This window comes from Peromyscus eremicus, chromosome 1 (assembly GCF_949786415.1).
Source record: "Peromyscus eremicus chromosome 1, PerEre_H2_v1, whole genome shotgun sequence".
In the NCBI taxonomy this organism is placed as follows: Eukaryota; Metazoa; Chordata; class Mammalia; order Rodentia; family Cricetidae; genus Peromyscus; species Peromyscus eremicus.
In genome coordinates this window covers 23,112,148-23,256,326 of record NC_081416.1, presented here as the reverse complement: position 1 = coordinate 23,256,326, position 144,179 = coordinate 23,112,148, and the positions used below count along the sequence as shown (strand labels likewise).

At 39.0% G+C, this 144,179-nt stretch overlaps 2 protein-coding genes across 3 annotated transcripts; both read right to left on the bottom strand.

Annotated features, from left to right (window-relative positions):
- Positions 1 to 14,031: 14,031 nt before the first annotated feature.
- Positions 14,032 to 63,410, bottom strand: LOC131896334 (cytochrome P450 2C26-like). The gene is made up of 9 exons (XM_059246939.1): positions 63,216 to 63,410; positions 61,485 to 61,647; positions 61,160 to 61,309; positions 54,409 to 54,569; positions 51,473 to 51,649; positions 30,636 to 30,777; positions 28,458 to 28,645; positions 16,003 to 16,144; positions 14,032 to 14,521 (listed from the first exon to the last, which is right to left on the bottom strand). The coding sequence occupies exons 1-9, from the start codon at positions 63,381 to 63,383 to the stop codon at positions 14,340 to 14,342; spliced, it is 1,473 nt and encodes a 490-aa protein (XP_059102922.1). The 5' UTR covers positions 63,384 to 63,410; the 3' UTR covers positions 14,032 to 14,339.
- Positions 63,411 to 69,898: 6,488 nt separating this feature from the next.
- LOC131896325 (cytochrome P450 2C25-like) lies at positions 69,899 to 134,976 on the bottom strand. 2 transcript variants are annotated; one of them, XM_059246926.1, is made up of 9 exons: positions 134,917 to 134,976; positions 93,744 to 93,906; positions 93,433 to 93,582; positions 87,102 to 87,262; positions 85,060 to 85,236; positions 83,451 to 83,592; positions 78,377 to 78,564; positions 71,752 to 71,893; positions 69,899 to 70,218 (listed from the first exon to the last, which is right to left on the bottom strand). In XM_059246926.1, exons 1-9 carry the CDS (start codon positions 134,959 to 134,961, stop codon positions 70,037 to 70,039), a joined length of 1,350 nt encoding a protein of 449 aa, XP_059102909.1. In that variant the 5' UTR covers positions 134,962 to 134,976; the 3' UTR covers positions 69,899 to 70,036. The 2 variants fall into 2 exon arrangements, with proteins under 2 accessions (XP_059102909.1, XP_059102900.1); XM_059246917.1 differs by lacking the exon at positions 134,917 to 134,976 and adding an exon at positions 95,140 to 95,317.
- Between the last annotated feature and the right edge of the window lie 9,203 nt (positions 134,977 to 144,179).

The window sequence follows — 144,179 nt, the reverse complement described above, 5'->3', positions numbered from 1 at the left end:
AGCTGTTCTAGAATATAGCCAGAAGCTACAGTAGAAAAGCTGGTTGAGAGAAGAGGCAAAAAATTTAGAACAACAAGGTAAACTCAGAGGTTTTGTGATCTCCCAAGATCAAATACTTGGTGAGGGATGTTTCGCTGACAGGAATGTACAAGCCATTTATGATGAGCATACAATATCCCTATGCCATACAGCAGCTCTAAATGCTTGGGAAAAAATTCCAGAACCTGGAAAACCACCTGAGGTATACACAAAGATATTTCAGGGACTGCACGAACCCTTCACTGATTTTTTACAAAGACTGAACACAGCTATAACAAGAGCTGTGTGAGATAAAGAATTAAGAAAAATATTAACTGAGTCCTTGGCATTCGACAATGCTAATGCAGAATGCAGAAGAATACTTACACCATTAAAGATCAGATCAGCTCCTTTGGAAGAATGGATTCAGTATACTAATGGTGTTGAGTCTTGTAACTACAGTAATGAGGCTTGGATAGGAGAGACAAATCCCAGAGGTGAAAGAAGGTCCCATGTTACCGAATGTTTTAAATGTGGTACATCAGATTATATAAGTAAAAACTGTACGTGGGGTACTCCTAGAAGTAATACTCCTTTTAGGAGTAGCCTAAACAGGAGACCCGGACCACCTCCCAGATTATGTAGAAGGTGTGGCGAAGGCCGACATTGGACCAGTGAGTGCAGATCAAAAATAGATATACGAGGCAACCCTTTACTGGCGGGAAATGCCTCAGGGGGCCTCTTGCAGGCCCCCAAATCAAATGAAGTACAAACATTCCCAGCTACTGTGGAAGAAATTCCTCTCCAGGACAACTGAATAAACCAATGCTTAATGTAAAAACCGATACTGCAATGGATGATAAAACAGCTCTGATAGGTGGATCACAGTTTACAAAGAACACTATAAAACAAATATTTTGGCAGACTTCCATAAATGAACAAAGACCAAAGCTTAGAATTCGAATTAATGGCCTGGTTATGGAGGGCCTGGTAGACACAGGTGCAGATGTGACTATAATTACACCAAAATCATGGCATCCGAATTGGCCTCTTCAAGAGGTAGATGTCCAACTTTTAGGGATTTGCACCCTATCTCAGATAAAACAGAGTTCAAGATGGGTTGAATGCATAGGGCCAGAAGGACAGAGAGGAAGGCTGAAGCCATATGTAACAAATGTAGCAGTAAATCTTTGGGGCCGAGATCTGTTACAACAGTGGAATACCCAGATTAAAATTCCTACACTTCCAGAAAAGGAATACAGACCAATGCATGTTTCTAGGAATAATATCATGACATGCTACAAAAATCAGGCACCAACCATTCAGGCTGTCCACAAACAGAGCACGACTGCTGTTGAACTCTCAGAAGTACCAACTGCCTTACCTTTAAAATGGCTAACTAATAAACCTGTCTGTGTTGGACAATGGCCTTTGACAAAAGAGAAGCTACAAGCTTTAGAACAGCTGGTTCAAGAGCAGTTAAATGCTCAACACATTGAAGAATCTACCAGCCCTTGGAATTCTCCTGTATTTGTTATTAAAAAAAAAGTCTGGTAATTGGAGAATGCTGACAGATCTGAGAGCTATTAATAAACTAATTCAGCCAATGGGCTCCCTACAGACTGGGATGCCCTTGCCCTCTCTGCTACCTAAAGAATGGCCTATAATAGTTATTGACTTAAAAGACTGTTTCTTTACCATACCCTTACAAGAAAATGATAGAGAAAAATTTGCCTTCACAGTACCTAATTATAACAATTCTCAGCCAGTCAAGAGATATCAATGGAAGGTCCTCCCACAGGGAATGTTTAACAGCCCTACTTTGTGCCAATACTTTGTGCAGAAACCATTGGAGATAATTTGTGTAAAGTTTCCAAAATCCATAATTTATCACTATATGGATGATATCCTATTAGCTGATCCAAAGTTAGATACATTAGAAAGCATGTTTGAAGAAGTAAAAAAAGTTTTGCCTCGCTGGGGACTGCAAATTGCTCCTGAAAAAATACAAAGAGGAGATTCTATTAATTACTTAGGATATAAGATAGAGCTACAAAAAATTAGACCCCAAAAGGTACAACTAAGGAGAGATCGATTGAAGACTCTTAATGATTTTCAAAAGTTATTAGGAAGCATTTCCAACTTACTGGGTATCATGGGAATACCCAAAGATGGACTACAAAATTTGGCTAATACTCTAGAAGGGGACAAAGAATTAAATAGTCCAAGAGAATTATCAGCCGAAGCTGAGAAGGAATTGGCTCTAGTAGAAAAGACAATTCGAGAAGCACATGTGGATCGTGTGAATCTAGAACTTAAATGCATTCTTGTCATATTTCCCTCCAGACATTCCCCAACAGGTATTTTGATGCAGAGGGAAGATATTATATTGGAATGGATATTCCTACCACGTAAACCAAATAAGAAATTAAAGACTTATATAGAAAAGATCTCTGATTTGATTCAAAAAGGTAAACTAAGACTTCGCCAGTTGACAGGAATGGACCCAGCAGAAATTGTAGTACCTTTAACTAATGAGGAAATTTCATCACTATGGAAAGATAATGAATACTGGCAGAGAGCCTGCAGTAATTTTTTGGGAGAGATTAACAACCACTATCCCAAAAGCAAGAGAATAGAATTCATAAAGAAGACTGAATGGGTCCTTCCTCACATTGTACGACAAAAGCCAATTTCTGGAGTCCTCACATTCTATACTGATGCAAATAAATCAGGGAAAGCAGGATATAAATCAGGAGACTTAAGTAAAGTGGTACAAAGTCCATACAGCTCTGTACAAAAGGCAGAACTGTATGCCATTCTTATGGTACTGATAGACTTCACAGAACCCCTCAATATAGTCACTGACTCTCAATATGCAGAGAGAGTTGTTTTACATATTGAAACTGCTGAATTTATTCCTGATAATACAGAATTAACTTCATTATTCATACAATTGCAGGAAATCATCAGAAAAAGGGAACATCCTATATATATATATATATATATATATATATATATATATATATATATATATATATATATCACATATCAGATCCCATACAGGTCTGCCAGGACCTCTAGCACAAGGTAATGATGAGATTGATCAGTTCTAATAGGTAATGTGCTAGAAGCCTCAGAATTTCATAAGAAATACCATGTAAATAGCAAAGGTTTGAAGAAGGATTTCTCCATCACTTGACAACAGGCCAAGGATATTGTGAAAAAATGTCCTACTTGTTCCATCTATAACCAAATTCCATTACCTGCAGGGAGCAATCCAAAAGGTGTACAAAGAAACGAAATTTGGCAGATGGATGTGTTTCATTTTGCAGAATTTGGAACATTAAAGTATGTACATCATACCATTGACACCTATTCAGGATTTCAATGGGCAACTCCTATGAGTTCTGAAAAGGCTGATTCTGTGATTACACACCTATTAGAAGTTATGGCCATCATAGAAATACCTGTACAAATTAAGACAGACAATGGCCCAGCATATGTCTCCAATAAAATGAGACAATTCTTTGCTTATTACAATATAAAGCATGTTACAGGTATACCACACAATCCCACAGGCCAAGCAGTCATAGAAAGATCCAATCGAACTTTAAAGGATATGATAAATAAACAGCAACAGGTAAGAATGACTCCTAGAAATAGATTGCACAGTGCTTTATTAACCTTGAATTTTCTCAATGCTGATGAGAAAGGAACAACAGCTGCGGAGAGACATTGGAGACAGACAAAACTCCTGAGCTAAAACAACTGGTTTATTTCAAGGATGTGCTGACCTCAGAATGGAAACCTGGATATGTTCTACATTGGGAAAGGGGTTTTGCCTTTGTTTCTGCAGGAGAAGAAAAGCTATGGATACCAACAAAATTAATAAAAATTCGATTCGAACAGGAAAAACCCCTTGATGAGGAGAAGTAAAAGATCATCCACCAATGTGACATCTCTACAAGTTGTAAGAAAAATGTAACAATCAAAGGTTGGGGTAGGGTTCTGTTTTTGTCTTTCCAGGATAATGGAAATACCCATCTTCCAAAAATCATAAGGCCTTGGATATCCGGATGTTTACAGCAGAAAGAAAGGAACTATTGGTACCAATCTACACATGGTAAAATCTCACGGTCTAACATCTATCTCTCTATCAATCTAGAAAAGTTGTGGTTCCAATTCAATTATAAGCCAAGCTGGCTTTGGAGATGGAATTGGCTCACTCCTTCTCTAAACCCAAGCATATTGCTCAAAGAAAAGTTTGAGAGATTCTTCAGTCCCATATCAGAAGAGCCCTCTGGTGTGGGACAGAAGGAAACCAATAAAAAGGGACCATTGTCTTCTAGATTCTAATTCTCTCCATGCTTACTCTTGATTTCTCAGAATCCTTTCTTATATGCTATATCCTCTTTAAATCCAAACCTTCCATTTCAATAACAAATAAGTTTTTCCAATAGCAATCTCGGAAGTCTCCAGAAGGAAGATGGGGCCCCAACAACAGCAACTCTACCCAATCCAGTATGATGGTAATCATCATCATACTACACTTCTTGCCAGAATTTCAGACAATCTTACCCATTACTCTAAGACTTGCTGCAGAACCTACAGTTAGTCTAACTGAGATTTAACTATCTGAGCTTTCTCACAGTACCCAACAGAGATAACATCACCCCTTAAACAGCAGGAAGCAATTCTAAGAAAATGACGCCCCTTCTCCCTTAGGTTTCATAATTCTCAGGGTTATGGATGATGGTTATAGGGTTGGGGGTGGAAGAAAATATTAGACTCAGTATTCTAAAAAAAAAAGAGAGAGAGAAAAGGGAAAAGAAGAAATGGAATGGATAGATATAAGATATTATGGTAGATTATTGTATATACTAGTAAACAAATTTAGTAAAATAGCAGCCTTAGATAATTTGCACTGTAATTTGCACTGTTATGAATTCTTATATGTTGATACAAATGTAAACTATTTTTATATTCCTGTTTAAGATAATTTGTATATTGATGCAAATACAGAACTATATTTGTTAATAATGTACATATATTTCTACTCTTATTTGAAATATTTGTATATTGATACAAATGTAAATTTATATCTGTCATACTTTATGTACGTTCTACTTCTGTTTAGGATATTCGGTATATTGATATATATTTAAGATTATTGTCATATTGCATATCGCACTATATATTCCTACCGCTATTATAAATATCTTGTGTATTGTCACAATTTTGAAGTCATTGTTCTTTACCATACATTTGCTTATAGACTGTTTACCTTGTTTATGTGAAGCCTTAGTCCTTAGGTTATTTTGGTAGATAAGACTTATAGATTTATAGTCACCTATGCTTGTCATCTCTATAGTTACATTAGTTAGGTTATCCAGATTTACAGATACATAGGTCAGATGGACAGGTAATCTTAAAACACTTCATAGACCTAGAGAATATGGCATTTAAATAACTTAGAATTCTGTTGACATGAAACACAATTGCTCCTGGCTGCACCAATTTGATCCCAAGAGAATGTTTGGCTTCTAAGACGTTTGCATTGGTTGTAGTTCCATCTTATCTAAGTCATTATCCCTCATTATCCCTGGACAATATTTGATAACCATTCCTTTGTATATAGTCTGGTATTAGGTTAGAACGTTCTTATTTAGACAAAAAGGGCTAGATGTAGTGGGTAGCCATTCCACCTTTGATCTGGAAGTTCCAACCCCCATTGAGACTTCGGCAACTGTCACACCTACAAGGCGGGGCCAAGGGAGGCTCCTGGAGACCCAAGATCTGGATAGGCGAGGCTCTCTCTGTTCCAGGACGCTGGATGGTGGAGGTGGGCCAAGCAGAGCTCCAGAGAACACCGCTGGACTGCGATACACCTTCCCCAGACCCCATGACCTACCTATCCCTTAATTTGTAAGTTACGCCATTAAATAAATCTTCTTTTAACTACGTGGAGTGGCTTTAAAAATTTCACCAATACCTTGTCTCTTCCTAAATCAAAAATCATACCATATGTAGATGATCTTCTTCTTTGTAGTCCATCCCTGCAGATCAGTCAGGCAGACACTTCTACCTTATTAAACTTTTTGTCCAGTCGAGGATACAGGGTTTCGCCCTCTAAAGTTCAGCTGTCCACTCCTCAGGTTACATATCTAGGGTTAACCATTACTCCAACTCATAAGGCCATAACCCTAGATAGAAAGCACTTAATCCATTCACTCACAGTTCCTACAACAAAGGATGAAATTCTATCTTTTCTAGGAATGGCAGGCTTCTTATGCTCTTGGATTCCTTCCTTTTCTCTTCTTGCTCATCCCTTATACAAAGCAGCCCTTGACCACTCACATGAACCTCTTCTAGCCCCTGTTACCAAGCCATTTCTTAAGCTTCAATAAGCCCTTCTCCAGGCTCCAGCCCTTCACTTTCCAGACTTAACCAGCCCCTACTCCCTCTATGTTATGGAGAAGGAAGGATATGCCCTTGGGGTCCTGGGTCATCACCTGGGAACTTCCTTTGCACCTGCTGCATACCTGTCAAAAAAAAAACTTCTTATATGTGAGTCAAAGAGTTAACATTTGGGTCACCCATTACTGTCCTTTCTCCTCATCACCTGTCACACCTTTTATCATACAAGGGCCTTCAAACATTACCTCCCTTCCGAGTTCTTTCTCTTCAGGTAACATTGGTAGAGAACACAACACTGAGTTTTCAACCAATGTCCACCTCTTAACATTCCAAATCTTCTTCCCCAACCAGTCCTGGAATCCTCCCCATCACACTCATGCATTGAAACTCTAGAAGAGTTACTACCTTATCCAATACATATATAGGAAGGAGCGTTACCTCAAGACACCCATACATGTATACAGATGGCAGTTCCTTCCTATATGAAGGAGTACGTAAAGCAGGATATGCAATCGTTTCAGACACTATAGTTATTGAAGCACAGCCTCTTCCAGCTCACACCACAAATCAGCAGGCTGAATTAATAGCTGTAATGCAAGTTTGTCAATTAGCAAAGGGACAATCCCTAAATTTATATACAGATTCCAAATATGCTTTCCATATTCTCTTATCACATGCAGCTATTTGGAAAGATCAGGGGCTATTAATGACAAAAGGAGTATCCATAACCAATTCAGAACAAATCATGGCCATATTAGAGGCTTCTCATTTTCCCACAGTCATAGGAATTATCCACTGTCGATCACACCAAACAAACAATCCCATTACTTCCAAGGGAAATAACCAAGCTGATGAGGCAGCTAGAGCAGCAGCTCTTGGAAGCTTGGATTCCTCTCACCCACCATGATATACTCTCATCTTACAACACACCTCTTCATTAACATCCCCAGATACTCAACAAAATTTGTCCTATATCCACCAGATCTTTCACCCCAATACCCAGGCTCTGTCTTACTTTATTAAAACTTATCTATAGCCTACTTCTGAGGATCTATCCTTTCTAAAGAATATCACAGCTTCATGTAAAATTTTTCAAATTTCTAACCCTACCTCTGGGCATTCGATCCTACCATTTCCTCACTCACCAAGCCAGAGGATCCCTCCCTGGATCAGACTGGCAGCTCGATTTTACTCATATGCTCACAATTAGATGGTTCAGATACCTTTAAGTCCTAGTAGACATATTCTCAAGATGGATAGAAGCTTTTCCTACCACTAATAAAAGGTCGCAGACAGTTTCAGATCTCCCTTTCAAGGAAATTATTCCTCACTTTGGAGTTCCTACCTCCCTTCAATCAGATAATGGCTCTGAATTCACTTCTCAAGTCTCTCAAACTCTAGCTAAAGTCCTTAATATCCCATGGCATTTCCATATCCCTTACCATCCCCAGTCTTCAGGCAAAGTTGAATGAGCTAATTGTTCCCTCAAAAACATTTTTACCAAACTCTCCCAAGAGCTTCATACTGATTGGATAAAGCTCCTACCATTGGCTCTCTTGCTATTAAAGGTCCTTCCAAAAAAAAAAAAAACAACCCTCCTCATCTCCTCTTTTGAGCTAATGTATGGATGGCTATTTATGCCACCTGGTCTCATGTTTCAACCATCACATTTTCCTGTTCATTTCCTTACTCCTTTTTTTACTATCTCTGCACCTTTCTTTGGAATTTCACCCAGCATCATTTGCCTCAGCCTCTCCCTCTTCCTTCTCCAATTAACATTGGGGACCTAGTTCTCCTCTCTCCTCTGGGACACAATTCCCCTGCTCTTGCTCCAAAATGGACAGGCCCCTTCAGGGTAATCTTTACTACCCCAACTGCTGCTAAGATTAAAGGTATCCCTCATTGGATTCACCTTTCCAATCTCAAGCCATTTATACCACCAACTCAAGATGATCTTTTGATCCCAAGAGGATCTAGCCCTCTTAAGTTTCAGAGGAAACCAAATTCGAACAGCCTATCTCTGATCTTAGAAGAATGAAGCCACATTCATCTGTCAAGATTCAAGCCCAACTCTATCAGGTCATGCCCCACCTCTTCTTATTCTATTTCTTTCTACCCACCTCTATCACTAGTGAACTCTACATTTGGAGATTTGAGGCTCAGGAAACATATGCCCAGAAGTTTAATCAGATCACTCATGTGGTAGGGTTTGGGGACTGCTCACCTGCAGGTTGTCAAAAAGAGGTACTTGTCCCTATAACACCAAAATTGATTGCTAGAAGTCCTGTCCCTTGTGCTTATTTCCTCTATGATCAAACTAAAGAGTACTATAAACACTTGTCAGGAAACTATGGAAGTTGCCATTATTGGTCTTGTAAAAGACATTATGCACATTGAAGAAAACACTCCTCTTTTTATGAAGATTGGGGAATCTTTTACATCTGGATTAAGGACCCATGGCACCCCAGATGGGACATGGGAGTCTTAGGTAATTCTCTTTGGCAAATAGTTCTATAGAACTGGTGGATTTTTTAGAGGAAATACTGCCTTTATCTTTCATATTGTTTGTGTTTTTGCAGTATGATCTGAGCATGTTGACTTCTTTTGTTAGTTCTATGTCTGATATGGACAGAACAGGTTTGGATTGAATACAGGACATGTGGGGTAGGGTGGGCCTAAAGGTTGAAAATGACTTAGATGGAATAAAGTCAGATCGAAACATAAAGATCAGCTGATATAAGCCTGGCAATGTTGGCACTTGTCTTTGATCCCAGCATTTGGGAGGTAGAGCCAGGCAGATCTCTATGAGTTCGAGGTCAGCCTGGGCTAAAGAGTGAGTTCCAGGAAAGGCACTAAAGCTACACAGAGAAACCCTGTCTTAAAAAAAAAGAAAAAAAGCAAACAACCAAAAAACATCAGCTGATATGAAGAAAATGTGTCCTTGTCCAAATTTGGTGTTAAAGTGTAGATCTGAGGTTGTAGAGTGTATATGCAGAAGATGATCAGGCTGAATTAACCTGTTCAACACTGGAGCAAGATATACAGGATATGGTTGAACATGGAGGCTGGAAAGGCTCAAGGGGCCTGTAGGTTGAGGGCAGGTGAAGAGTGTGTTTTGGCCAGTCCTGAAAGTTTGGATTCACACATAAGGAGTGTCTATACTAAATCAGGATATGTAGTTTCAGAAGTGTGCAGACATGCCCAGCTTTCATGTAGATTCTGGGAATCTGAACTCAGGTATCGTTCTTGTGCCATAAGTGTTTTCAGCTGTTGAACTGTCTATATAGTTCAGTAATAAACATCAAAGAATTCATAAAATTAAGAATATAATGATATATGAAAATAGGTGAATTAACCAAAGACCCATTATAACTATGACAAAATTTATGATTTTTATATGCATATGTACATAAATGTACATGTGATTTAAAAGGAATAGAAAGGGTAAACAATGTGAAAGCCAGTCAAGAAGTACCACATATGCATAATAAAACACAGATATAAAGATCAGAGACAAAATGGGGAACAAGAGTTGAGGCCCACAAAATGTTCAGGCATGATTGTTTTATATTTTTATAATTTTTAAAATTTATTTTATAATTTAATTTTACATATCAGCCACGGATTCCCCTGTCCTCCCTCCTCCAGCTCCCCATCTAAGCTCCCCCCAGCCCAACCCCCCCATTCCCATCTCCTCCAGGGCAAGGACTCCCCTGGGGATTCAGCTCAGCCTGGTAGATTCAATCGAGGCAGGTCCAGTCCCCTCCACCCTTCAACCAGGCTGGGCAAAGTGTCCCTGCATAGACCCCAGGTCCAAACAGCCAACTCATGCACTGAGGACAAGTCCCAGTCCCATTGCCTGGGGGCCTCCCAAACTGTTCAAGTTAATCAACTGTCTCACTTATCCAGAGGACCTGATCCAGTTGGGGGCTCCTTAGCTATTGGTTCACAGTTCATGTGTTTCCACTAGTTTGGCTATTTGTCCCTGTGCTTTTTCCAATCTTGGTCTCAACAATTCTCGCTCATCCAATCCCTCTTCTTTCTCACCAATTGGACTCCCGGAGCTCCACCTGTGGCATGGCCATGGATCTCTGCATTCACTTCCATCAGTCATTGGATGAGAGTTCTAGCATGACAGGGTGTTTGGCCATCCAATCACCTGAATAGATCAGTTCGGGCTTTCTCTCGACCATTGCCAGTAGTCAATTGTGGAGGTATCTTTGTGAATTTCTGGGGACCTCTCTAGCACTTTGCTTCTTCCTATTCCCATGGGGTCTTCATTTATCATGGTCTCTTTTTCCTTGTTATCCCTCTCTGTTCTTGATCCAGCTGGGAACTCCCTCGCCAGGACCTCTTGAAACTGAGAAGCTTTTGTAGAGCAAAGGTCACAGTCAACAAGACAAAGCAACAGCCTAGAGAATGGGAAAAGATCTTCACTAACCCCACATCTGACAGAGGGCTGATATCCAGAATATATAAAGAACTCAAGAAATTAGACATCAAAATGCCCAACACTCCAATTAAGAAATGGGCTATAGAGCTAAACAGAGAATTCTCAACAGAGGAAGTTCAAATGGCTGAAAGACATTTAAGGAATTGCTCAACATTCCTTATTATCAGAGAAATGCAAATCAAAACGACTCTGAGATATTATCTTACACCTGTGAGAATGGCTAAGATCAAAAACACTGAAGACAGATTATGCTGCAGAGGATGTGGAGCAAGGGGAACTCTCTTCCACTGTTGGTGGGAATGTAAGCTTGTACAGCCACTTTGGAAATCAATATGGCACTTTCTTAGAAAATTGGGAATCAATCTCCCCCAAGACCCAGCTAAACCAATCTTGGGCATATACCCAAGGAATGCTCAATCATACCAAAAGGACACATGCTCAGCTATTTTCATAGCAGCATGATTTGTAATAGCCAGAACCTGGAAACAACCTAGATGCCCTTCAACTGAAGAATGGATAAAGAAAATGTGGTGTATATACACAATGGAGTACTACTTAGCACAGAAAAACAATGACATCAGGAGGTTTGCAGGCAAATGGATGGAACTAGAAAGTATCATCCTGGGTGAGGTAACCCAGACTTAGAAGGACAAACATGGTATGTATTCACTCATAAGTGGATACCAGATATAAAGCAAAGGATAATCAGACAACAACCTACAACTCCAGAGAAGCTAACTAACAAGGAAGACCCAAAGAAGGACACATGGATCACCCTGGAAAGGGGAAATAGATGATATCTCCATGAGTAAAATGGGGATGAGGGGTTGGCAATGGAGTATAGGGGATAGGGGATGAGAACATAAAAGAATGGGATGATTGAACTGGAACAGGGATGGAGGGGGAAAGCAATGAAAGAGATAACATGATAGAGGGAGATATCATGGGAATAGAGATAAGTCCAGGGCTAGGGGAATTGCCAGGTATCCCCAAGGATGATACTAGCTTGGGCTACTAGAAATAGTGGAGAGTTTGCCTAAACTGAACTGGTTTACCACAGTGATCAGACTAGTGAATACCCTAACTGTCATCACAGAGCTTTTCTCCAGTTACTGATGGAGGCAGATGCAGAGATCCACAGCCAAACACCAAGCAGAGCTCCAGGAGTCCAGTCAAAGAGAGAGAAGAGAGATTCTATGAGCAAGTGCATCAAGATCATGATGGGGAAACCTGCAGAGATGACCAAACCAAACTAGAGGGAACTCATGAAGTTGGATCAATGGCTGTGGAGCCTACATGGCACTGGACTAGGCTCTCTGCATAGTGGTTGTTTAGCTTGATCTGCTTGGGGGCCCCCTGGTGGTAGGATCAGAAACCATCCCTGGTGCATGAGGGGGCTTTTTGGAGTCCACTACCTATGATAGGAGACCTCATGCAGTCTTCAGGCAGGGGGAAGGCTTGGACTTGCCTCTACTAGATGTGCCTCCCCATGGGAGGTCTTGCCTTCTTGTGTGTGGAAGTGGAGGATAGTGTGGGAGGGGGAGGCAGAGGAGGTAGTAGGAGGAAAGAGGGGGATCTTTGATTGGTGTGTAAAATAAATGAAAAAAATTTTAATAAAAAAATTAAAAATACTTGAAGAATAGCAAAATAAATTATTTGCACTCTAGAAATATATGCTCAGCAAACATCAAGATAAATAATAAAAACAATGTCAAGAAAATCACTTCTTTAATTGCTAAATTTCTTAAGAGATAGAACTAATATAATAGATAGGTAGAAGCATAGGTTGATAGACATAGAAAAGAGACAAAATACATAGATATATGAGAGATAATAGATAGATATATAAATGAAAGATAGATGAGAGTTAATTTATCAAAGCAATTGTTTAACATGGTCTTGGAAATGAGAATTTCCTCTGTAATCTGATTGCAATAAGAATACTCAGGAAAACAGGTAGCAAGTTTGAATTCAAGTTTAGAGGCCTGAGAATAGTGGAGTAAAGTGTGTAGCATATCTTTACTAGAAAAATATATAACATTATAGAATATTAGTATTTTTGCTCATTTTTAAAGTGCCACATTTTGTATACCACACCAATCTGTATATAGATTGAATAGCATGTCTGAATGTGTTCTTATGCACTAATGTATGTGCAAACCTATCTCTGCAGTAGGCCCCAAGGTAAGAAGTTAGCAATGCCAGATAAAGTAGCTCCATTGAGACTAAGACAGGAAGAGATAATCAGTAATGTCACTTCTCAGTTGATTATTTGTAATGCAGTGGGAAGGGAATGTAGCATCTAGAAATTACAGAAATGTGACTCTTCCTGGGACAATTATTCTTTGGGAAGAGAAAAGACACATGTAGAGCATATGGTTAGCAATAGAAAATCAAAATGCATGCTTAGGTCTAACCTGGGAACATCAAGTCAAAAGCATGTTTAAAACTTTATCTTTTATTGAAAATAGCAGCAAAGCAGGGCACGACCTGACTTCATCCTTGTGACTTGTCTTCTACAGGGAGGAGCTATTCCTGAACACTGTTTATTTGTTTCAAATACAAATACTTCCAGTGACTTTAAGTGATGCTCAGGCAAAGAGCTTTGGTACCACCTTCCTCTTCACATTCTGTTTTACATGTATGTATGGGGGTGTGTGGATGTGTGTGAACAATCAGGTGCATATATGTGAGAGAATGTATGTACATACACATATACATATGTGGAAGTCAGAGGTGAACTTTGGGTATTGTTACTCAGAAGATGACAAGCTTGTTTTTTGAGATAGTATATTCCACCAGGACACAAGTCTCACTAATTAGACTGGGTTGGGTGTCCAGCAAGCTCCCAGGATCTCTTGTTCTGTCTTCCCAGTATTGGTATAACAAGTACACACTAAAATGCCTGGTCATTATGTATATGTCACAGACTGGATTTAGATCTTCAGGTTTGTGTGGCAAGTACATTATCAAATGAAGTATCTCTCTAGCACCCTAGTTTGAATTCTCTATGCTTCATGATATGTGGACCAGCGTGATATCGTGGGAACTCTGTTTTCTTTCATTTTTTTACCTGAATTGTAAGCAAGTCTGAAAACAGGTATGCAAATCAAATATATTTATTATTGAAAACATGCAGAAGAAAAATGACCATTAATTATCTTACTATATTAGTTATTTTACAGGGAAGTTCCTTTTTAACTCAAGACCAAATACACACTAGCACAAGGGATAATAACACTGTTGCAGAGAATAGAAAATAGCAATATATTTGTGCAGTGACTCCAGAAATTACAAAGTGATTGACAGGTGTTTCCTGTGTCTTGACAGAGTGGGAATACATGAGCAGGGAGGAAGGACACCTTGTCCCAGATCAGAAGGAGGTGGATGAAGGTCTAGAGGTGATTTCAGAAAACAGCACAGCCTGGACCAGAAATTCTGATCTTCTTTAGACAGGAATGAAGCAGATCTTGTAAGGGGGTGGCAGAGAGGCTAATCCATTGGCCATTGGGGTAATATTGATGTCCTTAGTGTGGAGCAGTGATTTCAGCTTAAAGTTCTGTAAAATGGTGGTCAGGAATAGAAACAGCTCCATGCGTGCCAGGCCTTCTCCTGCACAAATCCGTTTTCCTAGGGGGAAAAAGTCAAAGAAGATTACTATTCTCTTTTGTAAATGTGAGGATCACTGTACTTGTAACTGACACAGGAGACTATGAATGAAGGGTAAGTTATTGAGTTGGTGTGTGGATGGATGGCTGCATGAAAGACAACTAATTAGGCAAAAATTAGTTGTGGTTATTCACATCTGTAATCAGACTACCTAGGAGACTGAGGAAGAGGGTTTCTGTGTTCATTATCACAAATAACAAAGCCAAGGACAGAAACTGCATATCCAAAGGCAGCATACATACTGCAGGTGTGGACTCAATATCCATTGTTCTCATCATGAATGAGAAGGATCAGGGTTCCCAATAATCTTTGCAGAATATTCTGCCACATCTACAATGTCTCCATCATTTCATGATGATCTTGAAGTTCCTAGAATTCTGAACTGAGTAAAAATGCTCTGATCTAATGGTTCATGAACTTCTTTTTAGGATATGTGATTTCTTCTAATTCTCCATTACCAATGCCTTTTGAGGCAGCTAGGATCTCATTTATTAGAATGTTGCTCCATTTTTGCCTTAATATATAAGGTTTGAGAGATATATATGTCCTTATTTATCCCCAAAACCCAGAGATCTGGGGGTCTTTCTCATTGCCCTAGTTCAACTAAAATATGACAAGTATTGTTCATTCATGTGTTTACCAAATACACTTGAGGCTCTTTGGTAATTTTCTGTATTTTTTGGAGACTTTTAATTGCATACTTGAGCATGGAGGTGAGTGACACAGCAAAAAAAGACATGTTTTAAATTTAAAATGATATAAACTGTGATGTCTCCATTTTCATGGTGAGTGAAGTGTAAATGAATTTTTGTTTCTTTGGTATTTCTGTAATGTAGCTAAAGGAAGATTAAACACACTCTACTCTTCAGCTTTCTCAATTTTGAACAACGGATGAACAATCAAAGACTCAGTTTCATAGCCTGACAGGAAAGAAATCTCTTTATCATGACAGTGCATGGACACTGAGAGTCATACTCCTGATCATTATAAGTCTACTGGCCATTAGGGTGCCCCTTGTAGTTGGAAGGTTTCCTGTGTCCTTCCTAGTCCCAAAGCTGCTAAGACCCAAATAAACACACAGAGGCTTATATTATTTTTAAACTGTGGTCACAGCAGACTTCTTGCTAGCTAGCGCTTATATCAAAAATTAATCCATAATTCTTATCTGTTTAGCTATGTGACTTGGTACCTTTTCTCAGTTCTGCCTTGTCATCTTGCTTCCTCTGTGTATAGCTGGAGACTTTTGACTCAGCTTTCCTCTTCCCAGAATTCTCCTTGTCTGATTATACTTCCTGCCTGGCTACTGTCCAATCAGCGTTTTTATGTATCAACCAATCAGAGAAACACACAATCACAGCATACAGAAAGGCATTCCACAGAGCCACTGTGTAAGTCTCCACAGATTCTCATGTCACTGAGCCATGGAAATGAGTTTCTATTACCTGTTGAGAAAGGCATGAAGTAGTCACTTTTCTTAAAGTTTCCATTCTTATCTAGAAAGTGTCCAGGGTCAAATACCTCTGGGTTTGGGAATTCCTTGCTGTCATGCAGCACTGATGACAGTGATGTTATCACCGTTGTTCCCTATAACAGCACACAGAAAGAAATCAAGTTACAAAGAAATCATAGAGCTAAAACACATTAAAAAATAACCTAGTTCACACTCTGCTCCATAGTGAAGGTTAAGTTCAAAGATCAGCGGGGATATTTCAACACACAGAGCACGTAATCAGTAGGGAGGAGGTCGAGGCCAGGCACAGTGGTGTGGTTAAAGTGCCATCCAGTGAGATTTCACATGAGTACTTGGACTAAACCTTCCTAGTCTCTTTTTCCTTTCCTTCAGATTCGACTCATGCTTCTCTGTCCACTGACTGCTCTAGTTTATCACATCAATATACATACTCCTCATGTGAATCAGGTTCCAGATGGAACAACTCATTGAGTTTTTTATAGAATGGGAAATGGTTCATTGAGTACAGTATGGAACATTTGGAAAGACAAATGCCACTCCTTTTTTTATTTACAGAATCTATCTCTGTATTTATATAAGGAAGTAAATGAAGGGCTGTGTGCCAGAGTAGAGGTGTGAAGTCTTGTATGTAATCTATTTTTCTATACGAATGCACAGACACAAATATAGAAATACATATATGTATATGTATCAGAAAAGTAGGATGAGGACTCTTTGGGAGAAGGAAAGAAAGGAATGGAATCAGGAGGAGAGAGAAAAACATAAAATTAAACAAATTAAGATTAAAATAATATGATCTGTTGGCAGCTATATCAACAAATCTTCTGAAGATACACAGAAACTGGTGGGAGCTGGTACTGGCAAATTCTCTTTAACTAGTACACAAACTAACCTCATATCCTTTCAAAGTTTTTAGGAATGTGCTTTACAAAGCTCTTACAAGGATGACCACATATTATAATGTAGCTTAACTAAATATATTTAAAATTTTAAAGCTAAAAAGAATATTATTGACATATGTAAATTGTGTAAAAATTAAGTGTTAGTGCCATCAGGAATTGAAGGTATTATATTCATAACCAATTGTTAAATGTTGCCCATGATTGCTTCTCTGCTACAATGACATAGTTTCTGAAGGCACAACACAATTCCCTTGGCCTAGAAAGTCTTAAATCTACCAGAACAATAATGGCAAATATCATTGGTTCTTCCTTGTCCTATCAGTGGCTCTAGTCTGTTCAAAGAAATCACTTACCCTACTTGTCAGAAGGGAGAATCACCTGTAAAGTCATGCTTATTTCTCTACCAGGTTATTTCATAAAGGAAAAAAATGGAATATTCTACTTGACTAGATTCAAAAGGGACCAGTCATATCATGATCCAGCAGCAGAGGGATAAAGGGAAATAAATTTAGCTGATGTAACACTTGCCTCAAACTAGGCTCTAAACCCAAGGAAGCTAACAGAAGATATGTGCTGTGGGATGTCTTTCTGTATTCTGTGTGTATGTGTGGCTCTAAATAAAGCTGTTTTGGCCTATGGCAAGAAAGCTTACAGACAGCTGGGAAATCCAAGCAGAGATAATGAGAGAGGAAAGGCAGAGTTGAGGAGACACCAGCCACGGAAAAAGGAGCAACAAAATGCCAGCAGACTGGTAATACCATGGCCAAATGGCAACACATAAATTAATAGGAATGGATTAATTTAAGATGAGTTAGCTAGCCAGAAGCTAAAGCCATAGGCCATACAGTTTGTAATTAATATAAATCTCTGAGCAATTATTTTATAAGTGGCTACTGGACCACTGATGGGAGAGATTTGTCCAGACTGTGAGGCTGAGCAGGACCAGAGAAACTTCTAGCTACAGAAATGTCACTCTTTTCTTGTCCTTTGTTTTATTTACCATTTAGGTGGATCTAAGGACATGAACAAGTTATGTATATTAGCCATTGACCTCAACAATCTTACCTCAGGAGTGTCCTGCAGCCAGAGCAGACTGGCAACATAATCCATATACTAAGTCTGTTATCACACAGCAAAACCCACTGCCACTGGCAAAGTTAGTTCTATCATCTCCACATGATATTAGTAACAGGAACCTAACCAATAGCTTTTTGTCCCAACCCCACCCCCCAAAAATACAGGATTGCCCAGTAGAGAGCAACTTAATCCTTTCTGGATCAAGTTATCACTACAAAAATTCTTCATTTGTCATCTGTAATATCTGATAACCAATGAGCAATTTTTAATGTCTTTAAAGTAACTGGCAACTGAAATGAACTAAGTACATACAAATCCACATATGGGAACATTTTTAACTTAGTTTTATGCAAATATCTCTGCTTTAGTACAAAAAATTTAAAAATTTTAAGGAAGAAAACTTATGGGCTGAAATTTCTTTACATAGAATTATAACACAACTCTTAAAAGGTCTTATTAATAAAAAAAGAAAGAACTTCAGAGCCAGAGATTGGGGTAAAATCTGAAAGATCAGAGAAACAGAGCGAGCCACAGTCCTGTTTTCACAAATCCTCAGTCTAAAGCCTCTGGGTCATCACCCTGGAGTGTCTCAGTTGAACTGCTCTTAGTTCCTGTCTCCTCTCTCCTTATATACCCTTCTCCACCCAGCCATGTAGCTTCCTGAGATTAAAGGCATATGTGCTTTCCAAGCAAAGGCAGGAGATCTCAAATACTGGATTAAAGGAGTTTGCCACTGCTGCCTGACTCTTTTTCCAATGTGGCCTTGAACTCACAGAGATCCAGATGGATCTCTGCCTCCCAAGTGATTGGACTAAGGGTGTGTGCCACCACTGTCTGGCCTCTATATCTAATCTAGTGGCTGTCTCTGTCCTCTGATCCTCAGATAAGTTTATTAGGGTACACAATATATTGGGGTATACAATATATCACCACATTTCCCCTTTTCTGTCTAAAACAATAGAAGGTTATAACTAATATAAGAAAAACTATATACAATAAGTACAAGTATGGCTGAGGGGTCACCAACTGGATCAGGCCCTCTGAGTGGGTGAGACAGTTGATTGGCCTGATCTGTTTGGGAGGCATCCAGGCAGTGGCACCGGGTCCTGTGCTCATTGCATGAGTCGGCTGTTTGAAACCTGGGGCCTATGCAGGGTCCCTTGGCTCGGCCTGGGAGGAGGGGACTGGACCTGCCTGGACTGAGTCCACCAGGTTGATCTCAGTCTGTGGGGAAGGCTTTGTCCTGGAGCAGATTGGAATGGGGGGCGGGCTGGGGGGAAGGTGAGGGGGCCGGGAGGGGGGAGAACAAGGGAATCTGTGGCTGATATGTAGAACTTAATTGTATTGCAAAATAAAAATTAAAAAAAAGAATTATATTAACAATGTCCAGTCCATAAACATTTGACATTTTCAAACAAAAAATCCATTATTCATCCTACTTTGGTGAGTCCAAAATGTTGTACCTATTTCACTTTCTATCCTAATATGTATTACCAACACAAAACTGTCTTTTGATGTCTTTCAAGCTTATACACTTTACACTTCTTAGTGAGTTTCTTTTCTGAATTTGTTAACAAGGAAAACTATAACTATCTAATCTACAACTCCTTCAGAGACCCGAGAAGGCAATAATATTACCTAAGTAAACAGGAAGTGCAAACAAACAACTTCCAAAAAATTAGAGAAATGACAGAAACAGCTGGCTGTCTGGACAATCACCCAAGATTTCTCTGCAATGTTGGGGCATGCATCTTCAGCCTATAAGCCTAGCACATCTGACAGACTCATCTGTGAAGCAGGATTTTCTAAAGAGCCTTCCTACCTTGTCTTGGCAAGGATTGACAGTCCTTTCTTTTGTGTCCTGCTTGTCTATTTTGGATAGCATACTGTCAGCAGTTAAGGTAAGGGCACTTTCTTGCCCAGTAGCTAACTTTTGCCACAAATCAAATAAACTCCATGGGGAGTTTCTTCAGTTCCCATTATCTTCTCTGAAGTAGATTGGTGCTGCCTGTAGCAGACATTTCTCATTGTCATAAAAAAGAATCTGCAGTGGTTCACAGGTGTGGTACAGAAATGCACATGACAGACAGGCCCGGCAGAGGCAGGTACACCTTTAATCCCAACACCTGGAGAAGAAGCTATCTCTGTGGGATGGAACCAGAATGGATCTGAACACTCTGTCTGAGGCCAACCCAGGGCCCAGCTGCTGATCCTGAGAAACCCAACAACTTGGAGGTATTGGTGAGACTACCCTGCTCAGCTGAAATCCATCCAGGAGAGGATTCAGATTCCTACAGTTTGAAGTCTGAGGAAACAAGATCAGCTGAGGAGTTGACAAATGAGCAAAACGTGACCTGACAACACAGAAGAAGGTGCCGCCCAGCCACCAAACCAGATCACCAGAATCATAAGTATATACTTCACCGACTGAGATCAGCTGCTCCCAAAGAAACAGCCCAACAGCACCAATCTAACCAAAAACTCCTAGTAAAACAAGACTAAAAATTAGAACAAGAGAGGCACTTTCAGACAGACATGGCCTGCACAGAGCAGAGGAAGAGATGAGTAGACACCAGATCAGAAATACAGGCAACAACATAAAGACTTATATGGCAACATCAGAACCTAGTGATTCTACACCTGCAAGACCTGAACATACCAAGACAGAAGAAATAGAAGAAATCAATCCTAAAAGTGACTTAAGAAGATGGTAGAGGCCCTTAAAGAAGAAATAAAAAAATTCCCTTAAAGAGAAAATGAAAAACTCCATTAAAGAGGAAATAAAAAATTCCCTTAAAGAAATGGAAAAAACAAAACAAAACAAAAAATTGGAAGAAATCAAAGAAAGCCAAGAAAAAGCAATTAAACAGATGAAAGAAACATTCCAAGATCTGAAAAATGAATTTGAGACAATAAAGAAAACACATGCTGAGGGAATGCTGGAAATAGAAATCCTGACTAAATGAACAGGAACTACAGAAACAAGCATAACCAACCAAATGCAAAAGATGGAACAGAGAATCTCTGACACTGAAGATACAATAGAGAAAATAGTTGCGTCAGTCAAAGAAAACACTAAAGACAAAAACGTTGTAACACAAAACGTCCAAGAAATTTGGGACACCATGAAAAGACCAAACCTAAGAATAATAGGGATAGAAGAAGGAGAAGAATACCAACTCAAAGGCACAGAAAATATATTCAACAAAATCATAGAAGAAAACTTTCCTAACCCAAAGAAAGAAATACCTATGAAGATACAAGAAGCTTATAGAACACCAAATAGGCTGGATCCAAAAACAAAGTCCCCTCGCCACATAATAATCAAAACACCAAACACACAGAACAAAGAAAAAATATTAAGAGCCGCAAAGGAAACCGGCTAAATAACATATAAAGGCAAACCCATCAGAATAACACCAGACTTCTCAATAGAGACTATGAAAGTTGGAAAGTCCTGGACAAATCTTATGCAGACACTAAAAGACCATGGATGCCAACCCAGACTATTATACCCAGCAAAACTCTCAATCACCATAGGTGAAGTAAACAAAATATTCCATGATAAAACCAGATTTAATCAATACCTGTCCACAAACCCAGCCTGTACAGAAAGCATTAGAAGGGAAAATCCAACCCAAAGAGGCCAAACACATGCATGAAAACTCAGGCAATAGATAATCCCACACCAACATACACCAAACAAGGACAACACAACACAACCACAAAAAATAACAGGAATTAACAATCACTGGTCATTAAAATACATCAATATCAATGGTCTCAACTCACCTATAAAAAGACGGAGGCTAACAGAATGGATAAGAACATGGGACCCATCCATCTGCTGCATACAAGAAACACACCTTAACTTCAAAGACAGACACTACCTCAGAGTAAAGGGCTGGGAAAAGGCCTTCCAAGCAAATGGACCTAAGAAACAAGCTGGTGTAGCTATCTTAATATCTAATAAAATAGACTTCAAACTAAAATCAATCAAAAGAGACCAGGATGGACATTACATATTTATCACAGGAAAAATCAACCAAGATGAAGTCTCAATTTTAAACATTTATGCACCAAATACAAAAGCACCCACATTCATAAAAGAAACACTACTAGGGCTTAAAATGCACATCAAACCCCACATATTAGTAGTGGGAGATTTCAACACCCCACTCTCATTAAAAGACAGATCTACCAGACTGAAACTTAAAAAGAAATAAAGGACCTAACAGATGATATGACTCAAATGGACTTAATAGATATCTACAGAACATTCCATCCTAACACAAAAGAATATACCTTCTTCTCAGCACCCCACGTAACCTTCTCAAAAATTGACCACATGCTTGGCCACAAAACAAATCTCAACAGATACAAAAAAATTGGAATAACCTACCGTATCTTATCGGACCACCATGCCTTAAAGTTAGACTTCAACAACAACAAAAATTATAGAAAGCTTACAAACTCATGGAAACTGAATAATGCCAACCTGAAACATCAATGGGTCAAGGAAGAAATAAAGAAAGAAATTAAAGATTTCCTAGAATTCAATGAAAATGAAAGTACAACATACTCAAACTTATGGGATACTATGAAAGCAGTGCTAAGAGGAAAATTTATAGCTCTAAATGCACACATAAAGAAGATGGAGCAATCCCATACCAATGAATTAACAGCACAACTGAAAGCTCTAGAACAAAATGACACAAACTCACCCAGGAGAAACAGATGCCAGGAAATAATCAAATTGAGGGCTGAAATCAACGAAATAGAAAACAAGAGTACAGTATAAAAAAATCAATGAAACAAAGAGTTGGTTCTTTGTAAAAAAAATCAACAAGATAGACAAACCCTTAGCCAAATTAACCAAAAGGCAAAGAGAGAGCACCCAAATTAACAAAATCAGAAATGAAAAGGGAGATATAACAACAGACAAGGAGGAAATCCAGAGAATCATCAGATCATACTTCAAAAACCTGTACTCCACAAAAATGGAAAACCAGGAAGAAATGGACATTTTTGTGGACAAATACCACATACCAAAATTAAATCAAGACCAGATAAACCATCTAAATAGACCAATAACCCCTAAAGAAATAGAAACAGTCATAAAAAGTCTCCCAACCAAAAAAGCCCAGGACCAGATGGTTTCAGTGCAGAATTCTACCAGACTTTCAAAGAACTAATACCAATACTCTTCAAACTATTTCACACAATAGAAACAGAAAGAACATTACCAAACTCTTTTTATGAGGCTACAATTACCCTGATACCCAAACCACACAAGGATGCAACAAAGAAAGAGAACTACAGACCAATCTCCCTCATGAACATTGATGCAAAATACTCAACAAAAAACTGGCAAACCGAATCCAAGAATACATAAAAAAATTATCCATCACGACCAAGTAGGATTCATCCCAGGGATGCAAGGATGGTTCAACATACGAAAATCTGTCAATGTAATACACCATATAAACAAATTGAATAAAAAAACTACATGATCATCTTATTAGATGCTGAAAAAGCCTTTGACAAAATCCAACACTCCTTCATGATAAAGGTCTTAGAAAGATCAAGAATACAAGGAACATTCCTAAACATAATAAAGGTAATTTATAGCAAGCCAACAGCAAACATCAAATTAAACGAAGAGAAACTCAAAGTGATACCACTAAATTCAGGAACAAGACAAGGCTGCCCACTCTCCCCATATTTATTCAATATAGTACTAGAAGTTCTAGCTAGAGCAATAAGACAACAAAAGGAGATCAAAGGGATACAAATTGGAAAGGAAGAAGTCAAACTTTCACTATTTGCAGATGATATGATAGTATACATAAGTGACCCCAAAAACTCTACCAGGGAACTCCTACAGCTGATTAACTCCTTCAGTAAAGTGGTAGGATACAAGATCAATTCAAAAAAATCAGTAGCTCTCCTATACACAAATGATAAAAGGGCTGAGAAAGAAGTTAGAGAAACATCACCCTTTTCAACAGCCACAAATAATATAAAATACCTTGGTATACCACTAACTAAACAAGTGAAGGACCTTTTTGATAAGAACTTTATATCTCTAAAGAAAGAAATTGAAGGTATCAAAAAATGGAAGGATCTCCCATGCTCATGGATAGATAGGATTAACATAGTAAAAATGGCAATCTTACCAAAAGCAATCAACAGATTCAACGCAATCCCCATCAAAATCCCAACACAATTCTTCACAGACTTGGAAAGAAAAATACTCAACTTCATATGGAAAAACAAAAGACCCTGGATAGCTAAAAGACTCCTATATGATAAAGCAACCTTTGGAGGCATCACCATCCTTGACCTCAGACTCTACTAGAGAGCTATAGTAATAAAAACAGCTTGGTACTGGTATAAAAACCGATATACAGACCAATGGAATCGAATTGAAGACCCTGACATTAATCCATGCACATATGAACACCTGGTTTTTGACAAAGAATCCAAAAGTATAGAATGGAAAAAAGAAAGTATCTTCAACAAATGGTGCTGGCATAACTGGATGTCAATATGTAAAAGATTACAAATAGATCCATATCTGTCACCATGCACAAAACTCAAGTCCAAGTGGATCAAGGACTTCAACATAAATCCAGTTAAACTAAACTTAATAGAAAAGAAAGTAGGAAGTACTCTTGAACTCATTGGCACTGGAGACCATTTCCTAAATATAACACCAACAGCACAGACCCTGAGCACAACAATTAATAAATGGGACCTCTCAAAATTGAGAAGCTTTGCAGGGCGAAAGATATGGTCAATAAGACAAAAAGATAGCCAACAGAATGGGAAAAGATCTTCATCAACCCCACATCTGACAGAGGATTGATCTCCACAGTACATAAAGAACTCAAGAAACTAGACATCAAAATACTAAACAATCCAATTAAAAATGGGCTAAAGAGCTAAACAGAGAATTCACAAAAACAAGAATCACAAATGGCTGAAAGACATTTAAAGAAATGCTCATCATCCTTAATCATCAGAGAAATGTAAATGAAAACGACTCTGAGATACCACCTTACACCTGTCAGAATGTCTATGATCAAAAACACCAATGACAGACAATGTTGGAGAGGATGTGGAGCAATGGGAACACTCCTCCACTGTTGGTGGGAATGCAAGCTTGTACAACCACTGTGGAAATCAGTATGGCGGTTTCTCAGAAAATTAGGAATCGAACTACCTCAAGACCAAGCCATACCACTCTTGGGCATATACCCAAGGAATGCTGATTCATACCATAAAGATACATGCTCAACTATGTTCATAGCAGCACTATTTGTAATAGCCAGAACCTGGAAACAACCTAGATGCCTGTCAACTGAAGAATGGATGAAGAAAATGTGGTACATATACACAATGGAGTACTACTCAGCAGAGAAAAACAATGAAAGCATGAAATTTGCAGGCAAATGGATGGAACTAGAAAAAAATCATCCTGAGTGAGGTAACCCAAACCCAGAAAGACAAACATGGTATGTACTCACTCATAAGTGGATTCTAGATATAAAATAAAGAACAGTCAGACTACAACCCACAGGGAAAAAAAGAATTTATGTTATTAAAATATCTTAAATGCTATATTCTGTAGCTCTCTGTAGTGTTTGAAGATGACCTATCTATCTAAAACATATTGCTGTTTGACCTTGAAAAAATACCTAACATGACTACAAGGTTGATTGTAATGACTAACCACTAACTTTCATTTGTTTTTATCCTAATTAGTATGTGATAATAGCTTTCAAGGATTAGCAATTTGCATTACATTGTTAAGTAAACTGTATAGGTACAATACCTTGAACAAGATTAAAAATATATGTACACTATTTTCTAAAAAAATCCATCTCAAACTTGTATCAATATACATAATTTGCATACAATATACCAAAATCTAATTGAATGTAAAATATTTAAATGTAGCAGTTGATTTCTAAAAGTAGATTCAATAATCTAATTTTTTATCTTATTATATCCATATTCTCTCTTTTTTTGAAGTAGATTCAATAATCTACCCTTTATTCTATCATTTCTACATCTTTTTTTGAGAGTAGATTCAATAATCTACCTTTTATCTTATCATAATCTATATCCTCTTTTTTTTCTTCAGAGTACTAGATTCAATAATCTAATCTTTATTCTTCATTTCTATATCATTTATAGAGTAGACTGAATTATAAATATAATAATATCTTATTTATATTCTCTTTTTTTTCTTTTTTTTTTCTAACAAGAACCTTCAATCTAATCTCCTTTGTTTATCTTTTTTCCTGACCATTAACAATTAACAACTTTTAACTATGTTAACAATTAACATTAACAAATAATCAACCATCTTAAACAATGACAATTATCCATAACCCATTGAATGACCAAAAACTATCCGCCACACATCTTGGGAATGTGGGCGTCGTGTTCTTAAAATTACTTCCTGCTGTCTGAGGTGAAAGCATCTTTTAGCAATCCTGAAAAAATAATTTTTTGGGTTAGTTGCCAAGTCCTGGGAGAGTTAGCTGTATCATTTGTCCAGTCTCTACGTAATGGGAAAATGCAGGGCTTGTCTCAAGCTCTTGCTCATGTAGTCTGTGAGGCTGATTCATCTCATCTAGCCATCTCGAAATTGTCTTGAAGAGTTTGTAGTCCAAAGAAGATCTTTGAGTGGTGTTTGTCAGCCTAGTGGTATTATCATCATCCTGATGGAATCATCATTGCAGGGATCTTAGCTAGCCATCTTGAAATTGTCCTGAGCAGTTTGTAGTTCAAAGCTGATCTTCAGGTGGTGTTTATGCTGTGGTTTGGAGCAATACCAATTGTATCTGTGGCAAATTAATGGCTCACAGTCAGTGCTTAGATTGCAATACAACAGGTTCCATTCCTCTTCACCAAGATATTCTTTGATTTCCAATCTCTGTGAGCAATAGCTGGCTTTCCTTAAGTACTAATAATCTGCACGTGAAGATGGGCAAGGCTGCTTGCTGTCGACAGAGTGAGTTTGACCATCCCTTGCACTGTAACTGTGTATTTATTCAAGTAATCAAAAAAAGTCCATGCTCATGGTAATCAGACACCAGTCACAGCTGAGTCCATGTGGTATTGTCTTTGTTATCTGCTGCTATAAAGCCTAGGATGTTTTTGTGGTGTGACCTCACAGTCTGATAAATTTCTGCCTCTCAGAAACACAAATGCTCTTTCCTAGAAGAGAATATCTTCACAGCAACTTCTTCTTCCTGACACTTGCTTCACCAAACTTCTCCAAACCGACCTTTGCCAATGCTTTCTTACAATACAACGGTCCTGGCAATTGTTCTCTGAACAAGCAGAGGTAAACCATTCATCCCTGGTAGCAGCATTGCTGCCGCCACCAACACTATAAGAAGCAGCTGGCAATGAGGAGCAGCAGCTACAGCCTCCATGATCCTGCTGCCACCATTTGTGGCCCAGCGTAGTCCCGGTTGCAGTTTCTCCTCAGAAAGCTTCCCAGGCTGGCCTCGAACTTGGGATCCTCCTGCCTCCACCTCCTGCAGCAAATCCTGCCTGAGTGTACCACCACAACCAGCTGCGTGCAGCTTGGGCCTGAGCTAGAGACTACAAGGCCACAGGCAAGTAGCTTTTTTGTGAATTCGTGCCACAAAGCAATGTGAGATAGAGAAAATACAATGTACATATGTGTTTATAACATATACAGTCAGTGATCAAAGGACAAACAATACATAGAACCATTTAATGAGTGCAAAGAACAATCTTAAAATAATATACAGATTTTTGTGAATAAAAGTCACCTCAAAGTAAATTTCTGTGTTCCTGGGTCATGTTCACACATAAATGGCTCCACAATAAAGTATCTCTTACCCCATTAAAAGAATCAGGCCAAAAATTTTCATCTGATCTACACAACTATCAGTGTATTCCAAAAACATCAAACTTGATAGGGAGATAGTAAAGTTACAATCCTTCATCCTAATCAGAAATGAGATAAGTAATGCCCATTGCACCTGGGGCTGTTCATCATTATACTGCAATTTATCAAAATGAAGAGACACTATGACCACAGGAATATGAAAAGCATATAGAAAAGTATTAGACCACATAACAACTTCAAATTCCACATACATTTAAAGATACCTCATTAGAAATAATAAAATTCACATGTCTAGATAAAAATAAGACCAATTGAATGATTACATCAACTGTTTCCATTAAGCAGATTCAAAGAATAGCAGAGGCACTAGAGAAATAATAACAAAGATATTCACCCAGATATTTCTGTACCTGCAGAAGATTTGCCCTCCAGATCGTGAAGCAGTATAAGCCACCAGCAGCACCAGGTAACACAGAGGACTGGAACTACACTGTGATCTGGGGACATCAAGAGCACTGAAGTGCAGCAGAGAAGAAACAAGTTTACCTTGGGGATAATGTAGTTCCTGAACTTAGTGTCACAGGTCACCGCATGGGGCAGGTTGGTTGGGAGGAGGTCAATGAATCTCTGGACCTCATGAATCATGGCATCTGTGTAGGGCATGTGGCTCCTGTCCTGCATGCAGGGGCTGCGGTGTCTGCCAACCACACGATTAATCTCTTCCTGGACTTTAGCTGGTTGGTCACAGTGAGAAATATAGGAATAGGAGAAAAGTGATATGTTTGATTTAATGGTAAGTCATACACAGAATAACATAAGTGGTCCAAAAGAATTATAAATGAGCATTTTTTTCATTCAGGAATAAAAGTAATTTATACATATATTTATAAAGAAATGCTGTGTTGTGGATTCATACCATTATCTTATATTGATATTATAAATCAGCATAGACTTATTATTTAGTAGACATAACAGCATATAAGATATAAGTAATTAAAAGTATCAAATAAAACAGAATATAATTAGTCAACATACTTTAGTCTGTGGTAAAGAACATTAGAAGTCAGATGCTAAATGTGTATCCAAATATAATATTCTTTTACACTCACATTCTAATGTATGTGTATTTATGAATATGTTTGTTGTATGTGTACAATTTGAAAGATTCTTCTGTTTTTGTTCCTACACCCAGTAACAAACAAGTTCAACTTCTTAAGCTACTTCTGAAATATATTCATATTTTTAAAATGACAGTTTGTTGTAAGCCCCTACATGCACAACATTTATGACTTTCTAATGTAGGAGATGAAAATTTCAGGTACATCTACATCATCTACATCATCTACATAAACAAATACATACTAAGCACATACATGCACACTCCCTCTTCCCCCTCAATTTATTAACAGTAGCGTATTGGAACCTCATGGAACTGAAAAACTGCAAGGCAAAAGACACCATCATTAGGACAAAACAACAGGCTACAGAAAAAGACTTTTACCAACTGCACACCCAACAGAGGACTAAGATCCAAAATATATAAAGAATTCAAAATATGAGATATCATGAAAACCAATAAACTAATTAATAAATGGGGTACAGATCTAAACAGAGAATTCTCAAAAGATTAAACTCAAATTGGTGAGAAAAATTTAAAGAAACTTAGAAAAATGTTCAAAAACCTTAGTCATTAGGGAAATGCAAATCGAAACTACTTTGAGATTTCAACTTACAACCCTCAGAATGGTAAAAATCAATTTAAAAAAAAAGTAAAAGTTCATGCTGGCAAAGAAGTAGTACAAGAAGACACTTATGCATTGTTAGTGGGAGTGCAAGCCTGTACAGCCACTATGGATATCAGTGTGACAGTGCATCAGGAAGAAGAGAATCTACCTCAAAATACAGCTGCACTACTCTTGGACTTACACCTGACAGTTGCTTCATCCTATCACAGAAACACTTGCTCAAACATGTTCATTGCTGCTTTATTCATAATAACCAGAAATTGGAAACAAAGTAGATGTCCCTAAACAGGAAAATAGACTTTTTAATATGTGGTACATTTATAGAATGGATTGTTACTCCGCCATTAACAGAAATCATGAAATTCTCAGGTAAATGGATGCGACTAGAAAAAAAAAATCACCCTGAATGATGTAATCCACACTCAGAAAGACAAATATGGTATGCATTCACTTATATGTGAATATTATCTGTTAAATCAATGGTAACCAAGCTACAATCTGTAGAACCATAGTGGTTAGATATAAAGTAAGGGACCATGGAGGACAGATAGATCTTGTTAGGAAAGAGAGATAGAATAGATAGCTATGGATACATTGGGGTGACACTTGAGTGGGAAGAGGAGAAAGGGACAAGGGAGGGATTCATCAGAATTTTGAAAGGAAACTGAAAGGTTTTAGCTGATGTGAAGATATGACTTTTATGAATAAAACAACATGTTTCCACAGGACACTATATCCTGGCCATGCATGTTGGAGTTTACCTTCCAGATCACTCACACACTGACCAGAATTTGATTGCTTTTCCTACAGTCAGAGTCTGTTTCTCTTAGTCATGCTGTTCTTGTGCTTAGTCATGATTTTCCAGTGAGTGGCACAGAAGGTGAAGAACTGAGACTTCTCTAAGAATAACACACAGGACACTAGCAGAGACTTTCCAGTATCTTATAGGAACTCTGTGGGTCACCACCTGTATCCTTACCTGTGACATGTGGATGCTTCAGCAGGAGAAGGAGAGCAAATCTCAGGGTTGTGCTTGTTGTTTCTGTCCCAGCAGCAAATAGATTACTTACAGTTGTTACCAGTTGTTCAAGTGTAAATTCTGATTGTTGATTGTGGTTTTCCTAAGAATAATTTGATGCAATATTCTGATAAATTCTTTATCAGTATATCTGATTGCAATGGCTCTACAATTTTACACAAGTTTATATATTTGTTACTGAGTGTAAAATTTAAAGTAAAACTCTATAGCTCCCATTCCTAATGGTTGTTATAACTCTAGAAATTCACTGAGCTGCATAGACTTGGGGTCTAGTTAACTTGATATGAACATTTATTTATTTGCAGTTATTTTTATTAAGACTTCTACAAAATGTTTGTTTTACATTGTGGCCAACAAAAATACTGGAATGTAGAGTAGAGGAGAAATTCACATACAATTTATGACTATGGCATAGATTTTTATAATTTTTGATTTCACCCTAATTCCTTATAAACCTAATTTTTGTATTGATGTGATTATCTGCCCATAAGTGTGTACAATATCTCTGGGAATTCTCTACTAAACTAAGATGGGTCTGTAATGAGATTCTTTGTCCTTAAGTTAAATAAGCCCATTCTTTTCAGCACTTAACAACTAGATTTCCTCTTACTTTTAAAAATTTACAATCTTTGCAGTGTAGCCTGCATTTCTTAATCCATCCATTGATGACATCTAGACTGATTTCCTCAGCGATTTGAGAAATACAGTAAGAAACAAACATGGAAGCACAGGTGCCTTTTCCATATGCTGATATTCTTTGGATGTAAGCTCAGAAGTAAAGTACTTGGGTCCCATTATAGACACACACACACACACACACACACACACACACACACACACACACAGAGAGAGAGAGAGAGAGAGAGAGAGAGAGAGAGAGAGAGAGAGAGAGAGAGAGTCTAGAAGACCCCTGACCACAATGGCTATAACAACTGACACTCTTATCAACATTATATTTAGTGTCCTTCTCATTCCATTATCACCAGCAGTTTTTTCTTTGAAAAAGTTCCGCAATTACTAATGTAGAATCAAATCTCATTGTGATATTATTTGCCTGTCCAGTTGGAAAATGGCATCCATAATTTTATTAGTCATTTGAATCTATTCTGTGAAGTATAATATCTAAAACTATGGGCGAACTTAAAATGAATAACAAAAGATATGAAAATGGCACAGTGTAAAATACTTTAACGATTACCAACTATGACCAAGTGGTAATTACCCCCAAATTCTATGGTTACTTAAAAAAAATCAGTAACCATACTATTACTCTGTGATGATATATTATGTACTCTAATATAGCTTGCCTGATGATCAGAGGACAGAGCCAGCCACTAGATTAGAAATAGAGCCAGGCAGAGGTGGCATACACCTTTGATATCATCACTTGAGATCTCATGCCTTTGCTTGGGAAGCACACACACCTTTAATCCCAGGAAGCGATATGGCAGGCCGGAGAAAGGTATAAAGAAGCAGGAACTCTTTCTCTTTAGACTGAGGATTTCGTAGAGGTAAGAACCAGTGACTGGCTGTTTAGCTTTTCTTTATTTCAGCTTACACCCTGATATCTGGCTTTGGGTTTTTCATTAAAAGACCATCTAAGTTTTGAACAATATCAGGCATCCAACTTTTAGAGCTTAAATTCACAAAAAAAAGCTGCTTGTCTGTGGCCTTGCAGGCCCTGTCTTGGGACAAAATTGAAGAAGTAGGAAAGAAAATTGCAGTCATTTCCCAAAGTTATACAGGACCCAGAAGAAACCTACACTGACTTCTTACAAAGACTGACTTCATAAGTGAATAGAATGATACCAAATTCAGAAGCTAGACAGAGAGTAATTGAATCTCTAACTTTTGAAAATGTTAAAACACAATAAAAAGATAATTAGGCCATTCAAGGCAAGATGAGCACCCTTGGAGGAATGGATCCAAGATCCAATTACTATTGAATCTCATGACCATGATGATACTTGGATAGGAGAGGTGATTTCCAGAGGTTTGAAGAAAACTAGTAATGTCAGATGTTTTAATTGCAGTAAACAAGATTACTTAAAAAGGAACTCTAAAGAGGCATTCCTAGAAATAATGTTTTCTCAAGGAATAATCCCAACAGTGCATCCCTCCCTTATGTGGCAAAGGCAGACACTGGACTAACAAATGTAGATCAACAAGGGACAAAGTAATCATTGCCTTTGTCATTGGGAAATTCCCTGAGGGGCCACTCTCTTGCCCCACATCAAATTCCACTCAGTCCTTTCCTGTAATTGTGGTGAAAACTCCTTCCCTGGGCAATTGACAAACCTAATGCCTATTGTAAAAAACCATATAATAGATGATAGAACAGCTATAGAAAAAATAACAAAAAATTCAGGAAAAACCATAAACCAAAATTGATACAGATTAGATTGGAAACTCTCCAAAGTTAGGGTTGGGGAAGGATAGATAAAGAGTATTTTATCTGAATTTGTTGCATGTTTATGGACTGAACATTGTTAATATATTTCTTGTGTGTATGTATTGCATGTACTTATTGTACTTATAGTATATAGTTTTTCTTATATTAGTTAAATCCTTCTTTATTATTTTAGACAAAAAAAGAGAAATGTGGTGATATATTGTGTATCCTAATAATACTTGCCTGAGGATCAGAGGAGAGAGCCAACCACAAAATTAGACATAGAGGTCAGGCAGTGGTGGCAAACACCTTTAATACCAGCACTTGAGATCTCATGCCTTTGCTTGTAAATCACACATGCTTTTAATCTCAGGAAGTAATATGGCAGCTTAGAGAAAGGTATATAAGGCATGTGGAAACTGGAACTCACTCTCTTTAGACTGAGGATTTCATAGAGGTAAGAAATAGTGACTGGCTGTTCTGCTTCTCTGATCTTTCAACTTTCACCCTGATATCTGGCTTTGAGTTTTTTATTAAAAGACCACCTAAGATTAGAAAAAACATAACTCATTATTAGAACAAAAGAAACAAGGGCACATGGTCATTGCAATTGACACAGAAAAGCAGTTAACAATTGTTGATGCAAACATTCATGGTATAAATACTTAGAAAGTATGGCTAGAAGACAAGGAATGTACCACAAAGAACATCTAGGAACATCAAAAATATAAGATACATTGTGTTACAAAAGTTCAAAAGTTTAGTCTAAATTTAGTATGGAAATAAAATCTAAGAGCATGTACTTTTGAACTATTTGATATAACACTAGAAATCTTCATGTTAAAAATTAAACAAATAAATGAAATAAGGAAACCCAAATTAGTAAGGATAAAATACAATGATATTTATGAAGGAATGTGATCAAATGTGTAGAAAATCACATGTAATTCAGAGTTGGATAAAATCAATTAAAACTAATAAATGATGGTAATACAATTTCAGGACAACAAATAATTAAGTCCAGTTATGACTCTATACAGCAGAAAGTAATAATGTGAAATGAAATCAGGACAATAATCACACATACAATAGCTGCAAAAGTGTGAAAGACCTAAGAATGCATTATCAAAGACATAAAGAAGCAAAGACTTAAACCGCTTCTAGTGACAAGAAATAAAAAGTATCCAAAGAGATGGAAAACCACCTCATGTCCAAGAATCAGAAGACATAATAGTGGTAAAATGGTAATAATATTCCTCAGAATAATCTAACGAGTCACTTTCATATGCACAGAAATTCTAATGGGAAAACAATCTTCAAATTCAAATGGCACTGTGAGGAATGTCTGAGTCCTCAAACTTCAAAAATGAAATTACTATAAATAGATGGGTAAGGACATTCTATATTCATTAAATAAATATTCATCAAGATAATAATCCTAAACATTTATGCACCAAGCACATGGGCATTCATAAGACAAACATTATTAGATATAAAATCACAGACTGACCAAAACTTAGTGACATCAGGTGACTTAAATACTCCGCTTCTGTCAACACATAAGCCATCCAGACAAAAACTAGAGAAAAATATGGAGCTAAATGACATCATCCATCAAACAGACCTAAAAGATATCACAGAACCTTCCAGCCAAGCACTAAATAATGTAATTTCTTCACAGAAGTCCATAGAACTTTCTCCACAATTTACCACATAATGGGACACAAAGCACATCTTGAATATAAGAAAATTGAAATTATATCTTGTATATTATCTGACTATAAAAAGGTAAAGATAGATATAAATAACAATCAAAATGACAGAAAGGACACAAACTCATGAAAGTTTAACAGCACATTAGTGAATGGAAATGGATTAATAGAGAAATAAAGAAGGAAAATGAAACTTGTTTAAACTTGAATAAAATAAAAATATAACATATGAAAATATATGGGAAAACAACGAAAAACCTCCTATGAAGATTATTTATAGCACTAAGATCTACATTAAAAATGTATACTTCACATAATAATAATTTAATAGTGCATGTAAAGGCCTAGGACAAAGAAGAACGAGCAACATCCAAAAATATTACACAGAAAGAGATAGCAGAAGTTAATGCTAAAAATAATGAAATAGAAACCAAAAAAAGGCAAACATTAAGAACTTTGTTAACAAGACTGGCAGACTTTTAGTCAAAATAACCAAAGAAAAGAGAAAAGAGCCAAATTAATAAAATCCCAGATGAAAAAGTTGAGCATGAGTTGGTAAGGTAAAAGAGGAAATATGAGGAGAGAGAGAAGTTACACTAAAGGAAGGCCCTTTGAAAAACTTATGGGAAACTGCTAATATAGTAACTTCAAAAATACCTATCCATATACATCATATACATGCCCTAGGACCAGATATCTTTTTGAGATGTTGGCCAATAGAGTCACATAGATACTTAAGTGTCACAGGTTATTGCCAATATTCTTGGTTACTCTCCAGAACTTGATGGTAAACTCCTATTTTGATGACACTATATGTTTGAGTCACAGAACATGAAGAAATCAAGCTGCTACTCATATAGAAGCCTCATCCCTATTGGCTAGTATTTGTGGTTCTGGAATGTGAAATGTGTGCTACTGGGAGAGAAAAATTACTCTCAACCTCACACAGATATGAAACCTGCAAGTTACCACAATGCCTGGCCTGGTAAGTCATGCCCCCTAGTGCAATAGTTACACCAATGTCATGAGAGCAAACAGCCATTTTCTGGTGGGATTTAAGGTTCACTTCATTAGATAGGACCTGTATCTGCCACTGTTAAAGGGGCTTAGAATTGGTGATCAAATCTATTAGTCTAATGGATTAATGGGCATAGTGTTAAAGTGATTCCTAATGATGTACTACTATATGCATAGATTAGAACTCTCTTACTTTTGTTCAGAGTAGTTTCTCCTTACAGGGGATGACAATTAACAGTTGAGACACCCAACTGTACAATGCACAGAAAATAAGGCATTGTGACAAGCTCACCCAGAAATCTTAACACGCTCCTCCCCAGAAAGTTTAAGTATCTTTGTGGAAGAGGAAGCAGAAATGTTGTAAGAGCCATCAGTGATCAATAACATCAAGGAAGCAATGTTTTCTGGACACAAAAGGACAGATGAACATAAGAACTCCCATCGACTGTGACAGCCTGCACAAAAATTGTGTGGGCTTCACCAGATAAAAACCTAGCACAAACTGTGGAAAGGAAATATGAAATCCCACCTCTAGCTGATTAGCTCCTGAAAATGGGAGAGTCAATTTCCTTCAATGATGTGACCCCTGGTAGGCTGATCACATGACAGGCCTGAGGCTAGGTGAGCAACAGTAAGTGGACTCAATGAGGATAAAAGGGAAATAAAGAAATCACAAAGTTTGGTAGAAAATATAAGAGGATGGAGAGGAGGATAATGAAAGTTGAGAGTTATGTTCAAATCACATCATAGGAAATTTTCAAAGAATTAGTAAAATATTGCAAAAATAAAATAAAACAAATGCATCAAACATAAAACAATTTTTTTAAAAAAAATCTTATTGTAGAGCTACAGTAATGAAAGTAGTGAAATATTGACACACAAATCAACATCACAACCAATAGAGCTTTGACACCAAGGGGTTAAGCTAAACAAGACTTTTACAACTGAGTTCCAAGACTGCTCCATCTAAAGGAAGAGTCTTCAGCATGATTATGGAACAGCAGGATAACTACATGAAAAGAAGGATTCTGGAAGAGTAAACTAGGGATAAGCCTCTTTCTTTATGATTTGGACTCATAGATTTCAGAACAAAGTACCAAAACCCCAGATAAACCAGACTTCATCCATTAAAAATGCTAATGTGTTTTGGACATAATTCAGAATGTGAGAGAACTGGACACAGCCAGTTCCCAGGAACCCCCACCCAACTCTGCCCCAGTTGCTGGCCAGCAAGGAAAACTCCCATGGCCAGGCTCCTCCACCAAAACCCCCCATTGGACCCTGCGATCTACAAGACCCACATCCTATCCCAATACCCATCTGCCTGTGACCCCAGTAACTTCCTGAGACAAGGAATTTGCCAGATTCCATTTTTAGGGAAACGGGGCTGGCTAAAGAAACCCACCCTGACCCTACAGCCCAGAATTAGGGAAGGATGGATCAGATAAGGCCAATGAGAAAAACACAGTTTAGCTCAGATCAGAGCCATCTCTGCCCCTGTCCAACTGACTTGTGAAACCAACCAATCACAGAGCAGGATAGTAGAACCCTGGGCCCAGGGTTGACTCTATTCCCTAGAGTTCCTGTGAAAACCGCCCTGCCTACTCAGTTCTCTCCACCCTCGTAGAGGCAGCTACTCTCTTGGAATCCTCCTTCCCAAATAAACCTCTTCCTCAAAAGTTTTTTGGGTGTGAATATCTTCATTCACTGGCATAGAGATCCTTGCTGAGACATCCCCCAGTGGAAAGAACAAGAGAAAGAGAGCTGAAATAGGAGGGCAAGGAGGAGCTGAATGGATGATCTTTGCTAAGATGTCCCTCAGTGGACAGAGAGAATTATAACTAACACTTTTCTCCGGAGCCGGAGGAGATTGCTACATTTCTGCATGGGTTTCCCCTTTTGCAGAGTGAAGCAAAAGAAGCAACATCTTAGGCTGGAGAAGCAGAGCTCTGCAAGGAAGTCCCTTCAAGTGGGGGCTGAGCAAAGCTCAGCTGTAGAGGCTCTCCAGGATAGGAGCAGGATTGCTATATCCTGTGGGTAGACCATCCCCCATCACACCAGGTATACCTTGACTTTCTGGAAGAGTCAGGATATCCTTCCCTGCTAAAGCAGTTTCAGGCTTGACTCTCCTGAGAAGTCAGAAAAATTGCCCTCCAGGGCTTACTGTCTCCTTGCGGTTTCAGCCTTCACAGCTCTGCTACACAGCTCCAGGTGTCTGGGACTCTTTCAGGGCAGAGCTCTTGTTCTTAGCAGCTTGAGGTGTTTGGGCTACCTTGCCCCCCAGGGTTGAACTGTCTCCAGTTCAGCCATCAGAGCTGTGCTACACAGCTCCAGGTGTCTGGGACACTTTCAGGGTAGAGCTATTGTTCTGAGCAGCTTGAGGTGTCCGGGATACCTTGCTCTCTAGAGCTGAACTGTCTCCTTGCAGTTTCAGCCATAGTTTACTAACATTTTGGTGCCTAAACCTGGACACCAAACCTGCAGAGTTGCAAAACATGCAATTTACTAACACCATTGGACTGAGAGTAAGTTCCTGAGATAAGGAATCCACCAGCTCTCATTGGACCATGAGTGGCTTCCTGAGACACAGAATCTGCCAGCTCTCAATGGACCAAGAGAGTCTTGCTGAGACACAGAATCCACCAGCTCTGGCTGGACCAAGAGTCCTGATAAGACCAAGAGTATCTCCCTGAGTCACAGAATCAGCTAGCATGGATCAGGCCCAGAGCAGCTCCCTGAGATACAGAATCTGTATCCTGTTAGACCAAGAGCTCAAATTGGACCCACAGGGGCCCCCTGAGATACAGACAACAAGCACAGAGTAGACCAATAGCAGCTCGTTCAGATACAGGCACCTCTTGCACCAATTAGAGGAAGAGAGGGGCAGACATCAGTGCAAAAATACATATAACAACATAAAGAGCAATATGGCATCACCAGATTCTAGCCCTCTTCCAACAGCAAGACCTGAACATCACAATGTAGAAGAAGCAGAAGAAAGTGATCTTAAAAATAGCTTCATGAGAATGCTAGAGGCCTTTAAAGAAAAAAATGAAAAATTCCCTTAAAGAAATTGAAAAACAGACAAACAAAAAATTGGAAGAAATCAGTAAACCCCTTAGAGAAAGCCAAGAAAACCTTGAAAAAGCAATTAAACATGTGAAGGAAACAGTTCAACATCTGAAAATTGAAATAGAAACAATGAAGAAGGCACAAACAGAGGAAATGTTGGAAATAGAACACCTGAGTAACTGAACAGGAAACACAGATGCAAGCATAACAAATAGAATGCAAGAGATGGAAGACAGAATCTGTAGTGTAGAGTATACAATAGAGCAAAAAGATTAATCAGTCAAAGAAAACGGCAAAGCCAAAATCATAACACAAAATGTTCAGGAAATCTGGGACACCATGAAAAGGCCAAAGCTAAGAATAATAGGAATAGAAGAAGGAGAAGAATACCAACTCAAAGGCACAGAAAATATATTCAACAAAATCATGGAAGAAAACTTTCCCAACTTAAAGAAGGAAATACCTATAAAGATACAAAAAGCTTATAGAACATCAAATAGACTAGACCCCCCCCAAAAAATCCCCTCAAACATAATAATCAAACTATTAAAGATACAAAATAAAGAAAGAATATTAAAAGCAGCAAAGGAAAAAGGCAAAGTGGTTTATAAAGGCAGACGCATTAGAATAGCAGCTGACTTCTCACTGGAGACTTTGAAAGCCAGAAGGTCCTGGACAGATGTAATAGTAAGAGAACATGGATGCCAGCCTAAACTAATATACCCAGCAAAACTTTCAATCACCGTAGATGGAGTAAACAAGACATTACAAACAAAACCAGATTTAAACGATACCTATCCACAAATCCAACCCTACAGAAAGCACTAGAAGGAAAATTCCAACCTAAGGAAGTCGGATACATCCATGAAAACATAGGCAATAGATAAACCCACAACAGTAAATCCCAAAGAAGAGAAATACACACAGTACCACCAAAGATAACAGGAACTAAGAATCACTGGTTATTAATATCCCTTAATATCAATGGACTTAATTCACCTATAATAAGACACAGGCTAACAGAATGGATACAAAAGCAGGAAAACCATCTTTCTGCTGCATACAAGAAACACACCTCAACTTCAAAGATAGACACTACCTTAGAGTAAAAGCCTGGGAAAAGTCTTTCCAATCAAATGGTCTTAAGAAACAAGCAAGTGTAGCCATCCTAATATCTAACAAAATAGACTTCAAACTAAAGTCAATCAAGAGAGCTTGAGAAGGACATTACATACTCATCACAGGAAATATCCACCAAGATGAATTTTCAATTCTGAACATTTTTACCTAATATAAGGGCACCCACATTGGTAAAAGAAACATTACTAAAGCTTATATCACACACCAAACCCCATACATTAATAGTGGGAGACTTCAACAACCCACTCTCACCACTGAACCGATCTGTGAGGTAGAAAGTTAGAAATAAGGGACCTAATTGATGTTATGACTCAAATGGAATTAATTGATATCTACAGAACATTCCACCATAACAAAAAAGAATATAGCTTCTTCTACACACCCCGTGGTACTTTCTCTAAAATCGTCCACATAATTGGCCACAAAGCAAATCTCAACAGATACAAAAAAAATGGAATAACCTCCTGTAGTCTATCAGAGTGCCATGGTTTAAAGTTAGATTTCAACAACAATAAAAATTACAGAAAGTCTACAATCTCATAGAAACTGAATAATGCTCAACTGAATCACCAATGAGTCAAGGAAGAAATAAAGAAATTAATACTTCCTATATTTCAATGAAAATGAATGTGCTACATACTCAAACTTATGGGACACTATGAAAGCAGTGCTTAGAAGAAAATTCATAGCACTAAACGCCCACATGAAAAAGTTGGAGAAATCTCACATTAGTGACTTAACACACCTGAAAACTGTAGAACAGGAAGAAACAGAGTCAGCCAGGTGGCATAGACACCAGGAAATAATCAAATTGAGAGCTGAAATCAATAAAACAGAAACAAAGAGAACAATATAAAGAATCTATGAAACAAGGAGTTGGTTCTTTGAGAAAATCAACAAGATAGACAAGTACTTATCCAGACTAACCAAAAGGCAGAGAGAGAGAGAGCATCCCAATTAATAAATCAGAAATGAAAAGGGAAAAATAACAACCGACAACGAGGAAATCCAGAGAATTATCAGGTCATACTTCAAACACCTGTACTCCACAAAATTGGAAAATCTAAAAGAAATGGACAATTTTCTAGATAGGTACCACATAGCAAAGTTAATCAAAACCAGATAAACTATTTAAATTGACCAATAACCCCTAAGGAAATAGAAACAGTCATTAAAAGTCTCCCAACCCCCCCCAAAAAAATAAAAAAAAATCCTGGGACCAGATGGTTTCAACATAGAATTCTACCAGATTTTCAAAGAAGAGTTAATATCAATACTCTTCAAATTGTTCCACTCAGTAGACACAGAAGGAATGTTGCCAAACTTTTTTTTATGAGGCTACAGTTACTCTGATTCCCAAGCCAAACAAAGATGCAACAAAAAAAAAAAACAGAATTACAGATCAATCTCCCTCATGAACATTGATGCAAAAATACTCAATAAAATATTAGCAAACTGACTCCAAGAACACATCAAACACATTATCCACCATGATCAAGTAGGCTTCATCCCAGGGATGCAAGAATGGTTCAACATATGAAAGTCTGTCAATGTAATATACCATATAAACAAACTGAAAGAAAAAAAAACTACATGATCATTTCATTAGATGCTGAAAAAGCCTTTGACAAAATGCAACACCCCTTCATGATAAAGGTCTTGGAGAGATCAGGAATACAGGGAACATACCTAAACATAATAAAGGCAATTTACAGCAAGCCAACAGCCAACATCAAAGTAAATGGAGAGAAACTCAAAGCGATTCCACTAAAATCAGCAACAAGACAAGTCTGTCTGCTCTCCCCATATTTATTCAATATAGTACTTGAAGTTCTAGCTAGAGCAATAAGACAAGAAAAGGAGACTAAGGGGATACAAATTGGAAAGGAAAGAGTCAAACTTTCACTGTTTCCAGATGATATGATAGTATACCTAAGTGACCCAAAAAATTCAACCAAGGAACTCCTAGAACTGATAAATTCATTCAGTTAAGTGGCAGGATACAAGATTAACTAAAAAAAATCAGTAGTCCTCCTATATACACATGATAAACAGGCTGAGAAAGAAATCAGAGAAACATTACCCTTTGCAACAACCACAAATAATATAAAATACCTTGGGGTAACTCTAACTAAGCAAGTGAAAGACCTTGACAAGAACTTTAAGTCTTTGAAGAAAGAAATTGATGAAGATATCAGAAAATGGAAAGATCTCCCATGCTCATGGATAGACAAGATTAACATAGTAAAAATGGCAATCTTACCAAAAGCAATCTACAGATTCAACGCAATCCCCATCAAAATCCCAACACAATTCTTCACAGACATTGAAAGAACAATACTCAACTTGATTTGGAAAAACAAAAACCCAGGATAGATAAAATAATCCTGTACAACAAAGCCACCTCCTAGGCATCACCATACCTGACATGAAGCTCTACTATAGAGGTATAGTGTAGCATGAATCTCAAAAGGTCTCATTAATAAAAAAAAACAACCTGGTGCCAGTTATTGGGGTGAATGCTGGAAGATCAGAGAAGCAGAACAAGCCACAGCTACCTCTCATCGCTAATTCCTCAGCTGATCCTGTTTCCTCAGACTGGAAGCCTCTGTGTCCTCATCTGAATGAATCTCATTTGAACTGCTGCTAAAAGCTTAACCAGGCTCTAGTTCCTGGTCCTCATGTTTTTAATACCTTCTGCTTCCTGCCATCACTTCCTGGGATTAAATGCATGTGTCACCATGGCTGGCTATTTCCAGTATGGCTTTGAACTCAGAGATCCAGACTGATCCCTGCCTTTGGAATGCTAGGATTAAAGGTTTGTGTCACAATTTTCTGGCCTCTATATCTAGTGGCTGTTCTGTTCTCTGACCCCATATAAGTTTATTAGGGTGCACAGTATTTTGGGGAACACAGTCAAGATAGATTATTGGATCTACTTTTAAAAGACAATTACTAGTTTTAAATACTTTACATTAGATTGGATTTTTGTATATTGTATACAAATTGTATATATTGAGATTGATATTTTTAGAAAATACTATACGTATATTTCTAATCTTGTTCAAGATGATGTACTTATACAGTTCATTTAACAATGTAATGCATTTTGCTAATCTGTGAATGTTATTACTACCAACTACTAGGATATAAAGAAATGAAAGTTAGTAGTTAGACATTACATTCAAACTTGTAGTCATATTAGTTATGTTTTCAAGGTCTAGCAGAGATGTATTAAAAAACAGGGCATCTTCAAACCTTTCAGAGGTCTACAGAATTTGACATTTAAAATGTTTTAATAACTTAGAAATTTTTTCTTTTCTTTTTTTTATGACTATGAGACATGTTGGCTCCTGGCAGCACCAATCTACTTCAGAGAAAATATGGGCATTGAAGAAACTGCATATTGAGTTAACTTTCATTGTGGCAAAAGTTAGCCACTGAACAACAAAGTGTCCTCGAATTGACTGCTGACAAACAGGACAAAATGGACAGACAGGACACGAAACAAAGGACTACATATCCTTGCTAAGACAAGTGTGGTTGTGGCTTTAGCAACAGGCATCCTGTGAGGCCAGGACAATATGGCACCATCGCTGAAGTGGGATTGCAATCCAGAGAAGGTACAGTGCCTCTTCCTTTGAAGGCAGCTGAACAGGCAGTGGACTGATGGCTTCTGAGGTGCAGTGGAACAGCAGCTGAAACAGTTATTTTTGAAAGAGTAACTAGGCTGAAAGAGTCTAACCCCTAATGGTAGACTGGCATTTAATAAAAGAGATGAAGCCACCCACAATCCAGGAAGAATGGACAGCTGAATTCCAAAAATGCCAACAATTTCCAGAATTTAAATCCTGAATCATGGAGAGGACACTGGTGGAATTCAGGTGTTTCTGGTACATGGACTACTCTCACTGAATGTGAGGTTGAACTGTAGGCCTTGTGTACATCCTACTTCACAAATGAATATGTCAGATATGTTAAGCCTATAGGCTGAAGATGATGCCCCAAAGTTGCAGAGAAATCTCAGGTGACTGTCCAGGCAGCTGGCTGTTTCTGTCAACTCACATTTTTTTTGGAAGCTGCTTGCATGCACTTTCTGTTTTACTAGGTAATATTATTTCCTTCTTGGGTCTCTGAGGGAGTTGAAGATTAGATAGTTATGGTTATAGTTAGTTGAAAATTAGAGAGTTATAGTTATAGTGAGTTGAAGATTAGATAGTTATATTTATAGTTAAAAATTAGGTAGTTATAGTTATAGTGTTCCTTGTTAAGAAATTAAAAAAAGAAACTTACTAAAGAGGTGTAAGTGTATAAATTTGAAAGACATTATAAGATAGTTCTCTGTTAGTAATATAAGTTAGGATAAAAAGTGAATCAGGTACATTTTAGACTTACCAAAATAGGATAGATAATGGAATATTTTCTCTGAGTTTGTGAATGCAAATGGACTAGACATTGTTGAGTTACTTATTGCTTGTATATAGTTATTGTACTTATTGTATATAGTTTTTCTTATATTAGTTATATCTTTTTTCTTTTTAATAGAATAAAAGGGAGAAATGTGGTGATATTTTAATTGTGCTGAAATGTGATTTTATTTGTATGTTAATAAAGTTTGCCTGGAGATCAGAGGTCGCATAGTGACGTCACAAAGCGAGCCATAAACAGAATCAGGTTGTGGTAGCATACACTCTTACTACAATCACATGGCAGGCAGAGTCTCTGTGTGGTCAAGGACATAGCCAAGTGTGGTGACACGAGCCTTTAATCTCAGTACCAACCATAGAGACCTGAAGGTTTGTATAGGCTGGCAGTGATGAGGAAGTCATGTGCCTGGGCTTAGAGCCAATGAGAAAGCAGAACAGAAAGGCAATAAAAACAGAAGTCAGACAGAAGAAGCTCTCTCTGGGGAAGCTACTGCTGATGGTAAGCTAAAGCTAGTCATGGCTATTGCTCTGATCTCTTTGGTTATTACCTCTATATTTGGCTCTGCATTTCTTATTTAATATGACTGTTTAGAAATTCATCTACAGTATAGGAATAAAAGCAGCTTTGTATTGGCATAAAAACCGACATATGGACCAATGGAATCAAATTGAAGACCCTGACATCAACCCATACATCTATGAACACTTGATTTTTGACATGAAGCCAAAACTGTACAATGGAAAAAAGAAATCATCTTCAACAAATGCTGCTGGCATAACTGGATGTTACATAACTGGATGTCAACATGTGGAACATTGCAAATAGATCCATATCTATCACCATGCTCAAAACTCAAGTCCAATTGGATCAATATAAATCCAGTTACACTGAACCTAATATAAAAGAAAGTAGGAAAGAAATAGTGTTGAACGCATTGGCACAGGAGACCACTTCCTAAATATAACACCAGTAGCACAGATACTGAGAATAGCAATTAATAAATGGGACCTCCTGAAACTTAGAAGCTTCTGTAAGGCAAAGGACATAGTAAATGTGACAAAACGACAGCCTACAGAATGGGAAAAGATTTTCACCAACCCCACACCTGACAGAGGGCTGATCTCCAAAATATATAAAGAATTCATAAAACTAGATATCAAAGTAACTAACAATCCAACTTAAAAAAAAGGACTATAGAGCTAAACAGAGAATTCTCAAAGAAAGAATTTCAAATGGTTGAAAGACATTTAAGGAAATGCTCAGCATCCTTATCAGGGAGATGCAAATCAGAACATCTCTGAGATACCATCTTATACCCGTCACAATGGCTAAGATCAAAAACACTGAAGACAACTTATGTTGCAGAGGGTGTGGAACAAGGGGAACACTCCTCCACTGTTGGTGGGAGTGCAAACTAGTATAGCCACTTTGGAAATCAGTATGGCTGTTTCTCAGAAAATTGGGAATCAATCTTCCTCAAGACCCAGCTATACCACTCTTGGGCATATACCCAAGAAGTTATCAATCATACCACAAGGACACATGCTCAACTATGTTCATAGCAGCATTATTTGTAATAGCCAGAACCTGGAAACAACCTAGATGCCCCTTTACTGAAGAATGGATTAAGAAAATGTGGCACATATACACAATGGAAAAACAATGACATTATGAAATTTGCAGGCAAATAGATAGAACTAGAAAATATCATCCTGAGTGAGGTAACTCAGACTCAAAAGGACAAACATGGTGTGTACTCACTCATAAGTGGATACTAGATATAAAGCAAAGGGTAATCGGGCAACAACCCGCAACCCCAGAGAAGCTAACTAACAGGGAAGAACCGAAGAGGGATGCATGGACTGCCCTAGGAAGGGGCAATAGATGAGATCTCCATGACTAAACTGGGGATAAGGGGTGGGCAATGGAGGGTAGAGGATCAGGGATGAGAACAGAAGGGAATGGGATGGTTGAGCCGGAACAGGGATGGAGGGGGAAAGCAATGAAAGATATACTATGACAGAGGGAGATATCATGGCGATGAAGAGAAACCCAGCACTAGGGAAGTTGCCAGGAATCCCAAAGGATGATCCCAGCTTGGACTACTAGCAATTTTGGAGAGGTTGCCTGAACTGAACTGGCTTGCCCCAGAGATCAGACTGGTGAATACCCTAACTGTCCTCACAGAGCTCTTCTCCAATGACTGATGATGGAAGCAGATGCAGAAATCCACAGCCAACCACTAGACAGAGCTCCAGGAATTCAATCAAAGAGAGAGAAGAGGGATTCTATGAGCAAGTACATCAGGATCATGATAGGGAAACATGCAGGAATGACCAAACCAAACAAGAGAGAACTCATGAAAGTTGGATCAGTGGCTGTGGAGCCTACATGGGACTGGACTAGGCCCTGTGCATGGCGAGACAGTTGTGTAGCTTGATCTGCTTGGGAGGGCTTCTGTCGGTAGTATCAGAATCCATCCCTGGTGCATTCATGAATGGGCTTTTTGGAGCCAACTACCTATGATAGGACACCTTGTGCAGTATTGAGGCAGAGGGAAGGGCTTGGACTTGACTACTGGATGTGCCTCCCCATGGGAGGCCTTGCCTTCTTGTGGGTGCAAGAGGGGGATGGTTTGGGAGGGAGATCCTGGGGGGAGGTGGTGTGGGCGGAGGGAATAGGGGGATCTGTGATTGGTGTGTAAAGTGAATGAAAAAATTTTCTTAATAAAAAAAAGGGGAAAAACAAACAGGTATCTTATGGGCATCTGTAGGAAGACCAGCTTTGACCTTCTCCCACCTTTTGAAGGGTTCTTAGGTGGAGGAGACAGGAATTAAGAAATGACAGATCAAAATAGAGACCTAGACAAAGAGAAGAAAGACAAAAACACAGGATAGCTTTGGGCGGGTCTGGGTCAATACCCAACAGCATTGTCCTTTATTCAAAAGGGCTTTTTATAATATACCAAGGGGAGAGGCAAAAGACCTTCCCCTTGCAAGATCAAAGAACACCATGCAGCCAAGTGTAGACTCTTCCAAACACCTGGTAAACACACCTGTGGCCAAGTCATCTTACACAGCCCTGCTGGGTAAAGCAAGCTCAGATTCTCTGACCCTGAGTAATTTGGGCTCCCACAGTATCTAAAAATCAATCAATCAATCAATCAATAAATGGGAAAAAAGCCAAAGAAAAAGCACAAGAAACATACAAGATGCTGAGACACACATATCTGCAAACATAGAACATAAGTAAAAACAAAATCAGGAACTGAATATATAAGCAAAATATCTGTAAAAACAAAACAAAACCAACTCAGACAAAGCATTATGAGACCAAAAAAAAAAGTCCAAAAATATTTGGAGTTTGTTTTGTACTGGCCATCTACTGCTGAGCTTGGGGCCTGCCTTTAAGTAAGTATGGTTTATATGCCCAGTGAGAGACTGTTGGAGGAAACTAATTATTCCTTTGCAAGTGGTTATTAATTGGCGATATCTTCTAAGTTAGGGATGGAGAATATGTCTATTTCCCTTCTCATCACTGGGTCCCCATCTGGCTTAGACCTGTGCAGGTGCTGTGCATGCTGCCCAAGTCTCTATGAGTTCTCTGTACATCGGTCCTGTTGCATCTAGAAGGACGTTTCCTTGGTGTCTTCCATCCTTACTTCTCTTACAATCTTTCTGCCTCCTCTAGCTAGCATAGACTTCTCTAGGCCCTGAAAAAGGATTGATGTTTCTGACCAGTTATCTGTTATAAGACACTGGTTTGTTTCCAGGTATGGGTTATTATGAATAAAGCTGGTATAAACCTATTTATTTTAGACACAGGGGCTTGCTAGGTAGTCCAGGATCACTCTGAACTCAACATCATTTTTTGTTAGCTGCCTCAAGTGCTGGGTTTACAAGTGTATTCCAAGAGGCCAGGTATGTGCATATATTTCTGTATTAATACGAATTTTCACTTTTCTGGGATATATAGGTTGTTTACATATTTCTCTTTCCTCCATCCCTTCATCCCTCTTTCCTTCCTTCCTTCCTTCCTTCCTTCCTTCCTTCCTTCCTTCCTTCCTTCCTTCCTTCCTTTCTTCCTGTCTGTCTTTCTTTTTGAGGTAGGTTTTCACTGTGTAGCAGAGACTGGCCTAGACCCCAATATGTAGGCCAAGCTGGCTTTGATCTCACAGACATCTCTTGCCTCTGCCTCTCAAGAGCTGAGATTTAAGGTGCGTACCTTTTTTTTTTTTTTTTTTTTTTTTTTTTTTTTTTTTTTTTTTTTTTGAGACAGGGTTTCTCTGTGTAGCTTTGCGCCTTTCCTGGAACTCACTCTGTAGCCCAGGCTGGCCTTGAACACACAGAGATCCTCCTGGCTCTGCCGCTTGAGTGCTGGGATTAAAGGTGTGCGCCATCACCGCCCGGTAACGGTGTGTACTTTCATGCCTAGTCATTCATATTATATTTTTAAAATTTAATTAATTAATTAATTAAATTTTTTGAGACAAGGTCTCACCATATAGCTCTGGTTGTCCTGGAACTCATTGTGTAGATCAAGCTGGCCTTGAACTCACAGAGATCCTCTTCTGCCTCTGCTGTGATTAAAGATGTACACCGACTGGCAGAAGCAACAAGACATGCCTGGTAGGGGGCGGCAGAACCAAGCATGTGCTGGAGAGATGGGCGAGAAAGAGAAGCTTAGTGGTTTGTGTGCTATGAAGAGAGGCAGAACTGGAGAAGCAATGACAGTGAGGAACAGCCTGAGGTGACTGCCCTGCCCAGCCAACTGAGTCTACCATCCAAGCCCAGCTTCAGGGCTTTGAGTTGGCCCACCCACTTCTTCCCTGGAACTGTGAAGGGGCCTGGCCAGAGGTCACATAGTTGCAGAATCTTCATGACTGAGGCAACAGCAGGATATCTGAGAGTCTCTATGAGGGTCCAGTATATTGATGTTGTAGCAGAAGTCAGAAATAATGACTCATCGCAATGACCATTCGTAAGTAATGTTGTTTGGGTAAAAGGGTATGCTGTGTGACACACCATAACTTCCAATGCCACTACGACAAACATGTGATGGAGATTTGGGAAAGACAGAGGCCCTGAATGGGACCTTTTCTTCCTTTCTTTTCTTTTCTAATTTTTATTTATTTTATTTTATTTACTTTTGTGGGGGAGGCTACAAGGGTGAAGGGTGGATATGGAGGGACTAGGAAATCAGTGGGATTGAATGCATGATGTGAAATACACAACGATCCAATAAAAAAATTATGTTGTTAGTTTAAATAAAGTACAACCTTATGCCTGGAAAAAAAAAAAGAATGTGAAAAGTACAACCTACAGGATGGAGATATGTTTTGATGCTATTTATATGAAGACGTATATACACAACTCCATAAATCCACAGCAAGCAAACCAATAGGCAAAATATTAGAATAAAAATTCTCTGAAGACACAGAAAGGCCAAAGAGCACCTAAAATGATGTCCACTTTCGATGCTTGTTAAGAAAATACCTATCAAATCTGCCACTTCACACTCACTGGGTTGCTGTGAATAATAAAGTTTCAAAATTACACTTTTTGGCAGCTATTTGGAAAATAAAAGATCACATAGATATGAAATAGTGGATTAATGTGAAATTTGTATAGCAGATGCTCAAAAAGAAAGAGAGAAAGGAAGATATTATCATTTGACTCAGAAACCCAAGTCCTGGGGATATAGACATAGGAAGTAAAAATAAGCTATGAACAAACATGTCCACATATGTTCATATGTATAGCTTAGAGGAGCCACAGGTAGGAATAACAAAATATATACCTACGAGTAATAAGTGCAGTGTTCTATCAATGCATGAAAATGAAGTTTGCTGCAAAGAAAGAAGACAGTACTGGAACAAAATGGACTTAGATCAATGTCCAAGATTTTATGCAAGTGCAAGGCAGAAATTGAAAGCTACACATACTGAGTCAGTTTAGATGATCCATTCATCATAGACAAATCTATACATGCAGAAATCACACTATTAACTACTACAGATGGTGTGGAAAGGTGGGTGTGTTTTTTTCTTCATTGTAATGGAATGCTTTCCAACTAGAAGGAGCTGGTAGTTGCAGGGTTTTGTAATCACATGAAGTACTACTATAATGTAAGTGAAACATGGTTACAGCCCTGAGATATCAATTTACATTCAGTGGTCTTTACAAACTGTATCTTACAAATTTAAAAGCACAAACTGAACAAAATAGTCTGTCAAAAGAAAGCAGCAACATCAGGGAACTCAGATGCCAGGATATTAAGTACTGTTACTCAGTTGCAGTAATGAAGAACTCAGGGTAGTGGACTACTAGCAAAGGACAAACTAAGATCAGTGGAGGAGAATCCATGCCCACAACCAAACCCAAACATCTACAGCAGCTGGTTTTTACTGAGTCCCAAGGAAATCCAATGGAAAAATGTCTTTCGAATAAACTAAATAATGCCAAGGCAGATCATGCTGACAGGATACCCAGTAGATACTAATCCTTAACCCCTTCTGGTGAAAATTAACTTGAACTTACACACAAAGCCTTACTCTTCCATACACATACTCCTTCCTACCACGTACCTCTCTATACAATTCAGTAATTCTGAAATTAACTCCTATATTTATCATTTTAAAATAAACACTATGGCCAGATCAACTTTAATCCACTAGATACACAGGAAATCTAGCCATACTATGTGCATTTATGGTGCCAGTTTTCACACTGCCATGATTGGTTATTTTCTACCTGATTAGAATTTTTTCCCTTCTTACCTGCCCTTTGTATTGTTTTTCTCCTCAGCTACACTTTTTAAAGAACAGAGGGAATGTGCTCCAGTTAGCAAATTCTCTTTATTTTTATCAGTATCCATGTGGTGCATCCCAATACATAATAAATACTAAAACTGTTTTTCAAATGTTACTGACTTTAAATCATCTCCAACAAACATTTCAGTGTTCAACAAACCACAAAATGCTGAAGCAATAAAATAAATTAATATTAATACCTTACCTGCTTCTGTTTAATCAGGTAATAATCAATAAAGTCCCGAGGGTTTGCAACATTCAATGATTCCTGATGATCTTTTATTTTCTCCAAAAGATAACTTCTGATATAATCAATATTTTTCAATACCGTGTGATGACTTCCTGGACAATAGTCCAACAGCCAAGGGAAATTATTGCAGACCTACAAAATCAGACCAAGAATTTTTTTGTTAAAATGAATTGTTTTACTTTTAATCATGTGTGTGGTGTGTGTATGCATGCATAACTGTGTGTGCCATCTACGTGTGGGTGCCTTGGAGGCCAAAGATATCAGATCCCTTGAAGCTAGTAGTTTTGAGACACCTAACATGGATGCTGAAAATTGGACTCAGGTTCTTTGGGAGATCAATGCACACTCTTATATTTTTGGTTGTGAGCCTACCCTTTAACGGCTGAGCTATCCTTCCAGCCCCAATGCACACTCTTAACCACTGATCTATCTCTCCAGCCCTTGCAAAAGAACTTTTTAAATGAAGAGATATGAAGAAATACACATGTCTATAATATGTATCAAGACCAATTTGGGTTTATAGATTCAGACATGAATGAAAAATGGTGTCTAGCATAAAGAAAAGGTGTTTTATTTCATGCATATACCAATTCTATGTGATAATAGAGAGATTTGGGGGAGAAATTCCTGCACAAATGATCAAGAATCATAATCAAGTTCCCACATTCATGAATCCTTTTTAGTATAAAGCATATTTGTGAAAATTCACTGATGGCTTATACCATTTATTCCCAACTATTCTGAAATATATGGTGCAAATTTTGGTCAGTTACATTTTTTTTTTTATACATTGGCACAAGTGAAGAGAGTTGGACGAATTATTTATAGTAGAAAAGTAGCACATGCATATTTAACTCCTGTAAACCAGCTTATGACATGAAATGAGTATTCAGAAGTGGGTGAGGCTCCAAGAGGCTTTGAAAGCAAAAGTGTACCAGAGCCCTTAGCGGTTACTCTATGATCACAGTCATTCTTTCTCTAACTTGCTTTTCTTTATTGTTCGTGTCCCTCACACCATGCCTCTCGATCCCTCCCACCTCCTCAACCCCTCTTGTCCACCCTCTGCTGTTACAACACCACCCAAATAAAATAAATAAAAATTTAAAGAACAAAAGAAAAATCACTCATCAAAGCTGTAGTGTGACACAGTGAGTTATGCAGTAATTCTATTATCCACACATCTTTACTTACAAGTGTTCACTGCAAACTGTCATTGATCTGGCTCAAGGCCTCTGCTTTCTGTTACACTATGAATACTGGGTGTTCAAAGGGAGTCTTCTTGGATATCCTGCCACTGTCCTGCACTGTGAAGATCTTCCAGCCCTACAGGACTAGCCCCTCCACATGCTCCAGCAGATCACAGATGGGGTGGATGTTGGGGTGGGCTAACTCATAACATTTGTCCTGAGCCTGGCAAGTTGCAGTATTGGCTAGCCCTCCAGCTCTCCCCCATCATCAGGCCTGAGGTGATCTCTCTTGCATTGCCCTGGCTAGTTCACACCTTATAGCAATGAGCTGCTTTCATGCCGTCAGAGTTGGTTCTCCCACACCTACACTATCAGGGCCAGCTCTACTGTGTTACATAGGGAAGGTGTAGGGGCCACTCTCCCGAGAGCTACAGCTGGTGAAGGGCAGGGACAGCTCTCCCACTATTATGACCACAAAGCCAGCCCTCCCATCTGCCACAGGCTGTGAGGGAAGGGAGGGAATATCTTCCCCACTCATACCACCATATGGCAGATGAGGGGAGGGGCCAGATCTCTGAATTTACATTCTCTGGGCTGGTTCACACTTAGCACCCCTGACCCTACATCAATAGGTTCATACAGGTCAGCTCTTCTGTGCTGCTCAGGCAAGGTGCACAGCCCACTTTTCCAGGTGCTGAAGCTGGTAAGGCAGTGGGTCAGCTCCCCCACCCACCACAGACAGCAGTGTGAAGTCATCTTTCCCTTTCCTTCACGACCACATGGCAGATGATGGAGGTGTGGTCAGCTATCCCATTCTCACCCACTCAGGGCCAGCTCACCCATGCCTCTGCCAACAAGGTCAACTCTACTGTGCTACCCAGGCTAGGAGTTCGGCCTTCTTAACTGAGTGCTGCACCTGGTAAGGGTGTGGGTCACCTCCCTATTCTGCCTCAGTCTGCAAGGAGTGACTAAAAGTGGCATCTCTATCTCAACCACACCACCACATGACAGATAATCAGTGGATACAGCTCTCCCACACTCACAACTTCTGGGCTGACACAACTACACCCCTGCCAACACTGTTGGCTGTCCTAGGCTGCCCAGGCAAAGTGCAGTCTGCACTCCTCAGTACTGCAGCTGGTAGGCAAGGGCAGCTCTCCCACCTGCAGTTGGAGGGGCATTTCTCCCCTGCCCACGCTACCATATGTCAGATGAGAGGCAGGGTCAGATTGTTCAAGCTCACATCCTTGGTGCTGGCTCACCCTACCCCTGTCAACAGGATCAACTCCACTGTGCTGCCCATAGGAGGTAGAGGCCCCGATCTCCCTAGTGATGCAGCGAATATGTGGGCAGGGCTAACTGTACAGACCTTTCCTCTTGGCCTTCAGTGATATCAAGAGCCACAGACATCAACAGAGACCATGGCTGCAATAGGGACATGAACCCAGACATGTGTCCTGGCAGCAGCAAAGGCCCAGATATCACCATGGCCCTGGGTAGCAATCAAGTCACCCACCTCATTGTCTTTCAGTTTTGCTATTTGTATAGCAAAGGGCTTAGACCTGACTTCCAGATATTCTTTCCATAATATATTATTCAGAACCATGTTATCTGGGCACCTCACTTCTTGGTCTATATTGAATTTGAACTATGAGAGTGAAAGATTATATGTATGTTCTAAAAAGGAAAAGATCTTGACTTCACCTGCAACCACGGGGAACTCAGAATCTTGAAATTCTCATCCAGTTTTTTCATCATGTTAAGAAAATCATGATCGTTGTAATCAAAACGATTCTGGAAAATAATGGAGCAGATGACATTGCATGGAGCACAGCTCAGGATGAATGTGGGATCACAGAGTGAGCCTGGATAATTAGAAACAATTAGAAAAATACCATTAAAATATACAAAGAAGACATTTCATTTTTGTTAACAGGTACAGACCTGTTAGAGAGTCTTTAGAAGTTTTAAACCATATCTTTTCTACAATTCTCCTAACAGCTAAGTATTCGTTATATATAAAATGCACATATCACTTTTACCTTAACCTTGAGGTGGCCTCAACATTACTCCTTAAATAAGAACAGATCGTATCTGTTACACCAATTTTTACACTTAACTATCTGGCACTTGAAAGAAAATAAAAGATTTTATAAATCTAAAATTTCTAGTATTCAGAACAGAATTGTTTCTCACTGGAATTCCTAATTGTCACTGGATTTAAATAGAGGAGTGTACACCTGGAAGATCTGCAGCCACAATGAGTAACCAAGGAAGCAAGTATTGACCCAAGGAAGGAGGAAATGACAACATTGCAGGTGAGTTCTGGTATGAGAAGAAAGAATGGGGAGAATTCCTCCTCCTCACATGATAATAATGTGTAATCTAAAGAGCAGCCACTCCCATGTGGATTCGTTTGCATTACTAAATAAAAGGAAAGATTTTATTGTTCAGTTAAATTCCAAGAGGGGGAAACAACATGAGTGTGGGAATAGAGATGTCCCTTTTCTCATTTCATCATTTAAAACAATGCATTTGCTCCATAGGAAGTAAATGCAGTATTTGAAAAGTAGACACAAAGTATAACAAGGTCAGTGCTAGACAGATAGCTCTGTGCTCAGAGTACTTGCTGCTGTTTTAGAGGAACAAAGTTCAGTTCTGAGCATCTTCCTGGTGGCTCATAACAGTCTGCAACCCCCAGTTCCAGGGGAGTCTGACACAATTTTCTGACTTCTGTGACACCTGGCACACAAGTGGTGCACACATGGATGTGCAGGCCAACATTTAAAAAAAAATATTTTTATTTAAATTTTTATTTTTACATACCAATCACAGTCCCCTTACCTTCCCCTGCCCCATCCCCCATCTCCTCCTCAACCCACCCCCCATTCACTCATCATAAAGGGTAAGGCCTCCCTTGGGGAGTCATCACAGGCTGGTATACCAAGTTGGGGCAGGAACAAGCCCCTCCCCTCTGCCTCAAGGTATCCTGAGCTGGTATCCCACCATAGGGAATGGGCTCCAAAAAGCCAGTTCAGGTATACAGAATAAGTCCTGATACAACTGCCAGAGGCCACAATTATACACATAAAACAAAAATAAATGATCTTTTTAAAGTATAACAAAGAAGGCTGGGGGGAGGATGCAATAGGAAAAATGGGAATGGGGTGGCCAGAAAGGTGATGGTAGGTGAGCATGTTCAAAGCACAAGGTACACTCCTATGAAATGCCCTTATGAAGCCCAGACTATATCCAGCAAAAATGTTTATTTTTTATTTTATTTATTTATTTATTTTTTTAGGATTCTTTTTTCTTTTTTAATTTTTTTATTTTATAATTTAATTTAATTTTACATATCAGCCACAGATTCAATTGTCCTCCCCCACCCCAGCCTTTCCCCCAACCCACCCCCCATTCTCATCTCCTCCAGGGCAAAGACTTCCCTGGGGATTGAGTCCAACCTGGTAGATTCAGTCCAGGCAGGTCCAGTCCCCTCCTCCCAGGCTGAGCAAAGTGTCCCTGCTTAAGCCCCAGGTTCCAAACAGCCAGCTCATGCACTAAGGACAGGTCCTGGTCCCACTGCCTAGGTGTCTCCCAAACAGATCAAGCTAATCAACTGTCTCACTTATCCAGAGGGCCTGATCCAGTTGGGGGCTCCTCAGCCATTGGTTCATAGTTCATGTGTTTCCATTTGTTTGGCTATTTGTCCCTGTGCTTTTTCAAATTTTGGTCTCAACAATTCTCATTCATACAGTCCCTCCTCTTTCTCGCCAATTGAACTCCCAGAGCTCCACCTGGTCTCTGGCCGTGGATCTTTGCATCTGCTTCCCTCACTCATTGAATGAGATTTCTAGCACAACAGTTAGGGTGTTTGGCCATCCTATCACCAGAGTAGGTCAGTTCGGGCTGTCTCTCGACCATTGCCAGCAGTCTATTGTGGGGGTATCTTTGTGGATTTCTGGGGACCTCTCTAGCACTTTGCTTCTTCCTATTCCCATGTGGTCTTCATTTATCATGGTCTCCTATTCCTTGTTCTCCCTCTCTGTTCTTGATCCAGCTGGGATCTCCTGCTCGCCTAAGCTCTCTTTCCCTCGAAACTTGCCCGTCATTACCCCCACTCATGTCCAGGTTGTTCATGTAGATCTCATCTATTTCTCTGTCATTGGGTGATCCTTGTGTCTTTCTTAGGGTCCTGTTTTCTAGGTAGCCTCCCTGGAGTTTGAGTAGCAGTCTAGTCATCTTTGTTTTACATCTAGTATCCTCCTATGAGTGAGTACATACCATGTTTGTCTTTCTGAGTCTGGGTTACCTCACTCAGGATGATTTTTTCTAGATCTATCCATTTGCCTGCAAACCTCATTATGTCACTGTTTTTCTCTGCTGAGTAGTACTCCATTAAGTATATGTACCACATTTTATTTATCTATTCTTCAGTTGAAGGATATCTAGGTTGTTTCAAGGTTCTGGCTATTACAAACAATGCTGATATGAACATAGCTGAGCAAGTGCCCTTGTGGTATGATTGAGCATTCCTTGGGTATATTCCCAAGAGTGGTATAGCTGGGTCTTGGGGGAGTAAATGATGATTATGTTCAATCAAACTCTACACAGCATATTAGTGCAAAAGTGTGGTTTGCAGTTTTGTAAACATTTTCCAATTACTATTATCAAATTGTTATGCTGATATAATGCTTAAAATTTGTGTATTACATATATGTATATTACAGATCAAAAACACGTAAGAAAATTTCTTTTTTCTAGATTTTATTATTTGTATGCATGTGTTCAAGTGAGTTTGAGTGTGTGTGTGTGTGTGTGTGTGTGTGTGTGTGTATGTGTGTGTGTGTGTGTTTTACATGAGGAGGCTAGGAGAGCATGTCAGATCTCATGGCACTGCCTGACATGGGAAGTGGTGGCACACATCTTTAATCCCAGCACTTGGGATGCAGAGACATATGGAACTCTGTATCTGAGGTCAGACAGGTCTATAGAGTGAGTTCCAGGACAGTTAGAACTACACAGAGAAACCATGTGTGTTGTAATGTCTCCCACTTTATCTGCAGTTTTAGTGATTTGGTCCATCTCTCTCTTTTGGTTAAATTTGAAATTTTTAAAAGTCTGGTTAATCTTTTCATAGAATCAACTCTTCATTGATTCTCTGTATTTTTGTTTGTTTGTTTTTACATCATTAATTTATTTCATCCTTGATTTTTATTATTTCCTCCTGTTACTTTTTCTTTATTGTTTTGATTTGAGAAAGCACAGCCCTGGTTTCTAGGAATTTATTATGTAGACCCTGCTGGCCTCAAACTCATAGATATCTACCTATCTCTAACTCCTGAGTGCTAGGATTAAAAACATGCACACTACTACACCTAGCCTTCTTCTTATCTAACTTCTTATGGTATTATTTGTTCATTTTTGTGAAGATTATTTTTTGGTGTGTCATTAAGTTATTAATTTTAGATTTCTAAATTTTTGATATAGTCTAGCTCTCATAGTGCTGGAAGGTGCTATGTAGGCTACTAGAAGAGAAAAGTCATGATCAATATCACTCAGCTATAAACTCTGCAAGTAACAAAAGCAACTTGCCTGGCAAGACATATCAGCTGGTACCACAGTGAGCGTGAACACTGTGGAAATTGCAAACAACATTCTTTTTTCATTTAAGTCTGTTCCATGAGATAAATCCCATATCAGGTCAAGGCTCTATGCCTAGATGTATCAACCACCTTGGGGGAGAATCTACTATCACTCTGTTGAATTGGCATAGTATTAATCAATTCCAAATAAATTACAGTGATAGCTATTGATTCATGCATCTCTCAACCCATATCAGTCAAACTCCTATTTGCAGTAGATGATGATTAACACATAGACCCACAGTCACTCAAGGCACAGAGCAAAACAAGACTGTGGTATGTATGCTCAGCCATAAGTGGGACATCTGTAACTCACTGCTTCTTTCTAAGGCTTAGGGATTATCATGAAAGAAGGGACAGAAAAAAGGCAGAGGTGTTGTGTGACATAAAGGAAAAAGTGTATCCTGAACACATCAAGGCAGCTGCACATGTAAATTTAAAACAATTGTGACAACATTCACAAGACCCATGCAAGTTTAAGAAAGAACAAATCACAGTATGGAGAGAAGTGGCAACAAAGTCCCACCAATAGTCAAGAAGCTAGTGGCAGTACTTAGCTCTTGAGAGAAGGTGAGTCAGTTTTCTTTAAGAGTGTAGCCCCTACTAAGTCAAACATAATCCAGAAGAAAACCACACATACAAGATATTTCTTAACCACCATCAGAGAAGCTTCTGTTTACAGTAGATTATGATGAACACAGAGGCTACAAAGGGTGAAGTTGCAAAAAAAAAAAAGAGATTGCAAGTGTTCATCCCCAAAAGTAAATTATGTATTGTATCCTTTCCTCAAAAGACTTAGACATCCTTGAAGAAGAGGGGGCAGAAAGAGCCTAAGAGCCAGAGGGGATGGATGACTTCAAGGAAATGATGTCTTCTGGGCACAGCATGGCAGATGCACATATGAACTCACAGAAAATGTGACAGTATGCATAATACCTGTGCAAGCCAAAGTCAGAAAAAATCCTAGCATGGAGATGGAAGTTGGGCTTGATGTAATACCCCTAATGGAGGTGTTATTGGCAATTATTAGCTTCTGGAAGAGGAAGGGTCAATTTTCTCTAAGAGTACAGACCCTGATAAATCCACCCTGATACTTTGGTAGAAAGTCACACATACGAGAATATTTGAACAGCACAAATTGACCTTTGTGGAAAAATTAGAAAAGAAATGGTCATGAACAAAAAGGTGAGTAGATGTAGTAAGAAATGGAGGAGGGAGGCTGAATATGATAAAAAATGAGACAACTTTGTGGGGCTAGTGAAGTGGTGGACCTTATAAAAGAACCCACTACTGGGTTTGCTTGACCAGCATAATTCTTTACTACATTCTAAGTCATATCCTTGTGTGCATAGGTAAGTGTAGCTACCACCCCTTACTAAAGAGATCTCTTTCTACAGCAAATGGAGTCCATCCCAGAAAGTCACAATTAATATAATGCAGACACCAACAGATTGTGGGGATCCCAGCCTCAACAGACACAAATACATCACAACTCCTACATCTATGACTCAGGAAACATCACAGAAGACGAGGCAGAAAGATTGTAAGAACAAGAGTATAAAGAAGTCTTCTATAAAACAGTTTGTTCTAGAAATGACTACAAAACAAGAATGGAAAAACAGCAAAAATCAATAGACATGCTAATAATGTGCAAAGGAAAAATTTTCACAGAGTCCTTCCCCTAGACAGGGAACTCCACATAACTAATGACTCCTGGGATAAGGATAATTGTCTTCTCCAAAGCTTAAGCTCTTTTGTTGGTGGTCCAAGTGAAGAATGGTCAGCCCTGAAATCATGTATTTGATATCCAACAACAAAGAGTACTCAAGAGACTTTCCATGTATGTGTGCATGTATATACATATATATGACAAGAAAGAAAAAGAGATGCCAGGCGGTGGTGGTTCAAACGTTTAATCCCAGCACTCGGGAGGCAGAGGCAGGCAGATCTTTGTGTATTTGAGGCCAGACTGGTCTACAGAGCGAGATACAGGAAAGGTGCAAAGCTACACAGAGAAACTCTGTCTCAAAAAAAAAAGAAAAAATGAAAAAGAAAAAGACTATCAATTTGAGAGTGTAAAAGCCATGGGAAGGGACAAGGGAGGGCATTTGGGAAGGGATAGAGGGAGAAAGAGGGAGGAATTATGTAATTCTATTTCAATTAAAATATATTTTTAAACAAGTACTAAAGTCTGAAAGTACTAACAAAAATTTTATTAATCATACATATCAAGCACAAAGGAGGTTTGGTGGATATTAAATAAAGAGACAACACAAAGTAGGGTAGATGAAAGTGGAAGTGTATCTCAGAGGAGTTGGTAGCTGATCACAATCAAAACACATTGTATAAGATTCACAATGTAATAAAAATTTAAACAATTAGCAATACAATTTTGATAACATACTATTGCAGACACAATAATTGATGCATATTTTATTAACTTGGCTAAGAAATGAAATCCATAAATTGCATCATTGTTACCCCAGACTGTAAAAATTAACCTAGAAGAATCCCTGTACTGCCCAGTTAATTTGCTCAAACCTCTGTAGTTCAAGAAAATGAAAACAAATATCCTCTGATTGGGCACTGTCACCGTTATCAATAGCACTTATTTGGTGGTGAAATCATACACAAAGAGAAATTACACTTGTGCTAATGGAAATCCATAGTTCTGCAGCTCAGCAGAAAATTAACATGAAACATATATTCATTGTTTCTGATGTAAAAACAAAGAAAAATTTACAATAGGATATTATCAACATGACCTACACACATACCTAGACTAAGATGTAAATGCATAAACCTACACTTACCATTGGTGTTTCTCAGTTCCTCCACAAGACATTGTGCTTCCTCTTGAACACGGTCCTCAATGGTCCTTTTCCCCATGCCCAAATTCCGCAGAGTCATGAGTGAGAAGCGCCTTAACTCTTTCCATGTGTTTCCATTGCTAAAAACAATGCCTAAAAAAAATGATACAACACTAGAGATAGATTCTGGTAACAGATGAGAGATCTGATGGGTGGAAACCACAGAGAGGTCCAAAGTGTACACAAGGAAGAAGTCCACTCCTCCTTTTATCTTCACTTCCACTGTAAACACTGTGCAGCACTCACATGAATGTGTACACTTACTTACCAAGGCCTTTAGTAATTCTTTCCGCCACTGGCAATCTTCCTCTTCCAGCAAACTCCTCCCCATGATCAATCAGAGCTTCCTTCACTGCTTCATACCCATGCAACACCACAGTGGGCTTCCTGCCCAAGTACAAGGTGAACACAGGGCCATAGACATTTGAAAGCTAGAAATTGGAAAGAAAAAATGTAAATATAATAAAAAAGTCACTTTATTCTCCATGAAGTCAACCTCACTCACACTGGCATTATCAGTGTTTTATCGGTATTTTAATTTTTTTTTATTCAGGCAAAACTCAGCTTCAAATGGTTCTGAAGCCCATTTTTATCACACTATGGTTATTATAGTTCTTGATCACCTACAGTGAACCTTGTAATGGCTTAGAGGTAAGGTAGTTATTATATAAGTATTACAACGAATTTTCACACCAAAACATTCAGCAGGACGCTGGCCACCAGAAATGCATGTAGGCCACCCACCTGCCTACTGACTGCCCCCACTCTCTCAGTGCTATTCACCCTACCACAATCACCCCTCCCATCCTACCTACCATGTGCCAGTCCCCCAACTCTGGCACAAATGCCCTGTTTGAACAGAGGCCACTCCACTCTGACCTACAGAAGTCCAGCCTACAGGTGTGGAGACCCTCTACTCAAATATAGGGTACTCCAGCCAGAAGACCAGAGAAGAAACAGAAACCAAGGAACAAAACACTCATACTAGGAAACACATACTTCTTTATTTACAGATTTAAAGCTATACATCAAACTTCTGATGCCATATTTACAGGTTTAGAAAAACAACAGAAGACTGCATATGGGACCACAAGGAACCAAGAATAGTCAAGGCACTCCTAAAGATTAAAAAAACTGTTGGAGGTGTATCAGTATCTGACCTCAAATTATATTATAGAGCTATAGTGATATACACAGTCTGATAATCACAAAAAATAGACTCACAAGTAGACCAATGGAATAGATGAAATGATGCAGAAATACAGCAACAAAGCTAGGCCCACTTAGTTTTGAAATGTAAACTTGTAAGTCATCACAAATGATTCTGTTGAGCAGTCCAGATTTGGCAACTGCTACTACAAACACAGAGAGTGGGCACCACAGAAGTTGCACCATAGGCATGCAGTGTTTCTTGGAAAAACAGGCCCTTCTCTGGCAGCATTCTTAGCCCCAGACTTAGGTTTTGCAAAAATTAAAACTGGATATAAATATCACCAAATATGCTCAAATTTGGCTTCTTTCCTACATGTCTTGTTTTATTCCATGTCTATTGGTATTTAGTTAAATTAGGCATCAGTTTGTTCTTTAGAGTCCAGCATCAAATAGATAGCCTCAGTAAAAATGTGTGTCTAAAGTTCTACCTGAGTTATTGAATAAAATATTACTCACTATTGACCTTCAACCAAAAGTAATGGGAAAGGCTGCTTTTTGGGTGTTTTTTTTAAGATAGGAAATATTCACAAATTTTGCAGTTTTGTAGTTTTTTTTTCTTTTTTAATAAAATACAATGAAATGAATATCTTTTCACCTGAATCCTTGTTCATTACTGAATTCCTGACAAGATACAGCTGTAAAAGTCATGAGATACACACTACACTGCAAGAGTTTTGTCTGTAGGATTATTTATAGCAATATTTTCTCTTTTACTAGGTTTTCATTTAAAGCAGCTTTCAATTTATATTCTTTATCAAGATATTGGAGGAGCACAAAGAATACTTACATTAGTTAAGGATTGACTGATGTTCTTTGCATCTATCTGGAGGAAATTGCCAATAATTGGAAGAGGAGTGGGGCCAGGAGGGAGCTTTCTTCTCTCAGAGCTCTGTCTCCAGAGTGAGAGGAGAAGCAGACAGGAGAGACCGAGCACCAGGACTATGACTGGATCCATGGACACCCTTCTCACTGACACAGCTGTGATCAGCCAGCATGGAGCTTTTGTAACACTACCTCTGAATCAACATGTTCCTCACTGAAACGTCATTGACTGATCAATCAGATAACCTTTAATCTCTTTCTCAAGTACACTTTGTGCTTTTGATAGAGAAAAATAGATTTTCTTTACACTTGTCCTTCTTTACAGGGTACCCATCTGAATTTCTGGTTTAATGATACTGACTGATGTCCAAACAGTGCTAAAAAATAAACAAACGTATTATAATGTGCAACTACTCTTGAGAAGCAATAGATTAATGTTGAGATGGAAGAAAACTCCTCAACCTTTACTTTTTCAGATTAGTGACCAGTGACCAGGTAGGAATTTATGACCTATGGCTAGTTTGTATATTCTATGAAATATGTTTTTTAACAAAGTCTTACTATGTAGCTTAGGTTGACCTCAATCTGACAATTCTTCTTCTCCATTGTACCAATGGCTAGAAATATATTTATGCACCACCATGGTCATGCATATCTAAAATATTTCTTTGCTATATTAAATATTTGGACATATTTTGCTCAACAGTGTAAGACTTACAGCTCCTTATTTTAATCTTTGGCCATTTATAAAACTAAGATAACAAAAAACTATCACTCACACATTTGGAATTAGAAAATATGCATTAAGCTTTTAGCTGAAGAATGTTATTTATTTTTCAGTGTTGTGCAGTTCAATTGTGAAAGACCTTCTTTTGTTTTTAAGTTAATGGGACAGAAAGAACTGTCAGTGTCTCACTGCTCATAGCTGGAAGACTTTAGAAATCAAAGTGACTATGTAATGGGCATATTTACTCCACTGGCTTAACCATACATTCTTTAAGAAAAGTATTAGAATATTCCCCATCCCACCAGTGCAGATGTAAACCTAGATAAGCACAATAGTCTATAGAGACAACAACAATAATTGGTATGAACAAAACCTCACCAAACAGCACAACCAAGTGGGTACCAAGTATTCAAATGCCTGGGTGAAGAGGACATTTGTAACTTAGCCCACATCTTGCATTTGATACCCTTGCTTTCACAAAAGCTTTCAGTTTAATTATGTCCATCACAATTTCTTGACTGTGCACTATGGCACTATACTGATTGATAATAATCACTAACATTCACAGTAAACATGAATCTAGTTAATAATTATATCATCATTGTATTAACATAGAAGTCAGAAAAAGTTTGCTCAAGTTTTGTAATCTGGCTCAAAGATTACAAAAATAGCTACAAAGGGAGTGAAGATAAAATTTGATAACCCAAGAAGAATCTAAGGGTGAAATTATTTCAGGATTGGATCATAAGGTAAAAGAAAGACAGCCTGTTTTCAAACAATGAAACTTAATTTATCTGGTAACTGTACAGCAGCTACCTGATCAAGGGTGTGTACAAACTAATTGGACTCCAGTTGAAATGTTAGATTTAAGAAGGTTTAAGGAGGCAAAAGTATCTTATGGCATACATTCCCCATTTGCAAAGCAAATGTTAAAGTCCTGGTAAACTTGTGATAGGATTATCCCGCAAGACTGAAAAGAATTAGTAACTGCAGTCCTGGAACCTGGAGCCAAGCTGCAGTGGAGCATGTGGTACAGAGTTGAGGCTAAGAACATAGGAAGTCAATGGAGGGCTAGAGGTGTGGAAATCTCCCAGGATCAGCTTCTTGGACAATATGCTGAAATATAAAGACAATGTTTATATGATAACCAAAACTTAATTCTATGACGCATGGCAGCCATGAATGCATGGGACAGAATTGAGGATGTAGGAAAAAAAATTGAGCCATTCACAAAAGTTATTGAGGGCCCAAAAGAATCCTTCATGGACTTCTTACAAAGACTATCTTCAGCAGTAAATGGAATGGTCCCAAATTCAGAAGCTAGCCAGATAATAATCAAATATTTAGCTTTTGAAAAATGAGAATGCAGCATGCAAGAGAATAACCAGGCTGTTAAAGGCAAGATCTGCAACCTTGGAGGACTGGATTAGGGACACAATTAATGTTGAGTCTCATGGCCATGATGATATGTGGATAGGAGAAGCAATTGCAAAAAAGTTTGAGGAATGTCAGATGTTTTGGATGTGGAAAGCAAGGACATTTGAAAAGGGACTGTAAACAGGGCATTCCTAGAAACAATGTTTCTTCAAGGAGCAATGGCAACAGAATGCCCCTCCCTTGTGGAGTATGCAGAAGATGTGGTAAGGGTAAACATTGGACCCACGAATGCAGATCAACAAGGGAGAGACAAGGTAATTTTTTGCCTCTGTCCTCAGGAAATTCCCAGAGGGGCCTCAGGGAGGCCCCCACAGTAAATCCAGTTCAGACTTTTCCTGCCATCATAGAAGAAACCCCTACTCAGAGCAACTAAATTACCAAATGCCTAGTGGAATAAACCAGGCTGCTCAGGGTGATAGAACAGCTGAGGCAGAGAGAATAGAAAATTCAGGAGAAACCATAAAGAAATTTTTTTGGCAAACTTCTATAAATCAACAAAGACCAAAATTAACAATACAAATAAATGATGTTTTGTTGTCTGGTCTATTAGACACAGGTGCAGACGTGACAATAATTGCACCAGAATTTTGGCATCCAACTTGGCCTATTCGGGAGGTAAATGTTCAGCTGTTAGGAATTGGAACATTATCTCAAGTGAAACAGAGTGCAAGATGGCTTGAATGTATAGGTCCAGAAGGACAGAGTGGAAAATTAAAGCCATATGTGTCTAACATAGCTATGAACTTATGGGGTCATGATCTATTACAACAATGGAATACTCAGATTAGCATCCCTACAACCTCAGAAAAACAAATTATAAACTAACACATGTTTCTGAGAGAAATATTAGAAGGTATTATTCTAATGAGTGGTCACCAGCCATCCAGATTGTACAAGAACAGGGTACAACAACTTTACTAGAAAAATATATAACTGTAAAAATATTAATATTTTACAAAGAGCTATATTTTGTACTACAACAATCTGTATATAGATCAAATAGCCTGTGTGAATGTATGCTTGTATACTAATAGATGTAGACATATCTCAGTACTAGGCCCCAAGGTAAGAAGTTATCAATGCCAGACAAATTAGCTCCTTTGAGACTAAGACAGGAAGAGATAATCAGTACTGTTACTTCTCATTAATTACTTGTAATGCAGTGGGAAGGGAATGTAGCATCTAGAAATTATAGAAATGTAACTCTTCCTGGGACCATTATTCTTCTGGGAAGAGAAGGGACATATATAGACATATATGGTTAGCAATAGAAAAGCAATATGCATGCTCAGGTCTAACCTGAGAACATGAAGTCAAAAGCATGTTTAAAATTTTACCTTTTATTGACAATAGCACCAAAGCAGGGCATGACCTGACCCTGCATGTATATTCCTCCCTGTGACTTGTCCTCTACAGGGTGGAGCTATTCCTGGACACTGTTTATTTGTTTCAAATACAAATACTTCCAGTGACTCTAAGTGATGCTCAGCCAAAGAGCTTTGGTACCGCCTTCCTCTTCACATTCTGTTTTACACATATGTATGTGGGTGTGTGGATGTGTGTGCACAATCAGGTGCATATATGTGAGAGAATGTATGTACATATACATACGTATATGTGGAAGTCAAAGCTGAAGCTTGGGTATTGTTTCTCGGGAGAAGACAAGTTTGCTTTTTTGAGATAGGGTATCTCACTGGGACACAAGTCCCACTAATTAGGCTGGGTTGGATATCCAGCAAGCTCCCAGATTCTCTTGTTCTGTCTTCTCAGTGTTGGTAAAATAAGTACATACCACTATGCTTGGTCATTATATATATGCCACAGACTGGATTTAGATCTTCAGGTTTGCATGGCAAATACTTTAATGAATGAAATATCTCTCTAGCACCCTAGCTTGAATTCTCTATTCTTCACGAAATGTGGACCAGCGAGATGTGTTGGGAAGTCTGTTTTCTTTCATTTTTTACCTGAATTGTAAGTCTAATAACAGGTATGCAAATCAAATATATTTATTATTGAAAACATGCAGAAGAAAAATGACCATGAATTATTGCTGTGGGATGTTCTGTATGACAAACGTGTTGCTAATCTGGGAGTCCAATTAACGAGAATGAGGAGGGTTTATATGAGCGAGAATTGTTGAGACCAAGGTCGGATAAAGCACAGAGACAAATAGCCAAACAAACGGAAACACATGAAATATGAACCAATGGCTGAGGGGTCACCAACTGGATCAGGCCCTCTGAGTGGGTGAGACAGTTGATTGGCCTGATCTGTTTGGGAGGCATCCAGGCAGTGGCACCGGGTCCTGTGCTCACTGCATGAGTCGGCTGTTTGAAACCTGGGGCCTATGCAGGGTCCCTTGGCTCGGCCTGGGAGGAGGGGACTGGACCTACCTGGGCTGAGTCCACCAGGTTGATCTCAGTCTGTGGGGAAGGCTTTGCCCTGGAGGAGATTGGAATGGGGGGCGGGCTGGGGGGAATGTGAGGGGGGGGAGTGGGGAGAACAAGGGAATCTGTGGCTGATATGTAGAACTGAATTGTATTGCAAAATAAAAATTAAAAAAAAATAAAATACTGATTGGCCATTGGCTAGGCAGGAAGTGTAGGTGGGACAAGGAGGAGAATAAAGCTGGGAAGTGGAAGGCTGAGTCAAAGAGACACTGCCAGCCGCCACAATGAGAAACAGCATGTGAAGACGCTGGTAAGCCATGAGCCATGTGGCAAGGTATAGAAATGGATTAATTTAAGCTGTAAGAACAGTTAGCAAGAAGCCTGCCATGGCCATACAGTTTGTAACCAATATAAGTCTCTGTGTTTACTTGGTTGGGTCTGAGAGGCTGTGGAACTGGCAGGTGAGAGAGATTTGTCCTGACTGTGGGCCAGGCAGAAAAAACTTAAGCTACAAATGGCATCCAACATGGTGGCAAGAGTTTCCACCTAAAAACTGAGAAAAAAGATTCTAAAACGGAGCTAAAAACAGTTCCTAATTGTCTCTCTCAAATGAGCGGCAGCTGCCGGTTTGAGCTACTTGTGGGTTCCTAGTGTGCGTGCTCAACCTGCGGTATAGCAGGAATGAGGCCTCTGCAAGTGGCACATTAAGCTGCATGGTAGATTTGGCCTTTGCTGGTATAAAACAAAAAAAGAGGTTTCTGGGCTGTACGCTGCTTGGATAAAAGCATAGACCCAGGATAGCTCCCAGAGCTGGTGGAAAACGTACTACTGCCATGTTGGGAAGCTGAGGTGGCTGGAGCCAGCAGCCACAGCTGCTGCAGTTTAAAGCAATAGATTCACAATAAGACAGATTTAGATGTAATAGTTTACAATGTGTGTAACATATACGTAGGCTTGAAAGAGATAAAAAAGGTGATATATACAGTTACAGAAACAAATACATAGTTTTAAAAAATAAAGTCTTTAAAGAGACAGTAAAATTAATATAAAAAATAAGCCACGTGAAGATGAATATTACACAGAGAATCTGGATTGTGTTGTCTTTGGGATTCTTAACTGCAGAGAGATATTTGATTGTAAAGGAAGCTGAGTTAAACCAATATGCATATTTTAAAGATATCTTGACTTCAAAATTTGGATATAAGGATATGTTGCTTTGGAAAGGAGAATCTGCTTTTGTTCCCACAGAATGCCAAAGGCTATGGATTTGTTCCTGATTAAGATACATCAGGTTTGACCAGCTAAGACCCCCTGAAAGGTCTCTGATGACACCATGGCCCAGATGATCCAACATCCAGAACCGTTTCAAGGTGACTGGCTCAGAAGATACAGCCTCACTGACTACTCCATGATCCTAAAATTTTCTTTGTGTCCCCATAAGATACAGTGCCCCCCTCCAGCAGGAAGTAGTAAGAGAAGCTACGCCCAAATTCCCAAATTATATGTAATTTTACTTTGTTAAGGTTAAAACCTTCCTTTTTGAAAAAAAAAAGGGGGAAGTGCTGTGGGATGTTCTGTATGACAAATGTGTTGCTAATTAGTCAATAAATAAAATACTGATTGGCCATTGGCTAGGCAGGAAGTGTAGGTGGGACAAGGAGGAGAATAAAGCTGGGAAGTGGAAGGCTGAGTCAGAGAGACACTGCCAGCCGCCACAATGAGAAACAGCATGTGAAGATGCTGGTAAGCCACGAGCCATGTGGCAAGGTATAGAAATGGATTAATTTAAGCTGTAAGAACAGTTAGCAAGAAGCCTGCCATGGCCCATACAGTTTGTAACCAATATAAGTCTCTGTGTTTACTTGGTTGGGTCTGAGAGGCTGTGGGACTGGCAGGTGAGAGAGATTTGTCCTGATTGTGGGCCAGGCAGAAAAACTTAAGCTACAAATTATCTTACTATATTAGATATTTTACAGGGAATTTCTGTTTTAACTCAAGATCAGATACAAGGGATAATAACACTGTTGCAAAGAATAGAAAATAACAATATATTTGTGCAGTGACTCCAGAAATTACAAAATCGTTGACAGGTGTTTCCTGGGACTTGACAGAATGGGGATACATGAGAGGAAAGGAAGGACAGCTTGTCCCTGATCAGAAGGAGGTAGATGAAGGTCTAGAGGTGATTGCAGAAAACATCACAGCCTGGGCTAGGAAGTCTGATCTTCTTTAGACAGGAATGAAGCAGATCTTGTAAGGGGGTGGCAGAGAGGCAAATCCATTGACCACTGGGGTAATATTGATGTCCTTAGTGTGGAGCAGTGATTTCAGCTTAAAGTTCTGTAAAATGGTGGTCAGGTATAGAAACAGCTCCATGCGTGCCAGTCCCTCTCCTGCACAAATCCGTTTTCCTAGGGGGAAGAAAGTCAAAGAAGATTACTATTCTCTTTTGTAAATGTAAGAATCATTGTACTTGTAACTGACACAGGAGACTATGAATGAAGGGTAAGTTATTGAATTGGTGTGTGGATGGCTGGCTGCATGAAAGGACAACTAATTAGGCAAAAATTAGTTGTGGTTATTCACATCTGTAATCAGACTGCCTAGGAGACTGAGGAAGAGGGATTTTGTATTCATTATCATGAATAACAAAGCCAAGGACAGAAACTGCATATCCAAAGGCAGCATACATACTGCAGGTGTGAACACAATATCCATTGTTCTCATTCTGAATGAGAAGGAACAGGGTTCCTGATAATCTTTGCAGAATGTCCTGCCACATCTACAATGTTTCCATCATCTCATGATGATCTTGAATTTCCTAGAGTTCTGAACTGAGTAAAAATGCTGTGATTTAATGGTTCATGAACTTCTTTCAATGATATGTGATTTCTTCCAATAATTCTCCAATACCTATGCCTTGTGAGGCAGCTAGGAAATCATTTATTAGGATGTTGCTGGATTTTTGCTTTAATATATAAGGTTTGAGATATCTATCTATCTATCATCTATCTATCTATCTATCTATCTATCTATCTATCTATCTATCTATCTATATCTCCCACTTAATCCCCAATAACCCAGAGATCTGGGAGTCTTTCTCATTGCCCTAGTCCAATTGAAATATGACAAGTATTGGTCATTAATGTGTTTACCATGTGCACTTGAGGCTCTTTGGTAATTTTCTGCATTTTTGGAGACTTGTAATTGTATACTTGAACATGGAGGTGAGTGACACAGCAAAAAAAGACCTGAATAGAAATTATGATGTCTCCATTTTCATGGAGTGAGTGAAGTGTAAATGAAGTTTGCTTTCTTTGGTATTTCTGTGATCTAGCTTAAGGAAGATTAAACACACTCTTTTGTTCAGCTTTCTCAGTTTTGAACAATGGATAACAATCAAAACCTCAGTTTCATGGCCTGATAGGGAAGAAATCTCTTTATCATGACAATGCAAAGACACTGAGAGTCATACTTCTCATCATTACAAGTCTACTGGCCCTTAATGTGCCACTTGTAGTTGGAAAGTTTCCTGTGTCCTGCCTGGTCCCAAAGCTGCTCAGACCCAAATAAACACACAGAGGCTTATCTTACTTTCAAACTATGGCTATGACAGGCTTCTTGCTAGCTAGCTCTTATATCTTAAACAAACTCATAATTCTTATCTATGTTTAGCTATGTGATTTGGTACCTTTTCTCAGTTCTGCCTTGTCATCTTGCTTCCTCTGTGTCTGGCTAGAGACTTCTGACTCAGCCTTCCTCTTCCCAGAGTTCTCCTTGTGTGCTTACACTTCCTGCCTTGCTACTGGCCAATCAGTATTTTATTTATCAAACAATCAGAGCAACACACATTCATAGCATTCAGAAAGACATTCCACAGCAGCTACTGTGTAAGTCTCCACAGATTCTCATGTCACTGGAGCCATGAAATGAGTTTCTATTACCTGCTGAGAATGGCATGAAGTAGTCACTTTTCTTAAAGTTTCCATTCCCATCTAGAAAGTGTCCAGGGTCAAATACCTCTGGGTTGGGGAATTCCTTGCTGTCATGCAGCACTGATGACAGTGATGTTATTACCGTTGTTCCCTATAACAACACACAGAGAGAAATAGAGTTACAAAGAAATTATAGAACTAAAATACATTAGGAAAGTAACCTAGTTCACCTTCTGTTCCATAGTCTGGGGTAAGTACAAAAAACTGCAGGGACATTTCAACATACAGAGCAGGTAAGTAGCAGGGAGGAGGTTGAGGCCAGGCACAGTGGTGTGGCTAAAGTACCATCCAGTGATATTTCACATGAGTACTTGGACTAAAACTTCTCAGTCCCTTCTTCCTTACCTTCAGATTGGACCCATGCTTCTCTGACCACTGGCTGCTCTAGCTCATCACATCTGTGTATATACCCCTCATGTGAATCAGATTCTAAGTAGAATAATTCATTGAGTGTTTTGAACAGAATAGGAGTGCTGTGGGATGGTCTGTATGTCAAGTGTGTTGCTGATTGGTCAGTAAATAAATCACTGATTGGCCATTGGCTAGGCAGGAAGTATAGGCGGGACAAGGAGAAGAATTCTGGGAAGTGGAAGGCTGAGGGAGAGACACTGCCAGCCGCCACCATGACAAGCCGCATGGGAAGATCCCGGTAAGCCACGAGCCATGTGGCAAGGTATAGATTAATGGAAATGGATTAATTTAAGATATAAGAATAGTTAGCAAGAAGCCTGCCACGGCCATACAGTTTGTAACTAATATAAGTCTCTGTGTTTACTTGATCAGGTCTGAGCGGCTGTGGGACTGGCGGGTGAGAGAGATTTGCCCTGACCGTGGGCCAGGCAGGAAAACTCTAGCTACATAGGAGACCATCCATTAAGTACAATAGGGAAGATTTCGAAAGACAAATACCATTCCTTTTTTTCTCATTTACAGAATCTGTCTATCTATATCTTTCTTTATATGATAAGAAAGCATATACAGGTCTATGTGCCATAGTAGAGGTGTGCAGTCACATATGTAATCTATCTATATGAATGTACACACACAAATACAGAAATACATATGTGTATATGTGTCATAATAAGATGGGGGACTCTCTGGGAGAAGAAAATGATGGAATAAAATGGGAAAAAGAGGAAAAAAATAAGACAAAATGAAATGAAGATAAGATGATCTGGTGGCAGCTAAATAAATAAAACTTCTGAACATATACAGAAATTGTTGTGACATGCTGCTGTTAAGGTTTCTTTAGCTACTACACAAACTAACCTCATATATTTTCAAAGTTTCTAGGAATGTGTTCTACAATGCTTTTACAAGGCTGACACACATATTATTATCCAGCTTAACTAAACATGTTTAAATTTTTAAAGCTAAAAAGAACATTATTGACATATGTAAATTGTGTGACAATTAAGTTCTAGTGTCAATAGATATTGAACGTATATTCATAACCACTTGTTTACATGTTGCCCATGACTGCTTCTCTGCTACAATGACAGTTTTTCTGAAGGGGCTGCACAATCCCCTTGGGCTAGAAAGTCTGAAATCTACCAGAACAATTATGGCAAAATCATTGGTTCCTTCCTATCCTATTACTTCTTCTGAGATCAGTGGCTCTAGTCTGATCAAAGAAATTACTTATCCAACTTGTCAGAAGGGAGAATCAACTGTGAAGTCATGCTTATTTCTAGACCAGATTGTTTCATGAGGGAAAAAAATTGAATATTCTACTTGACTAGATTCAAAAGAGACTATATCATGGTCCAGCAGCAGAGGGATGAAGGGATATAAATTTAGCTGATGCAACACTTGTCTCAAACTAGGCTCTAAACCTAAGGAAGCTATGAGAAGATGTGTACTGTGGAATGTCTTTCTGTATTCTATGAGTGTATGTGGCTCCCATCAGATAATAAATAAAGCTGTTTTGGCCTAAGGTAAGAAAGCTTACAGCTAGGTGGGAAATCCAAGCAGGGATAGACAGAGAGGAAGATCTGAGTCAAGGAGAGACCAGTCACCGCCAAAGGAGCAACAAAATGCCAGCAAACCAGTAACACCATGGCCACATGGCAACATATAGATTAATAAAAATGGATTAATTTAAGATGAAAGAGTTAGCAAGCCAGAAGCTAAAGCCATAGGCCATACAGTGTGTAATTAATATAAGCCTCTGAGTAATTATTTTATAAGCAGCTCTGGGACCGTGGGTGGGAGAGATTTGTCCAGACTGCAGGCAAGGCAGAACCGGAAAAACTTCCTGCTACAACTGGCACCCAATGGCAGGCATTGATACACATAGATCTGGTTTCTCTGTAGCTTTGGAGCCTGTCCTGAAACTTGCTCTGTAGACCAGTCTGGCCTCGAACTCACAGAAATCCACCTGTCTCCACCTCTCATGTGCAGGGATTAAAGACATGCACCACCGTCCGGCTTTAAATAGGATTCTTAAGACACAATAACGGAGCCACACTGGGCTTCCTGGTCTTGCAGTCTCATGCCTGCAGGAGTACAGAGATGTGTTTCCGAAAAGCTGCCTGCAAGATTGAGCTGGATGCCAGCCGCCATGAGCTAATTGGCATGGTGGGCTCTCACAGTCTCTCCTACAGGCTGTGGTACTGAGAGGCTTCTCCCAGCCACTGCTGCTGCCTGTGGGCTTGAGAGCTCAGTCAAGGGCTTTAGAATATAGCTCCACACTACCTAATAGTGCTTCTCCCAGAGCTGGTGGCAAACTCTACCATGTTGAAAAGCCGAGCAGGGGGAGGAGCCAGCCTCTGGAGCTGCCACTTTGGTCCTAGCCAAGCTGCAGTTTAAACAATGATCAGAAGGTATAAACAATCATAATAAAGAAATATATAGCTTTGAAATAATAAAATAAAGTTCTTAAAATGAGAATAAAGTAATATAAAAATAATAAGCAACATAAAGATGGAAAATACACAGAGAGTCTGGATTATATTGTCTTTGGGATTTTTAACTGCAGAGAGACATTTGATTGTAGGGGCTACTCAACTAAACCAGTATGTTTATTTTAAAAGTATCCTGACTTCAAAATTTTTGTCTAAGGATACATTGCTTTGGAAAAATGTCCTGCTTTCATTTCCACAGAATATGGGAACCTGTGAATTGCTTACAGGTTATTACAGTTTGACCAACCAAGACCCCCTAAAAGGTCAAAACAGCCTCACAGACTACTACAGCCAAGATTTAACTATAATTCTGAATTTTCTCAGGATCTCTCATAAGATTGCAAGTGCCCCCACCAGCAGAAAGTAGTATGGGAAGCTATGCCCAAATTCCCAAAATATTGTTTATAAATGTTTATTTTATTTAAAGCAGGTTGATTATAAATGCAATCTCTTTCTAACTAAAAAAAGGGGATAAATATGATAAGATAAAAGAGTGGATTATTGAATCTACTTTTAAAGAGCAACAACTTTTTCAAAATGTTTTACATTGCTATGGATTTGGCTTATTGATGCAAATTTTAAGTTAATTTTGTTATACTGTATATATATTTTACTCTTGTTTAAGGTATAAGGTTTATGCAACTCATTTGTAAGTGTAATATATAATTAAGAAATATAGATTAATAATTAGTCATCTATAATAATAATTATAGTCATGTTAGTTAAGTTTTCTAGTTATACGTAGATATATTTCAATTAGGTAGGTAATCTTCAAATACTTCAAAGACCTACAGAATATGGCAATTAAAATGTTTTAAAAACTTTGGCTTTTCTCGAAATTGATATACGTCTGCTCCTGGCAACACCAATCTACTTTAGAGAAGATGATGGGAATCAAAGAAACTCCATATGGAGTTTGCTTTCTTCATGGCAAAAGTTAGCTATTTGGGCAAGAAACTGCTCTTGCCTGAACTGCTTGACAGTATGTTGTGTAAACTGGACATGAAGGACCCATGGGAAAATAATTTCTGAACTTTGACTAAACAGGGCCAGATGGTCCTTTAGATTCCTGCTTCACAGAGGAGACTGCCAGACATTCTGCAGGACACAGGGAGAAGTGACTGATGAACTTTGCCAATGGATGAGACTATCCTTCAAATTTCCTGCTTCACTAAAAAGTCAGCCAGAGATTCTAGGCCTGTAGGCTGAAATATTAGGATGACCTAATATTATAGGGGAACTTTGCATGACTGTCCTCATAGCCAGATCTATGTCATTTCTAGAACTTTGGAAGTTGCTTACAATGCACTTCCTGCTTACTCAGGTAATATTATATCCTTCTGGGGTCTTTGATGGAGTTGAAGACTACATAGTTATAATATTAGTTTTCCTTAGTCATGATAAAAGATAAATTAGATTAAAAAAAACTTTAGACTCACAAAATAGGGTAGATGATAGAATATTTTCTTTAATTTTGCCAAATAAAAATAGACTAGATAATGTAACTGTAATTATTGCTTGATAACTGTTGTTATATATAATTTTACTATGTTAAAATTAAAACCTTCCTTTTTGATTAGACATAAAAGGGGAAGTACTGTGGGATGTCTTTCTGGATGCTGTGAATATGTGTGGCTCCCATTGGATAATAAATAAAGCTGTTTTGGCCTATGGCAAGAAACCTTATAGCCAGGTGGGAAATGCAAGCAGAGATACAGAAAGAAGAAGGGTAGAATCAAAAGATGTTGGCCACTGAAAAAGGAGTAACAAGATGCCAGCAAACCCGTAATGCCACAGCCACATGGCAATATATAGATTAATAGGAATGTGTTCATTTAAGATGAAAGAGTTAGCTAGCCAGAAACTAAAGCCATAGGCCATATAATTAGTAATTAATATAAACCTCTAAGTAATTATTTTGTAAGTGGCTTCGGGACTGTGGGGAGGAGAGATTTGTCCAGACCATAGGGCCGGGCAGGACTGGAGAAACTTCCGACTACAGATATGCCACTCTTTTCTTGTCCTTTGTTCTAGCTACAATTTAAGTGGGTCTAAGGACATAAACATAAACAAGTTTTGTATATTAGCCATAGACCTCAACAGTCTTACCTCAGAAGTTTCCTTTCGCCAGAACAAACTGGCAAACACACCCATATACTAAGTCTATTATTACACAGCAAATCCTATTGCCACTGGCAAATTAATTCCATCATCTCCACATGATGCTAGTAACAGGAACCTTACTAATCTCTTTTTGTCCCAACCTCACCCTCCAGAAAATACAGGACTGCTCTGTAGAAAGCAACTTCATTCTCTCTGGATGGAGTTATTATTATAAAAATTCATTTTTCATCTGTAGTATTTGGTAATCAATGAGAAGTTTTTGATGTCTTCAAAGTAACACTAACTGGCCATAGAAATGAACAAAGTACAAACAGAAACCACACCAGGAAACGTTTTTAACTTAGTTTTATGCAAACAGCTCTATTTTAGTTTAAAAGTTCTAAAAATTTTATGGAAAAAATTATGGACAGAAATTTCTTTACATAGAAGTCATAAGCAATGTGTAGTAGAGAAAATCAATGTACATTTTTTATAGCATATACAGTCTATGACCAAGGGTAAACAATGCATAGAACTATAAAGTGGGTACAGAGAACAATCTTGAAAATAATATACAGACTTTTGTGAATAAAAGCCATCTCAAAGTAAAAATCTGTGTTCCTGGGACATGCTCAAACATAATTGGCTCCACAGTGAAGTATCTCTTATAAATTAAAAAATCAGACAAAATTTTTCATCTGATCTATATAACTATCAGTGTAATCCAAAAACATCAAAATTGATAGGGAGATATTAAATTTACAATTCTTCATCCTAATCAGCAATGATATAAGTGATGCCCATTGCAACTGGGTCTGTTCATCACTAGGCTTTAATTCATCAACCTGAAGAGCACAGGATTATGAAAAGCACACAGAAAAGTATTAATCCACATAACTTCAAATTCCACAAACATTTCAAGATACCTCATTAGAAATAATAAAATTAACATGTCTAGATAAAAATAAGACCAATGGAATGAATACATCAATTGTGTCCATTAAGCAGATGGAAAGAATAGCAGAAGCATTAGATAAATAACAGCAGAAAGATGATCACCCAGATATATCTGTACCTGAGAAGGTCTGCCCTCCTGATCATGAAGCAGTATAAGCCACCAGCAGCACCAGGTGACACAGAGTACTAGAACAGCACTGTGATCTCGGAGCATCAAGAACACAGAAGTGTCTTGAGACAGTTGTGTAGCTTGATCTGCTTAAGGGGCCCCCTGGCAGTAGGATCAGAATCAATTCTTGGAGCATGAGCAGACTTTTGGGAGCCCACTACCTATTTTGGGACACCTCACACAACCTTGAGTCAGGAAGAGGTGCTTAGACCTGACTCTACTAAATGTACCTCCCCATGAGAGGTCTTACCATCCTGTCTGAGGGAATGGGGGATCAGTTGGGAGGGGGAGGCTGGAGGGGTGGGAGGAGGGAAGAGGGAGACCTTTGATTGGTATGCAAAATGAATAAAAAATTTCTTAATAAAAAAGGAATAAAGATAGTTTCACATCTGAAAAAGAGAGCACAGAAGTTCAGCAGAGAAGAAAGGGACAAGCTTACCTTGGGGATAAGGTAGTTCCTGAACTTAGTGTCACAGGTCACTGCATGGGGCAGGTTGGTAGGGAGGAGGTCAATGAATCTCTGGACTTCATGAATCATGGCATCTGTGTAGGGCATGTGGCTCTTGTCCTGCATGCAAGGGCTACGGTGTCTGCCAACCACATGATCAATCTCTTCCTGGACTTTAGCTGGTTGGTCACCATGAGAAATGGGGGAATAGAAGAAAAGTGATATGTTTGGTACAATGTCAAGCCATACACAGCATGATGTAGGTGTTTCAAGAGAATTGTAAATGAGCATTTTTTTCATTCAGGAATATAAGAATTTATACATATAATTATAAAGAAATGCTGTGTTGTAGATTTATATCCTATCCTTATATAGATATTATAATAGCTCAGCATATACTTATTATTTAGTAGACATAACAGCAAATAAAGTATAAGTAATTAAAAGTATCAAATAAAACAGAATATAATTAGTCAACATGCTTTAGTCTGTGGTAAAGAACATTAGAAGTCATATGCTAAATGTGTATCCAAATGCAATATTCTTTCACAATCACATTCTAATGTATTTGTATTTATGAATATGTATGTGTTGCATGTGTACAATTTGAAAGGTTCTTCTTTTTTGTTCCCACACCCAGTAATGAATAAGTTCAACCACTTTAGCTACTTCTGAAATATATTCATATTTGTAAAATGTCAGTTTCTTTTCATATGCACAACATTTATGACTTTGAGATATAGGAGATGAAAATTTCAGCTATATCTACATCATCTACATAAACAAATACATATTAAATACACACATACAAACCCACACAATGCACACTCCCTCTTCCCCCTCACTTCATTAACAGTAGCATATTGGAACCTCATGATACTGAAAACCTGCATGGCAAAAAACCACCATCATTAGGACAAAACAACAGGCTACAGAAAAAGACTTTTACCAACTATACATCCAATAAAGGACTAAGATCCAAAATATATAAAGAATTCAAAAAATGAGATAACGGGAAAACCAATAACCCAACTAAATTAAGCAGAGACTTCTCAAAAGATTAAACTCAAATTGCTGAGAAAAACTTAAAGAAACTTAGAAAAATGTTCAAAAACCTTAGTCATCAGGGAAATGCAAATCAAAACTACTTTGAGATTTCATCCTACACCCCTCAGAATGGTGAGGATCAGTTTTTAAAAAATGACAGCTCATGCTGAAAAGAAGGGGCGCAAGAAGACATTTATGCATTGTTGGTGGGAGTGCAAACCTGTACAGCCACTATGGATATCAGTGTGACAGTGCATCAGGAAGAAGAGAATCTACCTCAAGATACAGCTGCACTACTCTTAGGCTTACACCTGACAGTTGCTTCAGCCTATCACAGAAATACTTGCTCAACCATGTTCATTGCTGCTTTATCGCTAGAAATTGGAAACAAAGTAGTTGTCCCTAAACAGGGGAATAGACTTTTTTAAATGGGTACATTTATACAATGGAGTGTAACTCAGCCATTAAAAAAGAATGAAATCATGAAATTCTCAGGTAAATAGAAGGGACTAGGAAAAAAATCACCCTGGATGATGTAATCCAGACTCAGAAAGACAAATACGGTATGCATTCACTTATATGTGGATATTATCTGTTAAATCAAGGATAACCAAGCTACAATCTGTAGAACCATAGTGGTTAGACATAAAGTAAGGGACTATGGAGGACAGATCTTGTTAGGAAGGGAGATAGAATATGTAGTTATGGATATGTTGGGGGTAGGCTTGAGCAGGGAGGGGAGACAAGGACGAGGGAGGGAATACAGGGAGAAATAGCTAAAATTCATGGCCATTTGAGGGATAGTATGGAATCTTAATACAGTGGGAAAACTTCCTAAATATATATATGAAACATATATGAAGGTTATCTAAATCAATAGCCAAATAATGGGGAGATGGGGCCCCAACTGAACATCTCTTGTAATCAAATGAAACTTCCAATACCAAGGTTAGGTTACATCTAATTGAGTTGTTGGTCAAAGGAGTTCCGCGCATATCTCCAAAAAACTCAGGCTGCTGCCAAGACAATAAGTTGCTTTCCACACACTGACAGCAAAGCCCCATTGCTGAAGCAGCACTTACACAACACTGTGAACATGGAGAAGTCAAGCTGATGCCTACATAGAACCTGCATCTTTGGTGCAGGAATGTACTTTACATACTGTCAAAAGAGAAACATAACCCCCAGCACAACAACAAATTCTTTGATCAAAAATAGTGTCTTGCCTGCAAGAAATGCTAGGGGAATAGTGGCATAAAACTTGTGGAAGTAACCAACCAAGAACTCATTTAACTTAAGGCTTGGTCCATGATACGAAACCCATTCCTAAAACTGCTTGCAGGCCAATAATGGGAGACTAGAGAGCCCAGGGACCTATGTTAAAATCAAATACTCGGTTTTAAAACAAACGTTAACAACAGGACACAAAACAAAAACATAGCAATAGAATGACTCCTAAGAACATTCTGTTATACTCATAGGTCACTGTCTTGCTCAGCCATCTTTAGAGAAGCTACATCTTTCAGTAGATAGCAACAAATACAGAGACCCTCAACCAGACATTATGCAGAGAGTGAGAGAACTTGGAATACTTAACACTAAATGGAATGTCTCTATCAAATCCCTCACCTCAGGGATCAGGGAACCCTGTGGAATAGGAGGCAGAAATAGTGGAAGAACCAAAGGGGATGGAGGATATTAAGAAAACAAGGCCCCATAAAATCAAAATAATCAAAGGACATATGAATTCACAGAGACTGAGGCAGCATACACAGGGCCCGCACAGGTCTGCATCAGGTCCTTTACATATATATATTATGGCTTCCAATTTAGTGTTTTTGTGGGGTTCTTTGATGTACAAATGAATGGGTCTCTGTTTCCTGTGCCTTCTCTTGTGTTCTTTTCCTTTGTTTGTTTTGTCCAATTCTGATGTATTATTTTTTGTTGTGTCATGTTATATTTATTACATTGTATTATGTTATATATTATTTTTAGAAGCATGCTTGTTTTCTAATGAGAGGCAGAAAATGATATCTGGAGTGAGAGGAGGTGGGGAGAAACAGGAAGGAGTAAAGGGAGGGGAAACCATAATCATGACATATTGTGTGAGAAAAAATACATTCTCAATAAAAGGAAGAAAAGAGCATATTAGATTATAGTAATTTCTTACAGTTAGTTTAATTGTAATCACATGAATATTATTCATTATCATGAAAATTATGATTATTTTTCCATTATTAGCAGTCCTCTTGATAAATGGATACCTTTTTATTTGTTTGTTATTTCCATTTCTTGACTTAGATTTATGCTGGAAATTTAGGTAGATATTTTTAAATGCTGGGAATATATACCCAACTAAAAGGAGCATTAGACTATAAAGTGTTTCTCTTTCATCCCTCATTTTCTGTTAAACACCTCCAGCACCCACATGGTAAATGCTGAATTGGGAGCTTCCCAGACCTGGTACCCAGCAACCTCTCTGGTACTCTTACCCACCAACAAGAGCTGTTCAGACTTCAGGAGCCCATGACTAACTGAGACTTTACTTCGGATATTAGGATGAAAAACATTCTCACAAATTTCATGAAGTAATGGAAAACTGAACAAAAATTATGGCAAACCTGGAGCTCTCATCTGCCTTTTATTTTATAGAATCATAAGAAACCAGCTGATCCTGAGAATTATGATGTAGTCTGAATGAGAATAGTTTATATAAAATTTAGGGCTCTCCCTGAAGGGTTCCACGCGTCTATTCAGTCCTGAAACTCCATGTGTGTGTGTCTTTGGTGAATATTTTGAATACATTCTGAATCATACATGGAAAATATTTTCCCTTAATGTGGTGAAGTAAGGAGTGCTAATTTATTCCTTTTGTCTGGAGGATAGAACCCACTGCTCATATTTATGGAATAAGGCAGAGAAAGGGTCTGATAGCCAGAAATTTGAACTCAAATGTTGGCAGCCTCCCCTTTCATCTCTATGCATTGCTCATTTCCTGTCAATAATCAATGTCTAGAGTAACGGGCTTCTTAGACTCAGTTTCTTTTAAGAATTTTATTTTCCTGGAGGGGGGGTCACCTGCTGAATACTCAGAAAAGCCAGCATCCTGTACACAGCTTTATTCTCTACTTAAACTTCTATTGCTTTGGAAGAGGAGTCTTCACTGGTCTGTAGATATAGATCCACAGCTTGTTTGTCTTACTACGTGCATGTTGATCTAACATTTATGTTTCAACATCATCTTTCATGCTCTATATTTTTTATTCATTATACTATTGTTTCAGTAATTTGCTGAAGCATCCTTGTCAGCTTATTGTTATCTCTTCCTATCATAAAATTTTAAATTTTGATTCACTTTTGTGCTTTTATCATGTAGTATACATTGAGCACATGAGGTATAGTGTGTTTCATATACGCTGGAACACTGGATCTATTTTAAACTACAGTATAAAAGAAAACACTATTGGTACAGTTGAAAAAAAATCATTGTTCAACAGAAGTTTAAGGAAATGGACTTCTGAAGTGAAAAAAATCCTACATTTTCTGCATTAATGGCAATGGAAAAATATTTCTAGAGAATCTAAATATTTTGAACACTTATCAGAGTGCACACTGTCTCAGCCAGACTCAGCACTTTCTAGGCTTTCTGCTTATGCTTCAGTGAGGTGAGTTTTCTTTTCTCCACCCAAAGTTAGATTCATGAGATTGAGGAAAGGAAACTGAAAGATTTTAGGTGATATGAAGACATATCTATTAATAATAAAAGAACATGTATCCACAGGACAATGTATCCTGACCACACCTGTCATAGTTTAACTTCCAGATAACTCACACACTGACCAGAATTTGATTGCTTTTCCTGCAGTCAGAGTCTGTTTCTGTTAGTCATGCTGTTCTTTACAGCCAGTGAGTGGCACAGGAGGTGAAGGACTGAGACTTCTCTAAGAATAACACAGACACTAGCAGAGTCTTTCCAGCATCCTACAGGAATGCTGTGAGTCACCATCTGTATCCTCACCTGTGACATGTGGGTGCTTCAGCAGGAGCAGGAGAGCATATCTCAGTGTTGTGCTTGTTGTCTCTGTCCCAGCTGCAAACAGATCACTCACAGTTGTTGCCAGATGTTCAAGTGTAAATTCTGATTGTTGATTGTGGTTTTCCTAAGAATAATTTGATGGAATAATCTGATAAATTCTTTATCAGAACATGTAATTACAATGGCTCTACAGTTTTTAACAGTTTATATATATTTGTTACTGCAAGTGTAAAATTTAAAGTAAAATTCCGTAGCTCCCATTACAAATGGTTGTTCTAACTGTATAGAAATTTACTGAGTTACTTGGGGTCTAGTTAATTTGACATGATGTTTTATTTATTTGCAACTATATAATAAGACTTCTCTACAAAATGTTTTATGAAAATGAAATTTGCTGCAAAGAAAGGAAAAAGTTCTGGAACAAAATGAACTTAGATCAATGGCCAAGATTTTATGTAAGTGCAAGGCAGAAATTGAAAGCTACATATACTGAGTCAGTTTAGATGATCCATTCATCATAGACAAATCTATACATACATAAATCACACAAAGAACTACTACAGATGGTTTGGAGGGAAAGGAGTGATAAGTAGAGGGCATGATGTGTTTTTTTTTCATAGTAATGGAATCCTTTCCAACTACAAGGAGCTGGTAGTTGCAGTGTTTTGTAATCACATGAAGTACCACTATAATGTAAGTGAAACATGGTTATAGCCCTGATATACCACTTTACATTCAGTGGTCTTTGTGAACTGGATCTTACAAATTTAAAAGGCACAAACTAGACAAAATAGTCTGTCAAAAGAAAGCAGCAATATCAGGGGACTCAGATGCTAGGATATTAAGTACTGTTACTCAGTTGCAGTAATGAAGAACTCAGGGTAGTGGACTACTAGCAAAAGACAAACTAAGATCACTGGAGGAGAATCCATGCCCACAACCAAACCCAAACATCTACACTCAGCTGATTTTTACTGAGTCCCAAGGAAATCCAAAGGAAAATTGTCTTTTGAATAAACTACACAATGCCAATGCAGATCATGCTGAGAGGATACCCAATAAATACCAATCCTTAACCCCTTTTGGTGAAAATTAACTTGAACTTATACTCAAAGCCTTACTCTTCCATACACCTACTCTTTCCCACCACATACCTCTCTATACAACACTCAGTAATTCTGAAATTAAGTCCTATATCTATCATTTTAAAATAAACACTATGGCCAGATCATCTTTAATCCACGAGATACACAGGAAATATAGCCATATTATGTGCATTTATGATGCCAATTTTCACACTGCCATGATACTTGGTTATCAGGTTTTCTACCTGATTAAAAATTTTCCCATCTTACCTGCCCTTTGTATTGTTTTTCTCCTCAGCTACACTTTTTAAGAACAGAGGGAATGTGCTCCAGTTAACAAATTCCCTTTCTTTTAACAGTATTCATATGGTGCATCCCAATACATAATAAATACTAAAACTGTTTTTCAAATGCTTCTGACTTTAAAACATCTCCAACAAACATTTCAGTGTTCAATTAACCACAAAATGCTGAAGTAAGAAAATAAATTAATATTAACATTTTACCTGCTTTTGTTTAATCAGGTAATAATCAATAAAGTCCCGAGGGTTTGCAACATTCAGTGATTCCTGATGTTCTTTTATTTTCTCCGAAATGTAACTTCTGATATAATCAATATTTTTCAAAATCGTGTGATGACTTCCTGGACAATAGTCAATTAGTGAAGGGAAATTATTGCAGACCTACAAAATTAGACCAAGAATTTTTTTGTTAAGATGTATTGCTATACTTTTAATCATGTGTGTGGTGTGTGTATGCATGTATAACTGTGTGTGCCATCTATGTGTGGGTGCCTTGGAGGCCAAAGATATCAGATTCCTGAGGGTGTGAGCCACCTAACATGGATACTGAAAATTAAAATCAAGGTCTTTGGAAGATCAGTGCACACTCTTAACCACTGATCTATTTCTCCAGCCCTTGCCAAAGAACTTTTTAAATGATTGTTCATATGAGGAAATACACATGTCTATAATATATATCAAGATCAATTTGGGTTTACAGATTCAGACATGAATGAAAAATGGTGTCCAGCATAAAGAAGAGATTTTTATTTCATGCATGGAGCAATTCTACATGATAGTAGAGAGATTTGGGGGAGAAATTCCTGCCTAAATATCAAGAATCATAATCAAGTTCTCACATTCATGAATCCTTTTTAGTATAAAGCATATTTATGAAAATTCAGATGGCTTATACCATTTATTTGCAACAAATCTGAAATATATGATGTAAATCATTTTCATTGACGGGTTTTCGATGGTGGCAGAAGTGAAGAGAGTTGGGTAAATTATTTATAGCAAAAGAGTAGCACATGCATATTTAACTCCTCAAACCAGCTTATGACATGAAATGAGTATTCAGAAGTGGGTGAGGCTCCAAGAGGCTTTGAAAGCAAAAGTGTACCAGAGCCCTTAGGGGTTTCTCTATGATCACAATCATTCTTTAACTTGCTTTTCTTTTATTCTTTGTGTCCCTCACACCATGCACTCGATCTCATCCCCTTGCATCCACCCTCTGCCCTTACAACATTCCCCCCCAAATAAAATAAAATAAAATAAAATAAAATTTAAGAGAAAAAATATAAGTGAGGTCATGGAAGCTGTAGAGTGACACAGTGAGTTATGCAGTACCCCTATTATCCACATATCTTAACTTGCAAGTGTTCACTACAAAGAGTCATTGATCTGGCTCAAGGCCTCTGTTTTCTGTTACACTATAAATACTGGGCCCTCACTGGGAGTTCTCTTGGATATTCTGTTTTGCCCTGTGCTGTTAAGATCTTGCAGCCCTGGGTCTCCGGGACTAGCCCCTCCACGTGCTCCAGCAGATCACAGATGAGGTGTATGTTGGGGTGGGCCAACTCATAACCCTTTTTGTGAACCTGGGAAGTTGCAGTATTGGCCAACTCTCCAGTTCTCCGCCATCCTCAGGCCTAAGGTGAGCTCTCTGGCACTGCCCTGGCTACTTCACCCCTTTAGAAATGAGCTGCTTTCATGCCCTCAGAGTTCTCTCTCCCACATCTACCATCAGCGCCAGTTCTACTGTGTTACTTAGGCAAGGTCATCTTCTCAACTAGGATTCTAGCTGACTACTCAGCGTTTCCTGGCAGATTTCATTGCCATTAATAATCTTGTTCTTTTAAGAGAATATTCTTTATAAACTAAAATATTCCTGCATAGTAATATGATGAAGATGTGTTCAGTCATCGAAAAGAGGATAAGAATTATGCATAGAAGAATATCCTGTGAACATCTGGCCACACTTCTAGATGTGAATGTAATAATACTTTGTACAGACAGTTCTGTGGACATCAGTTGGAAAATCAATGGATAGGGAACTAGCAGGATTGAGCCAACCTGGCATTTCCCTTTCAGTTTTGCTGTTTATGTAGCAAAGGGCTTAGATCTGCCTTCCAGATATTCTTTCGATAATATATTATTCAAAACCATGGTGTCTGCTCACCTCACTTCTTGGTCCATATGGAATTTGAACTATGAGAATGAAAGACTATAAGTATGTTTTAAAAAGCAAAAGATCTTGACTTTACCTGCAACCAGGGGGAGCTGAGAATCCTGACGTTCTCATTTACTTTTTCCATGAAGGTAAGAAAATCCTGATCGTTGTAATCAAAACGATTCTGGAAAATAATGGAGCAGATGACATTGCATGGAGCACAGCTCAGGATGAATGTGGGATCACAGGGTGAGCCTGGATAATTAGAAACAATTAGAAAAAATATCATTAAAACATACAAAGAAGACATTTTGTTTTTGTTAACAGATAAAGACTCTTTAGAAGTTTTAAACCATATCTAATCTACAATTTTACTATCAGCTAAGCAATTGTTATATACATAATCAAAATATTACTTTAATCTTAAAAATGAGTTGGCCTCAACTTCACTACTTAAATAAGAACAGCTCAAATCAGTCATACCAATTTTTACACCTTTATCTATCTGGTACTTGAAAGAAAACAAAAGATTTTATAAATCTTAAAATTCTAGTATTTGGAACACAATTGTTTCTCACTGAAATGTCTAATTAACACATAACACCCGGATTTAAATAGAGGAGTGTACACCTGGAAGATCTGCAGCCAAATATGTAACCAAGGAAGCAAGTATTGATCCAAGGAAGGAGGAAATGGCAACACTGCAGGAGAGTTCTGGTACTAGAAGAAAAAATGGGGAGAATTCTTCCTCCTGGTTACAGGACAAAAATGTGTAATCTCAAGAGCAGCCACTCCCATGTAAATTTGTTTGCATTACTAAATAAAATGAAAGATTTTATTGTACAGTTAAAATCCAAATGGGGGAAACAACATGAGTGTTGTAATAGAGACGTCCCTTTTCTCATTTCATCATTTAAAACAATACATTTGCTCCATAGGAAGTAAATGCAATATTTGAAAAGTAGACACAAAGTATAACAAGGTCAGTGCTAGACAGATAGCTCTGCACTCAGAGTACTTGCTGCTGTTTTAGAGAAACAAAGTTTAGTTCTGAGCACCCTCCTGGTGGCTCATAACTTTCTGTACCCCCAGTTCCATGGGACTCTGACACAATATTCTGACTTCTGTGGTACCAGACATACAAATGGTGCACACATGTATGTGCAGCCAACTTTTTAAAAATTTTATTTAATATTTTTTCATTTTACATACCAACCACAGTTCCCCCTCCATTTCCTTTTCCAGCCACATCTCCCACATCCCCCTCACTCCACCCTCCATCCACACATCATAGGGAATAATTCCTCTTTTGGAGAGTCATCACAGGCTGGCATACCAAGTTGGGGAAGGAACAACCCCCTCCCCCTGCATCAAGTCTGAGCAAGTTATCCCACCATAGAGAATGGGCTCCAAAAAGACAGTTCATGTACCTGGGATGAGTCCTGGTCCCACTGCAAGGGGCCCCATTTTATACATAAAATAAAAATAAACAACCTTTTTTAAAAAATTTTTTAATTTTTATTTTGCAATACAATTCAGTTCTACATATCAGCCACGGATTCCTTTGTTCTCCCCCTTCCCGCCCCCCTCACCTTCCCCTCAGCCCACCCCCCCCCATTCCAGCCTCCTCCACGGAAAAGCCTCCCCCGTGGACTGAGATCAACCTGGTAGACTCAGTCCAGGTAGGTCCAGTCCCCTCCTCCCAGGCAGAGCCAAGCGATGCTGCATAGGCCCCAGGTTTCAAACAGCCAACTCATGCAATGAGCACAGGACCTGGTCCCACTGCCTGGATGCCTCCCAAACAGATCAAGCCAATCAACTGTCTCACCCATTCAGAGGGCCTGATCCAGTTGGTGACCTCTCAGCCATTGGTTCATAGTTCATGTGTTTTCATTCGTTTGGCTATTTGTCCCTGTGCTTTATCCAACCTTGGTCTCAACAATTCTCGCTCATATAAACCCTCCTCATTCTCGCTAATTGGACTCCCAGAGCTCCACCCAGGGCTTAGCCATGGATCTCTGCATCCAGATCCCTCAGTAGTTGGATGAGGTTTCTAGCATGACAATTAGGGTGTTTGGCCATCCCATCACCAGAGTAGGTCAGTTCAGGCTGTATCTCGACCATTGCCAGCAGTCTGTTTGGGGGTATCTTTGTGGATTTCTGTGGGCCTCTTTAGCACTTTGCTTCTTCCTATTCTCATGTGGTCTTCATTTACCATGGACTCCTATTCCTTGTTCTCCCTCTCTGATCGCCCAATGACAGAGAAATGGAATGAGATCTACATGAACAGCCTGGACATGAGTGTAGGGCGAGGGTCGAGGGAAAGAGAGCTTGGGGGAGCGGGAGATCCCAGCTGGATCAATAAACAACCTTTTTAAGTATAACAAAGAAGGCTGGGGAGGAAGCAATAGGAAAAATGGGAATGGGGTGGCCAGAAATGTGATGGTGGGTGAGCATGTTCAAAGCACATGTTACACTTCTATGAAATGCTTTTATGAAGCCCACACTATATGCAGTTTTAGCAGCAAAAATGTTTTTTTTTTTTTAAGGAAGTAAACGATGATTATGTTCAATCAAATATTACACAGTGTATTTGGGCAAATGTGTGGTTTATAGATTTGTAAACACTTTCCAAATTACTGTTATCAAATTGCTATGCTGATATAATGCTTAAAATTTGTGTATCACATATGTGTATGATGTTATAGGTCAAAAACTCATAAGGAAATTTCTTCTTCCTGATCTATTTTTATTATTTGTGTGCATCTGAGAGAGAGTGTGTGTGTTTGTGTGTGTGCATTTGTGTGTGTGTGTGTGTGTCTGTGTGTGTGTGTGTGTGTGTGTGTGTGTGTATGTGTGGTATATAACTGGGGAGGCTAGGAGAACATGAATCTCATGGAGCTGCCTGACGTGGGCAGTGGTGGCCAACATCTTTAATCCCAGCACTAAGGAGGCAGAGACAGATGTATGACTGTGAGTTTGTGGCCAGAGAGATCTACAGAGTCCTCCAGTACTCCAGGACAACCACAACAACACAGAGAAACTATGACTGAAAAAAAAACTATATATATATATTCAGTCACCTTCCTCTTGGTTAATTTTACTGAACTTTTAAAAAATCTGGTTAATCTTTTCAAAGAAACAACTCTTCATTATTTCTCTGCATTATTGTTTGTTTCCACATCATTAATTTATTTCATCCTTGATTTTTATTATTTCTTGCTGTTTACTTTTTTGTTATTGTTTTGATTTGAGAAAAGCATAGCTCTAGTTGACCAGGAATTTATTAAATAAACCAGGCTTGCCTCAAACTCATAGATATCTACCTGTCTCTGACTCCTGAGTGCTAGGATTAAAAGCATGCAACAACACATCCAGCCTTCTTCCAATCTATCTTCTTATGGTATTATTTAATCATTTTTGTGTAGGTTTTTAGGTGCATTACTAAATTATTAGATTATTGAGATAAATAAGTTCTTTTAGATTTCTAAAATTTTTGACATAGGCTAGCTCTTACAGTGCTGGAAGGTGCTATGTGGACTACCAGAAGAGAAAAGTAATGATCAATGTCACCCAGCTATAAACTCTGCAAGTAACAATAACAACTTTCCTGGCAAGACATATCAGCTGGTTCCACAGTAAGCATGAACACCATGGAAGTTACAAACAACATTCTTCTTTGCTTTAAGGCCTGTTCTGTCAGATAAATCCCATACTTGGCACCATTATCAGGTAGAGGCCCTGTGCCTAGACATATCATCATCCTTAGGGAAGAACCCACTATCACTCTGCTAAATGGGCATAGTATTAATTAACTACAAATAAATTATCATGATATGTGGTAATATTTTAATTGTGCTGAAGTGTGATTTTATTTGTATGTTAATAAATAACATTGCCTGGAGATCAGAGGTCACGTAACAAGGTCACATAGTGATAAACAAGAGTCAGGCAGTTGCAGCACACACCCTTAATCTGATCACATGGCAGGCGGAGTCACTGTGGAGTCAAAGACACAGCCAGTGTGGTGACATGAGCCTTTAATCCCATCCCAGTACCAACTATAGAGACCTGGAGGTCTGTATAGACAGGCAGTAATGAGGAAGTCATGTGGGGGGCTCAGAGCCAATGTGACGTCAGAACAAAAAGGCAGTAAAAACATCAATCAGACAGGAAGAAACTCTCTGTGAAAGCTAAGGTGGTAAGATAAGGTAGTCTTGGCTCTTTGCTAGTTCTCTGATCTCTTTGGCTATTACCTCTGCGTTTGGTTCTGTGTTTCTTATTTATTAAGACTGTTTAGAAATTCCTCTACAACGGTATCTACTGATTCATGCATCTTTCAACCCATATCAGCCAAACTCCTATTTGCAGTAGATGATGATTAACGCAGAGACCCACAGCCACTCAAGGCACAGAGCAAAAAAAGACAATGGTATGCTCACCCATAAATAGGACATCCATATCTCACTGCTCTTTCCTAAGACTTGGTAATCATTATGGAAGAAGGGACAGGAAAAGGCAGAGGTGGTGGGTGATGAAATGGAAAGAGTGTCTCCTGAACACAGCAAGGCAACTGCACATGTCAGTTTAAAAGAGTTCTGACAACATTCACAAGACCCATGTAAGTTTAAGTGAGATCAAATCACAGTATGCAGAGGGGAAGTGGGTACAAATCAGACCAATAGTCAAGAAGCTACTGGCTGTACTTAGCTCTTGAGACAAGGTGAGTCAGTTTTCTTTAAGAGTGTAGCCCCTAGTAAGTCAAACAAAATCCAGAAGAAAACCACACATACAAGTTATTTCTCAACCACCATCAGAGTAGCTTCTGTTTACAATAGATTATAATGAACACAGAGGCTACAAATGGTTAAGGTACAAAGAATAAGAGATTGCAAAGTGTTCATCCCTGAATATAAATTATGTGCTGCACCATTTCCTCAAAGACTCAAGGATTATTGAAGAAGAGGAGGCAGAAAGAGGGTAAGAACCACAGGTGGTGGATGACTACAATTAAATGATGTCTTCTGGGCACAGCAGGGCAGATACATATATGAATTCACAGAAAATGTGACAGTATGCACAAGACCTGTGCAAACCAAAGTCAGAAAAAATCCTAGCATGGAGATGGAAGCTGAGCTTGATGTAATACCCCTAATGGAGGTGTTATTGGCAATCATTAGTTTCTGGAAGAGGAAGGATCAGTTTTCTTTAAGAGTGTAGCCCCTGATAAATCAATCATGAATTGGTACAAAGTCACACATACAAGAATATTTGAACAGCACAAATTGGCCTTTGTGGAAAAACTAAAAAAAAAAAAATGGTCAGGAAAAAAAGGTGGATAGATGTTGGAAGAACTGGGGGAGGAGGGATGGTTATGATCAAATAGACCACAACTCCTACATCTATGACTCAGGAAACATCACAGAAGAGGAGGCAGAAAGATTGTAAGAACCAGAATATCAAGAAGTCTACTATAAAACAGTCTCTCCTAGAAATGATTGTAAACCAAGACTGGAAAAACAGCAAAATCAAAAGATGTGCTAATGTGGAAAGGGAAAATGTGCACAGTCCTACCCCCAGACAGGGAACTCCAACAACTAATGACTCCTGGGGTAAGAATAATTATCCTCTCCAACGGTTAACCTTTTTTATTGGTTTTCCAAGTGCAGAATGGTCAGCCCTGAAGTCTTATGTATGATATCCAACAGCAAAGAGTACTCAAGATGTTGTGTATGTCTGTGTGCATGTACATACATATATACAATAATAAAGAAAAAGGAACTATCAATTTGAGAGTGGGAAAGGCATGAGAAGGGTACAAGGCAGGGCATCTGGGATGGGATAGAAGGAGAAAAAGGGAGAAATTTGGTAACTCAGTTTCAATTAAAACATTTTTAAACAAGTACTGAATTCTGAAAGCACTAACAAAAATTTTCTTAAAAAAATCATATGGGTCAAGCACAAATCAGGTTTGGTGGATATTAAAAAAAGAGACAGCACAAAGTAGGGTAGATAGCAAAGTGGTATGTATGTATCTCAGAGGAGTTGGTAGGTGATTATGATCAAAACACATTGTATAAGATTCACAATGTAGTAAAAAATTTTAAACAAATAACAATACAATTTTGACATCATGCTATAGCCCTCACAATAATTAATGAAAATTCTATTACACTCAGCTAAGAAATGAAAGCCATAAATCACATCATTGTTACCAAGGACTGTAAAAATTGACCTACTGCTCAGTTAATTTGCTCTAACTTGTAGAAATATACAGAAATACATAGTTTTGCACCTTAACAGAAAATTAACATGAAGTTCATTGTTTCTGATTTAAAAACAAAGAAAAATTTTAGAGAGGATGTGATCAACATGACATACACACATACATAGACTAACATGTAAATGCATAAACCTACACTTACCATTGGTTTTCTTCAGTTCCTCCACAAGGCACTGTGCTTCCTCTTGAACACAGTCCTCAATGCTCTTTTTCCCCATGCCCAAATTCCGCAGAGTCATGAGTGAGAAGCGCCTTATCTCTTTCCATCTGTTTCCATGGCTAAAAATGATTCCTAAACCAACAGGAATAGAAATTACATAGTTCATCTCAGGAAGAAAAAGGATATCGGAGAGGACACAACTATAGAGAGAGGCCCAACCTGAGCCTTCAGGAACAAGTCAGACCTCACTGTGAATGCTTCCCAGCTCATACATGAACATGCACACTACTTACCAAGGCCTTTATTAATTCTTTCAGCTATTGGGAATCTTCCTCTTCCAGCAAACTCCTCCCCATGATCAATCAGAGCTTCCTTCACTGCTTCATACCCATGTAACACCACAGTGGGCTTCATGCCAAAGTACAGGGTGAACACAGGGCCATAGACTTTTGAGAACTAAAAATTAGAAGGAAAAGTAAGGGGTAATTATCATGTGTGGATGGGTATAATGTGTTATGTGATGGCCCAACAGTTGATACCTAGATGACCATTCATCATCACATCAAATTGTTCAGCCAGTCTCTTGATAATGTTTCAAAAATTAACTGCCAGAGTTTTCCAAATTCATTTTTTTTTTTTGCTGAATTGCTAATGAATAACAGACTTAATGTTAATAGTTGGTTTTTATCATTTGATGTCTGGGCAATTTGTTCTCCATGTTCACGCCATATTGAATTAAGTATCAATGCCCAGATAACTACTTCAGGGACAACTGTAAATCTTTTCTTATGGAATGTAGCCCCATGATGAAGAGCAGAAATCCATACTGAGTATCCCAGGTTTGATCTATCATTGCTAAAAACACAGAGAGTGGGTACTACCAAAGCTGCACACAGCATGAGCATCTGCTAAGAGAACAAGTTCTTACTCTGGCACATTCATGGTACCAGGCATAGAATAAAAGTTAATTTGGATAGCATCAAATATGCCTGGCACTTTGATTAGTTCTTTTATTCCCTGTGTTACTCCAAATCTACAGATATTTTCTTTTAATAAAGCACCAGTTCTTCAGAGAACTTCATACAAAAGGCTAATACTAATAAAGACACATCTCCAAAGTGCTACCTGACTTGTTGAATGATATGATGTGTCCTTTACTGGAGATTTTCAGCCAAAAATTGTGGGAAATGATTATAAAATAAAGATAGGAAGAAATATACACAATTTTGCAATTTCCCAAATTTTATTATACTATACAATGACTCAAAATTTCTCTCATTTATAATAGAAAGTTCTCCTTCCTCAATTTCTGTTAGTAACAAAGTTGAAAAGGCAGAAGGCACATGAGAATTTATATGAGTTTTTTTACTTTATGATCAAAATTACAATACTATTCCAGCCACTTCTGAAAATGTATATAAAATAACATTATATAGATTATACCATTTGAAACTTAGAATATAAATGTATATAAATAAACATGTATGCATGTAACAACAATAAAGAAGAGGTCATGAATATGAAAAAGAACTAGAGGGGTTGAGGAGAAGAAAGGGAAGGGGGAATATGTTATAATCTCAAAATAATAATGGTGTAATTTATTATAATATGAAAATAAAAGATATTTTAAGAGATGAGTTCAATTTATCTTTCCTTGCAAAGGACTGGAGGATCATAAGGCATACTTACTTTGTTAAAGGATTGATTGATGTTCTTCACATCTATCTGGAGGAAATTGCCAATAACTGGGAGAGGAGTAGGGCCAGGAGGGAGCTTCCTTCTCTCAGAACTCTGTCTCCAGAGTGAGAGCAGAAGCAGACAGGAGAGACTGAGCAACAAGACCACAATAGGATCCATGGAGACCTTTCTCACTGACACAGCTGTGATCAGGCAACACAGAGCATTTATAACACTACTTTCTGAATCAACATGATGTCATAATTGACTAATCAGTTAGATACTCTTTAATCTCCCTTTTGAGTGGACTTTATCCTAGTAATAAAGACAAAAATAAGATGTTCTTCATGCATGTCCTTGGTAACAGATACACATTAGAGATTTTGGCTTAATTTACTGGTTGATGACCAAATATTGTAATTTAAAATGCAGTCCAGATGTTTAAATGGTGCCATTATTCTTGAAAAATATGAGATTAATGAGTGGATACAAGAAAATTCCTCAAAATTCGATTCCATTAATTCCATTGATTCTGAGATTAGTTAACAGTTAAGGACTTTCTGACATGATGAGTATTTTGTATGAACTATGAAATAAGTTTTCTATAAACAAAGTCTCATTGTGTAGCTCAAAATCACTATTCATCTACTTTATCTTCTCAGTGTTAGAAGTCCATCATACCAGGTTTAAATGTATATTTTAAATACTTGTTTGTTGGCATAAACATATGCCCATACATTCTCAATAGGTGTAGCCTTATAAGTACTTAATAGACTCTGAATATACAACTAAGTTAATAAAGTGTACCTAGTGCTACTCAGACATCTTAAATGAAAATCCTTCACTACTGTACAATACAGTCATGGGAAACCAAGATTATTTTTGTTAAATGGTGACAAGACAGAGAACTGTCACATAGTTCATAGATGAATAAAAAAAATAGAGCTCAATGTGATTTTCTGATGGCCATAATTGTTATCTTTATTAAAATTACTTTTTTATTATTGGAAATAGATTCTTGTCTGATACCATACATCCTGGACACAGTTTCACCTCCCACCTCTCCTTTCAGCTCCCTCGTCTTTCCTCTCCCCTAGATTCACTCCCCACCTGTTTTCCTCTTTAGAAAACAGCAGGCCTCCAACAGATGATAGCCAAACATGACAAAAATTTACAATAAGACAAGGCTGGACAAGGCAACTCAACAGGGGGAAGAGTTCCAAAAGTCCCAAGACAAGAGTCAGAGATAAAACCACCCCTATTATTAGGAATTCCATGAAAACAACAAGGTATCAGCCATACAATTACTTTTTTTTTTCATCTCCAGGTAGTTTATTCTTTTTTTTTTTAATTTAATTTTACATATCAGTCACGGATTCCCCTGTCCTCCCTCCTCCTGCCCCCCAACCCATCCCCCATTCCCATCTCCTCCAGGGCAAGGACTCCCATGAGGATTCAGCTCAACTTGGTAGATTCAGTCGAGGCAGGTATAGTCCCCTCCTCCCAGGCTGAGCAAAGTGTCCCTGCATAAGCTCCAGGTTCCAAACAGCCAGCTCATGCACTAAGGACAGGTCCCAGTCCCACTGCCTGGGTGCCTCCCAAACAGATCAAGCTAATCAACTGTCTCACTTATCCAGAGGGCCTGATCCAGTTGGGGGCTCCTCAGCTATTGCTTCATAGTTCATGTGTTTCCATTAGTTTGGCTATTTGTCCCTGTGCCTTTTCCAATCATGGTCTCTACAATTCTCAGTAATACAATCCCTCCTGTTTCTCGCCGATTGGACTCCTGGAACTCAACCTGGGGCCTGGCCATGGATCTCTGGATCTGCTTCCATCAGTCATTGGATGAGAGTTCTAGCACAACATTTAGGGTGTTTGTCCATCCTATCACTAGAGTAGGTCAGTTCGGGCTTTCTATTGACCATTGCCAGTATAGTCTATTGTGGAGGTATCTTTGTGGTTTTCTGGGGACCTCTCTAGCACTTTGCTTCTTCCTATTCCTGTGGGGTCTTCATTTATCATGGTCTCTTTTTCCTTGTTCTCCCTCTCTGTTCTTGATCCAGCTGGTATCTCCCACTCCCCTAAACTCTCTTTCCCTCGATCCTTGCCCTTCATTACCGGCCCCTCACGTCCAGTTTGCTCATGTAGATCTCATCCATTTCTCTGTGGTTGGGAGATCCCTGTGTCTTTCTTAGGCTACTGTTTTCTAGGTTGCCTCCATGAAGTTGTAAGTAGCAGGAAGACATTTAAGAAATTGCTCAACATCCCTAATCATCAGGGAAAAGCAAATCAAAATGACTCTGAGATACCACCTTACACCCGTCAGAATGGCTAAGATTGAAAACACTGAAGACAGCTTATGCTGGAGAGAATGTTGAGCAAGGGGAACTCTCCTCCACTTTTAGTGGGAATGCAAGCATGTACAGCCATTTTGGAAATCAATATGGCGCTTTCTTAGAAAATTGGGAATCAATCTCCCCCAAGACCCAGCTATACCACTCTTGGGCATTTACCCAAGGAAATCTCAATCATACCACAAGGGCACATGCTCAGCTATGTTCATAGCAGCATTGTTTGTAATAGCCAGAACCTGGAAACAACCTAGATGCCCTTAAGCTGAGAATGGATAAATAAAATGTGGTACATATACACAATGGAGTACTACTCAGCAGAGAAAAACAATGACATCATGAGGTTTACAGGCAAACGGATGGATCTAGAAAAATCATCCTGAGTGAGGTAACCCAGACTCAGAAGAACAAATATGGTGTGTTCTCACTCATAGGAGGATACTAGATGAAAAACAAAGGATGACCAGCCATACAATTCTTAAAAAAAATATATTGGTATTGGCCTCCTAATTTCACTCCAGAAGTGAATCTAATTTGGTAAACTGAGCACAGAAAACAACATTAAATAATTACATAGAAGGTAGGAACTCTGGGTTCTTGACTTTATAGTCTCCCCTGGAGAAGTTGTCCTGTAGTTTTTATTCTTGTCTTAAATAGGGTTACTATTGCTGTGATGCAACACCATGACCAAAAGCCAATTGGAGAAGAAAGGGTTTATTTGTCTTACACTTCCACATCATTGTTCATCATTTAAAGAAATCAGAACAGGAACTCAAGTAGGGTAGGATCAGGTTCTAGAAACAGGAGCTGATGCAGAGGCAATGGAGGCTTGCTCTTCATGCCATGCTCAGGCTGCTTTCTCTTAGAATCCTGGACCACCAGCCCAGGGATGGCATCACCTACAATGGGATGGGCCATCCTCCATCAATAGCTGATTTGGAATATGCATACACCCAGATCTTATGGAGGTATTTTCTCAGCTGAGGCTTCCTCCATTCAGATGACCAGCTTGTGTTCACTTGACATAAACTTTCATCACAATTATCTAACTGTTAAGTATTTTTAAAAAGATTCAAATATTAGTGAAATGATATGTATTATTCTATTTAAAATGGCAAATCACAAACAAAAGGGTTAATTTGCAGAGATGTCTTCATATTTGCTCTAAACTGACTAAGCAGATATTCCTACAATTTACTAACATGGAAAATTGTCTTTTGAGGCTAATTTAAATAATATTTCATAAATCATATTATACAGATTCTGTGAATTTTCATGAAATGCTCACACCCCTATCTCTTCTGATTCTTTCTACATTTCTTTGTCTAAGCCAAAATTATTCCCTCTAGGGATATAAAGCTGAGCCTTGGAGATTCACTGCTTTGGCAAGACAGAGACTACTGATAGTAGAGCCAGGATTTGAGGCCTCATCCCAAACATTTCCCTCTATAAAGACATTCAGTTCTAATGAACCCATAAGCTTTGACTGTGCACTGTGATTCAATATCGAATTTACTCAGCGACAATCAAAGGAAACCCGAGTTTAGTAAATAATTACTAAAATAATTAAATTAATAAAATAATTTTTAAAAGTAATTTTCAACATGGAGTTCAGAAAAGTTTTATTTTAATGATCTTTCTAATCTAGTTAATAATTAGATCATCTTATGTTTATGTAGAGGTCAAAAAAGTTTGATTTTTATGATCTTTAGAATGTAGTTAATAATTAGCTCATCTTATGTTTTTTTGGAGGTCAAAAAAGGTTGATTTTAATGATCTTTAAAATCTAGTTAATAACTAGATGATCTCTTGTTTACATGGAGGTCAGAAAAGTCTGATTTTAATGATCTTTACACCTTTAGTTATACCAAGTCTTCTTGCCCTGTCATCTTGAGCAAAGTAAGCAGAATTTATTGTCTGACTCATGTTGACCTAAAATCCCAAGAAAAAAATAAAGCAATAAACATTTACTGGACATAGGCTAGACTAGAAGGAACAGGGGTTATGTTGGAACTATATTGAAAGTTGGTAAATCTTAACTGGGTAAAGTCCTAATGGCTTCTATACCCAGAGTTCTAGCTGAGGACAGAGCCTGTGGAACAGAGACATGTGTCCCATCCTCTTGTATTTTCCATGAGAATCACTGTGGCTGACTGCTCAAATCTTGAGCTACACATCAACCTCAGAGATAATCAGTACACAAGCAGCACGGCCTTGGTCCTTCCTCGATGCTGAGCTGGTCTCTCAGCTGGTCTGAGCTAAGGGTTCAGGATGGGTTACAACATCAGCATTGGTTTCAAATAGGCAGCCATCTGGGCATCCCATCTTTCCCCCAGCCTCAGGAAACACAATATGTAGTAACTGTCTTTAGAGGAGAAAGTGGGAAGTGGATGCCAAGTTGTAACATAAAAGATTACTGTTGTAGAGTATCTACCAGAGAAGACAGCTCAGACATGAGTTTGAGCCAATAGAAAGTCTTTATTAGGCAGCCAGTGACTACACTGGGTGTTTGGGATCCAAGGGTAGCATTTCTCAGGGTGAGTATTTTAAGCACAGAGTGCATATACTGGGTTGACACACTTCAGTTAACAAAAACAGTTAGCAAGAAGCTGAAACTACAAAAGGCAAAACGCAAAGTTAGTCCATTTAGACACTTTCCTAGAACTTGACCTTGATAGATTAGGTCTTTGTTTTTATTTTAGCAGGTGGTGCTGTCTATATGCTGAGTTTTGTGGCCTGAATGGTACTTCCATCATAAAGTCAGTTGTGCTAAGGTCTGGGGCTTGTTACAGTTACTGTTGGTCCCATCATATTTATTGTGTCTATTACCAGGCAAAATCATAAAGTGTCTGACCACAGATTGGTTTCTACTCCAATCCAGAGAACAGACTATCCACTTTTTAAAAAGATATTTTAAATTTTCATGAATAAATGGATGATACTCATACTCTTTTCCCATCTTCTCCTATATCTGCTCTTTATTCCAAACAGATCCAACTTTGTGTCTTCATTCACATTGCTGGGATTTTTAATCCATAGGGTCCTATTAGTGCTGTCTATCCAGGCTTGGGTATGTGTTAGCTGGAGAATTTCTCTCAAGGTGCCATCAAGCCCGGCAGTCCCACAATCCCTGTGTAAAATAATCATTCAGATGCTTATATTACTTATAAACTGTATGGTCATGGCAGGCTTCTTGCTAACTGTTCTTATATCTTAAATTAATCCATTTTTATAAATCTATACCTTGTCACGTGGCTCGTGGCTTACCGGCATCTTTACATGTTGTTTGTCATGGTGGTGGATGGAAGTGACTCCTCCCACCTTCCGGTTCTTTCAATTCTCCTCTCTGTTAGTCCCACCTATACTTCCTGCCTGGCCACTGGCCAATCAGTGTTTTATTTATGGACCAATCAAAGCATTTGATACACAGACCATCCCACAGCATTTGTGACAATCAACTGTAGTGTATCACACCTACAAGAGGCCACACCCTTAAAGAAAACTATCCCTCCACCAGAAGCTAGTAATTACTAATAGCTTCTCAGCTAGGGGTGGAGCTTCATGTCCATTGTCCATCTCCAAGTTGAGATTTTGTCTGGCTTGAACTTGGTCAGGTCTTATGTATGTTATTACTACTGTTCTGAGTTCATATATGCCTTATGATGTCAGAAAAATGTTGTTTCATTGTAGTTATCTACTACCCCTGGTTCTTACACTATTTCTGCGTACTCTTGCCAATCAATATCTGAGCCTTGGCAGGCGTATGTGTGTGTGTGTGATATTGGTGTCCCACTTAGGGATGAGCACCCGACAGTCACTTATTCTCTGTATTTTTACCAGTTATCATTCTCTGTATGGACTGAAATCTAGTGCAAAAGAAGTTTCTGTGATGAGGATTGAGAGATTTACTTAATTATGGTATAATGAGAATTTGATAGGAATTGGCTTAATACTATGTCCCATTAGCAGAGTAATAGTAGTGGGTTCTCACAGAGGGCCTATGAACATGTCACAGGTTCTTGTCACTAACAGGTGTGCTGGGTAATGATTCCATCTTCTGAAGGAGCCCTTAAATCCAAACACAATATACATTCACATAACATTTGTGCCACTGTTTACCAGTAGACACATCTTGCCAAGCAGTCATTATTATAGCTCACAGCATACACAGCTGAATAAGATTGATTAATTTTTTCTTCTTGCAGCATGCATAGCACCTTCAGCAACAGAGATGAAGTTACTAGATCATCATTAGTATTGTTTCTCCTTGTTCTATAGCACAAGTATGTGATGTCTTCAAATCTTCAGTGTTAGTAGTACATCTTAGTGCTAGGGATGTCTTTCTTTATGCTGTGAATGTGTGTTGCTCTGATTTGGTTGATAAATAAAACGTTGATTTCCCAGCAGCCAAGCAGGAAGTATAGCATAGGCAGTGTACGCAGAGAGGAGAATTCTAGGAACAAGAAGGCTGGGTCAGGAGTCACCAGCCAGAAACTGAGGAAGCAAGACATGAAGGCAGAACTGAGAAAAGATACCAAGCCAAGTTGTAAACATAAATAAGAATTATGGGTTAATTTAAGTTTAAGAGCTAGTCAATAGTTAGCTAGCCTGAGCTAATAGCCAGGCAGTTTTAATTAATATAAGCCTCTGTGTGTTTACTTAGGTACAAGCAGCTGCAGGGCTGCAGGAGCCGGGCAGGAACAGGAAAACTTCAGCTACATCCTAGTACTCCAACCTTACTCTCTCATCTCCAACAGTAACAATAATCTTTTTTTCTTTTTCAGGTTCCTCTACCTCTTTATATATCCCATTTCATGCTGAAATATACACCACCAACTGTGTAATTATACAAATCAGCTTTAGATCACACTCAAGTGGTGATGTAGAAACAGTTCATTGCAGAGGTCAGTCTTGTGTCTAATTTAACACAAGGTACCATATGCTGGGAGATAATAATGTTAAACAAATAAAAAAACTAATCAAAACCACAATGAGGTATATTAACTCTTCATAGTACTGTTGCCTATTATTAAACAGACAATGAAATTCCACTGCTCTTCAAGCCCAAAGATTCCCTAGGTGACGGGTCCCCATACCTGAGCCCCTGACCTACCATTCTGCAGTCTTCATATCTCCCAGTACTGACAGGAGATGGGTCCTCAGAACCACAGACCCTGGCCCACACTCCTGCTCTCCCCTAAACTCATAGCACTGACAGGTAAAGGCTCCCCAAGACCACAACTCCAGGCCCACATTTGCATCCATCCAGCTAACACCAGGTGCACAAGTCTCAGCACATAAACAAAACACACACACACACACACACACACACACACACACACACATACACAATTCAAGTTAAGGTGTTGGGCCACAGGTTGTGAAATGCCCTTCTTTGGACATGACCTACCACTTATCTTCCAAGCAGCAGGTGAAGGACCTGGCTTACACAGCCAAATGTAAATTACTTCCTGTGTAGTAGTCCTTACACCCTATCAGAAAGCAGTTAGTTGCACACACAATAGTCGCTTCATTATCATATCAATTGGTATGATATAGTAAATTAATTGATATGTTGGGGTGAAATATATGGGGTCCATAACTGAATATGATTGTTGATGACAGTTTTCCACCAAAAGCCTGTGTGGTACCTTCAAATAGTATAAAAACTGCCCAGAAAGGAGGAAACTTCCACCTCACTTCCAATCAGATTTCTCCACATCCTGTACCCCAAATGTAAAGTGCTTTCAGAAATAGGGTTTTACCATCTAGTACACAGCCAACACCATTAGCAATAATCTTGTGTTTGGGGGATTTTATAGTCTTCTTCAGTCAAACATTCTTGGGAAGGTAACATAAAGTAATGTATCTTTGACACTGTGAAATTATCTTACAACCTTGTGTCTCCTAAGGGTTCTACTTCAACACAGGCATGATTTCTTCATGTAAACTCTACAACTGCTGTTTTTGCTGTTCTTCTAAATAATTTACAAATCTACAAGGCATTCAAAGTTTGCCACAATGTTAAAATTCCTTTAACATATTTCTAAAGACCCACTACTGTCTACTCTAAGAAAATACTAATTGCTCTTGATGAGCTAAGGGGTTGGATTCAAAACGAATATTAACAAAAACATAATAAAAATGTCCCATGACTTGTATCCATTTTTTCAGTCAAAAAAGCAATGTTTGGTACAGCAGCATGATTGAGGCCTTTTCCTTATTGAGTTCTCTATGATCTACAATATTTCTTCAAGATCCTTCTGGTTATTTCATAGAACACAGATTTCTGCTTCAGGGGCTTTTGACTTGGTGAACAGTCTTTATTACTTACTTACAGGGAAGAAATATACAATACATATTCTAGATGGATAACATCCCACACCTAGGTACAGCTTAGTCTTTATATCTGGACTATTTTATCATGCTTGTCTACCATGAATTGGTGGTAAGTCTTGAAAGGCTTCCAGAGACTCACTAACACAGCATTCAGCTTTCTGTCACTTATCCCCTTCGAAACATCAGCTAAACACATAGCATGATACATTGCCTTCAAGTAACCCTAACATACCCCTTTTGACTGGTCTATTTTTTTCTTGTTACCCCCCCTTTTTTTGCTTTTGCACTTTAGATATGTAATTTATGTTTCAATTATACCTATTCAGATCTGTGAGGGCCTCTCCTACCACATAAAGATCTCATCTACTATGGATATAGCAAGCCACTAAAGCCCTGTACTACTCCAAAAGCTCTTATTTGGTGAAAAATCTTTCTTAATTCTCTTGTGAACATAATACTATGTGACGTCGTAAACTGGGCACCAAAAATGGATTTGTCATACTCCACTCTCCCTTAATACCTGTCTTTCTTCTATTATCTGCTAGGAGTTTTATTTCTGTTACTATAATAAGCATCATTACCATCACAACTTTGAGGAGGAAAGAGTTTTTTTAGCTTACACTTCCAGGTAGCAGTTCATAGAAGTCAGGGAAGGAACATGGAGACAGGAATTGAAGCAAAGATAATGGAGCAGTACTGCTTAGTAACTTCCACACTGGTTAATATTGAGCTAGAAGTTTTATATAGCCCAGTTCCATCTACCTAGAGATGGTGCTGGCTACAATGACTTGAGAACTCTGTGTCACTAAGTAATCAAGACAATTCCTCACAGGCATGGCCACAAGCCAATTTACTTAGCTGAGGTTTCCTCTTTCCAAGTGACTCAAATTTGTGTCATCTTGACAATGAAAAGTAACCAGTAACAAATATTCTCTTGTGGACTACTACCAGTTATAAATAACTGGTACTAATGGTTCTTTTGATTCAGTTGATCAAGGACTGATTTTCCTCCCACCACCTCAGCTTATGCAACCTTTGCCTGAAGAAGAGGTAAGTAATTATATTCCTTGATTTTCTTCTACTTCCTTGGTACACAGACTGATCCTCTTCTCTATACCCATGTCACATAGTCTTGGGAGCTAGACTGTGACAGGTTATTTCATTTCTTTTAATGTCTTTTCTGGTTCAAGCACTTCATATGTATTTTTCTAAACATCAGTTTCTAGTATTGGGCTGTTATTACATCCCCTATATGCTAAATCATAAATTTTCCTTTCCCTTCATTAGAGATCATGCCTGAGGACTATATTTTATTGGATTTATACCATTTACTTCCTTTTTAACTCCTGATTCTGCCCATATATTCCAAGTTTTTTGGATCTGTGGGAGCCCATTTTCGGGTTCCTTGTGGCTTTACCCAGCAGGTTCTCATGGAGAGGATGATTAGGACCATGGGCCTGAGTGCAGTTGTCTGATATGGTCTCCCCTGGCTATGCTGTGGGGTTGGTCTTTTGTGCCACCCCTTGCTGTTTCTGTAAATACCTTAGGGCAGAGACAGTTGAGGCTTGTTTGGAATAGGATCCAGGCCCTCTTGAGGCTATCTGCCACACCCACGACGGTGTCACCCGCATGACAAATGCCTTGGATGAGGTGGTTACGAGGGAAAGGTGGGCTCGCGGTCCTCGGGTCTATGCCCCCGGCGACCCCTTATCAATCTGCCCGAATCATGATGCCAGGCTACACGGAACCACACAAAATCTGCTTGCAGAGGCTGGCTGACACTCTGCCCTTTTCTCTTTGCAGCTGTGACTATTGCTGTTTCCTTGTGTATTGATTTCAGGAAGTTAACTCTCAGTGTTCCTGATGTGCCCCATAAAGAGAAAAATGATTCCTCAAAAGTGGTCTCAATACCCCCACCTATAATTCAAGCTTTTAGGCAAACAGTTAAAGAGGGTCCTAGAAGTTTGGGGGAATTTATGAATGATTTAGAGCAAAAAAAACTTATGACTCAAAGGGATAAAGATTCTAACAAAGAGAGAATAAAAGTAAAAGTCCAGGAACTCATAAACAATCCACACGCACAGCCAACAGCAGCTACAAGGAAACAGTTACAGAAATTAGCCATTGCTACAAGAATTATCCAGGGACAAATAGAGTTTCTCATCAGGCCGGTGGTGGCAACCCCCTAACTTTAATCCTAGATATGATAATTATTTGGAGCTGTTGCCCTTTCTGGGATCTTATGATAAACATGGGAACCAATGGGTGAATCATAATAGTATGAAAACAGAATGGCATAAGTTACAGTTCATGGAAAGAATAGCTCAGTCCCAACCCCCCTGGTGCCTTCTCACCTGCAGGCAAAGGTTAAATAATTTCACACAAATGAAACCATGGTGAGAACGATGGTGGGAAGGGTTTGACTTTGATACAAAACAAAGGTGTAATAATTACGTAGAAGGAAAACTTCAGGTAGGGCCGTAATGTTCTCTATCTGGATGAGGAACCACAAAAGAGAAAAATAACACCTGTACGCATGAGATCTGTTAGTCATTCTGAGAAAATTGTGTGACCACATTGTTAATTCTATGTCTATCGCCCCACTGGCCGATTGCCATGTTTCCTCAAATGAATGTACAAAAAACACTGCTTGATCTGAGTAAAATTCCAGCAGTTTCACAGCATACTCTGGTGTCTGTGTCTGTCTGTCATTCACTGAATCTCACTTATCCTGAGTACCTTCACCCCATTCTCCCTCGGTCTGGTGTTCCAACTGAGACCCAGTCCGCGGCAGCTATCCTTTATTTTCTATCTGTTTATCTCCACAATCTAAATCCTTCTATTTAATATTTCCTGCTGCTTGCACTTAAGAAAACTCTGGGGAACTATGGGGTTGTTGGGTAAATGCCCCGTAGATCGGCGCCCTGAACAGAGACTCAAAAAAAATAAGTAAAAGTAGGGACTAAAGATAAATGAACACCGACTAAGGACAAAGTATTAAGGACTAAAGGCAAAGGAAAAGAACAGTTTTTTTTACAGAGGTTTTGCCAAAAGTGCATGGTCAGGGCCTGCCAGTGGAAAAAAAGGGAGGCAGACATGTCCAGTGTTGTAATGGAATATGAATATTAATAAGGGGCAGGGGTTTTTATCCTTGAGAGAAAAGGAAAAAAATGGACTGGAAGGATGTCCCATGCTGCAGCGCAAAAACCTCTTCTATTGAAATTTTATCTTCTGTCTCTTATTTTCTGTCTGTGAGAAGTAAGTATAAGGTACAGTGCAGTAATATATTGTAGGGAAAACTTAGGAGTGTAAGATTGTGTAGAAAAACATTATTTAAGATAAGTAAAGCAATTAGACAGAAAAACTCTTCAATTTTCTAACTTTGAGGACTATGAACGCAAACTGGAAGAAAAAAACTTTCTTTGACCTTTACGGGTAGTAAAAAAAAGCTCTTCTTTGAGCTTATCGGATAGAAAAAAGTTTCCTGTGGAAGCTTTTGGCCTGGGGACAGCTGAAATGCTAAGTCCAAGTGGCAGGGAAAGTGATTTCTCCCTGAGGCAAAATTGTGGGTGTAAAAAGCCAAAAAGTTTAAAGTTCAGAAGTTTTGGGAAAAGTTGGTTTTTCTGCTTTGGGGAAAAATATATCTCTTAAACTAGAAGCTTTTCTTAGAAAACTTTGGGGGAATAATCTCTCTAAAAAGCCTTAATCTGGAGACCAGCCCCCAGCTCCCATCTGGCCCAGAGCTCCCATCCAGCCCTGAGGTGAGTGACTGGGTTCATACCCAGGGAAGCCTGTCCCTAGGTCCCATCCCTGGGCCCGAAACTTTCCCGCAGAAGAACCAACCAACTCTGCCCCAGTTGCAGTCCAGCAGGCAGGGCTCCCGTGGGAAGGTTCCCCTTTTCAGCATCTAGTGAGATGATCATGTGGTGTTTTTTTTCTTTCAGTTTGTTTATATGGTGTACTACATTGACAGACTTTCATATATTGAAGCACCCTTGCATCTCTGGGATGAAGCCTACTTGATAATGGTGGTTAATTGTTTTGATGTGTTCTTGGAATCTGTTTGCCAGTATTTTCTTGAGTATTTTTGTATCAATGTTCATGAGGGAGATTGGTCTGTAATTCACTTTCTTTGTTGCATCTTTGTTTGGCTTGGGAATCAGAGTAACTGTAGCCTCATAAAAGGAGTTTGGAAACATTCCTTCTGTTTCTATTGTGTGGAACAATTTGAAGAGTATTGGTATTAACTCTTCTTTGAAAATCTGGTAGAATTCTGTGTTGAAACTATCTCATCCTGGTTTTTTTTGGGGGGGGGTGTGTGACTTTTAATGATTGTTTCTATTTCCTTAGGGGTTATTGGTCTATTTAAATAGTTTATCTGGTTTTGATTTAACTTAACTATGTGGTACCTATCCAGAAAATTGTCCATTTCTTTTAGATTTTCCAATTTTGTGGAGTACAGGTTTTTGAAGTGTGACCTGATGATTCTCTGGATTTCCTCATTGTCAGTTGTTATATCTCCCTTTTCATTTCTGATTTTATTAATTTGGATGCGCTCTCTCTGCCTTTTAGTTAGTATAGATAAAGGCTTGTCTTTCTTGTTGATTTTCTCAAAGAACCAACTCTTTGTTTCACTGATTCTTTGTATTGTTCTCTTTGTTTCTGTTTTATTGATTTCAGCTCACAATTAGATTATTTCCTGGCATCTTTTCCTCCTGGGTGACTTTGCTTCTTCTTGTTCTGGAGCTTTCAGGTGTGCTGTTAAGTCACTAGTGTGAGATTTCTCCAATTTCTTTATGTGGACTTTTAGTGCTATGAATTTCCCTCTTAGCACTTCCTTCATAGCGTCCCATAAGTTTGAGTATGTGGTATATTCATTTTCATTTATCTCTAGGAAGTCTTTAATTTCTTTCTTTATTTCTTACTTGACCCATTGGAGATTCAGTCAAGTATTATTCAGTTTCCATGAGAATGTAGGCTTTTTGTAATTTCTGCTGTTGTTGAAATCTAACTTTAAACCATGGTGGTCTGATAGAACAAGGTAGGTTATTTCAGGTTTTTTGTATCTGTTGAGATTTGCTTTGTGGCCGATTATGTTGTCGATTTTAGAGAAGGTTCCATGGGGTGCTGAGAAGAAGGTATATTCTTTTTTGTTAGGATGGAATGTTCTGTAGATATTGATTAAGTCCATTTGAGTCACAACATCAGTTAAGTCCTTATTTCTCTATTAAATTTCGATTTGGCACATCTGTCCAGTGGTGAGAATGGGTTGTTCAAGTCTCCCATTATTAATGTGTGGTGTTTGATGTGTTGTTTAAGCATTAGTTATGTTTCTTTTACAAATGGGGGTACCTTTGTGTTTGGGGAATAAATGTTCAGAATTGAAACTTCATCTTGGTGGATCTTTCCTGTGATGAGTGTGTAATGTCCTTCTTGATCTCTTTTAATTGATTTTAGTTTGAGTCTTTTTTGCTGGATATTAGATTGGCTACACCTGCTTCTTAAGAAATGGTCTTCTTAAGACCATTTGATTGGAAAGACTTTTCCCAGCCTTTTATTCTGAGGTGGTGTCTATCTTTGAATTTGAGGTGTGTTTCTTGTATACAGCAGAAAGATGGGTCCTGTTTTTGTATCCATTCTGTTAGCCTGTGTCTTATTATAGGTGAATTAAGTCCATTGATATTAAGGGATATTAATGACCAGTGATTCTTAGTTTCTGTTATCTTTTTGTGGTAGTGTGTATGTACTTCTCTTCTTTGGGGTTTACTGCTGTGGTGTTATCTATTGCCTGTGTTTTCGTGGGTATATCTGACTTCCTTAGGTTGGAATTTTCATTCTAGTGCTTTCTGTAGGGCTGGGTTTGTGGATAAGTATTGTTTAAATCTGGTTTTGTTTTGGAATGTCTTGTTCACTCTGTCTATGATGATTGAAAGTTTTGCTGGGTATATTAGTCTAGGTTTGCTTCCATGGTCTCTTAGCGTCTGCATTACATCTGTCCAGGTCCTTCTGGCTTTCAAAGTCTCCATTGAGAAACTGGGTGTTATTCTAATGGGTTTGCCTTTATAAGTCACTTGGCCTTTTTCCTTTACTGCTCTTAATATTCTTTCTTTATTCTGTAGGTTTAGTTGTTTGATTATTATGTGGTGAGGAGACTTTTCGTGGGAGGTCTAGTCTGTTTGGTGTTCTATAGGCTTCTTGTACCTTCATAACTATTACCTTTTTTAAGTTGAGAAAGTTTTCTTCTATGATCTTGTTGAATATATTTGCTGTGCCTTTGAGTTGGTATTCTTCTCCTTCTTCTATCCCTATTATTCTTAGGTTTGGTCTTTTCATGGTGTCCCAGACTTCTTGGACATTTTGTGTTATGACTTTTTAGCATTGATATTTTCTTTGACTGACAAATCTATTTCTTCTATTGTATCCTCTACACCAGAGATTCTCTCTTCCATCTCTTGTATTCTGTTGGTTATGCTTGTATCTGTGTTTCCTGCTTGTTTACTCAGATTTTCTAATTCCAGCATTCCCTCTGTTAGTGTCTTCTTCATTGTTTCTATTTCCCTTTTCAGGTCTTGAACTGTTTCCCTCACCTGCTTCATTGCTTTTTCATGGTTTTCTTTAAGGGATTTATTGTTTTCTTCCACTTTTTTATTTGTCTTTTCCTTTAGTTCTTTATGGATTTCTTCCCATTTTTTGTTTGACTTTTTCTTATTTTCTTTATTGATTCTCTCCACATTTTTGTTTATCTTTTCCTCAATTTCATTTTTGATTTTTTTCTTGAAAGCCTCTAGCATCTTCATGATGCTGTTCTTAAGGTTGCTTTCTTCTGCTTCTTCCACCTTGTGATGTTCAGGTCTTGCTGAGGGAGGATGGCTTGGTTCTGGTGATGCTGTATTGCTCTTTATGTTGTTGTATGTACTTCTGTCTTGATGTCTGCCCATCTCCTCATCTAATAGGTATAAAAGGTACCTGTGTCTGAGCGAGTTGCTGTTGGTCCACTCTGTGTTTATTGTGTCTGTGTCTCAGGGAGCCCTTCTGGGTCTAAACTTAGCTCTTGGTCTGATTGGAGGAGGCAGCTTCTGTGTCTTTGTGAGCTGCTCTTGGGTCAACCCAAGCTAGTTGATTCTGTGACTCACAGATTCATTCTTGGTCTTATAGGGCTCTTGGTCCAGTCAGAGCTGACAGATTCAGTGTTTCAGGAAGCCTCTCTTTGTCCAATGAGAGGTGATGGATTATACTTCTCAGAAAGCCATTCTTGGTCTAAATAGGGCTGGCACATTATCTGCCTCCTAAGTTTATTCTTGGTCCAAAGATGGCTCTTTGTCCAATGAGAACTCTCTCTTTCTCTTGTCTAGATGGGAGCTCTCTGGGCCTGAGGGCAGCTCTCTGGGCCAGATGGGAGCTGTGGGCTGTTCTCCAAGCCTCAGAAAGTGGCAAGGGTCTCGGGCAGATGTGGGTGGGGGAGGGCATGTAGATTGCAGAGTCTGCTGGGGGCATCTTGGAGAAGGGGAACCTTCCCATGGGAGCCCTGCCTGCTGGACTGCAACTGGTGCCAAGTTGGATGGGTCTTCCATTGGAAAGGTTGGGGTCCAGGGATGGGACCTAGGGGCAGGCTTCCCTGGGTATGAACCCAGTCACTCACCGCAGGGCTGGATGGGAATGCTGGGCCGGATGGGAGCTGGGGGCTGGTCTCCAGATTAAGGCTTTTTAGAGTGATTTCCCCCCCCCCAAATTGTCTAAGAAAAGCTTATAGTTTAAGAGATTTTTTTCCCACAAAGAAGAAAAACTAACTTTTCCCAAAACTTCTGAACTTTAAACTTTTTGACTTCTTACACCCACATTTTTGCTTCAGGGAGAAATCACTTTCTCCTATCACTTGGACTTAGCATTTCAGCTGTCTCCAGGTCAAAAGCTTCCATAGGAAACTTTTTTCTACCTGATAAGCTCAAAGAAGAGCTTTTTTACTACCGACCAGTAAAGGTCAAAGAAAGATTTTTTTCTTCCAGTTTGCATTCATAGTCCCCAAAGTTAGAAAATTGAAGAGTTTTTCTGTCTAGTTGCTTTACTTACCTTAAATAATATTTTTCTGCACAAAATTTTGATAGAAGAGTTTTTTTTTTTTTGTGCTGCAGCATGGGACATCCTTCCAGTCCATTTTTTCCTTTTCTCTCAAGGATAAAAACCCCTGCCCCTCATTAATATTCATATTTCATTACAACACTGGACATGTTTGCCTCCCTTTTTTCCACTGGCAGGGTCTGACCATGCACTTTTGCCAAAACCTCTGTAATAAAACTATTCTTTTCCTTTGCCTTTAGTCCCTAATACTTTGTCTATAGTCCCTGTTCATGGCGCCAATCGGCGGGGCATTTACCCACCAACCCCATAGTTCCCCAGAGTTTTCTTAAGTGCAAGCAGCAGGAAATATTAGATAGAAGGATTTAGATTGTGGAGATAAACATTTAGAAAATAAAGAATAGCCTCAAGAGGGCCTGGATCCTATTCCAACAAGCCCCAACTGTCTCTGCCCTAAGGTATTTACAGAAACAGCAAGGGGTGGCACAAAAGACCAACCCCACAGTATTGCCAGGGGAGACCATTTCAGACACCTGCACTCAGGCCCATGGTCCTAATCATCCTCTCCATGAGAACCTGCTGGGTAAAGCCACAAGGAACCTGAAAATGGGCTCCCACAGATCCAAAAAACTTGGAATATATGGGCAGAATCAGGATTTATAAAGGAAGTAAATGGTGTAAATACAACAGAATATAGTCCTCAGGCATGATCTCTAATGCAGGAAAAGGAAAATTTATGATTTAGCATATAGGAATATAATAACAACCCAAATACTGGAAACTGATGTTTAGAAAATACATATGAACTGCTTGAACTTGGAAAGATGTTCAAAGAAATATATCCTGTCACAGTCTAGCTCCCAAGACTATGTGACATGGAGATAGTGAACAGGATCAGTCTGTGTACCAAGGAAGTAGGAGAAAACCAAGGAATATAACTATTTACCTCTTCTTCAGAAAAAGGCTGCATAAGATGAGGTGGTGGGAGGAAAATCAGTCCTTGATCAACTGAGTCAAACGAATCATTAGTACCCTTATTTAAAACTGGTAGTAGTCCACAAGAGAATATTTGTTACTGGCTACATTTTATTGTCAAGATGACACAAATTTGAGTCACTTGGAAAGAGAAAACCTCAGCTAAGTAAATTGGCTTGTGGCCATGCCTGTGAGGAATTGTCTTGATTACTTAGTGACACAGAGTTCCCCGGTCATTATAGCCAGCACCATCTCTAGCCAGATGGAACAGGGCTGTATGAAACTTCTAGCTAATATTAACCAGTGTGGAAGTTACTAAGCAGTACTGCTCCATTATCTCTGCTTCAATTCCTGTCTCCATGTTCCTTCCCTGACTTCTATGGACTGCTACCTGGAAGAGTAAGCTAAAATAAACCCTTTCCTCTTCAAAGTTGTGATGGTCATGATGCTTATTATAGCAACATAAATAAAACTCCTCATAGACAGTAAAGGAAAGACAGGCTTTGAGGGAGAGTTGAGTATGATAAATCCATGTTTGGTGCCCTTTTTACCAAGCCAGATAGTATATTTTTCACAAGAGAATTAAGAAAGATTTTTCACCAAATAAGAGCCTTTGGAGTAGTACAGGGCTTTAGTGGCTTGTTATGTCCATAGTAGATGAGATCTTTATGTGGTAGGAGAGGCCCTCACAGATGTTAATAGGTATAATTGGAACATAAATTGCATTTCTAAAGAGCAAAAGCAAAAAAAAAGGGTAATAAGAAAAGAATAGACCTGTCAGAAGGGGTATGTTAGGGTTACTTGAAGGCAATGTATCATGCTATGTGTTTAGCTGGTGTTTCTAAGGGGATAAGTGACAGAAAACTGAATGCTGTGTTAGTGAGTCTCTGCAAGTGCTTCAAGCCTTACCGCCAATTTATGGAAGAAAAGCTTGATAAAATAGTCCAGATATAAAGACTAAGCCCTACCTACGTGTGGGATTGGGATGTTACAGGATGTTACAATACATATTCTAGATGGATATATTTCTTCCTTGTAACTAAATAGTAAAGACTGTTCCCAAGTCAAAAGCCCCTGAAGCAGAAATCTGTGTTCTGTGAAATAGCCAGTAGGATCTTGAAGAAATATTGTAGATCATAGAGAACTCAATAAGGAAAAGGCCTCAATCATGCTGCTGTATTTTTTGACTGAAAAATTGCTTTTTTCACTGAAAAATGGATACAAATCAAGGGACATTTTTTATTATGTTTTTGTTAATGTTTGTTTTGAATCCAACCACTTAGCTCATCAAGAGCAATTAGTATTTTCTTAGAGTAGACAATAGTGGGTCTTTAGAAAATGTTTAAGGAATTTTAACATTGTGCTAAGCTTTGAATGCCTTGCAGATTTGTAAATTATTTAGAAGAACAGCAAAAACAGCAGTTGTAGAGTTTACTTGAAGAAATCATGCCTGTGTTGAAGTAGAACCCTTAGGAGACATAAGGTTGTAAGATAATTTCACAGTGTCATACATTACTTTATGTTACCTTCCCAAGAATGTTTGACTGACGAAGACTATGAAATCCCCCCCAAACAAGGTTATTGCCACTGGTGTTGGCTGTATGCTAGATGGTAAGACCCTATTTCTGAAAGCACTTTACATTTTGGGTACAGGATGTGGACAAATCTGATCGGAAGTGAGGTGGAAGTTTCTTCCTTTCTGGGCAGTATTTATACTATTTGAAGGTACCACACAGGCTTTTGGTGGAAAACTGTCATCAACAATCATATTCAGTTATGGACCCCATATGTTTCTCCCCACCATACCAATTGTTTTACTATATCATACCAATTGATATAATAATGAAGTGACTATTGTGGGTGCAACTAACTGCTTTCTGATAGGGTGTAAGGACTATTACAAAGGAAATAATTTACATTTGGCTGTGTAAGCCAGGTTCTTCACCTGCTGCTTGGAAGATAAGTGGTAGGTCATGTCCAAAGGCCAGCATTTCACAACCTCTGGCTCAACACCTTAACTGGATTTTTTTGTTTGTTTGCGTGTTTGTGCTGAGACTTGTGCACCTGGTGTTAGCTGGATGGATGCAAATGTGGGCCTGGAGTTGTGTTCTTGGGGAACTTTTACCTGTCAGTGCTATGAGCTTAGGGGAGAGCATTAGTGTGGGCCAGGGTCTGTGGTTCTGAGGACCCATCTCCTGTCAGTACTGGGAGATATGAAGACTGCAGAATGGTAGGTCAGGGACTCAGGGTATGGGAACCCGTCACCTAGGGATAATTCAGGCATGAAGAGCAGTGGAATTTCATTGTCTGTTTAATAATAGGCAACAGTACTATGAAGAGTTAATATACCTCATTGTGGTTTTGATTAGTTCTTTTATTTGTTTAACATTATTATCTCACAGCACATGGTACCTTGTATTATATTAGACACAGGACTGACCTCTGCAATGAACTGTTTCTACATCACCACTCGAGTGTGTTCTAAAGCTGATTTGTATAATTGCACAGTTGGTGGTGTATATTTCAACATGAAATGGGATATATAAAGAGGTAGAGGAACCTGAAAAAGAAAAAAAGATTATTGTTACTGTTGGAGATGAGAGAGCAAGGTTGGAGTACTAGGATCTAGCTGAAGTTTTCCTGTTCCTGCCCGGCTCCTGCAGCCCTGCAGCTGCTTGTACCTAAGTAAACACACAGAGGCTTATATTAATTAAAACTGCTTGGCTATTAGCTCAGGCTAACTAACTATTGACTAGCTCTAAAACTTAAATTAACCCATAATTCTTATTTATGTTTACCACTTGGCTTAGTACCTTTTCTCAGTTCTGCCTTCATGTCTTGCTTCCTCAGTTTCTGGCTGCTGACTCCTGACTCAGCCTTACTGTTCCCAGAATTCTCCTCCCTGCATACACTGCTTATGCTATAATTCCTGCCTGGCTACTTGGCAATCAGCGTTTTATTAACCAACCAAATTAGAGCAACACACATTCAAAGCATACAGAATGACATCTCTAGCACTAGGATGCACTACTAACACTGAAGATTTGAAGACATCACATACTTGTGCTATAGAACAAGGAGAAATTAGCCTAATAATGACCTAGTAACTTTATCTCTGTTGCTGAAGATGCTATGTAAGCTGCCAGAGGAGAAAAATAATCAATCTTATTCAACTGTGTATGCTGTGAGCTGTAATAATGACTGCTTGGCAAGATGTGTCTACTGGTAAACAGTGGCACAAATGTTATGTGAATGTGTATTGTGTTTGGATTTAAGGGACCCTTCAGAAGATGGAATCATTACCCAGCACACCTGTTAGTGACAAGAACCTGTGACATGTTCATAGGTCCTCTGGGAGAATCCACTACTATTACTCTGTTAATGGGACATAGTATTAAGCCAATTCCTATCAAATTCTCATTATACCATAATTAAGTGAATCTCTCAATCTTCATCACAGAAACTTCTTTTTGCACTAGATTTCTTCCATACAGAGAATTATAACTGGTAAAAATACAGAGAATAAGTGACTGTTGGGTGCTCATCCCTAAGTGGTCACCAATATCACACACACACAAATGCCTGCCAAGGCTCAGATATCGATTGGCAAAAGTACGCAGAAATAGTGTAAGAGCCAGGGGTAGTAGATAACTACAATGAAACAATATTTTTCTGACATCATAAGGCACATATGAACTCAGAGCAGTAGTAATAACATACATAAGACCTGACCAAGTTCAAGCCAGACAAAATCTCAACTTGGAGGTGGACAATGGACATGAAGCTCCACCCCTAGCTGAGAAGCTATTTGTAATTACTAGCTTCTTGCAGAGGGATAGTTTTCTTTAAGGGTGTGGCCCCTCATAGGTGTGACACACTACAGTTGATTGTCACATACCCAAGCCTAGTTAGACAGCACTAATAGGACCCTATGGATTAGAAATCCCAACAAAATGAATGAAGACACAAAGTTGGATCTGTTTGGAATAAAGAGCAGAGATAGGAGAAGATGGGAAAAGAGTATGAGTATCATCCATTTATGTATGAAAATTTAAAATATCTTTTTAAAAAGAGGGTAGTCTGTTCTCTAGGTTGGAATAGTCATCAATTTGTGGTCAGACACTTTACAATTTTGCCTAGTAATAGACAACATAAATATGATTTGACTAATAGTAACTGTAACAGGCCCCAGAACTTAGCACAACTGACTTTATGATGGAAGTACCATTCAGGCCACAAAACTCAGTACATAGAAAGCACCACCTGCCAAAACAAAAACAAAGACCTAGTCCATAGAGCTCAACTTCTAAGAAAGTGTCTAAATGGACTAACTTTGCTGTTTGGCTTTTGTAGTTTCAGCTTCTTGCTAACTGTTTTTGTTAACTGAAGTGTGTCAACCCAGTATAGGTATTCTGTGCTTAAATTAGTCACCCTGAGAAATGCTTGTGGCTACCCTTGGATCCCAAATACCCAGTGTAGTCACTGGCTGGCTAATAAAGACTTTCTATTGGCTCAAACTAATGTCTGAGCTGTCTTCTCAGTTGGATTCTCTACAACAGTAATCTTTTATGTTACAACTTGGCATCCACTTCCCACTTTTTCCTCTAAAGACAGTTACTGTGTATTGTGCTTCCTGTGGTTGGGGGAGTGAGTGAGTTGGCAGCTCATTTAAAACCAGTGCTGATGTTGTAACCCATCCTGAACCCTTAGGTCAGACCAGCTGAGAGACCAGCTCAGCATCAAGGAAGGACCAAGGCCATGCTGCTTGTGTACTGGTTACCTCTGAGGTTGATGTGTAGCTCAAGATTTGAGCAGTCAGCCACAGTGTTTCTCATGGGAAATACAACAGGTTGGGGTATAGGTCTCTGTTCCACAGGCTCTGTCCCCAGCTAGAACTCTGGGCATAGAAGCCATTACGACTTTACCCAGTTAATATTTACGAACTTTCAATATAGTTCCAACATAACCCCTGTTCCTTCTAGTCTAGCCTATGTGCAGTAAATGTTTATTGCTTTGTTTATTGTTTTGGGGATTTTATGCCAGCATGAGTCAGACAATAAATTCTGCTTACTTTGCTCAAGATGACAGGGCAAGAAGACTTTGTGTAACTGAAGGTGTAAAGATCATTAAAATCAGACTTTTCTGACCTCCATTTAAAGAAGAGATGATTTAATTATTAACTAGATTCTAAAGATCATTAAAATCAGACTTTTTTGACCTCCACATAAACCAAAGATGATCTAATTATTAACTAGATTCTAAAGATCATTAAAATCAGACTTTTCTGACCTCCACATAAACCAAAGATGATCTAATTATTAACTAGATTCTAAAGATCATTAAAATAAAACTTTTCTGACCTCCATGTTGAAAATTACTTTTAAAAAATATTTTATTAATTTAATTATTTTAGTAATTATTTACTAAAGTCTTGCTTTGATTGTCACTGAGTAAATTCAATATTGAATCACAGTACACAGTCAAAGCTTATGGGTTCATTAGAACTTAATGTCTTTATAGAGGGAAAAGGTTGGGATGAGGCCTCAAATCCTGGCTCTACTGTCAGTAGTCTTTGTCTTGCCAAAGCACTGAATCTTCAAGGCTCAGCTTTATATCCCTAGAGGGAATAATTTCGGCTTAGACAAAGAAATGTAGAAAGAATCAGAAGAGATAAGGGTGTGAGCATTTCATGAAAATTCACAGAATCTGTGTAATATGATTTATGAAATATTATATAAATAAGCCTTAAAAGATAATTTTTGATGTCAGTATAGTGTAGGAATATCTGCTTAGTCAGTTTAGAGCAAATATGAAGACATCTCTGCAAATTAACCCTTTTGTTTGTGATTTGCCATTATAATTATAATAATACATATCATTTCACTAATATTTGAATCTTTATGATAACTTTGTCCTTGAGTTCCATTCTGCGCTCTCTGGTCATTTTATACTATGATTTCAAACATCTCTAAGTATCCATAATTTATTAAAGTCACACAATTTGCTCTATATTTACCTTCCTTATTCTATAGTAAATGTTTTTTTCTCTTTTTATACTTAACAATTTGAGAATTGTGATGAAAAGTTTATGTCAACTGAACACAAGCTGGTCATCTGAAGGGAGGGAACCTCAGTTGAGAAAATATCTCTGAAAGGTCTGGGTGTAGGCATATTCCAAATTAGTGATCGATGGAGGATGATCCATCCCATTGTAGGCGATGCCGTCCCTGGGCTGGTGGTCCCGGGTTTTATGAGAAAGCAGCCCGAGCAAGCCATGATGACCAAGCCTCCATAGCCTCTGCATCAGCTCCTGTTTCCAGAATCTGATCCTGCTGTACTTGAGTTCCTGTTCTGATTTCTTTAAATGATGAACAGTGATGTAGAAGTATAAGACAAATAAACCCTTTCCTCTCCCATTTGCTTTTGGTCATGGTGTTTTATCACAGTAATAGTAACCCTAATTAAGACAAGAATAAAAACTACAGGACAACTTCTCCAGGGGAGACTATAAAGTCAAGAACCCACAGTTCCTACTTTCTGTGTAATTATTTAAGGCTGTTTTCTGTGCTCGGTTTACCAAACTAGATTCACTTCTAGAGTGAAATGAGGAAGACAATACCAACATAATTTTTAAAAAAGTTGTATGGCTGATACCTTGTTGTTTTCATGGGACTCCTAATTATAAGGTTGGTTGTGTCTCTGACTCTTGCCTTGGGACTTTTGGAACTTTTCTCCCTGTTGGGTTGCCTTGTCCAGCCTTGTCTTATTGTAAATTTTTGTCATGTTTGGCTAGCATCTGTTGGAGACCTGCTTTTTCTGAAGAGAAAACAGATAGGGAGTGAATCTAGGGGAGAGGAAAGATGAGGGAGCTGAGAGGAGAGGAGGGAGGGGAAATTGTGTCCAGGATGTATGGTATGAGACAAGAATCTATTTCCAATAATAAAAAAGTAATTTTAATAAAGATAACAACTATGGCCATCAGAAAATCTCATTGAGCTCTATTTTTTATAAATCTATGAACTAAGTGACAGTTCTCTATTTTGTCACCATTGAACAAATAATAATCTTGGTTTCCCATGACTGTGTTGTACAGTGTGTAGGGAAAAGGGGCTGGCTAAGTAAACCCACCCTGACCATGGAGCCCAGAATTATGGAAGGATGACTCAGATAAGGCCAGTGAGAGAAACACAGTTTAGCTCAGATCAGAGCCATCTCTGGCCTGTCCAACTGACTGGTGAAACCAACCAATCACAAAGCATCACATCAGAATCCTGCCCCTAAGGCCCGGGACCAGGGAAGAAAAACAGCCTGTGTTTAGGACCTGAGCCAGAATAATAAACACTTTATCTCCAAACCCAGAACTAAGGAAATATGCCCTGACTCTGAAACTAGTACCAAAATAACACTCTGTGCTGTGGGATGTTCTGTATGTCACATGTGTTGCTGATTAGTCAATAAATAAAACACTGATTGGCTATTGGCTAGGCAGGAAGTGTAGGCGGGACAAGGAGGAGAATAAAGCTAGGAAGTGGAAGGCTGAGTCAGAGAGACACTGACAGCCGCCATGATGAGGAACAGCATGTGAAGATGCCGGTAAGCCACGAGCCATGTGGCAAGGTATAGATTAATAGAAATGGATTAATTTAAGCTGTAAGAACAGTTAGCAAGAAGCCTGCCATGGCCATACAGTTTGTAACCAATATAAGTCTCTGTGTTTACTTGGTTGGGTCTGAGCGCGGCTGTGGGACTGGCAGGTGAAAGAGATTTGTCCTGACTGTGGGCCAGGCAGGAAAACTCAAGCTACACTCTTGGCCCCTAGAATCAGAGTCAGTGAAAGAAATGTGCCCTGGCCTTAGAGATAGTGTTAAAAAGCCAAGAAAGGCCAGTGAAAGAAACACAGTTTGGACTTGAAATCAGGGCCATCTCTGACCCTTGCCCACCAAACTGGCCAATCCCTGGGCAGAAAAAAACTAACCAATCATAGTTGACTCCACCCCCTGGACATCCTATATAAACTGCTTTGCCTGGTCAGTTGTGGCCTGTTCTCTCCACCCTGGTAGAGGCAGCTACTCTCCTGGACTCCTCCTTCCCTAATAAATCTCTTTCTCAAAAGAGGTTTGGGTGAAGACTTTCATTCACTGGTGCACAGAAGAACCTTGCTTGGACATCCCATAATGGTTTGAACAAGGGGGGGCTGAACAGAAGAACCTTGCTAAGACATCCCATAGAGGAATGAGCAAGGGGGAGCTGAACAGAAGAACCTTGCTAAGACATCCCATAGTGGATTGAGCAAGGGGGAGCTGAACAGAAGAACCTTGCTAAGACATCCCATAGTGGATTGAGCAAAGGGGAGGTGAACAGAAGAACCTTGCTAAGACATCCCATAATGGATTAAGCAAGGGGGAGCTGAACAGAAGGATCTTGCTTAAGACATCCCATAGTGGATTGAGCAAAGGGGAGGTGAACAGAAGAACATTGCTAAGACATCCCATAGTGGATTGAGCAAAGGGGAGCTGAACAGAAGAACCTTGCTAAGACATCCCATAGTGGATTGAGCAAGGGGGAGCTGAACAGAAGGACCTTGCTAAGACATCCCATAGTGGACTGAGCAAGAGAGAGCTGGTAACACTGAGCCAGAGATTGCAGCTCTCCAGGAGAGGAGCAGGATTGCTGTATCCTGCAGAGAGACCGTTCCCCATCATACCAGGTATAGCCCGACTTTCCTGAAGAGTCAAGATACCCTTCTCTGCTGAAGCAGTACCAGGCCTGACTCTCCCGAGAGTCAGAAAATTTTCCCTTCCAGAGTTGGGTTGTTTCTTTGCAGTCCCAGCTATCAGAGCTGTGATAAACAGCTCTAGGTGTCCAGGACACCTTCAGGGCAGAGCTGTTGTTCTGAGCAGCTCAAGGTGTCCAGGATAACTCGTCCTCCAGGGTTGAACTGTCTCTTTGCAGTTGTAGCCATCATAGCTGTGCTAAACAGCTCTAGGTGTCCAGGACACCTTCAGGGCAGAGCTGTTGTTCTGAGCAGCTCCAGGTGTCCAGCATACCTCGCCCTCCAGGGTTGAACTGTCTCCTTGCAGTTTCAGGCATCACAGCTGTGCCACACAGCCCAAGGTGTTGCCTGACTCCCCAAGTAGTCAGGACACCAAACCCACAGAGTTGCAAAATTCACCTTTTGCAACCAGTTTACTAACATTTTTGGTGCAGCTTACTAACATTTTGGTGCCGAAACCTGGGATAGACTCCCTTGGTACCTGTGCTCTCCCCTATGGTCTGAGCCACACTAGGACTCTATCCCTCATCTCCAGTTCATCTGCAACAGACCAAACTTTCGGGTCTCCCATTGCTCAGCATTCCCTCCAACAATGGCAATTAGCTGAATTCCCCTTTTGGTCAGTGTAATTATTTCCCTGGGTCTGAGGAAGTGACCGTTGAGTGTCCAGCACCCCTCTAGTACTCTTGGAAGCAGAGGTACCCCCAGCCATGGTCTTTAAAGCTACAGCTGGCCCTCTTCACCTGGTCCTCCCCCCCATCCTCAGAGCTACAATCAGGCAGTCTTAAGCATCCCTTCCTGTGGTCTCCCATCTTTCCACAAGAGGTGCCATGAAAGTCTCCCTTTTAGCCCTTTCCTCTGGATGAGTCCTTCCCCCTAGAGCTCGCTTTTCTCTTGCCCTCTCGCTTCTACTGAAGCCCAGTTACCAGGCACCTGAGTCTCTCCATTAGCTTAGCCGGGCTAAGCTGGACCCCTGTTGAGTTGGGTGAAGAACCTCTGAATGGCTTGGTCCCTGGCCAGTCCTCCCTGAGTCAGGGAATGCCTGTAACTACAGGCGGCAGTGACTGATTCCCTCCCCTCTCATCCATGGGAACTCTGCACTCCATACCCTCCCATACCCACTTGGGATGCCTCCTAGAAAATCTCAAGCCTTTACACCTAGAACCTGATTTGAAAGGCTCTAAACTTGTTCGCTTGTGCAATAAAGTTTGGCCTCATTATCCTTTAGATAATCATTCTAAATGGCCATATAACAGCACACTAGATCCCAATATTATACAGGACCTTTACAACTATTGTGAGTGACTGGGGAGATGGAAAGAGACCCTATATGTAAAAGCCTTCTCTTACCTTTCCTCCAAGCCTTCTCTCTGTGCCTCCTGTTCCCCCATCCAGCTATTACTAGCTATGAAGTCAGAACAGGATGAAACAATTTCTTTTGATCCAGCTAATGAGCCTCCATCATATAAACTGAAGCCAAAGTCCACAGCTTTTTTTCTTCCAGTCCCTTCAGTTTTCATTTCTTCCTCCTCAGAAACAGGTCATCCACCAGGTCAACTCTCCCTGGCACCCATTTTCAATTCATCAGCAGCCCCTAGTCCTCCTGCTACTCATTCCCGCTCTACCTCCTATAGCTCCCCGATCTAAACCAGCCCCAGTTCTCCCTTTGCGAGAGGTTGCTGGGGTGGATGGTTTAGTCAGAGTAAATGTCCCCCTCTCCTGATCTGAGCTCTTCCAAATAGAAAAAAGGTTAGGGTCCTATACTGCCAATTCTTCCACTTTTATTAAAGAATCCCAGTACATCACCCAATCCTATGACCTTACCTTTCACGATGTCTATATGATCCTTACCAACAATCTCCTCCCAGAAGAATGTAGGTGAGTATGGGATCAGGCTAGGGTCCATGCTGATGAACTCCATCAAACAGATAACCCCTCCTAGTGGGAGCTAGGCAGTCCCAGACGAGGAGCCTGAATAGGATTACAATAACCCAGGAGACATCCTACCTAGGAATAGGTTTTTAATCTGCCTCCTAGCTGGTCTCCACAAGGCTGCCCTTAAGGCAGTAAATTATGAAAAAGTCCAAGAGGTCATACGGGAGAAAAATGAAAATGCATCTCAATTCCTAAACTGCCTTACAAAGGCCCTCTTATAATAGACCAACTTGGATCCTGAGACCCCTGATAGAAAACAACTTCCTATGACTTATTTCTTCTCTCAGAGTTTCCCAGATATTAAGGCAAAACTTCAATGTCTAGAGAAAGGACCTCTGACTCCACAAGCAGAATCCTTAGCAGTAGCCTTTAAGGTCTATCATAGAAGGGATGAAAAGACCCATAAACAAAAATACCTGATGATGGCTAAAGCCTCTCAGTGGGCAAAAGCAGAAACCCAAGCCCCCTAGCCTCCAAAGCCCCACCAATCTGTACGTTTTTGTTACAGATGTGGCCAGGAAGGCCACTGGGCATGGGTCTGTCCAAACCCTCATAAACCATCAGGACCATGTCCAAGGTGCCATCAAGAAAGACATTGGAGTGTAGACTTCCTCCATACTAGGGACACATGTATATCAAGCCCAGACCGCCCACCAGCCAGCCTCTTGGGTCTGGCAATGGATGACTGATGGGGCCTGGTGTCCCTTGGCCAGACCACTGCCATTTCTGATAGGGAGCCTTGGGTAGTCATCACAGTATCAGGGAGATCCATCTCCTTCCTCCTGGATACCAGAGCCACCTTCTCAGTCCTGACAAAATTTTGGGGGCCCAACTTACCCTCTTGTTCCTCTTTTGTTGGAGTATGGGGGCAACCTTACCAAGTTCAGCAAACCCCACCACTTAGCTGTATTTTTAGGGGTATTCCCCTCACCCATTCTTTCCTAGTGATACCAACCTGTCCTGTCCCCTTGCTAGGAACGGACTTTCTCACCAAAATGGGAGCCTCTATTTCCTTTGCTCCCATGATCAGACTAAGCCCAGGGGCATCAGGATTCCTCTCCCCCTTCTCCTTCAAACCACATCTGATGCCCCTTTTCCTCCACCATCCTCACAGGTAGATCCCAAGGTGTGGGACACCCACAACCCTTCTGTAGCCAGACATCAATCCCCTGTCATCATCCAACTGCAAAGTCCAACCAAATATATAACGAGGGCCTAATACTCACTTTCTCTCCAAAGTCATAGGGGACTTAAGCCCCTTATTTCTGACCTGCTAAGAAAAATCTTTTGTGTCTCATCTCGTCTCCTTTTAACACTCCTATACTGGCAGTAAAAATATCCAATGGAGCCTACTGCTTGGTTCAGGACCTCCGACTTATTAACTCAGCAGTAGTTCCCCTTTACCCTGTAGTACCCAATCCCTATATTCTCCTCTCCACTATCCCCTCAGAAACCTCCCATTTCTTAGCTCTAGACCTGAAGGATGCCTTTTTTTCTATTCCCCTGGACCCCCAGTCACAAAATATCTTTGCCTTCACATGGACTGACCCAGATACCTACATCTTTACCCAAATCACTTAAACTGTCCTGCCCTAAGGATTCTGTGACAGCCCACATTTATTTGGCCAGGCTTTAGCTTCTGACTTACTCTCCTTGTCTCTTCCTAAATCAAAAATCATACAATATGTAGATGGTCTTCTCCTTTGTAGTCCATCCCTGCAGATCAGCCAGGCAGACACCTCTACCTTATTAAACTTTTTGTCCAGTCGAGGATACAGGGTTTCACCCTCTAAAGTTCAGCTGTCCACTCCTCAGGTTACATATCTAGGGTTATCCATTACTCCAACTCATGAGGCCATAACCCTAGATAGAAAGCACTTAATCCATGCACACACAGGTCCTACAACAAAGGATGAAATTCTATCTTTTCTAGGAATGGCAGGCTTCCTACGCTCTTGGATTCCTTCCTTCTCTCTTCTTGCTCATCCCTTATATAAAGCAGCCCTTGACCACTCATATGAACCTCTTCTAGCCCCTGTTACCAAGCCATTTCATAAGCTTCAACAAGCCCTTCTCCAGGCTCCAGCCCTTCACTTTTCAGACTTAACCCACCCCTTCTGCCTCTATGTTATGGGGAAGGAAGGATATGCCCTTGGGGTCCTGGGTCATCACCTGGGAACTTCCTTTGCACCTGCTGCATACCTGTCCAAAAAAAAAAAAACCTTATATTTGAGTCAAAGAGGTTAACATTTGGGCCACCCATTACTGTCCTTTCTCCTCATCACCTGTCACACCTTTTATCATACAAGGGCCTTCAAACATTACCTCCCTTCTGAGTTCTCTCTCTTCAGGTAGCATTGGTAGAGAACACAACACTGACTTTTCAAACAATGTCTGCCTCTTAACATTCCAAATCTTCTTCCCCAACCAGTCCTGGAATCCTCCCCATCACACTCATGCATTGAAACTCTAGAAGAGTTACTACCTTATCCAATACATATATAGGAAGGAGCTTTACCTCAAGACACCTATACATATATACAGATGGCAGTTCCTTCCTATATGAAGGAGTACGTAAAGCAGGATATGCAATCATTTCAGACACTATAGTTATTGAAGCACAGCCTCTTCCAGCTCACACCACAAATCAGCAGGCTGAATTAATAGCTCTAACGCATGCTTGTCAATTAGCAAAAGGACAATCCCTAAATTTATATACAGATTCCAAATATGCTTTCCATATTCTCTTATCACATGCAGCTATTTGGAAAGATCAGGGGCTATTAATGACAAAAGGAGTATCCATAACCAATTCAGAACAAATCATGGCCATATTAGAGGCTTCTCATTTTCCCACTGTCATAGGAATTATCCACTGTCGATCACACCAAACAAACAATCCCATTACTTCCAAGGGAAATAACCACGCTGATGAGGCAGCTAGAGCAGCAGCTCTTGGAAGCTTGGATTCCTCTCACCCACCATGATATACTCTCATCTTACAACACACCTCTTCATTAACATCCCCAGATACTCAACAAAATTTGTCCTATATCCACCAGATCTTTCACCCCAATACCCAGGCTCTGTCTTACTTTATTAAAACTTATCTATAGCCTACTTCTGAGGATCTATCCTTTCTAAAGAATATCACAGCTTCATGTAAAATTTTTCAAATTTCTAATCCTACCTCTGGGCATTGGATCATACCATTTCCTCACTCACCAAGCCAAAGGATCCCTCCCTGGATCAGACTGGCAGCTCGATTTTACTCATATGCCCACAATTAGATGGTTCAGATACCTTTTAGTTCTAGTAGACATATTCTCAAGATGGATAGAAGCTTTTCCTACCACTAATAAAAGGTCGCAGACAGTTTCAGATCTCCCTTTCAAGGAAATTATTCCTCACTTTGGAGTTCCTACCTCCCTTCAATCAGATAATGGCCCTGAATTCACTTCTCAAGTCTCTCAAACTCTAGCTAAAGTCCTTAATATCCCATGGCATTTCCATATCCCTTACCATCCCCAGTCTTCAGGCAAAGTTGAATGAGCTAATTGTTCCCTCAAAAACATTTTTACCAAACTCTCCCAAGAGCTTCATACTGATTGGATAAAGCTCTTACCATTGGCTCTCTTGCTATTAAAGGTCCTTCCAAAAAAAAAAACCATCCTCATCTCCCCTTTTGAGCTAATGTATGGATGGCTATTTATGCCACCTGGTCTCATGTTTCAACCATCACCTTTCCCTGTTCATTTCTTTACTCTTTTTTTTACTATCTCTGCACCTTTCTTTGGAATTTCACCCAGCATCATTTGCCTCAGCCTCTCCCTCTTCCTTCTCCAATTAACATTGGGGACCTAGTTCTCCTCTCTCCTCTGGGACACAATTCCCCTGCTCTTGCTCCAAAATGGACAGGCCCCTTCAGGGTAATCTTTACTACCCCAACTGCTGCTAAGATTAAGGGTATCCCTCATTGGATTCACCTTTCCAATCTCAAGCCATTTATACCATCAACTCAAGATGATCTTTTGATCCTAACAGGACCTAGCCCTCTTAAGTTTCAGAGGAAACCAAATTCGAACAGCCTGTCTCTGATCTTAGAAGAATGAAGCCACATTCATCTGTCAAGATTCAAGCCCAACTCTATCAGGTCATGCCCCACCTCTTCTTATTCTATTTCTTTCTACCCACCTCTATCACTAGTAAACTCTACATTTGGAGATTTGAGGCTCAGGAAACATACGCCCAGAAGTTTAATCAGATCACTCATGTGGTAAGGTTTGGGGACTTCTCACCTGCAGTTTGTCAAAAAGAGGTACTTGTCCCTATAACACCAAAATTGATTGGTAGAAGTCCTGTCCCTTGTGCTTATTTCCTCTATGATCAAACTAAAGAATACTGTAAACACTGGTCAGGAAACTATGGAAGTTGCCATTATTGGTCTTGTAAAAGACATTATGCACATTGAAGAAAACCCTCCTCTTTTTATGAAGAATGGGGAATCTTTACATCTGGATTAAGGACACATGGCACCCCAGAAGGGACATGGGAGTCTTATATAATTCTCTTTGGCAAATAGTTCTATAGGACTGGTGGATTCTGTAGAGGAAATATTGCCTTTATCTTTCATATTGTTTGTATTTTTGCAGTATGATCTGAGCATGTTGACTTCTTTTGTTAGTTCTATGTCTGATATTGACAGAACAGGTTTGGATTGAATACAGGAAATGTGGGGTAGGGTGGGCCTAAAGGTTGGAAATAACTTAGATGGAATAAAGTCAGATAGAAACATAAAGATCAGATGATATAAGCCTGGCAATGGTGGCACTTGTCTTTGATCACAGCATTTGGGAGGTAGAGCCAGGCAGATCTCTATGAGTTCGAGGCCAGGCTGGGCTAAAGAGTGAGTTCCAAGAAGGGCACCAAATCTACACATAGAAACCCTGTCTCAAAAAACAAAAACAAGCAAACAAAAAAAGATCAGCTGATATGAAGAAAATGTGTCCTTGTCCAAGTTCGGTGTTAAGGTGTAGATCTGAGGTTGTAGAGTGTGTATGCAGAAGATGATCAGGCTGAATTAACCTGTTCAACACTGGAGCAAGACATACAGGATATGGTTGAACATGGAGGCTGGAAAGGCTCAAGGGGCCTGTAGGTTGAGGGCAGGTGAAGAGTGTGTTTTGGCCAGTCCTGAAAGTTTGGATTCACACATAAGGAGTGTCTATACTAAATCAGGATAAGTGGGTTCAGAAGTGTGCAGACATGCCCAGCTTTCATGTGGATGCTGGGAATCTGAACTCAGGTATCATTCTTGTGCCATAAGTGCTTTCAGCTGTTGAACTGTCTATATAGTTCAGTAATAAACATCAAAGAATTCATAAAAGTTAAGAATATAATGATATATGAAAATGGGTAAATTAACCAAAGACACATTATAATTATGACAAAATTTATGATTTTTATATGCATATGTACATAAATGTACATGTGATTTAAAAGGAATAGAAAGGGTAAACAATGTGAAAGCCAGTCAAGAAGTACCACATATGCATAATAAAACACAGATATAAAGATCAGAGACAAAATGGGGAATAATAGTTGAGGCCCACAAAATGTTCAGACTTGATTGTTTTATGTATTTTTTTAATTTTTAAAATTTATTTTGTAATTTAATTTAACTTTATATATCAGTCACAGATTCCCCCATCCTCCGTCCTCCTCCAGCTCCCTCCCTAAACTCCCCCAACTCACCCCCCCACCCAACACCCCCCCACCCCGCGTTCCCATCTCCTCAAGGGCAAGGACTCCCCTGGGGATTCAGCTCAGCCTGGTAGATTCAATCGAGGCAGGTCCAGTCCCCTCCTCCCTTCACCCAGGCCAGGCAAAGTGTCCCTGCATAGACCCCAGGTTCCAAACAGCCAGCTCATGCACTGAGGACAGGTCCCGGTTTCATTGCCTGGGGGCCTCCCAAACTGTTCAAGTTAATCAATTGTCTCACTTATCCAGAGGGCCTGATCCAGTTGGGGGCTCCTTAGCTATTGGTTCATAGTTCATGTGTTTCCACTAGTTTGGCTATTTGTCCCTATGCTTTTTCTAATCATGGTCTCAACAATTCTTGTTCATACAATCCCTCCTCTTTCTCGCCAATTGGACTCCCAGAGCTCCACCTGTGGCATGGCCATGGATATCTGCATTCACTTCCATCAGTCATTGGATGAGAGTTTTAGCATGGCAGGGTGTTTGGCCATCTGATCACCAGAGTAGATCAGTTTGGGCTTTCTCTCGACCATTGCCAGTAGTCAATTGTGGAGATATCTTTGTAAATTTCTGGGGACCTCTCTAGCACTTTGTTTCTTCCTATTCCCATGGGGTCTTCATTTATCATGGTCTCTTTTTCCTTGTTATCCCTCTCTGTTCTTGATCTAGCTGGGAACTCCCTCGCCAGGACCTCTTGAAACTGAGAAGCTTTTGTAGAGCAAAGGTCACAGTCAACAAGACAAAACAAGAGCCTACAGGATGGGAAAAGATCTTCACCAACCCCACATCTGACAGAGGGCTGATATCCAGAATATATAAAGAACTCAAGAAACTAGACATCAAAATGCCCAACACTCCAATTAAGAAATGGGCTATAGAGCTAAACAGAGAATTCTCAACAGAGGAAGTTCAAATGGCTGAAAGACATTTAAGGAATTGCTCAACATTCCTAATTATCAGGGAAATGCAAATCAAAACAACTCTGAGATACCATCTTACACCTGTCAGAATGGCTAAGATCAAAAACACTGAAGACAGGTTATGCTGGAGAGGATGTGGAGCAAGGGGAACTCTCTTCCACTGTTGGTGGGAATGCAAGCTTGTACAGACACTTTGAAAATCAATATGGCACTTTCTTAGAAAATTGGGAATCAATCTCCCCCAAGACCCGGCTAAACCAATCTTGGGCATATACCCAAGGAATGCTCAATCATACCAAAAAGACACATGCTCAGCTATTTTCATAGCAGCATGATTTGTAATAGCCAGAACCTGGAAACAACCTAGATGCCCTTCAACTGAAGAATGGATAAAGAAAATGTGGTGTATATACACAATGGAGTACTACTCAGCAGAGAAAAACAATGACCTCAGGGGGTTTGCAGGCAAATGGATGGAACTAGAAAATATCATTCTGGGTGAGGTAACCCAGACTTAGAAGGACAAACATGGTATGTACTCACTCATAAGTGGATACCAGATATAAAGCAAAGAATAATCAGACAATAACCTACAACTCCAGAGAAGCTAACTAACAAGGAAGACCCAAAGAAGGACACATGGATCATCCTGGGAAGGGGAAATAGATTATATCTCCATGAGTAAAATGGGGATGAGGGGTTGGCAATGGAGTATAGGGGATAGGGGATGAGAACATAAAAGAATGGGATGATTGAACTGGAACAGGGATGGAGGGGGAAAGCAATGAAAGAGATAACATGATAGAGGGAGATATCATGGGAATAGAGATAAACCCAGGGCTAGGGAAATTACCAGGAATCCCCAAGGATGATACTAGCTTGGGCTACTAGAAATAGTGGAGAGTTTTCCTGAACTGAACTGGCTTACCACAGTGATCAGACTGGTGAATACCATAACTGTCATCACAGAGCTTTTCTCCAGTGACTGATGGAGGCAGATGCAGAGATCCACAGCCAAACATCAGGCAGAGCTCCAGGAGTCCAGTCAAAGAGAGAGAAGAGAGATTCTATGAGCAAGTGCATCAAGATCATGATGGGGAAACCTACAGAGATGACCAAACCAAACTAGAGGAAACTCATGGAAGTTGGATCAATGGCTGTGGAGCCTACATGGCACTGGACTAGGCCCTCTGCATGGTGATTGTGTAGCTTGATCTGCTTGGAGGCCCCCTGGTGGTAGGATCAGAATCCATCCCTGGAGCATGAGGGGGCATTTTGGAGTCCACTACCTATGATAGGACACCTCCTGCAGTCTTCAGGCATGGGGAAGGCTTGGACTTGCCTCTACTAGATGTGCCTCCCCATGAGAGGTCTTGCTTTCTTCTAGGTGGAAGTGGAGGGTGGTTTGGGAGGGAGAGCCAGAGGAGGTAGTAGGAGGGAAGAGGGGTGTGTAAAATAAATGAAAAAAATTTTTAATAAAAAATTAAAAATGCCTGAAGAATAGCAAAATAAATTATTTGTACTCTACAAATATATGCTCAGCAAACATCAAGATAAATAATAAAAACAATGTCAAGAAAATCACTTCTTTAATTGCTAAATTTCTTAAGAGAGAGAACTAATAGATAGATAGGTAATAGCATAGGTTGATAGACAGATGTAGGAAAGAGAAACAAAATACATAGATATATGTGAGATAATAGATAGATATATAAATGATAGATAGATGAGAGTTAATTTATCAAAGCAATTGTTTAACATGGTCTTGGAAATGAGAATTTCCTCTGTAATCTGATTGCAATAAGAATACTCAGGAAAACAGGTAGCAAGTTTGAATTCAAGTTTAGAGGCCTGAGAATAGTGGAGTAAAGTGTGTAGCATATCTTTACTAGAAAAATATATAATGTTATAGAATATTAGTATTTTTGCTCATTTTTAAAGTGCCACATTTTGTATACCACACCAATCTGTATATAGATTGAATACCATGTCTGAATGTATTCTTATGCACTAATGTATGTGCAAACCTACCTCTGCAGTAGGCTCCAAGGTAAGAAGTTAGCAATGCCAGACAAAGTAGCTCCTTTGAGACTAAGACAGGAAGAGATAATCAGTAATGTCACTTCTCAGTTGATTACTTGTAATGCAGTGGGAAGGGAATGTAGCATCTAGAAATTACAGAAATGTGACTCTTCCTGGGACCATTATTGTTTTGGGAAGAGAAAAGACACATATAGAACATATGGTTAGCAATAGAAAATCAAAATGCATGCTTAGGTCTAACCTGGGAACATCAAGTCAAAAGCATGTTTAAAACTTTATCTTTTATTGAAAAGAGCAGCAAAACAGGGCATGATAATAACACTGTTGCAGAGAATAGAAAATAGCAATATATTTGTGCAGTGACTCCAGAAATTACAAAATGGTTGAGAGGTGTTTCCTGGGTCTTGACAGAATGGGAATACATGAGAGGGGAGGAAGGACACCTTGTCCCTGATCACAAGGAGGTGGATGAAGGTCTAGAGGTGATTGCAGAAAACAACACAGCCTGGACCAGAAAGTCTGATCTTCTTTAGACAGGAATGAAGCAGATTTTGTAAGGGGGTGGCAGAGAGGTTAATCCATTGGCCACTGGGGTAATATTGATGTCCTTAGTGTGGAGCAGTGATTTCAGCTTAAAGTTCTGTAAAATGGTTTTCAGGAACAGAAACAGCTCCATGCATGCCAGGCCCTCTCCTGCACAAATCCGTTTTCCTAGGGGGAAGAAAGTCAAAGAAGATTACTATTCTTATTTGTAAAAGTAAAAATCATTGTACTTGTAACTGACACAGGAGAATATGAATGAAAGGTAAGTTATTGAGTTGGTGTGTAGATATATGGCTGCATGAAAGGACAACTAATTAGGCAAAAATTAGTTGTGGTTATTCACATCTGTAATCAGACTGCCTAGGAGACTGAGGAAGAGGGATTTTCTATTCATTATCATGAATAACAAAGCCAAGGACAGAAACTGCATATCCAAAGGCAGCATACATACTGCAGGTGTGAACTCAATATCCATTGTTCTCATCATGAAGGAGAAGGATCAGGATTCCCAATAATCTTTGCAGAATATTCTGCCACATCTCCAATGTCTCTATCATCTCATGATGATCTTGAAGTTCCTAGAATTCCAAAGTGAATAAAAATGCTCTTATCTAATGGTTCATGAACTTCTTTTTAGGATATGTGATTTTTTCTAATTCTCCATTTCCAATGCCTTTTGAGGCAGCTAGGAAGTCATTTATTAGAATGTTGCTCCATTTTTGCCTTAATATATAAGGTTTGAGAGATATATATGCCCTGATTTATCCCTTAAACCCAGAGATCTGGAGGTCTTTCTCTTTGCCCTAGTTCAACTGAAATATAAGTATTATTCATTCATGTGTTTACCAAATACACTTGAGGCTCTTTGGTAATTTTCTGTAATTTTGGAGACTTGTAATTGCATACTTGAGCATGGAGGTGAGTGACACAGCAAAAAAAGTCATGTTTTAAATTTAAAATGATATAAATTATGATGTCTCCATTTTCATGGTGAGTGAAGTGTAAATGAATTTTTGTTTCTTTGGTATTTTTGTAATGTAGCTAAAGGAAGATTAAACACACTCTACTCTTCAGCTTTCTCAATTTTGAACAATGGATGAACAGTCAAAGACTCAGTTTCATAGCCGGACAGGAAAGAAATCTCTTTATCATGACAGTGCATGGACACTGAGAGTCATACTCCTGATCATTACAAGTCTTCTGGCCATTAGGGTGCTACTTGTATTTGGAAGGTTTCCTGTGTCCTTCCTGGTCTCAAAGCTGCTCAAACCCAAATAAACACACAGAGGCTTATATTATTTTCTTTTTGTTTCTTTCTTTAAACTGTTAAACTTTATTATAAATTAAATTTTCTTTACAAAAAAATTGCACTTAATATTTGACCACTCTTAGGTTCTGATGCACTGGCATTTGCAATAGTTTCTTTAAATCTTCAAGTTAAACAGTCTCAGCAAGGAGTCCAGAACATAGGAAGGACAATAAACAACCCTGCTAGAACATTCAAGTGCAACTAGCAGACTTGTGGCAATGGCAGTTACACTTTCCTTAAGATGGACTGCTTATGTGTGCAACCCTGAAAGGAAGAATCTCAGAGTTTTAAAGAGGAGGAACTAAAAGGGGCTGCCTGCTCCTTTACTGTAAACACGGCCCTGGAAACTAAATCCTGTGTCCTTCCTGGTCCCAAAGCTGCTCAAACCCAAATAAACACACAGAGGCTTATATTATTTTCAAACTACGGTCACAGCAGACTTCTTGCTAGCTAGCTCTTATACCTTAAATTAACCCATAATTCTTATGTATGTTTAGCCATGTGGCTTGGTCCCTTTTCTCAGTTCTGCCTTGTCACCTTGCTTCCTCTGTGTGTAGCTGGAGACTTTTTGACTCAGCTTTCCTCTTCCCAGAATTCTCCTTGTCTAATTATACTTCCTGCCTGGCTACTGGCCAATCAGCATTTTTATTTATCAATCAATCAGAGCAACACACATTCACAGCATACAGAAAGACATTCCACAGCAGCCACTGTGTAAGTCTCCACAGATTCTCAAGTCACTGAGCCATGGAAATGAGTTTCTGTTACCTGTTGAGAAAGGCATGAAGTAGTCACTTTTCTTAAAGTTTCCATTCTTATCTAGAAAGTGTCCCGGGTCAAATACCTCTAGGTTGGGGAATTCCTTGCTGTCATGCAGCACTGATGACAGTGATGTTATCACCGTTGTTCCCTATAACAACACACAGAGAGAAATCCAGTTAAAAAGAAATCATAGAGCTAAAACACATTAAAAAACAACCTAGTTCACCCTCTGCTCCATAGTGAAGGTTAAGTACAAAGATCAGTGGGGATATTTCAACACACAGAGCACGTAATCAGCAGGGAGGAGGTCAAGGCAAGGCCCAGTGGTGTGGTTAAAGTGCCATCCAGTGAGATTTCACATGAGTACTTGGACAAAACCTTCCTAGTCTCTCCTTCCTTTATTTCATATTGGACACATGCTTCTCTGTCCACCGACTGCTCTAGTTTATCACATCTATCTACATACTCCTCATGTGAATCAGGTTCCAGATGTAATAACTCGTTAAGTTTTTTATAGAATGGGAGATGGTTCATTGAGTACAATAGGGAAGATTTGGAAAGACAAATGCCACTCCTTTTTTTCATTTATAGAATCTATCTCTGTATTTATATAATGAAGTAAATGCAGGGCTGTATGCCAGAGTAGAGGTGTGCAGTCTTGTATGTAATCTATTTATCTATAAAATGCTCAGACACAAACACAGAAATACATATATGTATATTTATCAGAAAAGTAGGATGAGGACTCTTTGGGAGAAGGAAAGAAAGGAATGGAATCAGGAGGAGAGGGAAAAACATAAAATTAAACAAATTAAGATTAAAGTAAGATGATCTATTGGCAGCTAAATCAACAAATCTCCTGAAGATACACAGAAACTGGTGGGAGCTGGTACTGGCAAGTTCTCTTTAACTAGTACACAAACTAACCTCATATCCTTTCAAAGTTTTTAGGAATGTGCTTTTCAAAGCACTTACAAAGATGCCCACATATTATAATGTAGCTTAACTAAATATATTTAAAATTTTAAAGCTAAAAAGAATATTATTGACATGTGTAAATTGTGTAAAAATTAAGTGTTAGTGCCATCAGGAATTGAAGGTATTATATTCATAACCAATTGTTTACATGTTGCCCATGATTGCTTCTCTGCTACAATGACATAGTTTCTGAAGGCACAACACAATTTCCCTGGCCTAGAAAGTCTTAAATCTACTAGAACAATAATGGCAAATATCATTGGTTCTTCCTTGTCCTATCAGTGGCTCCAGTCTGTTCAAAGAAATCACTTACCCTACTTGTCAGAAGGGAGAATCACCTGTAAAGTCATGCTTGTCTCTCTACCAGGTTATTTCATAAAGGAAAAAAATGGAATATTCTACTTGACTAGATTCAAAAGGGACCAGTCATATCATGATCCAGCAGCAAAGGGATAAAGGGAAATAAATTTAGCTGATATAACACTTGCCTCAAACTAGGCTCTAAACCCAAGGAAGCTAATAGAAGATATGTGCTGTGGGATGCCTTTCTGTATTCTGTGTGTATGTGTGGCTCTAAATAAAGCTGTTTTGGCCTATGGCAAGAAAGCTTACAGGCAGCTGGGAAATCCAAGCAGAGATAATGAGAGAGGAAAGGCAGAGTTGAGGAGACACCAGCCACGGAAAAAGGAGCAACAAAATGCCAGCAGACTGGTAATACCATGGCCAAATGGCAACACATAAATTAATAGGAATGGATTAATTTAAGATGAGTTAGCTAGCCAGAAGCTAAAGGCATAGGCCATACAGTTTGTAATTAATATAAATCTCTGAGCAATTATTTTATAAGTGGCTACTGGACCACTGATGGGAGAGATTTGTCCAGACTGTGAGGCTGAGCAGGACCAGAGAAACTTCTAGCTACAGAAATGTCACTCTTTTCTTGTCCTTTGTTTTATTTACCATTTAGGTGGATCTAAGGACATGAACAAGTTATGTATATTAGCCATTGACCTCAACAATCTTACCTCAGGAGTGTCCTGCAGCCAGAGCAGACTGGCAACATAATCCATATACTAAGTCTGTTATCACACAGCAAAACCCACTGCCACTGGCAAAGTTAGTTCTATCATCTCCACATGATATTAGTAACAGGAACCTAACCAATAGCTTTTTGTCCCAACCCCACCCCCCAAAAATACAGGATTGCCCAGTAGAGAGCAACTTAATCCTTTCTGGATCAAGTTATCACTACAAAAATTCTTCATTTGTCATCTGTAATATCTGATAACCAATGAGCAATTTTTAATGTCTTTAAAGTAACTGGCAACTGAAATGAACTAAGTACATACAAATCCACATATGGGAACATTTTTAACTTAGTTTTATGCAAATATCTCTGCTTTAATACAAAAAAAATTTAAAAATTTTAAGGAAGAAAACTTACGGGCTGAAATTTCTTTACATAGAATTATAACACAGCTCTTAAAAGGTCTTATTAATAAAAAAAGAAAAAACTTCAGAGCCAGAGATTGGGGTAAAATCTGAAAGATCAGAGAAACAGAGCGAGCCACAGTCCTGTTTCCACAAATCCTCAGTCTAAAGCCTCTGGGTCATCACCCTGGAGTGTCTCAGTTGAACTGCTCTTAGTTCCTGTCTCCTCTCACCTTATATACCCTTCTCCACCCAGCCATGTAGCTTCCTGAGATTAAAGGCATATGTGCTTTCCAAGCAAAGGCAGGAGATCTCAAATACTGGGTTAAAGGAGTTTGCCACTGCTGCCTGACTCTTTTCCCAATGTGGCCTTGAACTCACAGAGATCCAGATGGATCTCTGCCTCCCAAGTGATTGGACTAAGGGTGTGTGCCACCACTGTCTGGCCTCTATATCTATTCTAGTGGCTGTCTTTGTCCTCTGATCCCCAGATAAGTTTATTAGGGTACACAATATATTGGGGTATACAATATATCACCACATTTCCCCTTTTCTGTCTAAAATAATAAAAGGTTATAACTAATATAAGAAAAACTATATACAATAAGTACAAGTATATACAATATATACAGTCAAGAATTATATTAACAATGTCCAGTCCATAAACATTTGACATTTTCAAACAAAAAATCCATTATTCATCCTACTTTGGTGAGTCCAAAATGTTGTACCTATTTCACTTTCTATCCTAATATGTATTACCAACACAAAACTGTCTTTTGATGTCTTTCAAGCTTATACACTTTACACTTCTTAGTGAGTTTCTTTTCTGAATTTGTTAACAAGCAAAACTATAACTATCTAATCTACAACTCCCTCAGAGACCCGAGAAGGCAATAATATTACCTAAGTAAACAGGAAGTGCAAACAAACAACTTCCAAAAATTAGAGAAATGACAGAAACAGCTGGCTGTCTGGACACTCACCCAAGATTTCTCTGCAATGTTGGGGCATGCATCTTCAGCCTATAAGCCTAGCACATCTGACAGACTCATCTGTGAAGCAGGATTTTCTAAAGAGCCTTCCTACCTTGTCTTGGCAAGGATTGACAGTCCTTTCTTTTGTGTCCTGCTTGTCTATTTTGGATAGCATACTGTCAGCAGTTAAGGTAAGGACACTTTCTTGCCCAGTAGCTAACTTTTGCCACAAATCAAATAAACTCCATGGGGAGTTTCTTCAGTTCCCATTATCTTCTCTGAAGTAGATTGGTGCTGCCTGTAGCAGACATTTCTCATTGTCATAAAAAATAATCTGCAGTGGTTCACAGGTGTGGTACAGAAATGCACATGACAGACAGGCCCGGCAGAGGCAGGTACACCTTTAATCCCAACACCTGGAGAAGAAGCTATCTTTGTGGGATGGAACCAGAATGGATCTGAACACTCTGTCTGAGGCCAACCCAGGGTCCAGCTGCTGATCCTGAGAAACCCAACAACTTGGAGGTATTGGTGAGACTACCCTGCTCAGCTGAAATCCATCTGGGAGAGGATTCAGATTCCTACAGTTTGAAGTTCGAGGAAACAAGATCAGCTGAGGAGTTGACGAATGAGCAAAACGTGACCTGACAACACAGAAGAAGGCGCCGCCCAGCCACCAAACCAGATCACCAGAATCATAAGTATATACTTCACCGACTGAGATCAGCTGCTCCCAAAGAAACAGCCCAACAGCACCAATCTAACCAAGAACTCCTAGTAAAACAAGACTAAAAATTAGAACAAGAGAGGCACTTTCAGACACAGACATGGCCTGCACAGAGCAAAGGAAGAGATGAGTAGACACCAGATCAGAAATACAAGCAACAACATAAAGACCTATATGGCAACATCAGAACCTAGTGATTCTACACCTGCAAGACCTGAACATACCAAGACAGAAGAAATAGAAGAAATCAATCCTAAAAATGACTTAAGAAGATGGTAGAGGCCCTTAAAGAAGAAATAAAAAATTCCCTTAAAGAGAAAATGAAAAACTCCATTAAAGAGGAATTAAAAAATTCCCTTAAAGAAATGAAAAAAAAAAACAAAACAAAAAATTGGAAGAAATCAAAGAAAGCCAAGAAAAAGCAATTAAACAGATGAAAGAAACATTCCAAGATCTGAAAAATGAATTTGAGACAATAAATAAAACACATGCTGAGGGAATGCTGGAAATAGAAATCCTGACTAAATGAACAGGAACTACAGAAACAAGCATAACCAACCAAATGCAAGAGATGGAACAGAGAATCTCTGACACTGAAGATACAATAGAGAAAATAGATGCGTCAGTCAAAGAAAACACAAAAGACAAAAACGTCATAACACAAAACGTCCAAGAAATTTGGGACACCATGAAAAGACCAAACCTAAGAATAATAGGGATAGAAGAAGGAGAAGAATGCCAACTCAAAGGCACAGAAAATATATTCAACAAAATCATAGAAGAAAATTTTCCTAACCTAAGGAAAGAAATACCTATGAAGATACAAGAAGCTTATAGAACACCAAATAGGCTGGATCCAAAAAAAAAAAGTCCCCTCGACACAAAATAATCAAAACACTAAACGCACAGAACAAAGAAAAAATATTAAGAGCCGCAAAGGAAACCGGCTAAATAACATATAAAGGCAAACCCATCAGAATAACACCAGACTTCTCAATAGAGACTGTGAAAGTTGGAAGGTCCTGCACAAATCTTATGCAGACACTAAAAGACCATGGATGCCAACCCAGACTATTATACCCAGCAAAACTCTCAATCACCATAGGTGGAGTAAACAAAATATTCCATGATAAACGCAGATTTAATCAATACCTGTCCACAAACCCAGCCTGTACAGAAAGCATTAGAAGGAAAAATCCAACCCAAAGAGGCCAAACACATGCATGAAAACTCAGGCAATAGATAATCCCACACCAACATACACCAAACAAGGACAACACAACACAACCACAAAAAATAACAGGAATTAACAATCACTGGTCATTAAAATACATCAATATCAATGGTCTCAACTCACCTATAAAAAGACGGAGGCTAACAGAATGGATAAGAACATGGGACCCATCCATCTGCTGCATACAAGAAACACACCTTAACTTCAAAGACAGATACTACCTCAGAGTAAAGGGCTGGGAAAAGGCCTTCCAAGCAAATGAACTTAAGAAACAAGCTGGTGTAGAATCTTAATATCTAATAAAATAGACTTCAAACTAAAATCAATCAAAAGAGACCAGGATGGACATTACATATTTATCACGGGAAAAATCCACCAAGATGAAGTCTCAATTTTAAACATTTATGCCCCAAATACAAAAGCACCCACATTCATAAAAGAAACACTACTAGGGCTTAAAACGCACATCAAACCCCACATATTAGTAGTGGGAGATTTCAACACCCCACTCTCACCAAAAGACAGATCTACCAGACTGAAACTTAACAAAGAAATAAAGGACCTAACAGATGTTATGACTCAAATGGACTTAATAGATACCTACAGAACATTCCATCCTAACACAAAAGAATATACCTTCTTCTCAGCACCCCACGTAACCTTCTCAAAAATTGACCACATGCTTGGCCACAAAACAAATCTCAACAGATACAAAAAAATTGGAATAACCTACTGTATCTTATTGGACCACCATGCCTTAAAGTTAGACTTCAACAACAACAAAAATTATAGAAAGCCTACAAACTCATGGAAACTGAATAATGCCAACCTGAAACATCAATGGGTCAAGGAAGAAATAAAGAAAGAAGTTAAAGATTTCCTAGAATTCAATGAAAATGAAAGTACAACATACTCAAACTTATGGGATACTATGAAAGCAGTGCTAAGAGGAAAATTCATAGCTCTAAATGCACACATAAAGAAGATGGAGCAATCCCATACCAATGAATTAACAGCACAACTGAAAGCTCTAGAACAAAATGACACAAACTCACCCAGGAGAAACAGATGCCAGGAAATAATCAAATTGAGGGATGAAATCAACGAAATAGAAAACAAGAGTACAGTACAAAAAAATCAATGAAACAAAGAGTTGGTTCTTTGTAAAAAAAATCAACAAGATAGACAAACCCCTAGCCAAATTAACCAAAAGGCAAAGAGAGAGCACCCAAATTAACAAAATCAGAAATGAAAAGGGAGACATAACAACAGACAAGGAGGAAATCCAGAGAATCATCAGATCATACTTCAAAAACCTGTACTCCATAAAAATGGAAAACCAGGAAGAAATGGACATTTTTCTGGACAAATACCACATACCAAAATTAAATCAAGACCAGATAAACCATCTAAACAGAACAATAACCCCTAAAAATGATATAGTAAATCAATTGATATGGTGGGGTGACACATATGGGGTCCATAACTGAATATGATTGTTGATGACAGTTTTCCACCAAAAGCCTGTGTGGTATCTTCAAATAGTGTAAAAACTATCCAGAAAGGAGAAAACTTCTAGCTCACTTCCAATCAGATTTCTCCACATCCTGTACCCAAAATGTAAAGTGCTTTCAGAAATTGGGTCTTACCATCCAGCATACAGCCAATGCCAGTGGCAATAACCTTGTGTTTCGGGGATTTTATAGACTTCCTTAGTCAAACATTCTTGGGAAGGTAACATAAAGTAATGTATCTTTGACACTGTGAAGTTATCTTACAACCTTATGTCTCGTAAGGGTTCTACTTTAACACAGGTATGATTTCTTCACGTAAACTCTACAACTGCTATTTTTGCTGTTCTTCTAAATAATTTACAAATCTACAAGGCATTCAAAGCTTAGCACAATGTTAAAATTCCTTTAACGTATTTCTAAAGAACCACTACTGTCTACTCTAAGAAAATACTAATTGCTCTTGACAAGCTAAGGGGTTGGATTCAAAACAAACATTAACAAAAACATAATAAAAATATCCCATGACTTGTATCCATTTTTTCAGGCAAAAAAGCAATGTTTGGTACAGCAGCATGATTGAGGCCTTTTCCTTATTGAATTCTCTATTATCTGCAATATTTCTCCAAGATCCTTCTGGCTATTTCATAGAACACAGATTTATGCTTCAGGGGCTTATGACTTGGTGAACAGTCTTTACTACTTAGTTACTGGCAAGAAATATACAATACATATTGTAGATGGATAACATCCCACACCTAGGTAGAGATTAGTCTTTATATCTGGACTATTTTATCAAGCTTGTTTTCCATGAATTGGTGGTAACTCTTGAAAGGCTTCCAGAGACTCACTAACACAGCATTCAGCTTTCTGTCACTTATCTCTTTAGAAACATCAGCTCAATACATAGCATGATACACTGCCTTCAAGTAACCCTAACATACCCCGTCTGACAGGTCTATTCTTTTCTCGTTACCCCCCCCCCCTTTCTTTTGCTTTTGCACTCTAGAAATGCAATTTATGTGCCAATTATACATATTCAGATATGTGAGGCCCTCTCCTACCACATAAAGATCTCATCTACTATGGAAATAGCAAGCCACTAAAGCCCTCTACTACTCCAAAGATTACTATTGGGTGAAAAAATCTTTCTTAATTCTCTTGTGAATGTAATACTATCTGACTTGGTAAACTGGGCACCAAACATGGGTTTATCATACTCAACTCTCCCTCAATACCTGTCTTTCTTCTATTGTCTATGAGGAGTTTTATTTCTGTTGCTATAATAAGCATCATGACCACCACAACTTTGAGGAGGAAAGGGTTTATTTTAGCTTACACTTCCAGGTAGCAGTCCATAGAAGTCAGGGAAGGAACATGGAGACAGGAACTGAAGCAGAGATCATGGAGCAGTACTGCTTAGTAACTTCCTCACTGGTTAATACTTACTTAGCTAGAAGTTTTATATAGTCCAGTTCCATCTGCCTAGAAATGGTGCTGGCTACAATGACCTGGGAACTCTGTGTCACTAAGTAATCAAGACAATTCCTCACAGGCATGGCCACAAGCCAATTTACTTAGCTGAGGTTTCCTCTTTCCAAGTGACTCAAATTTGTGTCATCTTGACAATGAAAAGTAACCAGTAACAAATATTCTCTTGTGGACTACTACCAGTTATAAAAAAGTGTTACTAATGGTTCTTTTGATTCAGTTGATCAAGGACTGATTTTCTTTCTACCACCTCAGCTTATGCAGCCTTTTTCTGAAGAAGAGGTAAATAGTTATTTTCCTTGGTTTTCTCCTACTTCCTTGGTACACAGACTGATCCTGTTCACTATTTCCATGTCACATAGCCTTGGGAGCTAGAATATGACAGGTTATTTCATTTCTTTTAACATCTTTCCTAGTTCAAGCACTTCATATGTATTTTTCTAAACATCAGTTTCCAGTATTGGGCTGTTATTACATCCCCTATATGCTAAATCATAAATTTTCCTTCGTCTTCATTAGAGATCATGCCTGATCTCTATGAGGACTATATTTTATTGCACTTATACCATTTACTTCCTTTTTAATTCCTGATTATGCCCATATATTCCAAGCTTTTTGGATCTGTGGGAGCCCATTTTCAGGTTCCTTGTGGCTTTACCCAGCAGGTTCTCATGGAGAGGATGATTAGAACCATGGGCCTGAATGCAGGTGTCTGATATGGTCTCCCCTGGCTATCCTGTGGGGTTGGTCTTTTGTGCCACCCCTTGGTGTTTCTGTGAATACCTTAGGGCAGAGACAGTTGGGAATTGTTGGAATAGGATCCAGGCCCTCTTGAGGCTATCCTTTATTTTCTATCTGTTTATCTCCACAATCTAAATCCTTCTATCTAATATTTCCTGCTGCTTGCACTTAAGAAAACT

What these genes read in the sequence shown, in the direction of transcription:
- LOC131896334 (XM_059246939.1), bottom strand. Translation starts at nt 63,383, where the DNA reads ATGGATCCAGTCATAGTCCTGGTGCTCGGTCTCTCCTGTCTGCTTCTC. An exon ending in TCAGTCAATCCTTAACTAAT is followed by an intron (nt 61,648 to 63,215) that starts GTAAGTATTCTT and finishes TCCAATTTCTAG; the next exon opens with CTTTCAAATGTCTATGGCCC. An exon ending in ACCTGATTAAACAGAAGCAG is followed by an intron (nt 30,778 to 51,472) that starts GTAAGGTATTAA and finishes AATTATTCTTAG; the next exon opens with GAAAACCACAATCAACAATC.
- LOC131896325 (XM_059246917.1), bottom strand. Translation starts at nt 95,307, where the DNA reads ATGGATCCTATTGTGGTCTTGTTGCTCAGTCTCTCCTGTCTGCTTCTG. An exon ending in TCAATCAATCCTTTAACAAA is followed by an intron (nt 93,907 to 95,139) that starts GTAAGTATGCCT and finishes TCTAATTTTTAG; the next exon opens with TTCTCAAAAGTCTATGGCCC. An exon ending in ACCTGATTAAACAAAAGCAG is followed by an intron (nt 83,593 to 85,059) that starts GTAAAATGTTAA and finishes AATTATTCTTAG; the next exon opens with GAAAACCACAATCAACAATC.